The sequence below is a fragment of the Micropterus dolomieu genome, linkage group LG06 (assembly GCF_021292245.1).
Source record: "Micropterus dolomieu isolate WLL.071019.BEF.003 ecotype Adirondacks linkage group LG06, ASM2129224v1, whole genome shotgun sequence".
NCBI classification, from domain to species: Eukaryota; Metazoa; Chordata; class Actinopteri; order Centrarchiformes; family Centrarchidae; genus Micropterus; species Micropterus dolomieu.
In genome coordinates this window covers 8,820,871-8,965,049 of record NC_060155.1, presented here as the reverse complement: position 1 = coordinate 8,965,049, position 144,179 = coordinate 8,820,871, and the positions used below count along the sequence as shown (strand labels likewise).

The 144,179-nt window shown below is 39.2% G+C and overlaps 2 protein-coding genes across 7 annotated transcripts in view; one reads left to right on the top strand and one right to left on the bottom strand.

Annotated features, from left to right (window-relative positions):
* LOC123973032 (guanine nucleotide exchange factor VAV3-like) overlaps window positions 1-40,549 on the top strand; it is a 49,442-nt gene extending 8,893 nt beyond the window's left edge. The window contains exons 3-28 of one of the 3 annotated variants that reach the window (XM_046052874.1): window positions 2,555-2,613; window positions 3,175-3,240; window positions 3,832-3,949; window positions 6,702-6,794; window positions 7,238-7,306; window positions 7,395-7,498; window positions 8,419-8,518; window positions 8,824-8,919; window positions 13,026-13,094; window positions 14,030-14,116; window positions 15,334-15,419; window positions 15,851-15,983; window positions 17,765-17,874; window positions 19,580-19,681; window positions 20,231-20,322; window positions 21,052-21,074; window positions 21,658-21,682; window positions 23,369-23,499; window positions 26,501-26,566; window positions 26,778-26,812; window positions 26,963-27,079; window positions 29,943-30,030; window positions 30,497-30,626; window positions 36,429-36,482; window positions 38,173-38,321; window positions 39,058-40,549. In XM_046052874.1, coding sequence (XP_045908830.1) covers window positions 2,555-2,613; window positions 3,175-3,240; window positions 3,832-3,949; window positions 6,702-6,794; window positions 7,238-7,306; window positions 7,395-7,498; window positions 8,419-8,518; window positions 8,824-8,919; window positions 13,026-13,094; window positions 14,030-14,116; window positions 15,334-15,419; window positions 15,851-15,983; window positions 17,765-17,874; window positions 19,580-19,681; window positions 20,231-20,322; window positions 21,052-21,074; window positions 21,658-21,682; window positions 23,369-23,499; window positions 26,501-26,566; window positions 26,778-26,812; window positions 26,963-27,079; window positions 29,943-30,030; window positions 30,497-30,626; window positions 36,429-36,482; window positions 38,173-38,321; window positions 39,058-39,099 — 2,244 coding nt within the window. In that variant the 3' untranslated portion in view covers window positions 39,100-40,549. The remainder of the gene's footprint in view (window positions 1-2,554; window positions 2,614-3,174; window positions 3,241-3,831; window positions 3,950-6,701; window positions 6,795-7,237; window positions 7,307-7,394; window positions 7,499-8,418; window positions 8,519-8,823; window positions 8,920-13,025; window positions 13,095-14,029; window positions 14,117-15,333; window positions 15,420-15,850; window positions 15,984-17,764; window positions 17,875-19,579; window positions 19,682-20,230; window positions 20,323-21,051; window positions 21,075-21,657; window positions 21,683-23,368; window positions 23,500-26,500; window positions 26,567-26,777; window positions 26,813-26,962; window positions 27,080-29,942; window positions 30,031-30,496; window positions 30,627-36,428; window positions 36,483-38,172; window positions 38,322-39,057) is intronic. The other 2 variants (XM_046052873.1, XM_046052872.1) reach the window with 2 other exon arrangements.
* Window positions 40,550-54,218: 13,669 nt separating this feature from the next.
* On the bottom strand, window positions 54,219-125,531 carry LOC123973153 (netrin-G1-like). Of its 4 annotated transcripts, XM_046053055.1 has the most exons (8): window positions 125,018-125,531; window positions 120,090-120,713; window positions 96,695-97,338; window positions 70,375-70,547; window positions 66,540-66,566; window positions 65,334-65,378; window positions 62,482-62,511; window positions 55,326-55,400 (listed from the first exon to the last, which is right to left on the bottom strand). In XM_046053055.1, the coding sequence occupies exons 2-7, from the start codon at window positions 120,333-120,335 to the stop codon at window positions 62,492-62,494; spliced, it is 1,155 nt and encodes a 384-aa protein (XP_045909011.1). In that variant the 5' UTR covers window positions 120,336-120,713; window positions 125,018-125,531; the 3' UTR covers window positions 55,326-55,400; window positions 62,482-62,491. The 4 variants fall into 4 exon arrangements, with proteins under 4 accessions (XP_045909009.1, XP_045909010.1, XP_045909012.1 ...); XM_046053053.1 differs by lacking the exon at window positions 62,482-62,511 and having other exon boundaries at window positions 54,219-55,400; XM_046053054.1 differs by lacking the exons at window positions 62,482-62,511; window positions 65,334-65,378 and having other exon boundaries at window positions 54,219-55,400.
* Window positions 125,532-144,179: the final 18,648 nt, after the last annotated feature.

The window sequence follows — 144,179 nt, the reverse complement described above, 5'->3', positions numbered from 1 at the left end:
TAGTTTGGTAAAATAATCTGTTGTTGCTACCATTTTATGCCTTTTATTAGATTGTGATGAGATGACAGGAAATGAAGAAGAGAGACAAGCAGCAAAGTTTCCCAGCTGGATTTGTACAGGCAACATTCTGGTTCATGGCTGGTATCTTAACTCCTAAGCCACAGGGACACCCCAACTTTGCAATTTCATAGTGGTTTCATGTGTTGAATAAATAAATGTTGAGACATTTGTTAGTGTTAAGTGTCCAGCCGATCAATAGTTCAATAGTTGTTGCTAAGGTTACACATGTTTCATATGGGGATGTTAAGTCATCGTTAGTGTGTTTATTGGTGGCTGCTACATGGTTTCTGTGGCCTTTGGGATTATTACGAGGACTTCATATGTGGTTGGTAAACGGTTGCCTAGTGTTATGTTGTTACTTTGTGGTAAATATGGTTTTCAAGTTGTTTGTCAGGGTGATTGCAGTGGTTGCTGCTGCATTGTTCACGTTACTGGACAACTCAAATACAAATACTGTGCATTAACTATACCCATTAAATATGAATTTAATCAGATTCATTCATTGACTAGGTGGTATCCATATTTGTTTGGTTTTCAGGCACTGTGGTATTACAGTATTAAGCAGCTTTTTATGTAATGCTACTGATATTTTTGTATGACTGAAACACGGTTAAAAGCAGAGGAATACAGTGCGACAGTGAGACAATTTCTTCTATAGTATTCATCCTGTGGGGAGTTTTCCACTTCGAAACCTTAATATTATGTATTGACAAGCATCAGCTTACTTTCTCATAGTTTATCGTCCTACTAAATCTATCTAATGTCTGAATTCTCATGCCTGCTCTCTCTGCTTCTATCTAATTATGACCGGGTCCGTATTATTGGTGATTTTGATATTCACATATGTTGTCCTAGTGATGCACTTTCTGGGGAATTTCTTAAGCTCCTAGAGTCTTTTAATTTTGTCTTACACCCAACAGGGCCAATACAGGACAAACGGCCATATTCTCAATCTTGTTCTATCATACGGCCTGAAGATCAATAGCATGGAACTTATTAATATGTCTATCTGATCATCGTAGTATAGTGTTTAATTTGTCTTTGTCCCTGCAGCATAAAGTTATATTGGCCCCCATTCGCGCTCGCATCATTAACTCAACAACAGCTTGTAAATTTTCGAATGTATATTTGGCCCTGTCATCAGAACTGTCTCATCTCTGCCACTGACTTCCTGGTGAACTCCTTTAACAACCTCTGTCTGACAATAATGAACTCGGTTCAGTTAATTTCAAAATTCTCACCATGGTTCAACGACCACACTCACTCCCTAAAGACTGAGGTACGGAAAGCTCAGAGCGCAAACTTTATGTTTACTATGAGTACATGAAGACCTTAAAATAAAAAAATACACTTCAGTCAATGATGCACCAGCAACTAACTATTCCACCTTGATTGATAAAAATGCCCCAAACCCAGAAGTATTGTTTAAAGCAATCAACGAGATTTTTGGTTCCCCTCCTAACACTAACTTGCTTGCATCATTTGACCTCTGCGAGCATATTAAAATATTTTTACTGAAAAAATTCTAAAAATCAGATCCTATACTGCTAGCAGCTGGCCCCACAATTGATCTGTTTCAGAGGCTTTAACCCACAGACCATGTGTTGTTGTATCCTTCAGTTCCTTTTGAATCAATGTCTCTTTCCGCCCTCAGTGACATGGTTAAACATATAAAGTCATCAACCGGCCCCTTTGATGCGGTCCCTTCCAGTCTACTGAAGGCATCTGTGCCTACTGTTGGCCTGTTCATCTTGGCTATTGTAAATAGCTCCCTGTCATCCGGCTCTGTCCCCACTTGTTTTAAAACTGATCCGATCGAACCTCTCCTGAAAAAAAATAAATTGAGATCCCTCCATCTTGAATAATTACAGACCTGTTTCAAAATTGGCAAATGTCCTTGAGAAAGCTATATTCAAACAATCAGTGGCACATCATATAAAATTCTTCGAATTACTTCTAAGGCCAGGCATGGGCTGGTACCTTCCTATAGCTCTGAGATTTTATCCCCCTGTGAGCCAGGATGCAGGCTACACTCATAAAGTATGTCTCTGGTTTTATCTTACTTATTAAGACACATTTCTATGAAGTAACTTTCACTGTTTGATTTGTAATGTATTTTTCCTGTATTTGCTGACTTGTTTATTAGTCAGTAGTTACTACTGTACTGCTACTATATGTAAAACAATTTATATTTGACTTGTTTGTATTTTACACTGATTGTTGTAAAGCAGTTTGTTAACTGTATTAAAAAGTGCTATGCAAATAAAGCTGCTATTATTATTATTATTATTGTAAGGTTCTGGATGTTGACGTGAATGCTATTTACAAGTCAGAAACTGGTAATTACAAAAGCTCTGATATGATATGAATGCGGCATTATCAAAGCAGGTCTCTTTCTTCAGTCTCTCACATGTCTGTCCCTTTCCTCTCCCGCTCTCTTAACTTTATGCCTGAGCCATTCTAAAACATGAATTAACGCACCTTTTTTCACCAGGTTATGGACACGCTATCGAAGCTGTCTAACACAGCAATTGCACAGCAAGGAGGATTTAAGTAAGTCTCCCAATATTAAAAACAAACAAACAGACTTATAAGGTATATTAGTTTTTATGATATAATATGTAAATAAACCAGAGAAAAAAATAACTTCATTGAGAGACAGAAAGGAAATACATCAGGATGTTCAGCCTGTGACTTTCTTATGAGTGAACCATTTTATGTTAGCATGATGCTAAATAAAGAAATATTTTTTACCATGATGCGGAATTTTCTTTCTTTTTATTTTAATATGTTCCATATTTCTTTTTTTATTTTTGCGTCCCTAATCATTTTCTGGCATCCACTGATTGTGATAATGGTAGGGTCTCCATCTCAATAAAATGAGGCTTGTGACCCCAATTTCTGATATTCAAGGTGCCCAATTTCTGTCCTTTTTTGCTACATGAAAGCATATCAAGCTATTGGATGGGCTTTTGGATATGCATGCTGGATATTTGAATACATTTTAATGCATCAGAAATTCCTTTCCTGCCCTAAGTCACTCAAGTATAGTTTCTTCAGAGTGATTTTTCTGTTAAACACTGAGCCTCACGCTTATTTTTCTGTCATATCCAGGCCATTCCCAACCGAGGAAAGCCTAAAAGACGAGGACATTTACAATAATCTGGAAGACTTGATTGAGTATGTATGAGACTCCTCTCTCTGTGGGCCCATTACTGGTGTTGATAGAACATGATTATTTTACTCAGTAGCAGAACCAGCTCTACTCATCATCTATGCTCTCCAGGGGTCTGGACACCCACATGTTTTGGTAAAAGGCTTGGCTCTGTTTCTCTGTTACTGTCAGAGGGAACAAATGAGTAATTCATGTTGGTGTTAAGTGCTTGCATACCACCCACATAAAGGCGTGATGGGTGGTTGCTGTAGACAGATTGATAGATAAAGACGAACAAATATAACAGATACAATATTTATATTATTTGTTTGTCAACACGTGTTGTTTGAATGATGCATTATACCCTTCTGAAGTATTTCATTCACTAATCCATGCAGTAATGAGTAATTCATAAAGAGTTTATAAATATGAGAAAAAGAGCAACAAAGAGCATATATTGATTATTCATACATTATTGCATTAACCCATTGTTTTAAATTATTCTAGAAGACAATTTTTTAATCACTGTACTGAAAGGAAGTAATTGGTTACTGATAATCCACATGTTTTAGAGATGTTAATATGCGTCTGTGCTCATGGTTGTGTGTATGTGATAGTGAGAATGCCCCAGAGGACGAGGACGACTTGTATGCGGCGGTCTATGGGCTGGAAGAAGACTATGCAGGTGGAGAAATCTATGAAGATCTCATGAGGACTGAACAGCAACCCCCATTGGTACTGCGATGAGTCACAATCTCACACACACACACACACACACATACACAGTCAGTGTTATGCAGAATACCTTGAAATAGCATATTGAATATTTCAATGTCAGTTTCAACTTCTCACCTGGTACAATTAAGTGGATGAGATCGACTTCTGTTACTCAACACCATATCTTTAAGCTGAGACTATTTACTTCAATAATAGTACCAATACATTACATAATGTAAAAATACTAAATACAAGTAAAAATAGAGCATTCAAAATTATACTTGTAAATGTATAGATGATCCTCAAATGTACTTTGAACATATCAAAATTACCCCTCTCAGGGTGGTATATTATTATTTATCATATTGCTCCCTCTTAGTAACATCAGGAGACATGCCACTTTAAGAATCTTCAGTAACGCCAAAGATAGCGGTTGTCCCGCCCCTCCTGCTAGAAAGCCAATCGTCTTCTTTTAACAGCCGAGGCGGGAAACATATTTCAGCCAATTGTGTACTGCGCATGCATCACTACTACTACGCATGCGCAGTAGAAGTATAACTGGTCGGGAAAAATCCTTTTTAAACCTTAAACATTTTGAAGCAAAGTCGTCAACCTTTTTCAGCAATTTTTATCAGATTTTATTGCTGATTCCAGTCATGTAGTTTTTATGTCCCGTTGACCAGTAAAAGAGCAGGTCTGGCTCTCTCCCCATTCATTCAGATAGGAGCCTGGTCTTGTTAGTCTGAAATAGCTGCCCGGAGGCATTGCGAAGATGTCTGCAGAGATGCATGACTTGCCCATAAGGACTGGTAATATCACCTGCAAATGCAATGTACAGTTACACACAGCTCTATATCCCAATCAGACTCTGCAGTCAGTCTAACACTGCAACCCTTCACAATTGCCTTGCTGAAATAAAATCCTGGATGTCACACAACTTTCTACAACTAAACCTTACAAAATCTGATGTCACTGTACATGGTCCCCCTGCTATCAGAATTCAAATCATGTCAAACCCAAGCAAACTAGCAACTTATAATAATTCCTCTGAACTCTTAGGGGAGTTTTTGACTAGGACGTGAGTGTTTTGAATCCCATCTAAAGAAAGTTGTCAAGTTATGTTTTTAAAAAATACAGTCACGGTTAAGTTTTTTATTTCAACCACAGATCTGGAGAAACTTATGCATTTTGTTATGCATCATCTTTTTATCTTCCCCTGCCTCAACGATTGTGACTCAATATATGCCTGTACTCAGTCAGAAATCAGTTGATTGCAGCTATTCTTTTAGGATTGATTTTGAAATAATACCTTATATATGTATATATGTACCTTATTATATGTTATATCTACCAGAGTAGATTAGGCTTCCAGAATCTGTTCTCATTTTAATCTCACTTCTTAAGACACATTTTTCAAGAAAAGCTTTGACTGTGATGCATATTTAGTTTTTCCTTTTATTTATATATTGACTTGTTTAGGTATTATATACTGATTGTTGAAAAGCACCTTGTTACCTGTAGTGAAAAGTGCTATCCAAATAATGCTGTGACCAGCATTTAAGTATTGTAGCTAGTTCAGGTGGAGCTAACTGTTTTATATTCTGTTGGGTAGCTTAATCTATAACATGTAACATATAGCTCATCATATGTTTGTAGGTAGAAATTGAAATCTGGAAAAGTAACTAGTAACTATAGATGTTAGATAAAGAGTGTGGATATAAAACAATATTTATACAATATCATTCAAATATTGAGGTGTACTAATATTAAGAAGATAAAATAGAACTCAAGTAAAGTACAAGTAGAGCTGCAACAAGTTATCCATGAGGTGTCAACTTTTAAATTAATCGCCAACCAAAATTGATTAATCGGTTTGAGTCATTCTTTTAAATAAAAAATATCTGATTTCAACTTCTTAAATGCAAATATTTTCTGGTTTTATTCCTCCTGTATGACAGTAAAGTAAATATCTTTGGGTTATGGACACAACAAGAGATTTTAAGACTTTTCTGACACTTTATTGACCAAACAACTAATCGATTAATGGAGAAAATAATCAAGAGAAAACAATAATTAGTTGCTTAAGAGCGGCAGTTGAGCATAGGTACTGTTATCATAATTACTTGTTACTAATTAAAATATTAGAGTAATTTTCCTGTTGATCCTCATGAGCCAGAACTCACAGCTAAGGACTGGACAAGTATGAAAGACCAAATCACTGAAAATTGACAAACATCTCATTTTGTTCCTCAGTTACCAATGATTGATTAACCAAAATCAAATGAAATAATTCTAGATGCAAAACTTGGATGATAATACTTCAAAATACTAATTACTCAACCAATACACTGCTACACCTACTAATGTTTACAAAAGTAAATTTAAGATAATTTGAGACAAAAAATATAGACGCTATAGGAAATTCTTCCCATTCCGTGATTAATGTTTGAAATATTTTTGTTGATCTTTCCTGGAGCTGCAGAGGTGTGTGGACCCCCACGCACTTATTGTTGTGTGTGATGCACACAGGAGGCAGGGTGCACATGCTGCTTGGAAAATACTGTAGCTCGTAAATAGTTTGTTTTAAAAAATGAACAACAAAGAAAACTTATCTGAGATTCAAAATTTTCTGATGTGATCTGAATACAGACATTTCATTTCTGAATTATAAGGACATATTCTGAATAGACTGACTCAAAAAGAAAATCACATTTTTCTCCACCGAATAGTTATATTTAAGCATCACATTCCAAGGCATGTGTCTTTTTAGAAGCAGGTGGAGGTAGATGTCCGGAGCTGCTGCCTTACAGAGATTAAACAGACGGAGGAGAAATACACAGAGACCCTGGAGTCCATCGAGAAGGTACTGAACATCCTCTGATAGTCTGCTCTGCACTGAGATCACATATTGCTACATGAAAAACTTTAAATGGTAGATTTTTTTGATGTCAAATTATTAAATCATAGTCTCACCTAAGTGATTAATTATGTACTTTTTTCAAACATTGATGTTGATTATTGATTTGGGTTCAGTGGGCTACGTTGAACGATGTCGCCATTTTATGGTTATTTCAGGGAAAGTCCAAGTTATCAATTCCCTAATTTGACACGCTATGGTCATCTTATCTGATAGTGTGATGTCTGTTAATAGTTTCAGTATGCGTGCATTCCAGCTGTTGCAGTCATGTCACTGGTTGTTATGAATAACCATTCAGATTGTTTCTAGTTAAATAATCAGGTTGTGAGGGAATCTAAAGAGAAGAGCTGAAATGTTTCATTCAGGTTTTCAATTGTCTCTTTCTCCAGTATTTTCTAAATCCTCTGAAGAAATTCTTCTCTACGGCTGAAATTGAAAAAGTTTTTGTCAACATACCAGTAAGTCCCACAAGTTTCCCTTCGTGTCGCAAGACATGAAAATAAAAAGTTTATGGCCACATGCTGGTGTCTTCTTTCTCTAATGCAGGACCTGGTTAAACTTCACAAGAGCCTGATGGTTGAAGTGCAGGACTCCATCCTAAACAAAAATGCCTTAAATCTCTACCAGATTTTTATCAGCTACAAAGAGAGGTATTCATGCAACAACATGTTTTTACATTTATTGTTAGGTGGCAGGGAAAGCATGTTATTTGACTTTTGATGTTTCTTTCCTTCACTTTCTCTTAAGTGAGTTTCTTGAGGTGCGTTTATATTTTAAAAGAATGTAAGTTGAAAAAACTGCACTGGAGTGTTCCACAATGTCCTTGCCTTTTGTGCAGTTATGTGTCAGTAATCAACTTCACGTGTACAGAAGGTTTCATTTTAGGTTATCTAGACCTCTGCATATCCCCTTGCAATTTGATATCAATACATTGGCAGAAACATTTCAGTACGTTGTCTTTCAATACTGAGGCAGACATGTATACTTAATTAATGTCAGACATTTTGAACTGTGGATCTGTTCTGCACACAGGCAGTTTTACATTTGAATTATATGACAATCATCTGTGTGTGTGTGTGTGTGTGTGTGTGTGTGTGTGTGTGTGTGTGTGTGTGTGTGTGTGTGTGTGTTTGTGTGTGTGTGTGTGTGTGTGTGTGTATTTGTGGCTTAGATTTTGTGCGGTTTGTTCTATTTCAGTTCTCTATAAAAAGCAGGGTCAAACTGAAAGTACTACAAAATCTAGTAGAATAGATGTAGAATTTGATTGACACCTGCTTTTTGAGAACTAAGCCTATTGCCTAGAGGATGTCATGAGGATTGTCATTCATATCATGATGTAGTGTGGATGGCTGTCTTGCAATAGATTCACGATCAGAGAATCACATTATACCATAGTTATCACGAGCAACATGATTGCCACATATTATGAGTTATACTGTGAACTTTCTAAATTTCTGTAAGCACTGTATCACTGTTCTGTTCAATCTTAAAGAATTTCCCCTCAGGGATCAATAAAGTATTTCTGATTTCTACACACACTTCACTCTTTCCTCTTTCCTCTGAATTGTAGACTGCTCATTTATGGGATATACTGCAGTCAGGTGGAGATCGCCATCGCTGTTTTAGACCTCATTTGCAAAGAGAAAGAGGATGTTCGTCTAAAACTGGAGGTAAAACATACCACCATACCTGTGGGCTCGGTGCATGCTAGAATATGAATATAATAGGAAACAAAAATATTTCATGCTCAATTTCACGTGGCAATTTGGTTTGTGATAAACTTGGACCCAAAGACAAATGAGGACAGATACATATAAGCTATAGCTAACAAATTTTTTCTGTCTTGGTTGACCCATCCTTGTGAAAAAGTCTCAGTGACATCAAAGAATGACTGTCATAAGTCACAAGTCATCTGCGTAATGCTCCTGCTCTGTAGCTCATGTTGCTATGAATATGTGTATTGTATTTGTTCCAGGAGTGCTCAAAGAGAGCCAACAATGGGAAGTTTACACTGAGGGACCTGCTGGTTGTCCCAATGCAGAGAGTCCTCAAGTACCATCTACTTCTTCAGGTAGGGTAGGCTTGACACCATTTATTTAAAGCGTGTTAAACCACATGTCATGGAAAAGAGAGAGTCTGCTGGGTTTTTAAAAGAAAGCAGTTTATTTTAGATCAGCCCCCTAAGTATATTAGTGTGAAATCACCTGAATCTCGGCCTTGACACTTGTTTTGACAGCCCTGATTTAAATATGAGTGGGGAAAGTGAAAAGCAGCCCCTCCTTCATCACCACCAGTGAGGTGCCCTTGAGCAAGGCCCCTACTCCAACTGCATAGCTGCTCGATGGCCAGCAGATCATACTGTGGTTGTACTTCACAGCTTCCAGGTGTGAGTGTGTAAATGTGATCACAGTGTTCCTGAAAAAGAGACTCCCCTCTGAATAAATAAAGGTTAAAAAAAGAAATATTTAGTCATTTTTCAATGCATTTGCTGAATGTCAGTGCTACTTTTCAGCAAGCCACTTAAAAAACCCCCAACTTTATTCATCTAATGGTTTTAATTAGTAGCTCCACTAGAACATTTGGGACTTATTGCCTTACTCCAGGCCAACAGTAGTTGTTGTAGCAGGAATAAGTATTAACATCCATGCCTTTTTTATTTTATTACTTTATAACAATTATATAATAATTTTTATTCATGTGAGACTGAGCACCAGGCGGATTTGTCAAAGTTATTTTTACTGGTACAACTTAATCATGTTGTTCTTTGAGTATAAAAATTGCCACTTGAGGGCGACATTCTCCACATTTTTGCTTAATGTTTACTTTCCTTCCCAGCATCATAGCAGAGTGGAGCTGCAAAAACACCATCTGTTTTGACAGATCTTACTTTTAGTCTTCATATCTCACTCCTCTCAAAGAAAGTACAGTGAATAAATGAAGTAACGTAATTTCAATTTGTATCAATACCTTTCAGTGTACAGAATTTCCAGAACTCAAACAAGACATTTTAAGGGGAAGATGTTTGTTCCTGGATTGAACTTAGTCCCGGAGTGTCTGTGACTTGACTGCAAAATAGATTTACAAGTGAAGTTATGATTACATTACTTATTGATTTTATACATGACAACAGTTCTTAAACTTAGACATGTCTTGCAATGTAGCTTCCTTAAAAAAACAGACATGCCCCCCAATTTCACTGGCTACTGACAGCCTAAATGTGTGACACCGTCTCCCCTTGGTTAGTATGAATCAGAGGTCAGACTATAGCTGGCGGGGCAGATGAGGACAATGACTAGAGAGCTATTTTAAATTGTTAAGGAGGATAAAGACCTCCATGGTAAATGGTTGTGATCCTGGGTGTTCTTGGCCACCTCCCTGAAGAGATACGTTGGAAAGAGGGTAAAAAGGAAAGAAGAAGAAGAAGAAGAAGAAGAAAGGAAATGGTCAAGCAGAAATGAAGTGAGAGTGGATACAGCTTGGCAAGGAAGCAGCACTGTACAGTAGCTCTGTGGAGAAATAGTTAATCTCTTCTCTCTCTTTTGTAATGCAATTAGAGAGCTTAATGAAGGGTAAACAGGCCTAAAATGATTCTACCCACCTTTTATATGAGATATTAGATGTAATGTACATATCGCTGTAATTATGATAAAGTCTTGATGGTTTCATTATCTACTATACACAGCACATGTTACACAGCAAATACAGTATCGGCAGCATCTCATTAACAAGCAGCATCTGTTGAGAATTAAACAAAAATCAAATGTAAGCTACAACAAAACATAAGCATGATGCTACGATATGCACTTTTCCATGAAATGGGGAAAATGATCTTTTAACTAGCACAGAATGATGTTATATCCATCCATCATCAACCACTTATTCTACGTACAGGGTCGCGGGGGGCTAGAGCCAATCGCAGCTGACATCGGGCGAAATGATGTTACAATATGTAATTATATTTGCTATGGAAATTACTCAGGCTGGTCCCCAAAATAACTTCCATGTGTTGATTAATCAAACAACAACAATTCCACACTCAAGTAAAAGCACTGAAAACAAAAAAACAATCTAAGTATTATTACAAATTACATTATTATTACATCAAAGTGTTTTACTATTGCATATTATTTGATCATTATTACTGATCAATTAATGAGTAAGCAGTATTTTCACGTTGTAGCTAGTTGAGGTGGAGCCAATTTTAACTACCTTCTATATTATCGGGTTTATTCAATTTGATTTTATTTGTATAGTGCCAATTCATAACAGAGGTTACATCATTGCACTTTTCAGAGAGAACAGGTCTAGACCATACTTGTAATAATACGAATATAAATAAAATAATAGTAATAATAATGATAGCAATAATAATACTCATAATATGACTAATAAATTTAATTGCGGCAGCCGGTGTCGAGCAGGAACATGGGGGCAGTAGGTGGCTTGCAATCATAAATTCCGACTCTACAGAAGCACCTGCAGAAAGCGACAGAAAGAGAGAAGGGCCAGACGAGAAAGCACAAAACTACAGGAGAGGGAAGATGTTGAGTTTAATACTAACATGCATTAATTGGGTAAAAATGTGTACTGATGGAGAGGGAGAGGAGCTCAGTGCACCAAGGAAAGTCTCTCATAAGTCTACCCCTATGCAGCAGAACTAAGAGGTGGTTCAGGGCTAACCTGAGCCAGCCCTAACTATAAGCTTTATCAAAAAGGAACTTCTTATTAAGCTTAATCTTAAATGTGGAGATGGTGTCTGCCTCCTGACCCCAAACTAGGTTCCACAGGAGAGGAGCTTGATAGCTGAACGCTCCGGCTCCCATTCTACTTTTGGAGACAATAGGAACCGCAAGTAACCCTGCTTTCTTGAAGCGGAGTGCTCTGGTAGGGTAGTAAAGTACTATGAGCTTTTTAAGATATGATGGTGCCTCACCATTAAGGGCTTTGTAGGTGGGCAGAAGGATTTTGAATTCTTCTCTGGACTTTACAGGGAGCCAGTGCAGAGAAGCTAATACAGGAGAAATATGGTATTTTTTCCTTGTTCTTGTCAAAACACATGCCACAGCATTCTGGATCACTTAAGGGACTTATTTGGGCAGCTCGATAATAACGAATCGTGAAAATCCAGCATAAAAGCACAAATGAGTCGACTAATTTTTCTGCATCATTTTGAGACAGGATGATTTTTTCAATGCTAATTAGGTGAAAAAAGCAGTCCTTGAAAGTTTGTTATATGTGGGAGTTAAAGGACATATCATGATCAAAGATAATTTCATGATTCCTTACAGTGGTGCTGTAGGCCAGGGCGATGCCATGTAGAGTATCTATATCGTTACATAATGTCTTTCAGAGGTGTTTGGGGCCATGTACAATAACTTCAGTTTTGTTTAGTTTAACATCATATAAATCGCAGGTCATCCAGGTTTTTATGGGGCATGCTTGAAGTCTGACAAACTGTTTTTATCTGGCTTGATAAATAGATATAATTGGATACTATCCGCATAACAATGAAAGTTTATGGAGTGTTTCCTGATAATACTGTATAAAGGAAGTATATATAAGGTGAATAAAATTGGTCCAGGCACAGAACGTTGTGAACTTTGGCGTGCATACATCATATTTTACTAACCAATAATAAGTGTTGCAAGTTATGTCTTAAACTGCAAAGTAACTAGGAGGTATAGCTGTCAAATAATCTAGTAAGGTAAAAAAGTATAATGTAGCATAAAATGGACATAGTAAAATTACTTCAAAACTTTAAATATAGTAATTGAGTACATTTACTTTGTTGCAGTCCATCACTGCTTTTAGTTCTACAACTTCATGAAATATATTATTACTATATTCCTTACGAATTAAAACAAATCAGAAGAAAACTTTCTCTGTGTCTCTTTCTATTTAGCTTTATTTCAAGTGTAAATATGTGATTTGTATGGTATCAACTCAAGCACATTTGCCAAACATGATCTCAAAATTCCCTATTTTACCGTCACATAAGATTGATTAAGGTAAATAGCCTGTCTTCTGATTACAATTTTTTTTTTGTTATGAAAACTACATGGTGGCAAAGTAATCTTTATTATGAAATCGATAATCCAGCTACTCATGTTAAATGTGTTTGCTTGAGTTTTGTGTGTGAATGTAGTCCATCCTGTCTTTTCTGTACTCCTATTACAGGAGCTAGTCAAACACACTCACGATGCTGCTGACAAGAGCAACTTGAAGATCGCTCTTGATGCCATGAAAGTAAGTGCAGTGCTTATGGTAAATGGTCTGTAATCATTGTGATTTCAGCTTGTTACCAATAGCAGGCTGATTTTAGCGGAAAATTCCAAACAGACTCTGCCACTTAACTATCATCCGTTATTAGATGAAAAAAAAGAAGTCATAACTTGTTCATGTTTCTTTTCTCCAAATTGGTGTGAATTGATAAAACTTTACATTTACATCACATTAGTGAGTGCTGAGTGCCCCCTTTGCTTTTCCAGTCCTGAAGGGAGCCAGCACTTGATAGGCAGCTGATTTGAGGACTTAGCAACAAAAATGCAGGAAATGCATAACTTCAGACAACTTCAAAGCTTCATACTCATTACAGTATTTACATGGCATGCAAGCTTGGCTCACAGAAGCAGAAAAGACATCCTACAACATAAAATACGTGTATAAAATTCAAATAGAAAAGAAATATGTACTATTTGCTTTCTTACCAAGCGGTAGATGGGTTTGATCGATAATATCTCGATCGATAAGACTCTGATTTCTGTATGTTAAATATGAAGCTACAGCCAGCAGCCAATTAGCTTAGCTTAGCATAAAGCTAAAGACTAGAAACAGGGTGAATTGGCTAGTATGGCTCTTCCCAAAGGTAAGAAAATCTGTAGCCTCTAAAGCTCACTAATTAATTGACACTTTATAGCTTGCTTATTTAATCTGTACCAAAAACTTTGGTTTCATTTGGAGTTCTGTGCTCACATATCCCCTGTGCAACCTCAACTTGTCATTTTTACACTTTGGTTTTAAGAGGTTAGCTGTTTCACCCTGCTTTCAGACTTTATGCTGAGCTGAGATAAGCTAGCCTGTCTCTTTAAAAAGAAATCCGTCCTGAATTTTCTGACATATTTCACTACCTCCAGACTAAACTAACCCAACAAAATGTGTGTTTGTGTGTCTGTGTTGCCCAGGACCTGGCTCAGTATGTCAACGAGGTGAAGAGAGATAATGAGACTCTAAGGGAGATCGACCAGTACCAGAGGTCTATTGAAAACCTGGTAAACCAAAAATATTTTTCTACAACTATCAGCAGCTGTTCGAAGACACTTTATAAGAGTACAAAATATCAGGAAGAAATGTTGTTTCCTTTTTGTAGACAGTCGGCTTTGAAAGTCAAGTTTCAGCCATCCTCCAAATTTGGTATAGTCTGAGGGAATCAGTACGTAACAACAACTTAGACACCTGCTCTTCACTGTCTTTACTGACTTAAAGTGTTAATGCAGGTAAAAGGCACAACATACTTTACTGATTTCACCTGGATAGTTATCAACTACTCACTTCGGGGATGAATCGTTACATATTTTCTTTTTTTTTCTCTCCTTTGTCAGAAATCATTTGTTAAGAATAATAACGATAAAGTCCATTCAACCCTTCTAACATATTATACAAATTTAGAGTTTAAATGATTAGTTGATCAATCACATTGAGCGTTTCCCAAACCTCTCCTGGAGTACCCCTTGTCCTGATTGTTTTAGATCGCTCCCTGCTCCAACACAGCTGATTCAAATGATCCTTTATATGCCCATGCGCATACAAAGCAGATACCGCCAGAAGCATATCATATGGAAGGCAAAATATATGCAATACACATCATACATATGGAAATAGATGCCCTCACCAAGTGGTAATAAGAAAGCAGAACAGGATGAGACAAGGTGGAGAAGGAAGAAATCAGTTGAACCAGCTGATGGTGCCAGAACTTATTATATTTTACTGTGACTATGTCAATATGCACTGGTTTAGAGGAAAGAAGTAAACCAGTAATGTGAGGGTAGAGGGGTCTGTTGGATCCCTCTGCTGAAATAAGGGTTTTTGATCTGGGTCACATTTTAAGCAGCTCAGAGATCTTCTGCGACAAATCTAATGGAATGGCGTGTCACAGGAACTGTGAATTAAAAAGTGTTGATTATTTTCAAAAGCTCTGTTTAATGTTCATGAAATACCCAGATCTTCTTTTAAACAAGATTAATAGAGTAGAGGATCTGGTGGATCCCAGTTCTGCATCAAAGTGTTGAAAAATATGATGTGTATCTGTTTTCAAAGCTTAAGAAAAACGAGAAATTGATTGTGCAAAAGACGGTTCATGCTAAAAACTTAACATTAACTAATTTGAACTGTGCCTTGACTACAGTGGGTTACTAATTGATGCATTTATTTCATATATAATTCATACACAGTTCATGTTCATTTTAACCCTCTCTTATTTTACTTTCAGAATCAGCCTCTAATCAGCTATGGTCGACCAAAAGGTGACGGAGAAGTGCGCATAGTCTCCAGTGTTGACAAGAGGAAACAAGACAGGTTGTTCTACTTCATTGTTGTGAAAAATACATCAGGATTGCAGACAGGAAAAGCACACATGAAATGTCTGATGAAGGTCGCTTTACTGAAAAATAGCTATTCAATACATTTACCACAAGTGTTGACAGCAAGACCTGCTTTTTCGTTACTTGGATTTTCCCACACACCTGTCTGAATACAGGTGTGCAAAGATCAGTTTTTCTGTTGAACACAGTAAATACGGTAAATACAGCTTAAAAGCCAAAAAAGTACATAACACCTGTGATCAAATAGCAGTGGTGTGTATTCTCATATAGAGCAAATAAGGAGAATACTTGCTCAGACACACCGACGCCACATTTACTGTGTAATTTACTACAACTCTAAACAACAATGAATATACAATATTATAATAGTAGAACAGCATAACATTCTGCCTTCTTAATTTACAGACACATCTTTTTATTTGATGTGGCTGCCATTGTTTGCAAGCGAAGAGGAGACAACTATGAGATGAAGGACATACTCGACCTCAACTTCTTCAAGATCACAAACAACCCAACCTCGGACAGAGAGAGTAAAAAGGTCAGTTGGCTGGTAGAACACAATATTCTATTAGACACATACAAAAGCAGATGCTGCACTTGTATATAAGTATTTGCTCACTTTGCATTGCATTGAAGATTGGCTTTCACTATCTCTATCGACCTCACATTTTGATTAGTTTTACAGCACCAGTAAACTACTGTACTGTATGAAATGTTGCTATTCAACATCTTTTTGGCTGCAGATTTACTTGCCAAACTAAATGTGCGATGCCTGATATGAGTAATCTAGATATATGATATATTCTCCTTTTCTGACATATGGTCAGTTGTGTTTTCTCCGTTCTGAAAAATCTTGATTTAGAAACCTGCAAGGCTCCCTTTCGTCACCCCATACAGTTTATACAGTATGCTCTTTCTCGCCTTGTGGGAATGTTCGCAAGCCATATTGTAGTGGAGCGGACTTGTTGATGTCTTGCTGATGTATGCCCACAGATGGTGTCTTCTCACTCCGCTGCTGATTGCTAATGTGAAACTGACAAAGTGCCAGAATGGGATGGTTGTGTGGTTTTTATGAAAGGGACTCCATTATCATCCTCATTTACTCTATTGTGCAATCATGATGTTTGATTGATCATGATGATGTGTGTATGTGTGTTTATTCCAGTGTTGTGTGGGACATGTGTATGACAGTGATTGGTATATGGTCTTGATGTGTTTTTTGGGGATTATGGGTGTGTTTTGGCATTATTCAGGGTTGTCTCTAACACTATCTCTAAACGAACAAGCTTGTACTAAACATGTAATAACGATACATCATTACTGTTGTGGAAATAAAGTGAGCCTGTGATGAAGTTCTCTGAGACTCATGACGACTTACATCGCCTAAATCTGACCAGCCAATCTACTGGTATTTAGACTCCAATGCATTAGTTACGTCACATTGAAAACTAATGGTCCCACGTATTTGCAATCCAATCTGCAGCTACAGTGAGTTCTACATAAATCTCCATGAGAACTATAGCGTCTTCATCCCAAGTGCAGACAGCATTACACTTTTGGGGTCTGCTAGTGACCCTGAGTGTGATAGCGGTACATGAGCCGTATCTTAACTTTTACTTGAATGACGCCTACTAAGAAAATTCCCTCACAATAACCCTTGATTGTTATCCCGTCCACCTTCCGACATTTTGCTGCACAAAAATACAGAGGCACTAGTACAAGAATTAGTTTGTAGCGAGACGCAGACAAAGACAAATATTCACAGACATACACAGACACTGTCTACCTATATCCACCCCAGTACACACCCACAAAACACCACACCGCAGGACAGACATGCTAATATTAGGTGATGAATGTGCACAGTCCTCCAAGGCTGCTTATAGCCATATATCATTTTCTGCTAAATGAAACTTCAGAGTGTGAATGTGGTGCCATGGAGCACTCACAGAGTCATCAATGATTTAACACTCAGCAGAGCTCTAAAACACTCAGGACATTGCAGGGCTGGCCAATCACTGGCGGGTAAACCCTACAACTTTTCCTGTTATTAGATATGACACAGCAAACTGGCAAAGATTAGGCTGGCGGAAGCGGAGAGGTTGGGGAACTGATTGAAAATCGTTCCAAATATGCCCACGGGCAAGGCATTTAACCCGTAAGTGCTGCAATGGTTGTAGATATTTGGCGGCCAGCTGTGTCATACATCCTGCATGTACAGTATAATTAATTTTCCATTCTATACATAAATATGCAAATGTCCATATGCATTCATGAGAAAACACATTCAGTTTGATGTCTTCTTCCTGACCTCCACAGTGGTGCTACGGGTTCTACGTGACTCATCAGCAGGGGCACACAGGCTTTGAACTCTTTTTTAAGACCAGAGAGCTGAAGAAGAAGTGGCTGGATCAGTTTGAAATGGCCATGTAAGTACCAAGAGACATGGACACCACAGTCATGACAATTTGTTATCAATGCAGAAGACCAGTGTGTATCATAGGAAAAACAAATTGTGTACGTGTGCGTGTGTGTGTGTATTCTGTTTATTTGTCTTTGTTTTTGTGCATGTTATTCCAAGGCCGAGAGAGGTGTTGACTCTTTCATGTGCACTGTTTGATCAGGTCTTTGCTGTAATCAAATTCACACTGCTGAAAACAGTACAATAATGCGCGCGCGTGCACACACACACACACACACACACACACACACACACTAAACATAAACTGTTACAAAGAGCTGCAAAACTACAAAGAAGTCACTCAGTCAAATCAGTGCTTTATGGAGGTATATCTTTTGTATTATTTTGTAACAGTGGGAGGTTTTCTCTGGCAGATATCCTTTCCGCATCCTTTGTTATGTTGATTCAGGAGAATAGAGTCTTGTTTTGACATTACACTCGGATTGACTGAACAAATGCTTTTGTGTTTGGGGTGGATATGTCTGAAAACTTCCCTGATATGCATGCTGGCTACCTGCTATGGTCTTCCTGAATACAATTTCACTTCTCATAGTGGGCTGGATTATATTTGATACAGGCACTGTAGCAAAACAATGTAGTGTGTGGGGATGTACATTTAACAGTGTGCAAGTTAAGTGCTTTTCTTTCTCTAACTTGAACTGTAAGTAGTCACGTATATAGTTCATAAACAAACATGACCACCGGGCCCCCTGCTCAAAACCTCGTGTAGAATTTAAAGAAGAAATAACCATTTTCACATCCTTCTTGAAAGAGTTATTTTTTCCCACAGATACAGGGTTTGTGTCTGAAAACAGCTTTGTGTGCCTCTGTGCATTGGGTAATGACACCAAAAGGGGCCCATTCAGAAAGTGAAAATTGTACCTGTAGAGAGGATGTGGGCTCCCGATGAAGGGCTCACTTATGGGAGCACTCAGTTTAAGTGGCTTCTGGATGGTGTGTTCAATGCAAAAAGATGTTTTTTGTGTCAGTTGTGTTTGTTCCTGTTCTAGAAAGGCTGCTTGTTTCTGCTATGCATGTTTTCCCTCTCACATTTGAACACATGCAGCTCAAAATTGTATTTGGCCGATTCAAGTCCTCTTCATTTACACATATACGTGCACTGGGGGTGAAATAACTTTCATTTCAGTCAGTTGAAGGAATGAATTGCAGCTTGTTTTTGCCACAACAGAGTTGTTTTATTCATTTATTCAGATAAAGAAATCATTGAGAATGGTTTGTATATTGAGTAAATTGAAAGAAGATTGCACCCCTGTTCTACACACACAAACATAATTACCACATATCTTTTAGCCATGCTAGAAGCATGGCTCTAACAGCATGAATAGGTATCCCTCAGGATAAATTGTATTAGCTTTCGTAATCTTTTCATCTAGTGACATCATCAGGGCAATTTTTTAAAGCTAATTTCCATTAGCCTCAGCTGTACTTTGTGTTCCGTGCTAATTAGCACATGGTATCATTCTGCAGGAACCCAAAACCAAGATTGTGAACATGGTAAACATTAAACCATCAGCATGTTAGTATGTCATCATTAGCATTTAGCTCAAAACACATCTGTGCCAAAGTACTACTTCACAGAGCCACTAGTGTGGCTGTAGAATCTTGTTTTCATTTAACCATTTTTGTGTCAGTAATCTTATTTCCTGTCTCAGGTCAAATATCCGACCAGAGAAAGCCAACCACAACTCCCATCAGTTCAAGATGCACACCTTTGAAAGGATCACTTCCTGTAGTTTTTGTCATCTCTTGCTCAGGTAATATTCAGGCATTATGAACAGACTGTTCTGTTTTGGATAATTATGTGTCCCGATGAAGTAGAGTAAACAAGTTTCTACGTGAGACTTAATCCCACGTCTGAGACAGGGTGAAAATGAACTACACACATTGTTCTAGGAAGGCAAATCATCTTGTGTTATTGCACTGTTTTTCTGTTCTTAGGAAAGTACACTTTCAAATCTTTTACATATTGAAAATATGAAAGGAACACCATGACATTTTACATTGCAGTCTTCAGTCAGTTTACCTCAGGCACTTTAGGGAAAAGGACATTTTTTAAATTTAGCCTCTCACTTAACTGGAAATGGCTTATTAGCACTGAAATGAATAGGGACTACAGACTGTAAGCTGTCTCACTTTTCAGCAGACAGTATCAGTTTTATAGTTTCGGAAAGCTGAAGGACATTTCTTGTGTAATTTTTCTTATCATGAGACTGTGACAGAAGCCTGAAAATTCAAAATGTCAAGGTATTTCTCTTAAGGAGGCTGTTATACATGAAATATATCCTATGGTTTATCGTGTCCAGGGGCATCTTTAACCAGGGTTATCTCTGTCAAAAATGCGGGCTGGGGGCTCATAAGGAGTGTCTGGGTCGACTGGGAGTCTGTGGGAGAACAGGTGAGATGCAGCCCTCCTAAACTGATTGTGTTTCACCTTTTTGAGGACTTTGGACTGTAACAAGAGATCCCTCAGAGAATATATCCACATTTTTTGGTGACCTTTCCTCTAGCGCCACCATCAAGCCCCAATTTCCACTTATACACACAAAATATCAAAATCTAAAAGGCAGATTGCCATGAAATTTACTGAGCACATTCATGCTCCCTAGATGGGGACCCCTTTACATTTTTGCACACCCAATGAGCTTTCCTCTAGCACCACACAGTCATGCCAGAGTGCCAACCTTATACATAAGATATCTTACTGCTGGTATAAATGTGTTGTAAATTTTATAGTATCCAAGAAAAGAATCTCTCTGAATGTGGTAACCCTTAGACCTTCCCTTACTTTGTCGCCCTCAGGCTCAAATTTCCACTTGATGTTTTGACTTTGACTGTAACCTTTTAGTAGTTGTTTAATTGAAAGCTAAACTACACCTTATATGTATTTAGCAGTTGTTGTGTTGCAGCCTATGTCAAGCTTTATCTCTTTGTCACCAGTCTGAGGCTGTAGCTAAAGGAAGCTCAGGCCTTTGACAAGCCTTCTTAGCAGAAGTGCTGTGGTCTTTATGCATTCTGAAGCGTGATGAGGGCCAGCAGAGGTTGACAGTTGAGGTTGTATGTCAGGAAGCCACCACACACTGATATCGTATTCATCCCACTGTGTTTGTCTCTCATCTGACTGCAGATTCTACCAAGCCGAAGCCCAAGGTAAAACCTGGACTGTTTCTCTTCTTTGACCTAGACACCAAAGCTAACATGATTAGTAAAGCATAACATAGCAGATATCACAGAGTTCACATATACTCATTCGACTATTGACAAGGGGACAAAGACATCAACAATTAGTTCAACAATCGGTAATGCTGGTGAATAGTTTGTACTTGTAAAGTTGCAAAGTTGAAGGAGCTGCTGGTATTGTTGACACTGTATATTCATGTTTAAAAGTTTATTTTAATAGTATCCTCAATGTTCCTAATCATATGAACACAGCAATAACATGTGTGCCGCCAGACTAATACTAGACTAAGACTGTGTTAAGTTATAATCTGTATAATAATAATAATACATGGATATTCAATGATATAAGCTCTCTGCCTATAATTTTTAATATGGTAAGACCACAGATCTAGTACACAGATGATTGTAATCATTCTTCAGGTCATGCTGATCCTGCACTAGGTGTAAGAATGACCTCTTCATATTTATCAGTCTTTTCCTCTTTAACTAATTCTTTCTTTCTTTCTTTCTTGCCTTTTCTCTGTCTTACTTACTTTCTCTCTACTTTCTACAGGAAAGCACAACACCACCAGACCCAGGTCAGTATGGCTTGACCACTTTCCCACTTTTGTGAACCTGCTAAGGGCTTTATGTGGTACATCTTAAGCTGCTTTCATCTCTGTTCTGTAACAAAACAGATACACAGACAGGATGAAAAGGAGATGGTTAGTCAGAGGCCAGAGTGAGACCTGGAGGAGCTAGATGGTGGTTTAAAACTAACCCTCAGATGTTATCATACCCCCCTCTCATTTTTGATTAAATATTACTCAACTCTGTCTTTTTTTATGCCCAAAAAAACCCTCAAGATGTTTTCTTAGAAATGCACTGACATGAATCTCTCCTGTTCACACAAAGAGTTCAAAGGAGGAAATGAGCAACAACAGTTTCCTCTTGACAAATATATTTTAGTGAAAATATCCAATGAATAATAGGATGCAGAAGGAATCCTTAACCAATACACACAAAAAAAAACCTTTTCTCATGCTGTGATGCCTAAACCCAAGACGACATTGAGATGAATTGGAGTGGGTGGAATCATTATGAGGACCACGGCAGGAGAAATGCTGGCAGAAAAGCACTTCCAGCAGTCTATATGCCTCAGCCTCAAACGCTGAGCTATGCCTTTGTGATAAATCAATTTCCATAAGGGGCTTTATGAGAGAGACATCCATGCTTATTGTTCTTATTAAAAACATGAATATGAGATATCCATTCATCTTAGGTCACCGTCAGCTAATAGTTTCCTCAGGCTCTGGTTTGCAGGGGAGCCATGGCTAGAAGGGAGATGTGTCTGAGAGGGAGGGGAAGTCTGGGGAGAGTAAGTGGCTGTGTCTTTTAAGTTGGCAGGGGTGTTAAGTCTTAGCCTTAGCCGGATGCTTGTGGCTGTATTTGTCTGCCACGCTGAGGAAGGATTGGAGCTGCATCGTATAGGAATCAAAGAGATGAATTTCCTGCGAGAGTAAAGGGCGCCTTTTTAGGATGGAGCCATTGTTGCGGTTTAGACCTCAATCAAAAAGACCGTCAGGGCGTAAACATTTATGTACATGTTAGCAATCAACTGTGCGGAAATCTTTAGGCCAATGACAGTAAGAGAATTTTGCTTTGAATACATTATTAGTGCAAGTAATATGAATAATTATTGAAATAAAATAAAAACTTCCCACCCACCTCTAGTGATATAGTACAGTGCATTTGTGATGGGGAATTAGTTTTTTCGTGCTCAGAACATTGAAAAAAAGCAGCAGACAATAATCTTGTTTTTGGAACCACCAGTAGTTTATCTTTTCACCTTGCTGCAGTGATACAGAGGGTCCAGGGTCTTTCAGTACACCATGACATTGCTGTTGGCTGTGGTTATAGGTGAAACAGGGCAAACTTCTGACCACACCCATCAAATGATGCTGGGTGTGCAACACATTTTAATTCAGAGATTTCATTGATTAAATGTATCAACATCCAGTGTAACTCTACACTTCTAGCAGAGTACTTCAAGTATCTTTCCATTTTAGTCATGAGCAACACAGCACTCTGTGCAATGCCTTCTTTTTTTTCCTACAGTAGATCTCATCATTAGTGCCCCCTTCGCCATGTAATTTTCAAAAAATTCTCTGTCATGCCGGTGTAACGTAAACTAATGATGAATCTATCAGGCTGTACAAGGTCTCACTGCTGTATGTTCCTCTAAATATGTGAGAATAAATGTATTTGTATTCCCTGTCTGCTAGGTTTACCCAGGATGATTGTCATCAAAGACTACAGTGGCATTCCCTGTCCCCAGTGTGGGCCCCCGCTAAGCATTCATGCGGGGGATGTCATTGAACTGATATTTGCCGACCTGCACAGCTCCTGGTGGCAGGTGTGTGTCACTCAGCTCATCCTCGTTTCATCTCAACATCTGTGACTCTCTGAAAAACGTACATGTTACGGCTCACTGGGTTGGCTCTATGCACGCAATGTCTTTGCAGTGTCATGGGTTTGAATCAGCGCTGCGCCTCATCTCTTCTCTCTCTCCTGCTGGATGTCCCAAAATCTGACAAAGAACAAAGGGGTGACAATTAGTCTCCCTTTGGCAATTAATCACATATGATATTGCAGTTGTTTATCACATTCTGCATCCTTTTAGGTGAGCCATAAATATGGCATCATGATGAGGTCAGCGTGAATTAGAAATATCAGTCGAAGATCTCTATGAACTCCACAGATCCCTAGTTACATTACAAACGGGTTATCTGTCTGTTCTTTCACTCCTCAGATTGAATCACAGCCTACATCAGATGATCTAACCAATTAGTGCCTTCAGTTGATTAATTGAGTGCCACAGTAAGACTATAACACAGCAGACACTTCAGCCTCTGGAGGATGTTTTAATGGTGGTGCACAACCTCATGTATAGGCACATTTAGCAACCATCTCACGAGGTCAACAAACTGTTGACAGCGCTTGACCTTATCTATTTTTGAAAGGATGGCGATTTATCTGGGGTCTTCCGGCAGCCTCCCTAGATGTTTCTCCCTCTGATTCACGGCGGCATTAAAGCCTCATCCTCCTTCTGGTGCTGCTCCAATCAGACTGCAGTCTTTGCCAACGGCACAGCTGGGAGTTGGCTGTTAGCTTGATTTCCTGTGCTCCATGTTTCTCTCTGTTGTGACAGAGCACAAGGTGGAGGCTGAGGGCATGAATGCCAGGAGACTTCTTGTAAGCCGAAAGAACGGCTAGCAGAATGTCATGCCGCAGACCTGATGGCACTGCATTGTTTGCTACCGTGGAAACTATGTATGCTGGGAGGGGACAATAAAATTAATTTAATGATAATACACATTTGTGTGTATTCCTGTTCTGTATATATGATGCTACTATAATAAGGCCACAATGTTTTGATGAGCAAATTCCCATTATTCATATAACGCTGCTTTATCAGTGCACATTAAGAAGACGTGTATGCATGGCACGAGCATGGGTTGACAAAAAGCAGATTTCTGAATTGTCTAATAAAGGGAGAGAGCAATAACAACAGATCCAAATGAAGTTGAGTAAAAGGGAATGTGAAGAGAAAATTCAGTCTACAAACAAAATGTGTTCTTTCAGCTTTCATTTTCATTTTAACTAATTTATTGAAGTGAATTAAATTTATTTTGATTATTTCAGTCTATAGTTCAAATGAAATATGTCTTTCTATTTACTATTCAATATACAAACTCAATATAATGAATCTGTATACAATTTAATACATTTAAATATGTTATATATATTTTAGCTGACCATCTATTTGTGGCAAATCACTTAATGCAGTTTGGTTTGATATTTAGCTCTGGTTTTTTTTTTACTGCAGATTTTACATGCTGTTTTCACAGAAATTTAAAATTTCTGTAATAATTTTTATCTGGTAAATCAGACACAAAAATTCAAATCCAGTTGTCTATGTGTGCGCCTATGTTTTAGCTACTGGACAACAGAATTGAAGAAAAAGTAACAACTTTGACTCCAAACCATACATCATGATCAAAATATTGTCCTTTTAAATATATTTATGGTTTGGCGTCTGTGTTTATGTGTTTTCAAAGATTCACATATATCTGCAAAGATTCTGCAGATGGTGGTAATCGATATCAACAGTTGGTAGCAGTAATGAGGTACAAAATGTAGGACGGATGCAGTATGACAAAAGAAAAGAAGATAAAGAAGACCACAATCTGATATAAACAATACAGATTATACAAAATAAGGCTGTGCAAGTGTTTTTGGTCACAAGCAATGTGTTTTGGTGAGAAACACTGAATCTAAACAAAAACGCGTTTATTTACAATGAAAGCTCCACAGGGTATCTTTAATCTTCAGGGTCCCTAGTGGCGCCAGAGGATAGAATTACAGAACATTGAGAATTCATATCCCCTGTTACCCAGGAGGCAATTATCCCCCGTCCCACTGGCAGAACAATACAATCAATCACTGTAATTTCATTTGATCCTTTGGCGGCTGCCTGTTTATGCCAACAGAGTAATAAGTTTAATCTTTATCATACGCTTATCGAAGGCATAACAAATAGAGAGGGGCTCTCAAAATACCTTTGATGAAATGTTATTACACAGAATGAATCATAGAGATGGGTAAAGATTCGCTTTCCAATCTAGTTACTGCCGGGGCTTGCACGGTCCCAAAAAGCATTTCATACTCTAATAAAGAGGAGTGAGGAGGAAAGGATAAACAGGGCAGGAAGCTGAATGAAGAGCTCCACATGCCCTCAACACTCACTGTCTTCTCAGATTGACTCAATGGACTTCAAATTGACCTCAAACTCAGAACTGGAAACTCAAATTATCTTGCGCTTAATGTTGATATATGTGCTTATTACTGTCTACAAGATAATGTACATGACATAACATTTAAGTTATGAAACTGAACATCTAAACAAGAGCAAATCTGTGTAAGTGTGTTGTTTAACCAATTAGTTTTTTTTAGATGGAGAAGAATGTTTGTCTACACTGTGTTTGTTGAAGGAATTAATGATTTTCATATCAAGCTTGTATTTGCTTGAGGCGGGTTAGCTAAAATGCATTTGTTAGTCTTTAGTGCAAGCCAGAGAGCTCATGCTGTTTGGATATTCAAAGACCAGAATAAGATCCATTATTTAGTGTTAAACGAGGCTCTTGTTTTGATGCAGTACAAATCTAACTGCCGGCAGAGTTTGAACCATAATTAACTTGGGCTGCAAATTAGAGGCACTGCTTGTTGTGTGCTAATTGCTGAGGATTTATTGAAGCAAGTGTGGGAGGGGAAGAGAGAGAGAGAGAGAGAGAGAGTTAGCGGTGTAGTTGCTCCCAGACATATATAATATGATTAACAGCCAGTTACCATTGCAGGGCAAAATTCTGGCGACAAGCAAGATTGGCTTCTTTCCAAGTGACGCTGTGAGGCCTTGCCCATGTGTAAGTGTGCATATTTTTCACTATCAATAAGACACGTTTAGTTAGGCTATGTGTAAAGGTATGTAATGCTTTTCAATTGCACTTTTTCGCTGTGGAAGACAGATTTTTGCCATTAGATGTGGCTTGAATATCACATTACCACAAATGACCTCCACCCCTCTGTATTGACTCCATTAAGAAACAAAATAACCACAGTTCTTTTCTATTCCAGGTTCCAAAACCTGTCGATTACTCTGCCCAGCTCTGGTAAGCGATGAAAATAGATTATTGTAGATTGCTAACAATAACCACAAGTCATTCTTACTCTATTTTATTTATTGTATTGACTGTTCTCATCCTCATGTTCAGAATGATTGATTGCAGTGTAAGTGCAGTAGTTGTTCACGGGTGGTTCAGGTTTGCAGGGCCAATGGAGAGATATCAGGCTGAGGTGGAGCTCTTGGACCGAGGAAACAGCACCTATCTGGTTCGACACAGGAGTAAAGAGTGCACTGAATACGCCATCAGTATAAAGTAAGTGACTGATGGCTTGTTTTCCATTTATTTCCAAACTAAATCTCCTACAATTTTCACTCACTACAATGAATGGTGGAACAATCAAAGTGCATGCAGTCAGCAGCAGGCAAAAACACCTTTATTGTGAGAGGCGAGACGCAAGAGTCATTCAAGCAAACAAAATATCCACGTGCAAGTAACAGCTCTGTACAACAATTGTGCAGTATCTGAAAACCAACACCTCATCAAATGTTCAAGTGGATTGCCCGCAGAAGAAGAGATCATGCTGTGTTCCACTCATGTCAAAACAACACAAGAAGTTATAGTGACTATGTAATCAGCAACAGCCACAACTGAAGAATGAAAAAAGTTTGCTTGGTGTGTGATCACAGTTGATACTGAAATTCAGATAGTGGGGGACAGAATTAAGTTCAAAGGGTCGTTTCACCCAAATTGCATTTTCTCACTCACTCCCTAGAAGTGCCAAGCAAATTGTTTTGCCCAGATTTTGAGATATCAGAGCTACTCATGAAGTTACCATATCAGTTCATACGTGAGCTGAATAGAGTCAGTAAAGTACTAGAAGTATACTACTAATAAAGTATGATTGTGCTAAAGTACATTTGACCAATGTCTGCAGCAGGATGTTGTAAAATAGATGAGATTTGTTGTGTGGGATAAATATCGATACAATATAGCCAAGAGGTGCTTTTTTGTTTGTTGCGGATTATACACCTGTTCGCTGACATTATACCGCAGCTGTCGCTAAAGCTGAGGTTGCATGTGAATACAATGCTGCTATTTTTAGATATGCAAACACCTGAAAAGGGACAGTATAAACGTTTCAATTATTGTACCACTGTATGTGAGCCAAGTTGTCAAAAGGTAAAAAACCACCCTAATTTTATAATGAATCAGCCATTGATGTTTAGGGACACACTTGGCTTTCACCTTTCAGTTTGGCCCTTAAAAAACGATTTCCAGTTACTATTTTGAAATAGTCCTGCTGAAAACTGTTGGCAGTGAGCTGTTGATTTTCTCAATTGTCATCAAACAAGATTTTGTCTCAATTACATTGAGGTAGAGGTGGAAAGAATAACCTGGGCAAAAGAAACCCAAAACTTTCTGAATAGCTATTTGAATATCTGCCCTTCCTGGGTCAATGGCACAGGCTTCATTTGTACCTTACATCATACCTGAACATTGTTGTTGTTCATTTGAGATTTTTTCTCATGGCTGGAGACTAAAAACATCTCAACTGAATACAGTATGGGGAAGAGGTGGAATTAGATGATCTATTAAACCATCTATTGTCTGTCTCGTCAGACATGTGTTCAAGGAGAGCCAGATAGCTTTGCATCATATTATTTGCTGCTCTTTGGCTATCAGTCTTAGAAATGTATTTCAAAGGCTAGCAATGCACTTGAATTGTAGATAAAACATCCATTCCTTTAGGAAATAAATAAATAAATGGTTGCTTTATCTGCAAGTTGAGTTCCTCGGTATCTCTCTTTTGAAATACAACACTGTCCATTTCACTAGTGAATATCTTTCAGGCTACATCAAAGCTTGTCTTTAAAAAAAAGAAAGGACTATCGAGTCCTCCCGACCTGGCATGACGGCTCCAGAGATTATAACGATTGAGGGTGCACTCTGAAATAGTGTTTGGATGTTAAGACTATTTAGCCAGTGACACACCATTCCAGCCCATTTGGTTTGGTGGACTCATACCGTCCCTCATTCAAAGCTTTGATGTACAGGGTCAGTTTCTGAACACTCCAATCCTAATTGCCTGTCTCACTGCTTAAGATCATTATCAGGATGGCCGTTTGAGATAATGGAGCTTTATACAGAGAGCTGCTACTAATCAACTGGAACTGTCTAATGTCAAACACTATGAGTCGTCAGTTTGTGTGTGTGTATGTGTGTGTGTGTGTGTGTGTGTGTATGTTGAATGATGTTTGTGTGTATGTGTAGCCTACAGAGAAGGAGGAAAGAAAGACTCAGCCTTCACCAAACAGGATTCATCTGTCTCCATGTATTATGCACCATATAACTCAACACACATCAATAATGTAGTACTCACCATATATTCATTATGTATCAGTGAATGACCATATTCTTCTCATCCGTTATGCACTCCATTGGGAGATTTACAATGCAGATCTACCTCCAGTGTAACTTGCACATCACCATATGGGAGACATTCAATATATAGCACTGTGCTTGCAATCGGCTTGACAGCACATCCCCACTCGTGCAAACAGTATGTGTGTACTGAACAGTGTGTATGTATTTTCAAGGTTTTCCCATATTATTTTTCAACAATAGATACTGAGCTAGGATTCTCACAGGACTACACTCTCTAGTACTGTACAATATGTTTCACAGTCAGCTGTGATAAATGTTTCTATCTCAGGTTATGTGACCGCACTAAATGGCATCTACCCTTATAAGGATTAAAAAACGGGTTCTCCAGCCTTTCTCTAATTTCTGGTTAAGTACTGTAAACTTTTAGCTCTTAATGCCTCTAAAGATATTTCAAATAATACAGTCTAAGACAGAAAACCATTGTTTGGTACAATATGCTCACAACTCATTCACTTGAAGGCATTACCTGCGTAATAATGATGAAGCGTGGTGAAGTAGACACTGCTGAATAATCCCATGATGCGTCTATTATTATCTGATATGAGTGAATTGGATCTCATTTCCACAGGAGGGAAACCTAGTGGTGTTCTTGTCAAACAAAGTTGCTTGGCTCAGCTCAGCATGGTAACTCAGCTCAGGCAGGCCTTCGTAATGATTCATTATAGAGCCTGGGTTGGTGTGGAAGCATGTATAGTTGATTAGCAGCCAATGTCTTATTCATCATCCACAGGTTCAACGACAAAGTCAAGCACATTAAGATTCTGACCAAGGATTGCTGTTTTTACATCGCCGAGAGCCGCCTGTTCAAGACTGTGCTGGTAAATGTTTTGACTTTGTATAGATTTGTGTGCTGCTTAAACTGCTGTAACATTAATGAGTATAATCATTTTTGACATTACACTACTTTTGCCGCACTTCCTTGAGATAAATCCCAGCATGCAAGTGAAAATGTTACCTTTGTTTCGTACAATGATTAAAATATGTCTACTAATTATTGCTACATTGTAACAACTGCCTGTGGTATTGTATGACAGTAACTAATATTAGTAGGCTATGTTTCTGGTACTTACACTTGAAACGGGCAGATATTAAGATCTATTGTGGTTAGTTACCCTGCTCAGAAACAATTTGTCAGTACGGGCTGCTGTTGTAGTGTCAAGATCAAACAAGTCGCTTCTCCCTAACCAACCATTTCTATACATTTCTACGCAATACCATGTCCTGTACACCCCGGTTTATTATTGTTAAGAGTGTGTTTTGTTGTATTGTGCCTGTTTTACACAGGACTTGGTGGAATACTACAAGCAGCACTCTCTGAAGGAGGGTTTCAGCAGTCTTGACACCACTCTGCAGGTTCCCTATAGGGAACTGTCCAATGGAAACATGCCCAGGGCCATTACCAAGGCTGGCAATGGTGAGTCTGCTTCCCAAACATCCCTCCCTGAGACTATCTGTCTGACAGGTGGAAATCCTACCAGTTCAGATCAGATCTTGATCCAGTTATAGTTGAAAGTAAGTCTGAGTATTTGTTTTGACCTGTTTGGAGTACCGGAGGGGGTGGATTTTGCTACAATAGTTCAGTTCAGATAAAGTAAGGTGAGTTGTTTTTCCCTGGGTAAGGTTAGACCTGCTTGTAAAGCCTCTCTAGGTGACCAAAACAGTCAATAGAAACTTATATTTCTCAAATAGAAACAACAGATCAAGCTGAAGGCAGAAACAGTTTGCTGGAATTAGTATCTCAGTTGCTATAATGGTTGTTACCCTCACCTGAAGAACTGTATAAAATGTCTTAGATTGCAAATCATGCTGAGCATTTGTTCGTTTTTTACACACTCAAGTTAAAACTGTGTCTTAATATCTTTGACATGTGAGACATGCTAGAAATATTTAGCACAGCATAATGAGCTAACATGATGCCCTGTGGAACAGAGCTTCAGTTTTGCTTGTCATTATCATAATGAAGTCAAACACAACATTTCAAGCACATGTATAATGTCATTTATATTTGACCATATACACAAGACCCTATCTCCTTGTGATGAATGGGATCTAGGCCTTGGTTAGACTGCAGTATAGATCAAAGATCTAAGATGTCAAAGATTAAAAACAAAAGTCAAAATATTTTGATTGGCTGTAAAACAGTTCCACGATAGTAGCTTTTATAATTTTCTGTCCTATATTCCAATTTTAATTTTTTTTAAATGTTATTGATGGTAATCTATCATAGTTCTCTTTATTCAAGAAATATTATATGATCACACCGTCAAATTATGCATTACTGTCAGTGTGCATTCTACCTAAAAATAAACCTAAGTTGCAATGTTTTTCTGGAGTTGTTCTGGAGCTATCGATAAAATCGCATGGTCTTCATCAGCAGATGGATTTTGTCAATTCCAGTTGTCATGGAATTGTAGATGTTACATTTTCCACTTTTGTTATTTTTGAATGAGAAAACAAAATGAAAATGATGAGAAAATAGAACTGAATGTACATTGTTAAAAAAGAATGGTACCTGTTCAGTAGAGATGGGCTTTTGCTAAAGGTGTGCTTGTATAGAATACTGATAAAGAAAATTACAGGCAAGACTGTAATTTTTACACTTAAACAGGAGTGATTAACTAGTGAGTGATTAAAGTCAAATGTACATTGTATGTTATATGGAAATACTGTTGTGGGAGAAGCTTTCACATAGTTAGAATGAAACACACAGTTACCGTCACCCTGTGATAAAGAGGTAATTCTTGTCTGTGAGCGGTAAAGCAGCATGTTTGAGTTCAACCTGCCGACATGAATAAATCCATTCTTGTGCTTAAATTCAACAAGTCCAGTCATTGCATTATTACTGGCCCTCAGAGACAGAAGCAGATGCTCGTTCACCATGAGGAAGAGAGATAGAAAGTATGGAGAGCAGGAAGTCGAAGAGAGGCAGAGAGAGGTGGCAGCGGCAAAAAAGGTGTAGGGAGAGAAGAGGAGAGAAGGAAAGGGAGAGAGAAATTTGGGACACACTGAGAAAGACAGTGATGGGAGGTCGGGAGAGGGTAAGGAAAGAGGTAGAGATGGAGCTAAAAGCTAGCCCGGTTCAGTATTTTCAAATCTTAATGTGGGATACCACAGACATAATGATAGATTTTTTATGTTTTAATTAAAAAGAAATAAAGTTTTCGTATGTTATTTTTAATTTTACTCCACATAACTCCTTGTCTTCCAGTTGTTATGCTATGAAATACGTATATTTTCCAAATGTTTAATTATTCCTTTTAAAAATGAGGCCAAACTGTACTGATTAAATTACACCCAGATGAGATCCATTTCAAGCCAGACCACCTTCATATGAAACTGTTCCAGTCCTATTCCGATTGCAATGAATTGACAGTGCATGTTTTTCCTTACCCAGAAAAGATCCAAATCCAGATGGCATGTTATTACCAGGTGTAAAAGGCATAAAAGAGACACACAGGATACAAAGGCAAGGTATGGGGTAAGAGAGAGAGCAAAAGACAAAAGAGGGAGTGAGAGAGACAGTGAGTGAAAGAAATAAAAAGGAGCCCTGGCAGCTCACCAGGCTTGGCAGAGAGGTCCCAGTTAGGGCCCAATGCCCCAGGCAAGCACCAGGAGCCTGCTATTCCAAACGTCACACTCTGCACGCTGCTCAGCTCTGAGATGGCTTCACAATTTTCCTGACAGGACATGACATTTCACTTGGGCTGGCAGCGGGGAAAACTGTGTGACAGCCGCCTGCTGACACACACCTGGGGGACACCCCTGGTCCAACCGAGGGACTGTGCACGTTTCCACAAAACTGGGAAAAGTTTGCAAATGTGATCTGATGTAAAAGAGCAGAAAGCAGCTGGAGGTAAACTGTCTTAACTTAAAGAGAGAGAGGTGTACGTGTAAACAACAACAGCCGCTGCATCAGCAGCCGAGGCAAGCAGACGAATGCTGGAACAAAGTCAAAGTTAGCCCTTTGTGTCTGTTTGGATATAAAATTCTGCTACATCCTTGTCCCTCTGCCTCCTTTGGCAGCGCCGGTCTCCCAGCGCATCAGGCTTCAAAGCAGCTCTGCAAGAGGTGTGTTTGTGCATCACTGCCATTCACCGCGCTTCCTTCTGTGAGAAAGCCTTGACAGACCCGTCGTTGCTTCAGTGCATTCTGGGATAGATTATTATTGCCTTAAGTCGTCCACCCCCATAGACAGACTTAGTGTGGGCACTACATTCTCTGTCTGGTAAACAGCCTCCGTGGAAAGACAGATGTCATGCCAAAACAAACACACACACAAAATGGTTTGAATCTCAAAACAGACACCTCATAGCAGAGAAATCAGAATGCAAGGCTGAGAAAACAATCAGAAGATGCCGAACTGCTGAAAAACCATCAAAACTCTGGAGTAATTTGTTTGGAAAAACTGCCAGCATCTTTAATTAAGTCTAACTGAGTGCTTTTTGTCTGTGTATGTGTGTGAATGTTAGTGCTGGGAAATAATTTAAAATGTCCTCTATTTTCTGTAGGTCAGATCATTTTGTAGCTACATATCCATGTTGGGATATACATTTCTGTTGTCTTAAATTAATGATTATTGGTCAATACTATTTAAAATCTCTGTTAAAATTAGATCTTAAAATATTAAAGAAAAACTGAAACTATTACAGGATATTTAGTTTGATTATACTAAATTGTACAGTAAATTCTAGTGCCAACTTTTTAAGTACAGTACATACACTTATATATGTACACACATACAGTATGTGTTTTGTTTATGCTATATATTCTTCCTTCTGCAGGTACGTGTAGTTGTTTGTGTGCACTCTGGTCAGACAAACAGTTGACACATATTGTCCTGCATTTACTCATCCCTGTGGGGGAGAGGAAGAAGGCATGGGACCATATTGTTGTGATGACAGGAGGTGGTTGTCTCAGTGTGAGGGTCTGCTGGCTCAGATAGAATTTCATATGGAAGCAGAAGTCGTTGCCTCTGCGGCATGGATTCCCAGTCGTTGCCTTGTCATGGCGCCATGCTGTGCCCAGATGTATACTTACCCCCATGCTGCTGCTTTGGCTTACCTGGTCTGAAGCTCAAAAGGTTGTTATTGCTGATTATTATGCAGTATGAGCTGGGAAAGGTTATAGAAGCAACACTACATGGCCAAAAGTATGTAGTTGAACACCTGGGGTCTCATTTATAAAACTGTGCTTAGAAACCTCACTAAAAGTATACATGCGCCCAAAAGCCAAAAATGGTGTACAGCAAAAAAATATTCAGACTTATAAAACCGTCCATATGCACACTTGTAAGCAAGTTCCCTATATAAATCACAATCAACTTGAAATATGGCGCATGTGTGAGCTCCATGTCCGACCCTTCAAACGCCCATAGTTGCCTATAAATGGTCAGTGAAACGCCCCTAATTAATATTAATACGTTCTGACTGCAGGAAGAAAAAGGAGGCAAATTCTGACAGACAAGCTACAAAACGAGATTTACCTCAGTGTGACGCTGACGTTCCTTTTGGTGAAGCTGAAGCATGTTGTTTGGTGGGTAAAAAACGCACTTTCGCGCAACGCTTGTGCACCGGAGGAAAGGGGGCACCGGAGCTCCACCCCTTTATAACCGTTCTGCAGGAACGGTTATCCCTCTTGAGTAGTGACGTCGCGGGCTGGAGGGGGACACACACACGCAAGACGGGATGACCCAGGTACTAATTTGGATTCCCCTGTTTGAAAAAAGAGTAAACAAAATGCATTCCACTGGTGTTTGAACATTTATTTAGGCTACACAAACACTCCACTCACTTAATGAGGCTGCCAATAAGTTAAAAGAAATAGCCTGTGACTTCTTGTAAATGGCAATAAAATAGAATTATTTTTCCATAACATGTCTTTACAAGCAGCGAATCACATCCACACGCTGGCGCAGAGCGTTTGGCTCGATAAGACAATGCTATGGAATAACAATGTGATACATGAAACTATGCACTCATATTTGCTCAACTGACGCACTAAAAACTGCATCAATTTCATTGTAATTTGTCCTCCTGTTCACCTTATTTATGAGAATAAATTTCAATGCATGCAAATATTAATTAATATGATTCCGGATTAAACTGTCTAACATATTTGAGGTGTTCGTTTGCAGAAACAGATATCTCTGTTTGTGTTTATTATCCTCAAGCATGGTTCTTTTTGTGCGCTGCAAATTATCTTACATTATGTTTTTTGATTGCGCACTTCAGGGAAAAATCAATCAAAGGAGTGTCTGATTATTCAGAAAGGCTTTAAGCCTATACTACTCAGAGGTAATGTTTCGATTTATTTTACACAATAGTAGGCCTATCCATTTCAAACCGTTTCATCCTTCTGCAATGTGAGTCACCGTTTCTCATTTCTCCTCTTCATGTGCGTAGGCATGGTTCAGAGTTTACTTAGGGGATGCACATTTTCCCGTCAAGTTTGTTTTTTATAGATCACAACCTTTGCTTGGGAAGTGGCGTACACACGTTTCCAGCCCTGTTTTGTACGTACGCACACTTTATAAATGAGACCCCTGATCTTTACACCCATGTGTGATTGTTGAGCATCTCTTTCAAAAACTATAGGCATCAATAAGCTCCAATAGTCTCCACTCTTCTGGGAAGGCTCTGAACAGGATTCTGAACTGCAACTCAATGTGGTCAGCTACTGTTGTTGGGCAATAAGCGGGCGTTCAGACTGAAAACAGCCATACGTTAACGCAACACAAAGGGGCTGCGTTGGTCGGGGCATACTAGTACCGGTGGGATTATGGGGATTGGCTTCCTGCAAAAGTCGTTCCTTTTTGGACCTGGCTTTGTGCAGGGGAGGCATTGTCACGTTGAAACATGAAAGGGCCCTCTCCAAATGGTTCGCAAAAAGTTTTAAGCATGCTATTAATGAAGTTTTTCTTATTATTTATAAATTATTTTTCATGAAATATCATTGTACGTTGTAGCATTAGGAAGCATCTTCTATTGATCAGTATTATATAAAATGGTCTGATGCCTTCACTGTTTTTCCCTCCTCTCTCACTCTTCTCTACTTGCTTTTTGCTTGTTCTTTGACTTTGCCAACTTTTCCTCTCTCTCTCTCTCCGTTACCCTCTCTCACACTCTTTTTCTATCAAACTTGTATTTTCTTTGCTTATGTTCTCTCTTTGCTCCCTCTACGGCCTGAACACCCCATCACTCGCTTCGTTTCTCTGTAGTTCCTCCTGGCGGCTGCAGCTTTGTTCCTCCCTCCTCCTCGCCTTTCTGGTCAGGTACAGGTACAGCTTTTCTACTCTATTTGTCTCTCCCTTGCTGTATACCCACATTTCCAGGTTTCCAAAGACAAATGTCTTGTGTTCCTGTCTCTATTAAATAATATAATCTAGCGGTGCTGCTTTTATGTCATATTGCAAGGACCGTACAAGTTGCCATGTGGGGAAAAACAGCCTCCTGTAATTCCAAATCGGAAATATTGTGAACCTCTGACAGCTATGATATCTACCACTTGGTGAAAATAACTGTAGAATTGTCAACAAACCACTGGCAAAGAGCTACAAAGCCGCCACTGCAGGCATTTACATGTTACTAAAATTATCAATCCAGGTAATTAAATAGGGGACATACTCTTTTGTTTGTATGGTTTCACTTATTAATGAACTGCAACAAAAAATATAAAATTTTGACTTAATTTAATTTATTTTTTTTTTATGGCATGTGTGACGCAAGCCAGTGAGGCTGTGCAGTGAGTAAACCTCACTTCCCGACACCTTAAGAGACGCACTGGCGACCGACGCTAGTGCCCAGGGGTTTTAGCTTCCTCGTCAGTGTGTCCGCCTCCCGTACCCGAGGTCGCCAATATGTGTCAGTACCGTGCAATATGTTCTTGGGAGCACCCGGTTACACATGAGCCTACACCTGCATGCATGTCTGGGCTCAAGCGTCTGTGTTGGCATGATGTGCCTGTGTGTGCATCAGGGAGTAGATGTATTCCTTTCATCCAGCATCATCTTCCAAATAGTGTCACCTGTATTTCCACAGATAAGGAAAACAAAACTATGCACACCTGTGTTCACATGTGATATGAGCCCTGACATGTCTGTGTAGGAATAGCCTGAAGTGCTGATGCAATCTGAAGTCTAGGCTTATAGCAGCACAACTAAGGGACCCAAGAGTCAAGGATCTTTGCTGCCTGATCATGCTTACAATGTAGCCATAGTCATTTTAATGTTGATAATACTTTTGGGAAATGTTTCATACCATTGTAAACCTTGTAGAAACTACAAAAGCTCAATGAAATGTAATTAAGATATACCACTGTATATTAAAGGTAAATAAAGTGGCTGTAGTCAAGCAGAGTTTGCCCTCTCATTGTCCTTGTAGTCCCAAAAAGCTTGCTAGTACTTACAGTTAGTACTGTATCCTACTGTTCCTAATGGAAGGTCCAAACTTGTGTTTGATTAAAGTGGGCCTTGAGTTAACATTTTTCTTGTCAAAAGTTTAGTAGAATTTTAAAATGAGATCAGTTCGGGGTACAGTTAAAAATTGGTCACCAATCATCTTTGTCCTTTCAAGTGCTCTCGACATGACAAACCTAAGAGTTAAGAGGATAGATAACTTTTAGAAAGCCTAGGATTTCTGATTGCAGAGGAAAATGTGGCTTCAAGAGGCTGACACGGGTGAGTAGTTCTTCAAACACTGAATGGCAGGGTCCAACAGATTAGAATGAGAATGGGATTTTTCACTTCAAAGTTAGTGTTAGTTAGTATTCAAGTTTTAAAAATAGGTTGCAGGTGAGTGTGATATAGCTCTTTGTGGACCAATGACAGCAGTTCCTGAGATAATAGTTCTTGTCCAATTTTGTAGCTCAAAGAACTGTACTAAATCACTCTCAATCTCAGAGAGGAATATTGGTGAAATTTAGTGGAGATGGCTCCCAATAATAAGACAAGATCTTTGTCTCAGTGTTTTCTCCCAGGGTGGTGGGTATTGCAGTAGCACGCTATGACTTCTGCTCCAGAGACACACGAGAGCTCTCCCTGCTTCAGGGAGACATTATCACGATCTACTCGAAGATGTCCAATGGGTGGTGGAAGGGAGAGATCGACGGCAGGGTAGGTCTACTGTAGGTCTCCTGTCATTATAGCAAATTTCTGGATACTTTCATTTCATCTTATGTCATATGTGCTCTTATAATATGCCGTGGTAACTAAATATTGTATTTTTTGGACGTTTTTTTCTTTATATGTCATCCAATAAAAACTGCTCAGCTTGCACAGAAACCTTGCGCACTGAGCCCGATTTATTATTATATTTGTTGCTAACATTTACAATATGAGATAAAATGGAGTTGTCAAGCAGTGAGGATGATTTTGTGGACACGTCATCTGTCTGCAGCTCCTGCAGGTCCTGACTCTGCTGTCCTCCTGCTAAATTTCATCCTCCTCCCCGTCATCATCATCATCATCCACCTGAATATCACTATATGACCTGCTTAAAGTAGCTGTCTGAGTTATGAAATTATACTGTGCTTGGGAAGGATTTGAAAAATGTAGAACAATTTCTTTTCTGAAAACTTTAACGACGGACGAAAGTTTCGGAGTCTGTGTGTTAACGTGACACAACGTGTGGTTGTGTTCATCTTTAAATGTGCAACAATTTCAGACAATAAATACGGACTTTGTGTGCAAAGGCCTTTAGCGCCAATGTAGACAAGGACAGCAGTGTGAGGACAATTCACCATTCAGAATTTGGAGAAAGAGTGGAAAATACAAAACATATATATCATGTGTAATATTTGTGCATTTGAGTGCTTCTGCCTGAATTGTATCCTGTTTTACCGCTTTTCAGGTGGGCTGGTTTCCCTCTACTTACGTGGAAGAGGAGGAGTGACTTTTCCGGATGAATGACATCTATTCGGCATCCATTCAAAGTTGACCACCTCCAGTGAGAGCCATGCTGCTTAGCTGCTCTCTGTGCCCTGCAAGCCAGATCTCTTTGATAAAACCCAGAGACTCTGACTTAAGAGGAAGCGGCAGTGCCCCCAAAAACCTTCTTCTGCCCTCTGACAGACTCTCACACAGAGCAGATGTCAAATCACAGATTCCAGGAGCGCCACTCCATATCTCGCCTTTCTGCGGCCTGTCTGCCCCTGCGGCCCTATGGGAAGTGCATGTGCTGTGCCCAGATAACCCTCCCTCCTCCCTTCCTGCTCACCTCGTCTTATTATTGATGACTCCATTGGCTGGTGTGAGACTTGCCTTAACTGTCATCATGTTTCAATACCAGGAAGGCTCAGTCACCCAACTGGAACATAGATCCCGCTGACAGCGCACACCCAGGTACTCGTACCAAATTTAAATGCAGATGCTGAGGAGCTTTGACTGTTGGAACACTATTGCCCTCTTGGCTGTTCTGACGTTTGTGATCAACTTTCTTTCTAAGACCCATTTTATTTTTGAAATTTTAAATTACTGGACTGATTTAAATGCAATTGCTGAAACGGGATTTGATGCCGTTTTAAAAAAGGATGGAGCGATTTCAGCACCACAGCGTGGAGGATTGATCTGTCATTTACATGTGATGTGTTTGCACTTTTATGACTATTAGTCTTGCAAAGTCAGAAGTTATTTCATCATATCATGACAGGTAAACACATCTGGAGACAAAGCAGTTGATAATGTGGTTGTGGAAGGCGCTGTTTTCCAGTCTGTATGCTAAGCTAAACTAACAGTTTGCTGGCTGTAGCTTCATATGTTGTGGACAGACATGAAAGTGGTACGAAGTCCTCTCATCTAACTCTTGTCATGAAAGCGAATAAACCTATTTCGCAATAGATTGAAGTATTCATTTAAGCCAAAACTGACCACAATTACGGCTGGCCCCATGAGTGAATATGGTGAATCATCAATAGGAAGAAGCAACTCATACTTTCATGATGTTTCACAATGTTCCCATTTAATGGCACTGAAGGGGGAAAAAATATGCCCAGTTCTCATGTTTGGATTCAGACATGTGAAGTCATCAAAGAGACAAAATATGTACAAAAGGATTTACAAAGCCAATATAAGTTTTAAAAGTGCATGTGTTGTCTATACTTCACAGAGAGCTCCTTCATCTTTTGATCAGTCGCTGTGAGCCCCTTTACAATCCACACATTTTGTGTTTACCTCAACTCTTTCTGGTTTCAGAATGAATGATTCAAGGATGATGTAACAGCTGTTCACTGTAGAGCAAGGTGGCACAAGGGCGTTAAATGATGCTGTTTTCCTTCAAACGTTAACATCCCGCTAACCATGTGTGTGACATCAATATTTAATAAAAGCATACTCTTTGAATGGTACTTTTGAAATTTGATTTCTCCCTCTTCAGACAAATGCAACATTGCAGGAACAAAGTCTTTGCAGTTGCATCATAAATCACAGCCATGTCTGACACGGTTGTGGAGGTGCAGTGGAGAAGTGGCAGTGCTCCAATAATGGCTTAACAAACAGAACAGAAAAGAGAGACACCTGAAAGCAGTTGTCTTATAGGAACATGTAAGCTCGTTGAAGGTACACGTTTTCTTTCAAAATTTGCGCCACTAAAATAAAATCTATCTTGGGCCCCTTTCACCTAAGCTGCAACATGCAAGATACTATTTGAAGATGAAAAAAATCCTATTTTGTTAATTTTGACACCAACACCATACCTGCTACACATGCATGAGCATGCGGTAGCCAAAGTCCCAAATTTATCTCCCATGTGCAGGCGACAATCATTTGTGAAATGTGATTCACCATTTGCAGTTTACATGTAAGCACTGCTCGCAAATCACTTTTTGTGAAACAAGACCCTTGTCTTTAGCAATTACTGGCTGATCCTCTTCTCGAAACCATCAAATGTATCTTGAGAAGAGCTGCTCATATAAAGTTAAAGAATATTTTTGGACATTTTCTGAATAAGAGAGGTTTTTTTTAAATGTCTTTGCTGCATGCATTGTTCTCTCCAAAAACTCTCGTATCTCATGCAGAAATGAAGAATAATGGCTAGAGGTGTGGGGTGAGGGGACATTTGAACTTCTTCAATAGTGATGTGTCCTGTACTTTATGGAAGGGATCTTCATAGCTGTTAAGGAGTAAAACGATTTTTGTGTCTTTGGTCATGGACAAAAGGAAATATTACAGAAAGCAAGCTGGAATTTGTTGATTTACATACACAATCCATGGGTCTTTTGTGTCATGCCAATAATAAACAAGTGATGGTGACAGCTTCATACAAAATGTTTAGAATGAAAAAAATGTATTGTCATTATCCATGATGATATTTTAAGCAACAGATGCAGCAGATGCAATTCATTCAATGTCATTAAGCCCTTTGAACTGTTACAATGCAGCTAGTTATTGTCAATTTATGTCTATGACAACCATATTCACACTGGTTTCTGGCATTTTCTCCTGCAATGTTCTGATGCTCTTACTGATCAACTTATTTTCTTTCTGCCTTTTGACAAATGACAACCGATGATGTACTCTTTCTACTGTTTTGTTTTACACTTATATTAATGTATTGCCTTTTGTATTTCATTGTTTTTTTAAATATAAGCTTCAAACGGAAATACACTGTCAAATATAAGAATGCGTTTATACACCAGAGTCTCAAAATATCAGTATTCTTGTAATGTAAACACTCCCTAAGGCTTACTTTCCCCCCACCGCTCCGCAGCCTCCCTCTAATGACCAAACCCAACAGAGGGAGGGCTCCGCTGCACTAACAGTAACCCTCCCGTCACAAAGAGGCAGAAAGAATGGCTCCCCTAATACTCTTCCTCTCCTTAATCTGCCTGTTCCTGTCTTAGCCAAAGAGATGAAAGGCGACGACTGAGAAGTTGGACAGAAGCCAGAGAGAGAGAAACAGGTGTACAAGGTTGCTACAGAGTAGATAAAGTACAGGGGGCAAGAAGATGGTGTGCGTGGGTATGTGTGCGCATCTGAGAGAGAGACAAAAGGCAGAGAGAAGGAAGCCATGCATCATCTTTATCTGTCTGAATGATCTCCTTAACCCCTGGTCTTTGCCCGTCAGCCCCTCTGTATCTCTATATGGGGTTAAACAGGGATTTAGCAAAAGCTGAAACTGCCTTCAAATACGGTGAGCTCTCAGTTCCTTTTAAATGGGCTCGACTCTCCGAAAGACTTTATCTGTAAGATTTATATTCAACTGCTGACTTGTGACCACCAACCCCCCTTACAAAATCATAAAACTACAACTACTGAGTTTTTCTCTATTGAGACAAGGTACGTAAAAAGCTGCCTTGCAAGAGAAAAGAGGAATGTAGAAAAATTATATCCAGTCCTATTACAAAACCCATATAAGCTGTTGGAACTGACATTTACTATTTAATGGCCTGATGCCATAATAAACGAAGATTTGATGAAGGCTGACTCAACCAAATACTGAGCCAATAAATAAAAGTAATCTTGGTGGCTGGACCATCATGAGCAAGACAAAAACGATTTTAAAACCACATGTTTACAGCTGTCTACTCCTGAAAAACCATAATCATTTGTTTATAAACAATGTATTTACATTCAGCAACAAAGGCAGTGGCAGGATGTTGTCACGTCACTGCAAAAAGGGCTAGGAGGATGGGTGGATTGATGTACGAGTCTGACTTTGACAGTGGATGTTTGCATCCTGCTCCTCAACAGTTTTGGTTTCTTGTATCGATGATGGTGATCTTGTTCTGATACTGGTTTGATTCTGTTTAGGAGAACTCCACGGTGTTTGCCTAATCTTAATCAAGCATTTTTTCAATGAGGAGAGATCATGAGTTGTTTCTGGAGAAGTCTTATTGTGTTTAGGTACAGGGGCTTTCATCCAGTGAAATCAGCTTATCTAATGTATTACATATCTATATATGCTCGATAGATAGGCAGAATATTTTTCCTTTACCATCATTATCAGGTCAAAATGTCACTTTGTCCAATACTTGGGTGTACAGCATGACCAAATACCTGCAAAACTATGTTGGGATCACAGGGACCTCACATGTGAAGTTGTTTAATTGTGATCATAATCAAACTTTTATCATGTGAGTCATTGAACTCAGTTTTCCAGGAATCCTGAGGTAGAAACTCAGCCCAGAGACCCAGCTGCAGCTATGATTGGCCTCTGACATATGACTTCACCTCACTGATAAAAACCGCAACGCAACATCACTCTCTTTCCTTGTCTCTTTCTTCACTCTTTTTGCTGGACACTGGCCCGACCCGGCGGCTGCAGCAGTCCTCCAGCATGGCCTGCTTGGAACAGTGACTAACTGACGAGAACAGACCCTGTCATCTTTAACACTACAAATGAAAGACTGGCTGGCTGGCTCCACAACGGACCTGCCAGCTAACAGTGTAACCAGTTCTCAGCCACCGCTAAATTGTTGTTCGAAATGTTATGCTTCACACAGAAAAGATGTCTTTACATCAGGGGCGTAACAAGTTGGCTTGTGGCCCCGATGCAAAACGGTCATAGCGGGCCCTCCCATCACAATCAAAGTAGCATAATGTCATTAGCAAATTAAAGAAGTGAAAGCTTGCGGCTTTAAAACAACCGGCCACAGCGAAATGCACTGCACAGTTGACATCCAAACTAAATGAAACCAGACAGCATTCTATAAGGAAGATGAGTCATAATAGCAAGGCAAATAGACTAGCCTATGTGACCAAAGTGGTGTTGGAGCACCATAAGAGATTCAAACATAGCCTAACCGATGACAGCGCACCATCACACATATGAACACATGACCGGTGACAGCACACCTTAACGCATGTGAAAATATTATCCTGTTTTGCTGTGTAAAGTCGTTTATTAAACCCTTTAAATCCAGCTGGCAGGCAGGGCCTTCTCTGTTGACAGTGTGACAACTCCAGATTAACAGGTCTGTCTCAGTGAGCTCTTCAGGTAAGATTTGATAAGTTTGAGTTTGGAAAAAGATCGTTCTGGAGAGGCCACAGTCACTGGAATTGTTAAGAAAAGCAGTAAAAGGGTGCACACTATCTCAAAGCTTGCAGCGATGCAGTTGCCCACAATCAACATCTTGGTTAGTTCTTGTGCTGTGTTCACTTGTCAGATGCTGTCTCTTAGGGTGCTTTCACACCTGTAGTTCAGTTCATATGGTCCGGACCAAGTGAAAAAAATGATAAAATGATACGCAGTTGCATTTTAGTTCTGGCCCGGTTCAAGGTCACACTGCAGTTTTACAAACGAAACGGTTGCCTATGCAACTGCATTGCCTGCGTATATGGTAATTACACTGCTACTTTACATGCTAACATGGCACTGTTACACAGATCACATAAACTAAACCTCTGATTTGCCCTGAAACACAACCACACATGTGGACAGAAGCTCAAAGTTTCTGACTTCATTGTGCTTCCTTGTTGTGTTCAGAACAAAGAGACAAAGACTCACACACGCCTCTCTTTGTTCTCTAGTTTAGTATCCCTTTTGTTAGATTCATCTTGTGTGTTTTGCATAGTAAATCTTTTTTAAATAAATGCTTGTGTATATACTTGCTGGTTTCCATAATATTGCATAAGAGTGAATATGTTGCCAACCTCTTCTATGCAGAACTCCAAATCCTTCGACCCACTGTCTGTTTATGGTAATTTTGTTGTAGTTATCAAATTTCTCTTTTTTAAGAGTGGTGACCAAAGGAGAATTTATCTTTCATTTATATTCTACTATTAATTATTAAATAATAGTAATAATTATTATTACATTATTTAATATGTCTTGATGCCACGTAAACCCTCATCTTCAACAATTAATAATATTCCCGCACCAAACTAAGACGTTAAACATTAACTGGTAAATATCAGCACTAATTCAAAGCACTGCTGTGCCAAAGCATAGCCTCCACGTGCTTCCAGTGTGGTTGTAAACACTAGTTCTTTGTAATCATTAATAGATACTAGTGCAGTGCCCCTTCACAGGGGCCGATGTGACACTTCCCTGTGCTTTTTGTTCAAAATGCGCTTCTCACATTGGTTTCACTCACAGCAGTGGTCGGAAACGTCTCCTCATAGTTTATTTGTTGAAGAGGTGGGAAAAAAGTGTTGGCATAAGGGGGGACCAAACACACAACTCTCTGACTAAGCTAACCAGGTACACCACAATTTATTTCCATCTTATGGCTTTAAAAGAAACATCCCTATGCCAAACTTATTTGCTGCCCCTGACCTATAGCATTAATAACACTGAAACAACACAATGGCAGAGATACTTCTAGATATTTAGCACTTCCTTATAACTTAACATAAAACATAAAACTCTTACAACTCCGTTTCATCAAAGCTGCGTGATGACAATAAATCTGTTTCAACAATTCACTACCACATCAGAGCATATAAGCCCCATCCCATGACCACACTACCTCCTCGCCTGGATGGTGTTGCTAAGTCTCTGTGAGGACTCTATCAGTGCTACTCAGCAATTAAGATCTCACAGATCAAAGCAGTCTAAATGAGTTAATCCTCAGAGAACTGCTGCTCTCTCCTCCTCTGTCTGCCGGTCTCTCTCTTTCCTTCTTTATCTCTTCTTCACCCTAGTTTCTTCCTCTTGACTCATCGCTCCAATGTGCTGACAGCGTTTTGATGCTTGACAGCGGTGGGTCTCCTAAATGTAAAATGGTGAATAAATGTGCATTAATGGATAACACTTTCATATCCTTAATGCCAATTTGCAGAGGCTGGGGAGCATGTTTTCAAAGGTCTTAAGACATAATTGGTGATCATGAATCTGTAGTTACTCTATCTGATGCCCGCATGCAGTGAGGCTGAGGGCAGAAGCCTCACACAAACTTATGTAGAACATATAAGCACACAGGCATTTGAACAATGTTTAATAACAAATACAAATACATATAGGCCCGTATTAAAACTTATTTGTGCAACAAGCCCCTTATGGGTGTGGCGATTTGGAAATGGAACTGGCGTGAAACCAAGCAACAGTTCTGAGGTCAATTGTTATTCAAAGGAGTGTGACGTCGCTAGCTGCTTAACAGGTCGGCCATTATCATAGAAAAAGCAGAGCATCTGCCTGTGACTCCTGCGGACAGGTTTAACGAGGTAGTGCTGCTCGTCATGGGGGCCGCTTTGGCAGGGCCTGTCTGTCTCTCACCCCTCCTGCTGCTTCTCTACCCCCCCTTCTGTCTCTCTCTTTTTCTTCAATTCCTTCCTCTAGATCTACCAAACAGGGGTGTTTGTGTTTACTGCTGCCTCTTTCCATCAGGGAACTATTGTTTCATGGCGGGCTTTTGTGATGAAAGCGTCTGTCTTTCCTCCTTTATTTCTCCCCACTGTAACTTGAATCTCTATGTTTTTGTGTGCCCGTTGTTTGCCTCTAAACTACCTCTTCGTGTCCCTGTCAATGTGTCTCTCTGACTATCTTTCTGTGTCTGTTTCTACTCTAACTGCTTCTTTATACCAGCTCTTTGTTTTGTGATTTTCTGCCACCACCGCCACCTGTGCCTCTATGTCCTCTAATACATAAGACAACAGTCTTTGGATTAACCAATGTCAATTGTCAACACAGGTTTGTAACAAATGTGGAACAAATACTTTTTGTTAAAATAATATGCTTGTTATATAACAAAACAAAACATGATCTGATGTTAAAGGTTTGGTTTGCCCCAAATTACAAAAGAAAAAAGAAAGACTAACCAACAAAAAGGTACCTTTTATCACTTAACCTGAGTGATATTCAGCTATGCACATAGCTGTGGTTTTATTTTGCGATATGCACTTTTGCTGCCACCTTAAGTCCCCATGGAAAATGACAGAAAGGAAATTATCCAGATGAGCTGGTCATTGTCCTTGGAAAGATATTTTTTGCTTTTGAATTTGTAAGCGTAAGGGCCAACATACACTATGACATGCATCAAAACATCTGTTCCCATTGTTATCTAACTATGTAAGCCTGCATGGTGGCGGTTTATTGACCCCTGTCACTTGCGTTGTATTTCCTCGCTTTGTGCATGTGGACTTTTAAAACCAGCCATTGTATCGCATTTCCTCCACCAATCACCGCATGTTGTACTGTGGCAACTTTTTTCTGTCCTTACTATGTGTGTGCTACAGGCATCAGTTGACACGCCAACTATGCCACGATGACAATATGTGTTGGCTTAATCTTTTTATGTTGTGAGTACCACTACTGAAATCTTTTTCACCTCCACTGTAGGGTGGATGCAGAAATCTCATCGATCTCATAAATGTCTCAAAATCTGGACAAATAAAACCAAAAATATATGCATGTTTATATACGTCTAGATAAGTGAGAAAATGTGGCCCACTTGTTTGTACCTAAACTCAAATACTCAATCAGTATCCTCTCTGGTGTCTGGTGGCTACGTAAAATATTAAATTTAAATTAAGATTTTTCGGATATATCTACATTCTGTAGAGAAATTGTGTGTGCAATGTGCTTTGGAACGGGTGGTCTTTTATACATTCTACAGGTGTGTATTTAGATTTGTTTTGTTTTCCCAGTCCAAGGAAAAAAGAGAATAAACCGTTTTCTTTCGAGCTCCAGGAACTCTGGAACAGACTGTGAATGGTATCTTTTATTTATGGACGGATTTGGTCTGATACATAAATAATTTCTTCAACAGGGTGTAAGGGACTTGAGGTGCCAATCCCAGCCGGGGCTGATTTGCAATTTAGGTGTGGCACTGAAGGCCAGAAGAGCTAGATTTGGCACTGAGAAAAAATAGACAAGAGCTGTGATCGTGTGTGACACTGAATAGGATTACCATCTGTAGCCGAAAAGCCAATTGATTGTATTGAAATGAGGGGACATCAGATTGGTTTGTGGTCGTGACAAGAAAGCAGAAATTATTTTATAGCTCTTGCTTAGTGCCAGAACCTAAACATCCTACTTAAATATGCTTATGCATATCAACTAAAGCATTTTAATTTCATAACTTTTTGCAATAATTATTATTTTTGGAGTCACCAACATTGACTCCATCCCATCCCACGCAAAGTTTATTGTATGTCCTCAGCAATACAAGGATAGTTTCAAATGAAAGAGGCGACCTATATCATATGATTTCAAAAACAGTATTTTTATATATCTTTCTTGAACTAATGGATGGTGGCAGAGTGGAAACATTGCTTCTTGTTTAGTCTGTTCCAAGAACTCTGAAAGAGCAGTATGAAGAAAGGTATTTCCATTATGTTCCAGTGGAGGTAGCTTAACTTCCTCTTTGTCCTGTCTATTGATTCCAGTGTACTCTGGCTCTGTGTGCCAAGCCAGCACCTACCAGCTGTCCTCGCGATGTCATGGTTGTGAATACGGGTTTGATAAAGCCACAGATGGCATGCTGCTCCAACCCCTCCATAAGTGCCAATCCTGATGTGTTGCCACAGTCAATACAACTTCTACCGCTGGAGCTGAAAAATTGATTAGGATACGGAAGGTCCTATTGATGTTGGTGAGTCAGTTTGCTGGCTGCGTAAATTCCCGGTGTAATGTAAAAATCCTATGTATTAGAATGACATTTTCCTGCAACCTTCAGTTTGCAATAGCAGCGCCCCCTGTTGTCCGAATTGCATCACATGTTGCACATGCGTCAGGGGCCCGTGGTGAATAAAGAAACCGTTCTCATTTCAGGGCGTCCAATACCGACGCTTTCAGAAAAAGTGACAAAGCGTATTCATTTGACACTAAAGGTACCGATTAGCGTCTATGGGAGACGCTCTGGGTGCATCTCTATGAGACTGTCCTGGATGCATCTGTTTGAGATGCTCTGGGAAGCTAGCACTTCCGGTTTGCTAGCTAGCTAGCTATGTTTGTGTTAAAGGTGTTGACAGCCCCCCGAAGCCCCCTAGCCTTACCATAACCATCAGAAATGTTAGTGCCTAAACCTAAGTCACTGACTTTATGCATGTCGACTGGCGAACCCTACAGCTGTGTACATCGGCCGTGAGGCTAATAGCAGGTAGGGTTAGCCTCCTTTGTGTTGGTGCGACGTAGCAAACGGTGGCGTTTCATAGGGACACTGAAGGGTACCTTTAACGTAAAATAATTACGCTTTGTCATGCTGTCTGAAAGCAACGCCAATGACGCACTGAGGTGAGAATGCGTTGGAATAAATGACCAGAGACTTGTGGTTTTGGAGATATAAAATGAATATATGTTTATGGGAGTGTCATTTGATATCAATTAACAGCACCACCTTGGAAAGGAGTGCCACAATAAGTTTGGTGTACATCGGACAACCCTAACGTAAGACACAACATCACTTCCGGTTTTTTGTGTTCAGCGTAGAAAATTTCTATTTAAATAGGTTTTTCAGTTGTGGCAGTTTTGAAATAAAACCCCCATCATCGCCCAGAGGCATGCCTATCATATACGATTCGTCTGCACCACCCAAACACGTAGATGAAAGGTTTATGAATGTGCGATGTACCATAGTTATGAAGCAAGATGTCCTGTGGTTGGAAATGCCATTCAAATTAATAGGATTATCCCACACTATTTGAGCTTCGATTATAGCGCCACCTAAAGACCGAACTGTGCCAAGTTTTTCAGGTGTCATCAGGGGCCAATGTGGAAGAAATGGCACAAATTTGTTGGTTAGAGAAGAACAGATATTTCTTGTTAAATAGTGCCACTTAGGGGCTAATTGCACCAAATTTCACTCAGCAAGCCATGCCACCTAAGGTCACCAAGTTTGGTGTTGATAGGCCATTCCAAACCTAAGAAACATTGGTTGGCTTATAATTGATCTGGGGACCACTAACTTTTATCAGCGTTGTCCAGAGATGGTCCGTGCCAAGTTTGGTGCCAGTGGGACTTGCCGGTTGGGAGTAGTTATTTAAAATAGGATTTTCAGATTTTGCAATTTAAAAAAAGTCTGGGTGGAAATGGGTGTGGCCTATATCATGAGATTCAGCTCGATCTCCTGAATGCATGTATATTAGGTTTTTGATAGGTATCTTCATATGCCGAAGTTCCATGCAGCACACCCTAGAGGTTGAAGTATGCAAATTTTTGCACCTGAGGTACTCTTGGGGTCTATACCTACCTACCCTATGAGTGTCGCGTCTATAGCACTTACCGTCTAGGTCGCAGTATGACTTTTATGTACGGAAGAATAATAATAAAAATCCTTATGATTACAATAGGGTTCCCAGCCCTGCTGGGCCTGGGAAATGCGATGCCCTTCTCGGGCTTGGACCTCTAATAATCCATTCTCTAATTCTATATATGGATGATTGCCTACCCAGCCCTGCACACCACACACTTTTTCCTCTTTCTTTCTTTTCGACATATTTACCTGCTCTGTTGTGCTTGTCACACAAGCCTGGGCTGAGTGCAGCCCCGACAAAACGTACTGAGATTGAACTCCCAGCTGGAAAGTAAACTCCTTTGATCGGCACGGTTGAGCCAATTAGATTTCAGCAAAAATGAGAAACTGAACGTGTTCTGTCAGGAACTGTACTAACAAGCTTGCTAAACTGACAGTTAATGCTAGTTCACTGACAGTTAGCAAGTTGCTAACGCAGAGAGCTTTCTCCCCCTCTACAATAATTCTTAATTGCCCGAAATGTGGTGTAGTTGTGAGAACGAAATGCCAGGGGAGAATAAACAGTCCACCATAGAAAAAACAGAAAGATCTATTGTGACTAGCTATAGCATGTTCCTGGCTGGCTAGCGTGCTTGAGTTTAGCTCGATTGCCACAGCTCTGTGTTTTTGTACCTACGCAAGTCCTTTAAAGGTGAAGGACTTTGTGTTGCATAAGCATATAGAGACTATATTAATAATAAAATAAAAAGGCAAAAAAATCAGTCCAACTTCTCTAAATGTATTCAGCTGTGCCATTATTTCCCAACTGTATGTATGTATGTACTGTACAGTAAGTAGTTTTAATTTGCTGCTTGCAATCATTTTACAAGACTAGGTGTAACTTTTCTTCAAATGGTATCTCTTGCAACGAACAACAAACAAACAAACAAACAAAAAACCCAGACAAGCAAATAAATAAATAAATTTACTTACACTGTCAGGGAGCAGGCAGCTTTTGCTCTATGAGAATAGTGCTGTTGCTCAAAGGAAGAGAAGGTCTTTGTGGAAACTGCAACTCTCCATATAGAGCCACACTTTCATTCCTTTTGTTACAGTGACGTTTGAGCCAGCAGCTAAAGCTTGCTCAGCGACCAAGGACAATTTCTTGTAACAAATGAAGAACTAACTTTATGATAAGTACAGGGACCTGCAACCTCAAACTTCTGAGTAAACATGTTCACAACATTAAATAGAATAGAAGCTGTAATTTTGTAATAAACGTTGACTAGAAAACAGTGTGGGGATGAAATATGGATATGAACCAGGCTTAGTATAATCATTAATATTATTTAAATGGTTTGGGGAAACTACTATTATAGCGCCCCACATCATATATGCATGCTGCAATATTACTCACAATGTTGACAGACATAAAAGTTTAACTTTCTGTCCCTGAACAGCACCAATGTTTGGGTTGTACTGCTGGGCATTTCAAAGAGTGTCACTGATGAGCTTAATATGGATTTTAAAGCTGAGTGCTCCAACCACTTTTGCTGAGCCTCTTCTTTCCTAGATACTGAATACCCCTTGTCTTATGTTATGTTACTTTCTGTAGGTGCCACCAGTGCTGACAGTGGCAGAACACAAGGACTGCTCATGTCTAAAAATGTCCTCCTAATACCCCCTCCTGAGTCTTAGAAGTGAAAGGAGGAAGGACAAGGTGTTGCTGTGGCACGGAACAGTGGGGAACATAACTAGTGAACAAAATCCTCAGGTCTTTTCATTGTGCACAAAATTCTGACCCATGAAAAAAAAGCCTCACACTGCTCTCCAAAATTGTACCAAAAAGTCTTATCATAAAACGTTTCACTGCGGCCCTATGAAGATTTAAATGTCAGCTATTTATGATAGTATTAGAAAATATATTCACACGTATGTTCAATAATAATGTGGATGTTGCAGTTGCTGCTACTTTTTTTCTCTAAATCTGCTAAAAAAGAAAGTTGCTTTAAATAGTCCCAGGCCCATACTCCAACAGAATGCAGGCCATGTAGAAGAATTATTTCCTCCGTGGCTGAGAATGTCAATGTTGGCAGCATTTTGCACTTTGTAGAGGCAGAGCAACGGTCTCAATCCAGTTGTTCATCAACCTTTTGTGCCATAATATGCATTTAAGTGCAAGAGACTTGGATATAACCTTAAAGCTTTTTTTTGCTAATAGCTAAATACAGCCCAAAGCCAGGAGCAAGTATCATAAAACACCAAGTTTATTGCACTAACATGTCATAAAGGTAATTGTCTTTCACACACACACACTCTGGCCCTTAAACACTGCTCTAAACCTTCTCCCCGAACTGTCACGATAAAGGGTCTCAAGTGTGCCACTTCACGTTCAGCAGAGCCAGTTCAGAGAGAGTTACCTTGAACAAAACTACTGTAAAAATATGAACTTGATGGCTACATACATGATAAAGGTTAAAGCTGGTGTCCCAGTCAAAAGGTCAGCATCTTCATCGGTTTATGATCCAGGTGGAAGACAAGAAAATTAAGAAACAGCGTTGTTCTTGTATTGCAGTGTAGCTAGTTAATCCTAGTATCACTTATGTGTGATGAACTTTTTGGCTGTTTAGTTTATATACTTTGACAAGCATGCTTTGTTTTTTGTATTTTCAAACAGTATGTTTGACTTTAAATGTTACAAGAGAAAAGGCCTTTTGGATAAGGACTAACCAATGTGTGTGGCGAACGTAACATTATCTAGAATAAAAAGTTTGGCTAAACCTCCCCAAATCCAATAAAGAACAGGACAGAGGAATAGTAGCCTATACTCTGATATGGTAACATTTAGGACCTTCCACACACACCTTCCACATAGTGGGTAAAGACTACACAGTGGATGTGTTGTCTCAAACAAATATTTTTCTTTTAACCTGTAACTAGTTAGGGCTGTTAATCTATGATAGGACAATCGCTGATTTGGGGAGGAGTTTAGAAAATGGTCAATTCTTCAAGGACTTCCTGATGTTGCTAATTTATTTTCTAAGTGAAACGAATTAACATTAACATAGTTGCATGTTTTAGCTCCAGATTTACGCTGACCATGACTTATTGTTTTTTTCTTCGAAAAACGTATTATTTGCTCTGCTATAATATATAACATTCAGTCCTCTCGATTTATTTCACAGTGAATAACTCATTTCAAACACCTCATTTTAGTTTTCCAAAAGTTGCTTTCCAAGACAACAGTCTTGAAAAAAAGGAATTCGCTACTCTTTTCATCGACAGTGTCATTTAATGAGAGGCACTTACAGTAGACTCTAACACAATTAGGTGTCATGACAACCTCGGGAAGAAAATTAATCTCTCAAATGAAATTGGTCTCAGTGCTCAATATGTCACCCAGTGGGATGCAACTTCATTTCTATTCATTGACCCTCCATGAATTAAAGCTCATTTCCTGAACGTGTCGCTTCTCAGAGGCTCCCGCAGCAGGATGCAGGCTTTCAACTGTACCAGCTCAGAAAACCTTCCCTTCTTCCCATTTGATTCAAGGATTAGATCTGATTAAAGATTTGAGCTGGACAACCTCTGCCGACAGCCTTGCAATCTCCTTTTTTCCCCAAGAAGTCTTGTCAAATTTACATAAAGCTGATGGCATTTTGGCTTCTGATTCTCCCACATTTCATGGGCTCGAAAAGGATGGGTTACAGCACATTTGAAAAAAACACTTTAGTCATAGAACTAGGAAGTCATTTGTTGACTGATGTATTGTTACCAGCAACTGTTGCTTCAGTGAATGGCATTGATAGCTTTAAAATAACATTCTCCTATTGTCATTGGCTTGTACCTATCTACAAACACTTCTACACTCTACACATCTTGTCTCAAAGGTCATGTTACTACTTAATAAAATTATTACTGTTCAACAACAAGACAAAGACATGTTTTTCTTTTTCCCTTTGGTGGAAGTGTATTGTGTAAGTGTGTATGTAAACATAGTTTTGACAGCAGGTCCCAAATGAAGAGAACCATGTGCCACACAAGCAAAGAAAGAATACAACCAAACGCCTTATGCTCTCATAGTCCACATCTAGGACAGGTCGGCAGCAATAGAAAACAAGTAATACATCTTTTTGTTTTGCGTAGTCATGAAAATATCTGTTTTATACAAAAATTAAATACAGTTACAGTATGTTACAACTTTTTTTTTCCCATACAGGTGAGCTCAAGCATGACTACAAAGCCTCTGAAAAAGAAAATAAAAAAGTACTAGATTGGTACTAGTCAAGGGGCTTGATAATAATACATGTGCAGCATTTGGCAAAACAACAGACATCCTTCAGCAAAGTAAAATCACCAGAGTCACCAAAGCACAGGGAGGACAAAGTGGGGGCAAAGGGAAGAGTAAGGGAAAGAAGGGAAGAAGAGGGTGAAAAGTAAGGAAGGAGGCAGTGAGGCAAGATATTTTAAGATGTCCCCGTCCACATTATTTTTTAATAACTTCAGATGATACTTAGAAATCGTGTGTCTAGTTTTGTACAGTTTGCTCTCAGAATGTGGGTAGCTCTATCCGTGTCTCCAGTCTGCCTTTAATGAAGTATCAGCCAATGACAATCACACAGTGAGGGCTCCAACTGCTTCCTCTGTGACATTATAAGACAGCAGTGACTTCACCAAGCCTTTCATAAATCCGTCTAGCATTCACTGATAGCAGATCAGTGCACAACCTGTTGCACTTGTAACACTGTCGCCCACAACTGTGGCCTTGGATATACAAAAGAGTTGCTTATATTGTATGCTGAGCACATTGGCTATCCTTTGTCCTTCATGTCCTTAAAGTTGACAGTTAAGTCTCAACATATGTGGTCTTAGGGTTTTGGTTGAGGATGGGAGGCCATTCAGGTCTCTCAGCAAAGGGAAACAATCAATAGTGGGAGCACTACGAGGGTAAGAGTGAGCTGGCGGCTGATGGGGGGATGATGGAAGGAGGCCTGTCCAGATAACTGGTCATCACACTCCCCGGGGCCCTGGCAGTGAGCTCTCTCGCACAGGACGCCCGTGAAGCCGGGGGAACAATGGCATCGCTGATGGTGGTGGCACGTGCCACCGTTCTGACAGCGCAGCATAGCGTTGTCACACACCCGAGCTGTGGAGACAAAGCAAAAAGGGCAGGGGGGACAGGAAGGGGTGATTAATAGATCATGCAGTAATAGGGCGGCAGCGAACATCAACAGGCAAGTTCACAGGCCACAAGCTGCCTCTTCATGTCCTGTCTGCATCGCTCTGTTTCCTTAGAGCACAGTTGACACATTAGGGAGGACAAAGCCAAGGACTTTTGTGTAGGAGTGCGCAGAGGATGAGGAGACAGATAATCAGGGCACATACTGTATGACCATTAGAATGAAGCCTAAAGCCCGTGAAAACCCTTTCCATAAATGATTTTTTGTGACAAAATAACACAGACAGGCATTTTGTGGATTTATGGATATTGTAAGGAGCACCAAAGGTACTTTAGAGCAAATAATCCTGGCAAAACAAAAGAGCAAACAAACCATGGCAGTGATGACATGAAATGAATGATTAGTGAATCAAGGGATGCCAGATTATTGTGAAAAAGCCCCTCTGTGCAGGACAGGAGAATAACATTGTGCTTCCCTCTGGCACAATGACAGAAGAAAGAGGAGAAGACATGGGATGAAAATCTGGCTTCACCTACAACACCACTACCTTTAAGATGCAAATAAACATTTCCAGGTAATTCACGAATTGCTGTTATTTTCTTCTTTGACCTTACAACAAATAATACAACCCTCGTAAAAGAAAAGGACCTAATATCCACAACTGTGTGGCACTGTGTGGTTTTAGTGGCCACCAAATATTCTTTGTTTTGATATAGATAGACTGATTAGGACTACATAAGCTAATATTCACATTTCCAGACAAAAACTCACGACTCAATTATCCCAGGAAGCCCCTCTGCTGGCAGAGGTGAAATCCTGGAAGAGGTAATATTTGCCAAGAGATTTCAGTGTAATTGGATATCTCTCCTTGCATAAATAGTAATCACATTTTTGGTTTTCAGTAATGTCTCTTATGCATCAGAATAAACTCAACAAATAATCATTGCGCCTGCCAAAAGTGATTAAAAAGGCATTGGTCTTGCATTTAACTTAATAATATTCCCATTCCCTTCATACAGACACCACTGTTTTTATGAGGCTTAAATGGAAAATCCACCTGTGAATATATATATGGTTTTATATGTTGTTAATATGACGTGTGTATTTACAGTGTAAATCACTCTTGGTGAGATTTGGTGTGACAGCCTTCTTGTGTTTAACTGTTTATGTATTTATAGAAAGACTGATAATGATAGCAGTATAGGAGCAAATATGGCAGTTCTTCCAGTCAGTCAAACTCCTTAGTTAAAATGCCGCATGTCTTTGGGCTGCGTTGCATGATAGATTTCTCCCTTTATGATTGTTGAACAGTGGTGCAAAATAATGAGTCTGGCAAGAAGCCACTGCTCTTTGATTCAGAGGCACCAAAAACCTGACATTTTGATGTTTTAGATAATTTTTTTCAACTATGAAGTTTCTATGAATTTGATGCTGAATAAAATTGGCCAGATATCTAGCATGCCAAATATCTGGAGGAGTCGGCCGACTCGACATCCACATCCAGCCAATGAGAACAGGCAGCTTGCAGAGCAGGCAGCTACTTTTTATCTGCAAAACACTTTTTACTCACCTCCAGCTCTCTCTGGAGCTCAGACAATCCCTGCTACCTGCATGTGCTAATCCATTCTTTCACCCAAATTCTTTGTCTTTATAATTGCTATCTTTACAGACAACAGCTGTTTTGTGTGTAGTGTGGCGACATTTCCCATTTCACGTGTGTTTTCTTGAAAAAACGCAGTTTGGAGACCAGCATGGGGTGACAGAGCCGCTGTCAGCTCGTGTAGCGTGTGAGCCACTGTCTAATATCAGTCACGTTGTGTAAACACTACAACCACTTCAAGACTCCCGTCACAAGACGGCAAGTTGTGTAGTCTGAACAGCACATTGATCTGCCAACACTGAAAGTCGTGTAATCTGCACGAGCCTTTAGCAGCACACAAGTGTTGTCAAATTAGGCTTTGTCACATTTAGAGGGTAACCTCTGACCCTGAGCTGTAACGGACTGTGATGTTTATTTTAAAAGAGGCCTCCAATATGTAGATGCCTATCACGTTTCTAAAATTGTAATTGGTTAAGGGGTGGGCCTAACAGGCAGAGCAGATAGGAGTTATGGGTCAGCCTGCTTTCAGTGTGTTTTTCTCTGGAGGTAACTTAGCGACAAGCTGCAGAAGACAGAAAGTGTAATTCAATTCATATACAGTGGGTCAGTAGCCTGGCTAGTTTATAATAAGTTTGTCACACTGCTACACAGTTTTGTGTCGTGTACTGTGTGTAAGAGCTACACTAGTAGCAGATAGCAACAGCAAGCTAACGTCAGACAAACACTGCCCCACTAACAGTGCCATGCGTGACCTGATAAGCACCTCTGGCTTTGAGAGAGACCATCCTGTTACTGTTTTCATCTTCATCTTTCTGAGAGGATTGCAAAACATGAGAATAGCGGGAGTGACCTGGACGACTCTGTGAAACTAGGCTTAACGTTACTTTAAAGGGTAACCCTCACAGCCCAACACGGGCGATCCATTGAGCTGCATAACAAACAGGTGGAGGAAAGCAGCTAGGAGCTATGTGACAGTTGGATCGTAACATTTATTAAACTCTGTGGAAAATGTTAAACAACACTGCAGGGCTCCAACCAACTCTGAAAAACTTCAGTCATCCAGATGTTTGCCCAGAGGATAAACCACCATGCCGCCTTTCTCCTCATGTGAGCCCTCAGCTGTGGTAAGTGAAATCATCTTTTATCATCCTGACTTTGTGCGGCTGCTACGTGCATGGGACAAATTGTTGTGCTGAATCGATTGATACTAGGCTATGGATTGGGGTTGTTGTCATGATGTTGTTGTCATATAGCCGCTTTCATGCTGCTTTATTATCCAACATTATTATGCAAATATCCTGGCTTGTTGCGTTGTATGAAAGGTATGGAGCCGGGTAGGGGATATATCTTGGTGGACATTCTTTCCGTTTTAATTGCAGAATCTCTGTGGAAAGTGGTTATAGAAAGGGTGTGAATCTCTAAAACGTAGTCTGTGTGCCTTGTTGTTGACCTCAGTTGTGTTGAGCTCACTGCTGTTTGCTTATAGCCCTGTAGTCTCATTTGTTCTGAGCTTGGTTTTGTCGGCTTAAATATTGCATTCTAATATTGCATTGGATTTTTATGGAACTCAAAATGTTAACTGAACTGGTTTTAGTCTATGGACATTAGACAATTAGTAACATTAACTATAAAATAAGAAACAAAAGTATATCGGTCTGTGATTCCATAACTCATATTTTAACGTAGTTTTCAACTAGTCTATATACTGCATAATAGAATTCCTGAAATTCAGTTATGGCTTTTTGTTTTAGTGTGTCACCCCAGGTTTTTCAGTGGCCCCATCTGGCCACCCCTAGGAAAATTTTCTGGGGGCGCCACTGGTTGGATTACAATTACTATGTTACTTTGTGAGTATTAGAGGCTGGCATCAGTCATTACTGATAAAGTCAACTCCTCTCATTCCCTTTAAAAGCACTGTCCTCCCTGCTTTGGTCACTGACGGTTTATGTACTGAATGTTTTGTTAAAAATACGCACACAGTTTTGTGTACATATTTTGAAACTACTTTAAATGGCTATAATGAATATTCACTATAACTATATAAGTTTTGCTTTTGTGAGTAGCACAAAGGGAACTCCAAACATCGTCTCATTATACAACCCTGTTGCAAAATGACAAATAAATGTACCTTTAATTTTGTACCTTGTCAGATGGAAAGAAACACAATTCCAAATAAATGGTGCTTGTGTTGGTTGGACTGTTTACTAACAAGTTCACCAACTTCAAATCTTATAATACGTCAAGGTTTTGTTCATAGTTTGTTTCTACTGGCCGCCCAAAAATCAGTGTTTGCTGGTTTAATTTTACTTTAATTGAAATGTTTATAATCAAGCCTAACCCTAAACCAAACCTGCCTGCAAAACACTGTGTGTAATCTAGCCCAGCCCAACTATGTCTCAGGCCCAGACAGTGTTGGTCCAAGTCTGACAGGATCAAGACCTCTTGTCAGTCCACTCATGCCCAACAAAATGAAGACATTACTAGAGCAATAGTGTCTGTACTTGAACTCTGCATGCATGAAAATGGACTCCTGAATCACAGAGTGCTGCTGCACTGTCCTCAGTGGTTTCAAACAGTAATGGCCCTCTGGTTACATCCCAATCAGTCATGTCAAAGCAGCTTTCACATTTTATAGCTAATGGAAAACACATGCTCTGTGTGTTTTGGTCTAGTCTCCATTGTCTAGTCTACCCATTAACTTTGTTGCCTATTGCTGAAGGATAATCTGTGCGTCCTACAGCAGACCCTCAGGACCATTGTCTTACTAAAAGCATCTTTAGCCCAATTAGTTTGCTTATCCAGAAGCTTAAGCCTGTGGTGTCTTTGTGGAGCCACAGGGCCCTGCTGCCATGACAAAATAAAGTGTAAAATAATTCAATTATTCTGTGTCACTCAGGAAAAAGCTCACATAGTTACTGGGTATGTGTGAAATAATAGAAACGTTGTAGTTTTGTCTATTAAGCTGTCAGTGACACTTTGTGTTAACACAACACAGGGAGGTCAATTTGTGATTTAGGGGTATTTTACTTAACACAGTATGGTGTCTAATAAGTTGCATTTGTGCATGCATAGTAATCATCATTTAAACTTTTTTAATTTTTTAAATGTGACTATAATCTCACATGAAATAGCCAAAACTGTACCTGGAAACAGAACTAATGTTTAAAAGGCCACTTCAGAGATTTTGTAATTGCACTTAAAATTAGGAGACAAAATCAAAGCAGCAGAGCCTGAAAAATCATTAGGTTTAGTCTCAAGCAGACTTCGAAATACAGAGAAGAAGTTAATGGTGCCACTGCTTTTTTTCTTTAACCATTTATATTTTCCTGTATTTAGGTTTATGAAATAAATACTAGGATTACAGTAAAGCATTTGTCAATGTGCATTTTTATTTGTGCATAACAAGCATCCATGCGTGGGAACAAATGTTCGTAATTCTCATAGGATCCTACGGGGTCCTATACCACTTAATGGCTTCACCGCCCCCTTACCATGACGTCACAATGGGGTATAATCGCCAAAGACTATTCACATTTTTACATATTCAGTGAACACATGTTAGCAAATGATTTGTTCACTCAGATGAATCCCCTCCTGATTAAACTGTTTCACAGACTGAGTAATACTCTCTGTGACGAGTACACTGAACTTGTGTGACGTTTCCCTTTAATAATAGATAATAAAATACAATATCATGCTTTTTGAATGATTTTCTACATACAACTATATTTTACATAGGGGAGTCGACAAATTTGCCCTGTGTGACATCACTCAGTCTTGGACTTGTGCTGGCAGCAAGTGAGAAGACAGCCATTCGAATCCTGGCTAGGCACCAGTGTACTCTCTTTGAAACATATGTGCACCTAACACCTCTGTCAGATGTGTGATATTTTAGCAGTATAACTGTTATGACAGATCCATCCATGGGTCTTGGTGTCGCACGAAGCAACATGGAGAAAATTCATCAACAGTAACAGCAACAGTACAACAGAGATAGATAGGAAAGACAAACAGTATTGCTGCTTGTGGGATTGGAAGCATGATGCAATTGAAAGATTTCTTAAATTGTAATTTTGTCTTGTCATACTGTATAACATTCTACAACACACTACTAATATAAAAATATTCTCAAATATTAGACATATTGTTACTTCTATTGTGACTTTTTTAGAGGATCTGGCAGTCTGTTTATGTCAAACATACTTGGACACTGTTGTCGGACACTGTGCGACTAAAGTCTCTGAGATACAGCAAAACACAGCATGATATCAGGTTAAAAGTCACAAATCGATGCTCTGGACTGTAGCTCCTGTCACTCCTTTTTGTAGAAGATCTAGATCTTATGTGGTATAAATATGTTCTATGGATTACCCAACCTTTTAAAATGCATCAAATATTAACAGACCTGATATTACATAAGTTTGAAGCCTGAAAGGGAGTAATAGTATTTAAGATCCCCTTTTTTACAAGAAAGACCCCGGAGAGACATCAGCACCTCCATTTAATTACCTACAGGGGAAAAAGCTTATTCATAGTGATTAATTTAATAGTTTTGAAATGCCTTTATAACTATAGAATCACCAGTGCAATTAACTATAACTGGAGACAGTTTTCAGATACAGGATCTGCTAATTATATTCTCTGAGACAGAATAGTGTTGCTTCAATTACATTGGATCAATATCTTTTGCCATGATGTCAGGGTAAGGTGAAACCAGCGTTCAGCTATGTCTCCTGTCATCATATTAACATTAGTTGAGACTCGAGGCTCTGAAGTTCAGTATGTACTGCAGGCTGCACAGTACCACTTGACAGTGGCAGGAATAAAAAATACTGCATCTGAAGACAGAAAGTACCAGATTGTCCTTTTACTCAAGTACAAGTCCTGTGTTATTAAATGCTCACAGCTGGAATTGGAATTGGAAAGTTACATTAAAGGAATAAATCAATTGATTTTAACCTTCTTTGGATAACTATAACCTGGATGACTGAGAACATTCACAGACATTAACTGAATAGTTTTCAAATGTTTGGAAATATTTTCTTTCTTGCTGAAAGTTAGACGAGAACATTGGTACCACAATCATATATACTAAGTTACAGCTAGCAGAAGGAAGAATTAAGCTCACTAATTAACATTGGATTGTGTTGGTTTAATCTGTAGACAAGGAAATGTTAAAACTGACAAGTTGTGGTTTTATGGGGAGTTACTTGGTGTAACATATTCTTGGAAAACAGTAGCCAGATGCAGTGACTTTCTATGGGGTTTTACAGCATGTAATAAGATACACTGTGTAAGCTTTAGAGGTTCTGGTATGCATATTTCTGAACAGGGTCAGGCTAACTGTTCCCAGTATTAATTAATGCTAAGCTAAGCTAGGCATGAAAGCAAACAAATTCTTACTTTAAAATATAGCTACTTTTTAAGATAATTTAAAAAATACTTACAGAATATCCATTATTGTCCATGCTGCTTTACTGTAAATATTATGTATTAACACAAGAAGCAATGCATATAGTCATTAGTTTTATTTCATGGTTTCAAATTCAAGATGTCACAAAGGTATTTCTGTTTTGCCCTTCCCACCAATAACATTTTCAATTTAACCATGTTTAGGTTAGATTTAAACAGGAGCAGCCTTTTGTAAAGGCAGTCTCCCCTACACAGGGACGTTGACAGAAGGTCCGGCTACATAATGATATTCATGTTTTTTGGCCAGGATAACTTTTATATGATAGTAGGGCTGGACAATAAAACAATAACAATAATTATTGCGATATAATTTATTTTCAATAACAATATATTAAATGTTCAATAAAAATTCTATAAATGTTGAAAAACTTGAATCATACATGAATAATAATTTTTTATGGAGATATTTATTTTGCTGAGGGAAAAAGGACTGAAAAAAGCATTTACTTAATTTTACTCATGCATTTGTTGACAAAAATTTGATCATAATTGTTTTGAATGTTCTACCTCAAATTTGTGAAGTGATCCACTGTTTGGCATCAAGTGTTGCCCATAAAGAAGAGTTTAAACCACAGTTAACTATCTGGTTTCTTCAAATTTCACTGAGGAGCAAAAATCTGCCTTTAAACTCGAAAGAACTAATAATTTGATATTTATCATGATAATTATCGATATCGAAAGATGAAACTTTTTAGCGCACTTTTTAACATTTTTGGCCATACAGTCCAGCCTTATCTAATAGTTATTAACAAAAATTGTTTTACACTACAGCAGACAGTTAACTTGAACACCAACATACTGTATGTCAAAGCAGCCACAGCAGCTACACAGTCAGCCAGAGGAACTAATGCATGAGAACTGAAGGAGATGAAGAGAGAGAGACAGCGCCTGGACAAGTGTGACCCGCGACCAGTTCATCACAGGTTATAATAATGCAGCGCAGTCAGGATACAGACATTTCATAGAGGAGACGACAAGGATTTGTCTGTCTGTCACTTTTAAGAGACTGCAGTCTACAGTGGCGTTTGGACACTGCACCACAGAACTGTAGAGGCTTCATTGTCAAAGTACATTTTATATCATATCAACACATCTGTCCATATTCGCACGTTTCCTCTCTGAATACAAATAAGTCAGGGCCCTTTGGAGGAGGGGCCTGTTTCAGTTGACACCGGAGAAACATAGCTAAGCCCTCCTCTGGATTTAAGAGTGTTCTAATTCAGCCATGGTACTAAACCTGAAACAGATCCAAACAGTCCATTAATTGTAGTTTATCAACCCTCCTACACAAAGTAATCTCAGTCCCGGCTGTTCTCAACTGTAACACCACAATGGTGGAACAAGTTACAACATGCCATCAGAGCAAGGGTGTTCCTCTCTTCACAAACTTCAAAAAGCTCTTCATCTCTCTCTCTCTTCTGAGAACCCTTCCTCTTCTGACAACTCTAACCTCTAAAATGCACTTCCTGTACTATTCTTCTTCTATTCCAATCAATTGTATTGATTTCACTATTTTGTTAACTCTTACTTCTTTCCTTAGGTATTTACCCCATTGAGGCTGTACGTGCTAATAGCTCTTACTAGTGTTTATTACTGTTCTTACTAGTATATGTTGTCACTTGTAGATCTCTTACTGTATTGATGGTTTATTGATGCTTGTATGTTGTTCCTCAAACGTTGGGCGCTTTGGTTAAAAGCTTCTGCCAAATGAGAAAATGTAAATATAAATGTACCAGAAAATGCAACTACTTTGATAACTGATTTTAAAGTAAAATCTTCAAACAAAAACTCAAAACGTTCTCTGCCTCCAGCTCCACAAAATAAGGATTTGACATTTAACAATGTCACCTTTGATATTTTGACATGTTTGATATGCCAAACTATTGATAGATTAACCAATATGATTTGTAGATGAATTAATAGTGCAAAAAATCATCAATCGCAGCTTGTTTGTTTCAAAGATACAGCTGATGGAGCATACAATGTTTCTTCTCCTTTTAAAGGATTTTGCCTGTGAAAACGCTGACATGTACTACTGATATTAGGTGTTTAGAAGTGCTTACTAAAGTGCAGCCAACACAGTGCAACTACAAGTAAAACTAGACATGATGTTGACACTTTATATGGAAATGATGCAGATTACACAGGAGCAGAACTGGTCGTAATCTACTCCAGTGCAGTAACTGGTTTCTTTTCACCTCTGACTGCAGCAAACACTGGATTATTTTCCTAGGTGCATTTTGTTCCCAGCTTTGTGAGTCCAGAAAAAAGAAGGAGATGCCCTCCTTTAATCGTGGAAATCCTGAATGTCTTCTATTTTTTTTTTTTTTTTTTTAATCTTCTGGCTGTGAGAGCAGTGGTGCAGATGCAAGTACATAGGATATCTGGGCTTGAGGATTAGCTGGAGATAGCTGGAGATCAATCTACATAAACCCCCCTGGAGCCTCCTCTCTCCTTCGCTCTCCTTCTCCTCTTTCCTTTTTTCCCTTGTGAACATGGCAGAAAGGGTGCATCCCCAGAGAGCATTCTGGGTATTTAAAAAGAGGGCATGATCAAAGGGGTTAGGAGGCTGGGGACTCTGATCATGAGGCAAGTGGTCCATTCCCTACAGTGTTCTTACAACAAAAGGCCTGCCTTGTAAAGACCAGCATGTGTTTGTGTGCATGCAGGATGAAAGAATCTGGGCTTTGGGCAAGCAACCTACTGCGTAATGCTATTTGCATATTTTACGTGACACTTTAAAAAAAGAATTGCCACTTAGTAAGCAATCAAATCTTTCTATGTATTGTTAATGTCATGCTGAAGTTACAAAAGCCTATAAGCCTACCTTGGTTACGATTTGCAACACCAAGAGATGAAGCATTTGCTCGATCTGTGTAAAAATGGGAAAGGTTATATGTTACACTGAGTTATCATATAATTCATGCTGTTATGTAGTTAAAGCACAGGGACAGCATGCATAGATTTTGTTTTATTTTCTTCAATAATCTGTTTGTTACCTAGGCTGATTTGCCTCAGAATTATTGGAAAATGTCTGCCATGTGTTTGGAGTAGTAAATGGACTAATGTAGAATAGTGTGCATGCAGCTTAAATGACTGAATCTTCCACAAGACAAAGGCAGAGACATGTACATACAGTATATGTTAGCTGCCCTTGTTATCCAGTATGAGGAGTCACCTTCAGGCATCAACATGCGTAGAGATGCATGGTGGGAACCACGCCTTCATAAAAAATGCAAAAATGCAAATATCTGTCTGTGCACTAAGAGCAAATATTCTAGTGTGGTAGGGAGAAAATGATTCTCAGCAGTGCCTGCTGATACATTGGCCCAAACATGCAGGTCTCCTACAGTATTTTGTGAACTAGAAAGTAATTTAATCTTAAGCTATACTAGTGTTTTTGGTCAAGTTCTAGGTCTACTTTTTAAGAGTTTTAAGGTATTTTGTGCTTTAAAACAATGGATGCCTGGAGGGTAGGTCACCCTTAAGGCAACCATTGTTTTCCATTGGTCAGTTTTCATTAATTTCTGTACAATATAAAAAAACCTCTTGTGTGTAATTCAACACAAAGTTTATAAATGATCCATGGTCATTACATTTCTAAAGTATGACACAGGACAGCATGGTTTGCAAAACTGAATATGAACTGGCTACAACAAGAAAGATCAAGTAAAGTCCTTTAAAATGTTTTTTAAACATTTTGTCAATGGAATGAGAAAATCCCATTTGCTTCAAATGGGATGTTTAATATTAATTTCAAGATTTTTGAGACTGTCACTATTAAAACTGCTTCGGAGAAAAGTCAAGTTTTCTCACATTATGCATTAGTTCGATTCATAAAAGCAGGATATTAAGATTTAAGTCTACATTAATGCCTTCTAAGGATGGATTTTGGAAAATATACTGGTGAATGATAATGGTAATGCACAGCACAATGTCTCACACCAACATCATCAGTCAAACAAGAGTTAGTCATCACTGAGGGAGGAAGCCATTAGTCAGCATGCCAATTTAAAAAGCTTGATCAACTTACGCACTGGTCCATGATTACTGGGAATACCTGCAGAAAGAACAAAGAAACGCATGTCATTTTACTAAAGTCACGAAACTGCAAGGCAAAACATTTTGGTTTGTGTTGTGCCTTGAATAATTCAAAGCCCACCAACACTTCTCCAATTGGTCCACTGTGTCCACTGATTAACAGCATCCACTGCACTGCAGAAAACCTGACCACTGTGCGGTCCAACACCCATCATCTTCTGATGATAATAACAGGTCTGCCAGGGATGAAATGTCAACAGAATCAAAATTTGAATACAAAAAAATGTTTCATTACCGTTTTCATTTACGTTTCAACTGTTTGTTGTCCTCATTTGCTACTGGCTTGTCTTAAAAGGTAGATACCGGTCATTTTTCTGTGTCATCTTTGAATCAACAAATCTCTGAATCAAACCAGTCAAACACCATTGGCAAATAATTCAATCCAATCAAAGAAACTGAAGAATAACAAAAACACTTTCAAGCTTTTACCTATGATTGTCAAAAATTCTGACACACATTGTGTTGTACCACAAGGAAAAACATCATGCTTTTTGAAGCACTGCGAGCTGGAGTTGAGTTTGGCAACCCTGATGCAGCCTTTGTCTAAAACATATGTATTATGTGTGGCTATGGATTCACCATCTTTGTGTTACTTTAATGTAATCAGCAGGTAAATCCTACCCCACAATTAGGGCAAATTTTGTTCCTTTTTTCAAGCTTTATCACTTTGTCCTTCTGTGACTATGTTTTGGTGGGGTTTTCATATAGCTTGCACCCCATTCATCACTTCATTACCAGTTTGGGGCTGTCACAACAACCGTTGCACAACACTGCAGCAGCAGTAAAAGCACAGATTTTAAGCTCCAATTTGCCAAAAAAGCAAGCAAGCTGTGATTCCTTACTAATAGTTGTTCTTTTAGAGAAATGGAGGGCAAACAATATTGCCCTTTAAAGCCAAAACACATTCTACAGTCTGATCAAACTCTCAGCGCTGGCCCCTCTTAACCTGTGAACCTGCTTTGGAACACAAGATGAGTTGACGCTCCCTGTAAAGTGGACTGTCAACATAATTCTCGAAGTGATTCCTCTTCTGCTCTGCCGGCAACTTACAGATTTTTACCTCCTTTTTTTAGGGAAGCCTTGGATTTGAATCACTCTCAGTCATTCTCTGCTGCTGACTGCTATGGCCCATAGCAATGCCAGGCTCCGTTTTTAGCTCTAATTTATTATCTGAAGGCTCACGTATGTTCATATATCTGCATGTGCAGGGATTAGAATATGTAATAGACCTACCTGTGAGATAAATGACTTCTATGATTAAAGAGGAAGACCTGATGACAGATGAAAGCTATTAAACCATAATTACATTTTGCACGTTCAGCATATTTGTCTTGGTATGAGAGCTGTATGTTTAATATCCTCATAGGAAATATGAGCTTCATATAATGAATAAAGGCATGTTGAGGGACCTGGGCCTCACTTATGCGAGAAATAGGAATAATTCAAGACAAAAGTGTGTTCATTCAACACCTGGGGGACCAATATTTTTACGTCACTTCCATGTGCTACATTATTGCATTTTATGCCATTGCCAAACAAGTGTTAATATTGCTTTTGATATGGCTAGACCTTGTTTTCATCAGTTCAGTGCAGATGCGGCCAAGTGTTGGATTTTTTAATAACGGCCTGTCAATCTGACAGTGAGCACCACAGTGCAGGGAGACTCATAACACAGAAGAGTTTCAGGGGTAAATCCAGCAATATCTCCTTAGAGTTCACAAACGTTCCCATAAACAAACTCAACACATGCATGGCATGCATGCACACGCGCACACACACACACACACACACACACATCATTTTGTGCAGATACATGCATACACAATCACAGTTTTATAAGACACGTGGTCATACAAATGACTATGTGATCCTCCAATTCATCATCAACAAGTAGCCCAAAGACGAGCAAGAAAAAGCACCGTTACAGCTCAAACTCAGCGGATCAATAGCAATATAATATCTCTGTACAAATCTAATCAGAGCACCATGTCCGAGAATTCAAGTCAGACAATCAAACTGAGCATCTGAAAAACCTGCTGTCAATCCCAGCAGACTGCTGCCATGAAAATATCTGACTGTAAGGCTGAATCAGTGTGAACGGAGGACCAGAGGGCTAGATCTTCCACCATCTGGCCTCGCCTGGCCGTCCACCACCACATCCCTGAGTGGCTCTATTAGATTTATTGAGGCAATGAGCCCCCTGCCTCAGGCATGGGATTTGATAAATGTGACTCAACTCCTATCCAAGATTATAATGGGGATAATGCAAAAGAGCACCTTCTGCCTCAGAGATACCATGTGAACAGGCAGAAAAATAACCAGCATTAGTTCGCACTTGTCATGGAGCTGAGGTAGGAATAATACATTCAATGTTAATGGACTGGAAGGACTGCTATTTATGTTTACTTAATACTGAATGAATGAAACATAACTTGATATGTCAATTATTAAGTCCCTACTAAAGAAGCAGGCATGAAGTGGATCTCTAAATAACAAAATTGGTAATTTGTCGCCACTGCCTTACGAAATGACCCATATAACTAAATATTTCTCAGGGTTGTCAGGGTTTTCTGAATCTGCTTCATAAACGTACATAGACGAGAGGAAATAACAGAAAGAACTGGAGTTTCTGTGGAGTTCTGTGTTCATTCAGAGGATATTCAGCATCCAACTGACACAATCGGTGCATCTGTTGCTAGCAATAGCTATAACATAACATAGTCTGTACAGTTAGTAAAATGTGTTGTGGTCCGGCAGTATCTCTCTCTCATCCCTTGTATTTTCCTGCCATTTCCCCTCCTTCCTGTGTTTCCTGACAGTTTCCCAGTTTGTTTCTCTGTCTGGGTGTGGCACTCCGTTCCTGCTCCGGCTGCCAGTCACCTTCTGCACACCTGTTACGCATCCACTAATCAAGACATTGCATTCTACCTACCCCGGCTCTTCACCTCATTTACCTTCAAATCGTTCAGCCAATGTGGTACTAACGCTACGGCCTACTCTTCTAGTTATTCCTTGAGTTTTCTCCATGTGATCGCCTGATTAACCTTGTGCCTCCCTGTGTTCAGGTTTAATATCTGCCTTTCTGCCTCGCTCTGCACCATGGCAGCCGGATCCTCAGCCAGTACTGCTCACTCTGCTTGCCTGGCTTCTCCGTGATTTGCCATACTGCTCATCCACCAATGCTTTGATCCGGACCATCTCCTTTGACAAATATATTTTTTGTGACGACCCTGTTTGAGTGACCATCCTGTTTTTTATTCGTGCTTTTGGGTCCAGAATTCTCTGTGTTTCGGTACATAAACACAAGTTGAATTCATGCAAATGTCAAAAGGCACTTAGCTCTTTGTATGAATACACCTTCAGAGATTTTGAGAGTGGACGAATGTCCTTCCATCTTTGATTCTGAGTACAGCCATTATTCACACAATAAAAGAGTAAAATGTATTCACAAATAAAAATTATGACACAAGGGAGTTTATCCTTGCCCTGTCACCAAGTGCTTGCTCATGGTCTCTGTAAACTATATAAGAAAGAGCAGTCTAGACTTGCTCTATAAAAAAGAATGCAATGAAATAACTTCTGTTATGAATAGGCGCTATTTAATTAAAATACATTGAAATTTCATTAAGTTTCATTATTCCAGCCTCCATGAGACACCAGTATCTGCTGTAGCTAGACTGGAAACGGAAACAGTATCACCAGAAAAGTAGCTGCATTGCAAGTGTATTTTTACCGAACATTAGAAATGTTAAAACTGATATACTCACATATATTTGCCGTTCCTTTGGGTATAGGGAGGTAGGAGCCCACACTCCAGGCTCTTCCGTGGTAGTGCCTCTTACAGCGGCTGCAGTCTGGCCCTGTGGTGTTGTGTTCACACTCACAGCCCAGCTTCCCCTTGTCAAACACACAGCTGTTGGCATGCAGGTTGCACTTGCACCTGAGACAGAAAGATAACAACAAAAGACGAACACATGAATAGGCATCATTCTGCACCCATTGAATCAATACCCTCTGGAGGGAATACGCAAAGTCTGGCCTTGCTGCAGCATTTATTTGTGCTTTCAAATTTTTTGACAGGGGTAAATTGAAATCCTAGTGGGTTATCTGACTTGGATCGTGCCTCCACAAAGCTTCATTATGCTCTCCTTTAAAAAAACAAGGCCTCATTTGTCGCTGCCCCTGCGGAGAGAACAGCGATGCGAATAAGGTCACTTTTGCCACTTTGAGAGCTAAATGAAAGGCACTCTGTAAGATTTGCTAATTGAGCACAAAACAGGGATCTGATAGAGAGATGACAGCATGAAGAGAAGCAGCGTTGCCTGAAAATTATCTTCTTTTCTTTCATTTCAAAGTTACTGTGTTATTTGGCAAAGGAGCCTTCAGGCTGGAAACCCTTCCGGTCGGCGGAGCTGGTTTATTAGACAGAACTGTGGCAGAGCTGACAGATGCTCCTGACAGGAGAGGAGAGAAAGGCAGAAAGGCTCAACACTCAACCAAATCCACCCCCGTTCTGACCACATGGAACAAGCAAGCTTGTATTTCCAAGTGTGTGGGAAAAGTTGTTTGCAGTTTGACTCTCACTTGTGTGATTCTAACAAACAGAATGAGCAGTGAGTAAATTGCATTTTCTCAGAAAAGAACCTTTGTTATTTTCGTTAGAGTTGTGTTTACTCCCAGTGAGGTACGCTATTGGAGGCAGAATAGGCTGTGTTTGTTGTTACATGATATATTACAGTTTCATATACCATGGGTATTCCAAATATAATTCTCTGTATTTGATTTTACTCCTAAGAGGATAAAAGGTTCCAACTAGTGACCTCAGCTTCTTGGGAGGTTGTGGAGCGATACAGAAACAGTTGGGAGAGGAGAACATGGAGTGGATCTGCCACACTACCCGTCCACAGGGGTTTTGGGCAGCTCACGGTTTCACATCATGCCTATGTTTGTTTTTACAAAGTGCTTCCGAGGAAAGATTCATCCCATTTGAGACACAGGAGCCAGGTATCTGTTGCCTACAATTGCCAGTGAACATGAGACAGAGAAATGACAGTGGTTGTCAGGAATACATCCATTCTAATTGACTTCCTGGCCGTACTGTGACATCTCACATTAATGATGGATAAGTGCGGGAAACCAGGGAAACTATAGCCTGTTCAACATAGCTGATAAGCAGCAGTAAAAGTTACTGAATAAAGTCTACTTTTAAACCCAATATTTAGCTTTTAATACACTACTGTATTGTAAAAATTATTTAAAAAATGAAAGTTCCTATATTAGGGTTTGAATTGCTCACAAATATTACAGATATTACAAATATCAGCTTATAAACATGTTAAAGTGTGTTATAAATGATAATTATTACACGTTTGTGTATTAACTATTTCTAAATGTATTTAAAACCACTGACATAATAATATATGATTCTAATTGTGTTACAATGTGTCGTCAATCATTCATTAACTGTTAATATGCATTAGTTAAGTGTCGAGTATAAATTGTTAATAAAAACATTCATATACAAAAACGTTCCTCATATCAGTTTACGACTATGCAACAGTGTGTTACAGAGTGTTATAAACATTTATTTACAGCCGATTTATTATTGAGAATTACTACCTCGTTATGGAGTGTTTCTTTTTTACCCCACGCAGCTTTTGTTGCATTTACTGTACTGGTTTAGTGGCTCAGGAAAGTCACAGACCAATCACATGTGCTCCAGTCGTCTCATGTGACACTGCTCAGCCAATCAAATCTGTGCATTCCGATGCTTGCAAGTCGAGTCCGCGAGATTCACCAGAGACGTTTTGGAAACACACATGAATGGAGGAGACGAAAGGGGAAAGAGATTTCACATGTTTTTAATCAAGAATGTACAGATTTTTACATGTACATTCCTCCCACGGGCAGTTCAACACCAGAATATCTCATAGATCTCCAATGCTAGCTGGCAGGAGAAACTAGAGCTCACGTTTCTCTCTGAACAAGAGAAAGTAGGAAAGAGGTTTATAAGAGGGAATGAAAGAGAAGAGGAGGCATTACAGCTGTTCATGTTGAGTGTTTATTATAAAATTGGTTAAGACTACACTTCATCACTTAAAGCTACACTTTTTATTAAATTTTTTCTAAAAATTAGGCACTTTATTTTAGTTTACTTAAATTTAGAATTTATTATTAGAGTAGTTATTATTTATTATCCCTCCAGTCTGATGTGAAAACTGACAGTAAATATTCTTGAAATATTATTTGATTTGACGGTCCGTTGTTGACTAAAAACATATGTTGATACAACTATACGTTATGGTACTGAATGATAACGCAAGTTAGTAGTTTTGATGTTCCAGAACTTTGCTTCGGGAAATTTTCTCTAACTGGACTTCTTTGAATTCTAATTGAACACCCCTGAGCTAAATGAATAAATGTAAATGTAAATGTAATACCAGAATCAGTGTTTGAAAGTCTCACTGCAATTTTAGAAATTTTACATTTGATACATGACTGACAAGTATTTATGACTTTAAGTACCAAAATCTAGTCATGTGTTCATGCAGGAATTCACATACATCTTGGAAGATCATGCAAACCTTTCAGTTCAAACCAGAACAAAGAAACCATAATTTGCATTACATGGACATCCACAGCTACAGCAACATCCTCAACAACTTCTTAAGTCTTTTTGAAAAAGAATATCATCCTCATTCCTTAGAGAGAGCTATCTCACAGCATCAACTAAATGCTTGTGCCTCTTACCATACAGTCCCCAAAGTCCTTAACTTTTTAATCAATTAAAGTCTCGGCTCCCTAAAATTAATGACTCGGTGTAACTCTTCTGCCATGTAGACAGCATCAGCTCCCTGAAGTAAAGAGTGATGAGATTTGACCTTCCACTTAATTAAAAAACAGCAAAATTTGGATCATTTGGTCCTACTTGTGTGGGTAGAGGATGTGGACTCAGGGGAGCTCTGAGATGTGGTGCTTTTGCCGCTGGCATTGTCATATTGTAATCAGATAGTTTTTCTCTCCCTGGTCTGGGTCACAAGAGGTAAGATATTCCCTCTATGTCCAGGCTTTTGAACCAGCACCATTACAGAGATACATTTTATAAAGTTTTAATGACCTTTTATCCCATGTACAGCCTAATAGCCATGGGTATTATCCATTATCCAAACAAGTGACCCTCCCTTAGGAGACCCTGGAGATCATTTAACGTCTATGTCCTTTCCATCAATTTCATTTCTTCAGCTGGGGGTGAAAATGTTCTTAAAGGATGAAATGAACACTGGTATAGATGCTGTGTGTGCTATTGTTCAGGTTTATGTGTGCGTTTTGTGTGCAAGAAAAGGTCAGTTCATCAAAATCACAAAAAATAATATTTTCTCCCCTCTAGTGGTTTCTAATCATGAGCTAGTCTTGTTAATTTGTTAGTTTTGAGATATCTGTGTCTGGGATTCCTGCTTCCACTTCAATGAAGGTGAATGGAATTTAGTTTGCACAGCACTGAGAATATAATTTAAAAGAAAACCAGCAACATCTTTGTCCAGAAAACATTTCCCAATTATTATTATGTTGTAACATTTTTTATTGGGAATGTTAAGTAGTTTCAATGAAAACTGTTTACAGCGAGGTCTGGGAATTGTGGAGTAACTAGGACATCCCCTCTGGTGAATTTTATAAATGAAATTTTTGAATGCTGTGAACACCACAAAAGTGATCCCCCTTACTTGTGTGGAGAAAGAAATTTCAGAGATTTAGATCTCAAAACCTGGGCCAGTGGTGGGTAGAGTATTGAAAATCTTTACTCAAAATACAAAAAATACAATTCAAAGTAAAAATTGCCCTTTGACAAGCCTACTCAAGTAAAAGTATAAAAGTATGTACATGGTCAATATACAACTCAAAGTACAAGTTACTTTGTTAATATTGTCTAATGTGTGCAGAGAGAGATCTTCCCAAGTCATTTTATTCATGTCCAAGCATGTCTCAACTCTCTTTTTGGAATAATAGGTGTAAATAACAGCACAGGCACCCAATACAAAATGATTGTTCCTGAATACATGAACATAATCTTGTATCAATCAATGTAGATCTTTACAACAAGAACTATTGTGGCAATAACATGGGAGCAGCCCACTGTTGAATGAAGTAGGGTAAGTACATATAGAGTTTCATTGGGGACATTCTATTTAATGAATTCTCTGATGGGCATCGGTATAAAACAAACAGTAAACAATGCGAATTAGAGAAAATAAATAATTTCCATCAAAAGAAAGTCATGCTCTGAGGATTAACAAGAGGATTCTATTAACATATCAGAATTAATCCTTTGGTCATCTGACTTAGATGTTATAGTGTGTAGGCTACGTTTGTTCTGCATAGACTAAATGTGCTTTTAATATAACGCTTTCCAACACAGTTACCAATGGCATCGTGTGCACGTTGAGTTACATTAGTAGAACAACCAAACCTTAAATTGAAAAGGTATCTTCCTGATTTTCTAAATGTTTGCATCTGCCCAGCTCAGTCATATCTGGCACAAGGGCACCAGTTCAACACATGCCCTTACTCGTCTCATATGGACGCATACTCAAGACCCATCAGTGTCAGTTTGTAACACACTGGTGATCCCTATAGCGTGATAGTTCAACACAGTGGGGGAAGCCCTGTAGTGTTAGTTTTTGACAGTAAAGGAAAGTTTATGATATTTAACAGAAAAAGCTGCATAAGGAGGTGGTTGGTGTGGATGGAGGGCCAGAAGCCAGATTTTGAACCAGGAGAGAGGTGTTCGTGTCCAGAGTGAAACAAAAAGTCAACATAAAATATTTTTATTTGAGTTAGGCAAGTTACTTACTTACTTAAGTTCCACAAGTAACGTCAGTCACTTATGGGTTAACTGACGTATGTAATTATTTTAACTCAAACCATGATCTTTACCTAACCTTAAACAAGTAGTTTTGTTGCCTAAACCTAACCAAGTGCTTTGTGCCTAAACCTAACCAAATTGCAACGTTTCACAACTTTAATAACGTGTCATTTTAAGATGCCGATGTTTCAAATCGCTAGAGTTTTATTTTGAAAGTCCAATCAGATGTTACGTATTTGTTGTTGCTAGGCGTTGCTAACTTGACCATGGAGCCCTAAACGTCTAAACTTGACGCCAAAGGGGTAGACAGGGCAATAAAAGCGACACCAAAGGGCCTTGATCAATCCTCCATATGTGACAAGTCGGGAGTGAGAATGTGTTGGAACGGGTTGACTAGTTATAGCCCTCTGCGTAATCGTGCGCATTTTGGTTAATGTAGCAAAATGCAACACACCAGTTATAATGAAGGTATAAATGGCAACTGAAGTGAAGTTAAAAATAGATTACTGCCCCAAAAAATACTCTAGTAAAGAGTAAAAATACAGTTTCTACAAATTTACTTTCTTACTTATTTGCATTACTTGTAACGAGTTACTACCCATCCAACTATCTGCATCGTTAGATACCATTCTAGGTAAGTAAGAAAACATATGTACCTTTTTTTGTAATTTGAACAGACCAAGATTTTATATTCTGCAGAGTAGGCTTGAATTTTCATCATTATGAGTGTTGTCATGACCTTTTCAATCCTTGCACGGAAAAAAACAGACACTGATTATAATATTCTGCATATGTGTTATGTCATACAGATCCTGGTCTTTATTCTGACTAAATTGTGTCCTGTGAATGTGCACACTAAATGTAACAAAGAATAAATCTCTGCAGTGAAGTACCTGAGGCCAGGGTCTAGTTTATGTTGAAATTCTGGACTAGACAGCAGCAGTGCCCTGTGTCTTCTCCTCTGGCTTCTGCCTAACCTTGGTTTCTCCTGCTTCTTTGGCACTGTGTTGACAAGCTCATTATGTCTAACACAGCATTTCTTCCTTGTGACAGCTTCTAGCATCTCTGATTCAAGACGAGAGGAGCACAGCACTCATTTAATAAGAACCTCAAAGTAGAAGAGCCTGAACTGAATTAAGTTAACTTTACTTACTTAACTGTTAAGGAAACTTTAATTTTTAGCTAATTTTCAAGTTTAACCTTATAGTGACTTTGAAGAAAAATCTCATTAAAGTCAATGATTTCATAGTTTTAGTGAAATTCTTAGTTTTGTCAAAATGTAATCACCTTTTCCACTGGAAACCATATATCTTTTATTTAACCAGGCAAGTCCTATTTCCCCATCCTTTAAAATGTAATTATCCCATATTAATCTGCTGTGATAAGTTAGGTCACTCAGTACATTATTCCAGGAAGAAGGGGTAGCATATTTATAAGCTTGTACTGTAAAAGTTACGTGACTTACACGTCACTCACATAATAAACTTTTTTTATATTTAGACAACCTGTTTTTTTGCCTAAACCAACCAAACTGGGCCATTTCACAATGTTAACCATGTGTTAAAAAAGCGTCTCATACTACAGTAGGCTACCTTGGGCATCTGCATGAGACACCGAGGGGCTTGAGAGAGCAGCATCGGTATTTGACAACCTGGGATGAGTGGATGGGCTGGAGTAGTTGTTCTGAGTGTCTAATATTGCCGTGATTGGGTGACTTGTGCGTCTATATGAAATGCCAAGGGGCATTGACGAGGTGTCTGTATTTGACGATCTGGGAATGAGAACGGGTTACATAAAGAGCAGATCACCATAATCCAATAAAGGTAAAAAAGTTGTGTTTCCTTGCCTGGAGGGACAAACAAGATTTATTCCTAAAAAATAAACTTAATTTAAGCTTCAGCTTGGAAACAAGGTTTTCAATGTGTGATGTGAATGACAAACTCTGATCAATAATAATACCTAAATACTTACTCAATTCTAACCCCTTGAGCAGTTGAGATCTTATGAAGATTGGATGTTAACTGTTTGCCATTTGAAAAAAACATGAATTTGGATTTGTCTGCATTTAATGCCAACTTAAGTTGAGTTAAGTGGGACTGAACAACATCAAAGGCAGAATGCCGTAATTCAAGGATTTGTACTACTGACGGCGGTGAGCAAAAGATGCTGTATCATCTTCACAAAATGAAATCCACAAGATTTTGTACATAAATTTTACCTGACACATAAATCATGACTGAGATGGCTGGAATACTGTTGAGTGGTTCGTTCCGAGCCTTTGTTTGTTTCCTATTTACAGTGCCAGGGCTGTGTACCAACACTGGATTATTTTTCTGCACACACAGAACTGACAGCTAGTGGACTGTGAGGAGAGATTTGCTGAATCTGACAAAAGACGTGTATTGGATTAGTATCGCTTACCCCACCTTCAAGGCTCTATAGACCCGTATTACATGAAGAATAAAATAGAATGGTTGAACCATAGAATTATTTGGGGATGGTGAAGAGTGAGCCCTCTGCTCATTTGGCTGTTTTGGATCTGAATGTAAAGACTCAGTTAAGGAACATGACGAATTTAATGAAAAGAACTAAAGCAGTTAAGAATGACTAATTTATCAATTTACAGTATATGATTACATTCCCAAATTAGGATTTTATTACTTTTCAAATTTTTTTAGGATCATTTAATTTACTAGTAGTTTAGGAAGGCAGAACTCAGATTTAGCCTTCTTGATGAGAGGTAAAATGATTTGGGAGCTGTCTAAAAACCAGTCAGCTTGGGATTTGGATTTTCTGGCCTTAGCCCAGGCAACATCTCTTTCTTTTAGTAGACTGGACCGGGGAAAACTGATTGTTTGGGTCTTTCACTCTAAATTTGTGGAAGGGAGTGTGCTCATGAATAATTTTAGAAAAAACATCATTAAAGTATTTCCAAGTCAGTTTTACATGATTAACGAGAGAGATCCTGTTCCAGTCAAAGTCCCACAAATCATGATGAAAAGCTTGCTTACAGAAATTCCTAAAATTTCATTTCAGAACAACCTGCACAAGCTTGACTTTGGGAGCTTAGATTGTCTGACTGGAGCTATAACACAATGGTCTAGTATTGGAATATCAATGAGGAGCTATTGTTGAGTGGCACAATGGATGCATAGATCTTGTTATCTTCTGCAATGTTTTAATGGCACTCGACTGGAGGATTAGCGCCAACTGAGGATTGTTAATATTATTACTAACAACTTTGTATTCCTTAGGATGACATGTATAAATGACTGCTGTAAAAATGTCTCTTGGATTGAGTTTGGTGACTTTTTTTTCACAGTTCCTAGCATAACTCTGCCAACTTCGAAGCTGAGGTCCAATCGTACCGTATCGTATCAACAGCATATTTATAAGCTTCTACTTATTAAAAGTTATGTGACTTACATGTCACTCACATAATAAACTTATTTTAACCCAAACCACGATCATTTCCTAACAATTTAGTTAGGAAATTAGTATTTAGTCCAGTCGGCTTCATGGCTTCCTTGCTACTATTACTACTAAATCTCACATTATTTTACATGGACATTTTCTAATGCTGACTAAAAGACAATACTGTGCCTGGTGTTTTATGTTGGTCCCTATGGTTTAACTTAGTGTTCTCTTTCTTTTTGTGGAGGCAATGATGTGGTTAACTTAAATGATTGTTTGTACCCGTGATAGGGTATAAATCCTGAGGCTCACAAGGCCGGGTCATACACTGATGAAGAGCTGGTAGCTAAAATGTCTGTCTGTGCGTTGCACCCCACAATGAAGATAAGGAAAATAAATAGCATATTGTCTACCTTTGGAAAAATAATGGCAGTAACTATAAATGTTATGCAGACATCACTTGTAAAATGGCTATACAGGATTTTAGAAGCCCCCTTTTTTTCTTTTTTCCATAACAGATTTAACTCATGACCACCATTCTGACTGAGAAGACAAACCACTCTCCCTCAGCTCTAAATCTCCCCTGTTCCCTCACACAAGTCGCCCATGGTCAGAACCTGTAATGCGCCTCCATGCTGTATAAATTCATACTGAGGTTTCCTGAAACCTTCCTCGACAAGACACATGTAGAGCCTCACATATCCTGACCAGTGATAGCTCTGACAGATATGGAGAGATCAAGGCTGTTGAGGGAAACCTTGGCCTTGCTTAAAGTTTTTGATGAATATCAATGTGTTACCTGCGCAAACCAGGATAACCTGCCAATACCTTACAGGGAGAGGCTGTTTGATGTCTTTCACATGAAAAGGTGGAAGGCTGTGATAGATGTGAGCTATACAAGGAGCACAATCTGAGAATTTCATTTAGTTTCCATTATGTTAACTAGTTGTGGGATCCTGTCTCTAACTGTTCTGTCCTTCACTGAAACAGAATATCAAACATTATGATTTGCTTTGTTGAGAGAATGATGCATTCAATAATCTTTCATTCTGTTTTTGGAAAAATTCCATTAATTGGTTAATGGGAGTGCTAACATTATACAAAAGTGACACATGCAAAAGTGTCCAAAATGTGACAAAGATGAAACAGAAATGATTGTTTTTGGAGCCAAAGAAGAATGATTAAGATCAGTGGCCATCTTGAATCCCTTATGATAAAGACCACAAACCAAGCTAGAATTCTTTGTATAATTATAGACTTGAATTGTCAAGAATTAAAGGACAGTATGTCTCAGGATTTAGAAAAGCATGTCAATGCCTTTATCTTTCCTACTACTATAAAGGTGTCTTTACAGGTTTTTCTAAAATAAGACAGCTGCTGCAGATTCAGAACCCTTCTCCTGGAGTCCTTATTAACACCAAAAAAGTGGACCATCTTTCTCCAGTTCTGAGATATTTGCACTGACTTCCTGTGTATCAAAGAATTGAATAATTAAAATATATAAATAATAACAATTTAAGTACTGCTATTGCTTTATAAAGCACTGAATTCATGTTTTATCTGCTGCTCTGTGAAGCATCCAGACCTCTCAGATTGTCTGGGAAAGGAGGACAAAAACCTTTCTGTTAATAATGTAATAAAACTATTTTTTTATTAAATTAAATTCACTCATGCTGTATCTTGCTCCACTGTAATTGTTATTTTCCTGTTTGATCTGTTTATTCAATTTCAGTTCAACTTATTGTTTATCTTCTATTTTCTTTTGCTCTTTTTAAATCTTGTCTCAATGCCTTGGTTATGTTTCATGTAAAGCACTTTGAATTGCCTTGCGAATCTATAATTTTAGAAAAAACAAAAACATTTTGTTTATTTAAAGGCTGTTCCCAGTGTTCCCAGTGTTTTTTGTCACAATATATTTAAATTTAACTAGGTTTAGGCACACAAATAAAGTATTATTATAAAGTAAATATTTTCCCACTCGACTTTTCTTGTGTGGTTAAGGTTTAAGTGTGGATAAGGTTTTGAAATAGCATTCATACCTTAATGTTGGGAATAACCATCCAATAACATTTACAGAAAATATAACAGTTAACTGAATTAATGAATTATTAATTATGGGGACTTGGACTCATGACATTAAACTGTATTTTGGAATAAATGAAATTAATGTATATTCAAATACATTTTATAGCTTACATTATATTTGCTTTAATGTGCAATGTAACTTCATATGAAGTTTAAGGCTCATAACAGTGAATTAAAAACAGAACCTATTCAGTTTCATAAACTACCATAAGGCAAAAGCTAAAATGATTGCATCCAGGCTGCCTTTAGAAATCTCCAGGGATAGGGAAAGAAAAGACAAAAGTCTCCATCTTCAATAACAGTAATTTGAGCAGGAACAAGGAAAATCCAGCTAACATAATGAGTTTGACAGTGTTACTTTACACTGACTCCTTTTACATTTCGGATGGTATTGAACTCTTTCATAAGGAGAGGAGGGGAGTCACAGCGTCACCTCATTACACCAGGCTGTGTCACCGTGAAATTGAAGAGTCCGATTAGGCTTGTTTTCGTCGCTCTGCGCTGTGGCCAATTTTGTCATTCTTCGGGGTGTAATGTAATACATATCAAGCAAATTGTTTGCGTCCCCTATCGAAATATAAAGTAGCCCCGCCAGGGCTCCCCAAATTGTTGGAGAAATATTAGGAATGGATCACAAGTTAATTCCCCATGCTTCAATTTTCTGCTGAGGCGAAATGAAATTTGAATTTGTGTGGCTTGGGCCGCTGCCACTGAAAGCCTGTGATTTGTTTCAATGACAGGGCCTATTATTGAAGTTGTGCATTGATGTAGGCATATAGTATGGTAATGTCTACCTCCTCAGCCCACCTCAGCCCTCATGGTGGAGGGCTGTCTCATTCATGTGATGTAAGCCGCTGAGACATGGAGGCAGCTGTGAAGAAATCGGCAATGGGAAGACATTAAAATGGAAATCGGTGGACGGCTGCATGCTCTGTGCACTGTAAGTGTGTGTGTACAGAGAAGCGTGCAAGCATTGCTTGCTGCATGCGCTCACCTACTACGCAATGAAGTACAAATAAAAAGAATCTGATTACAGAGCAGTGTTAATACTGAAATTTAACAAGAAATAAACACGCCATTCCACTGCATTAGTCAAGTGAGGACACACACACATAAACCTATACACACGTATACCATGTCTGTTACAGTTCAAGTAAAGCTATATCATACAATAAGTGTAGCAAAAGGACATGTTGATGATTTTACTATTCATGGATGCTGGCCCTCCAGTGACAGCTTATGTTGATGTACTTTCTCTCCATATATTATTTACAAAGAAAGCCTGGGCCTTAATGAGCACTAATTAAACGCCGGAGACTGGGAGTTGACTGGCAGAAAACATCACAGCATGTGACAGGCATCTGGTGGAACATAAGTGAGCAGTCGTTGCCAGAGCCGGTGAGAACCTTACAGTGGTAGCGAAGTAACGCTGAGGGTCGTGTGAACCTGCACTTGAACCTGACTTTCAAACTCTGTCAATCAAGCTGGCTACAGCTGTCATGGTTCACAGGGCACAGGCTTGGAGGATTTGGAGCGCATGTGTGTGTGTGCATATACTGTATGTGAGAGACTGGATAAGAGCCAGTCAGTTTGTGTGTGCTTGTTCTGTGTGTGCATATGTGGGTATGTGTGCAGCTTTGTGTTGGCTCATGTGGCTGTGTGGAGGGCAAGACTGCAATTTAGCCATTTAAAGGGGCAACGAGGAAGATTCCTGTCCAGTACTACATTACTGTGTCTTGTGTTAAGCTTGACACAGTGTTTACTTTGGCTTTCACCCGTATAATGTATCTCTTCTCAACTAGTCACATTTTCAACTGCAAAATATTGGACAATGCAACATAGCCTGTTCAGTAAACAATTCTGTTGGATCTTTGCTTGCTTAATTGCTTAATTCTTAATTCACTCCCCATTAAGAGATTTTTGACAACCCACAAAATGTTTTAAATTTGTATTATCTTATTTAAAATTATTTCACATTTTCTTCAGTCATTTATCCAATTACATTGCATAGTAATCTTATCTGACTAAATGATGGTATGGAAACAAAGGCCATACTTTTTGTAGAGAAATACTAAATCCTTTTTAAATTAGAGAATTAGATTTAAAATGAAATCAGAGCAGCCTTAGAAATCACCATGTATTTGTATTTGTAGAAAATAAACTCCTCAGGTCATTAAAAGCCCATATTTCCATAAACTATGCCTTGTGTCCTTGATAGTGTAGTGGACAACAGTGTGGATTTGTGCATTTTATATTAAATAAATTTGAAATTCAATAAATTCAACAGACGGCTGAAGAGACCCCAACAAAAGAAAGGGGGTGGAGAGGTCACTTTCTCTAAGTGCTATTCCTGAGCAGTTGATCGTAAAACTGGCACCTTTGATTCTACAGCCTGATAACGCGGTGCCTGACTGTTAAACTGACAAAAGGGACATTAACCAGCGATTAGCATTTCCCTGAACAGCCTATCAGAACTTCCCTTTAGAGGGGGGCAGGAAACCCTAAACTTCCCCCCCACACACATGTAACCGTGGCAACTGACCTTGCTCTGTGTTTCATTACCCCATCAAAGGATACCCGTTCAAGTGACAAAATCCAGGACAGCCCCGAACTTTATGTAAACAAAGACTGCAGTCTCCAAAGACTCAAAGCATTAACTGTTTAGTTAAATAATAATTTAGTTACTTGATTGTGTTTGCCTCTATTTGAGTAGTTATGTTACCATGTTGTTGCTACCTGTTGTTGATATTATTGCTGAAAAGAATCTAAATAAGTTACTTTGCAGTGTTTTATTTTCAGCAAGATTAAGGACACTCCTTCATCTTATGTGTAACCAATGGTGTTCACAATACTTTCTCACACAATTCCTTTAGAAATGATGATAAAGAAATGTCATACTATACTCTATTAATTGCCAGCTTGAATTTAATGCTAAATAACTAAATTCCCCAGTTCCTAAGGAAAGATTGTTCTGGATTAATCTAAGCTTTCCTCATGTAACCTGAGCTCCCCCAAGTGGACGAAATAAGTGTTACACACCATCGTCGGAAATGCCGTTAATGTATAAATGTCACTCATTTATCATGACCAATAATCTGACAGACGGTACAACTGTTTGACCATTGAGGTTTGATTGTGGAAAATATTTGATTATAATACGCGCAAATAGATTTTCTTTTCTTTTATAGACATTAAAAGTTTAGAAAGGCAGTCCCTCATGAAACCGGAAACGCTCCCTGTCGGGAACAAAGGACTGCCCTTTGGGGAACCACGGCCCAGACCACAAAAGAGCGACACATGACGTCGCCCTCTCTCTTCTCTTCGCATCTCTTCCGCTCTGCTCTCTGGACGCTTCGGCACGCGTCCGGCGTGCCTCTCCCGGCAACCCCCTAAGAATTCCAACCAGCGCAACGAAGTCTTTGTTTCGCTTGAAGCTACACACGCGAAGTGCCGCGACATCGATTTTTACCTCAGTTCCAGCAACTTTACTTGTTTTATTTTCTTTCTTTCTTTTGTTTTGTTAAAGTTATCAGTCTGTTAAGTTACACTGGTCTAATTCAGGAACGACCAAGTTCCCCCTTTAAAGCTTTTTCGTCGAGCCCACTTCACCGAGGTCAGACCATGCCACGTGGTCTCACCAGCGGCAACGAAGGAAACCTGAAAACAGCCGAATTGCCAGACGGGGGATGGCCAACCCTTGAGGTTTTTTTTCAATCAGACACAGAGAAGCCCGGAGAATCCCTAGCAAAAAGCCAGGATCAGGCAGCTAGCGTGGGACCCGTGCAACAGGCCAAAGCAGGCCGTCGACAAGCAGTAAGACCCAACAAACATTCTGTGGTCAGGGATGTCCCATAATGTTAATATTGTCTTTGTAACTCCTAAACTCATAGCTTACTTTCATTAGTTCTCCTCTGCTGTATGAGTCAAATGCTTCCCACAATCGAACCTCCATTCTCATTGTTTAGCCATTGCTTATTTTCCCTGATGTATTTATATCACCTTAGTTAGTTAATAAATTCACTGTAACCAAGGGATTGTGTGTGTTGACTATTTCTACGGCCCTGCCAAGAGAATTGACCCTTTAGATATCAGACTGACTGATTGATTTAAGATAATTGAGCGATTATTAACTAACTGATCACTGGTGAATAATTGTATAATTATTAAAAGCTACCTAGAGGTCCGGAGACTCTAGGATAATAACAACTCCGGTGGTGCCTTTTTTAAACGAGAGCTTTTTATATTTATATATTTTATATATTTTATGTATTTTATATTTTTATATTTTATATATTTATATATATTTATTTTAATATATTTTTGAATATTAAAATTCATAATTGGGTATTAATTCTCATAAATGTATTAAATTTCATAGCTAGTTTAGACATGCTACAATAGCTACCACCTTGCTAATTAGCTTTTTTCAGATCTCTCTGAATTCTGGTGTAAGAAGGACAAGATGCGATATCTTTTTGTCACTTATAGAGGTTGTTAAGTTAAAGATACTTTATGTGTCTGGTCAACAACTGACTGGAGAACGTAGCATGTTGTTGGTGATGGGGGAAACCAGAGCACCCGGAGGAAACTCACGCAGACACAGGGAGAACATGCAACATGGGGATGTCAATTCTAGCATCGTTAGCTAGCACGTTACTTAAACTTTAACGTAGCTAGCGCTATGTTGCTAACTTAGCAACAAAGTAGCATTATAACTAACGTAATGTAGTAGCTAACGTTTGCCATGATGTACAGTGCTAACTTATGTTATGTAACATAACGTACAGAAAAACTAAACACTAATGTTGTATAATTATTGTTTCACTCGGGAACCGAACCAACTTACTATCCACCCGACCACCCCTCCACCACCTTAATGTCGGACTTTCATGGCTATTTGTATCCCATTCATGCTGATTTTATTTTCAGTAGGCGTAAAATGGCATGCCGTTTCAGCATAATAGAATTCAATGCAGTGTAAACGGCATGGAATGACACACGAAATGCAAAAAATGCGTTGGAATACCACGCCAAATGACTTAAAAAATCGGCGTGTTATTCATCCACCTTTGGATGATATCAGGCTGAATATGCACTTCCTGCGCTCTTCTTCTTCTATCCCCTAACAATTCTCTTGTATTGATTGCACTTTTTGTTAACTCTTACTTCTTTCCCTAGATATTTACCCTATTGTTGTGTTATGAGCTAGCTCTTACTAGTAATTATTGCTGCTCTTACTAGTATATATTGTCAGTTAGATCTCGTGCTGTAGTTGATACTTTGTTGATGCTTGTATGTTGTTCCTCAAATATAAGTTGCTTTGGATAAAATTGTCTGCCAAATGAGAACATGTAAATGTAAATAGTGGATCAACAATTGAACTCTGGCAATGGCTTCAAATAAACAGCAGGCTTTGACACAGCCTTCACAATACATAAAAAGAAAAAGTATTCATCTGAGGCAACAAATGTCCCAAAAGGGAGAGAAACAGAAATTGCTCAAAGATTAGGGTGAATATGGGTTAAAAAAAACATGTGAAAAGCAGTACTGAAGGAGTAAAAAAAGTATAAACACATGGGCTGCATTAAAAACGTAGCTACAAAGCTGTTTACACTGCGCGACTGGATGCTCTGCAGCCTTTTAGAAGCTCAGACATCATCCAGTTACATCTTACCCTTTAAGAATGTCCTATTTCAGTCCTCAAGATGGTGATATCACCATCTTACCAATAATGTTAGCAGTGACAGCAACCTGGATGTAATGTAGTTTAATGTCAAAATAACGAAACGTGTCGGCATCAGTGTTGTTTACACTGGGGTCGCTGAGGACATGTCCCCTACACTTTTCGGAAGCATTTGTTAAAAATGCTTTGAAAGATAGCTTGCAACAAAAAATGTTAAATAACAAATGCTTTTGGAATGGTTTATTTGCACTTATTTATTTATTTTAATATATATTAAAACAAGCTACTGATTATAAAATGATCCCAAAACATGCAGCATCAGTCAGTAACTTTAACAATGTCTTGTCAAGTTTTCGGTTCTCTTTTGTCATGTTCACAGGGAGAGAACGGAAGACTAAATCATGCCTGCATGTGTGCAGCATGGAAAAGATGATCTACAGGAGAAACATATCTAAAAGCAACACAGAATGAGAGCATTACTGCATTATGTTTTGTTAGATTTTTAGATTTTAAATTTTCACTTGCCACCTGAATTTTGTGTTTTGGTGCAGAATATTTACCACAATGCAGGAAAATACGTGTTTAATGCTCTAAAATTTCTGGGGAGGACCCCCAACCCCCCCTACTCAAATATATTTCAGCATTGATGATTTCTACAAAATAGTATAAAAAAACCAACAACCTAACTGTATCTTCACATCCCTAATCTGAGTCCTTATGTCCCCACTAATTTTCAACACAAATGCCCTTGCGTGTTGGTATCTTTCTCTTGTTGCAGTAGACAAATGCACGTTATCTATACAACATGTAAGCTTAAAACAGACCCCTCTTATACTGTCTCTGTGTGTTTCTCTGCTTGTGTATGCTTCCCACCTTTTTTACCCCTAACCAATTTGCATGCCCGAATTAAGTTTGTGACTACCTTCTGCTATTAAGACAATTTACAGTGATACAAAATTAATCATAAAATTGGAAACAGAAATAAACCATTTTCAATGTGGCAGCAGAAAACTTCTTTCCTGAAAAAAACTCATTCCTGATGGCAGGAGGGTGAACAGGCTGGAGCTGGGGTGGGTACTATCCTTTCATATCATCATCATCTTAATAATAAACAAACATAGCTAAGCGGCACTTGAGTCTAAAATTACAGCTGCAGATATCTTAACATGTTTGTTGAAAAGAACATAGTCTACTTTGAATTATAACTATTCTAATTAGCACTGGGGTTTAATGATGTTTACTGTTTTAAAGTTTCATTCCCATGCCATGTGTGTGCCTGTGATGAGCTTTTGTTTTGTCTGGCTGCGATCACTTCTGCCATGATCACTACAAAGTCTCGGTGTGACATCCCCTATAAAAATTGTGTGTGGGTATTAGTGCTGGAGTTTGTGGATTGGACTTTTTTGCAGTGACACTCATTTGCATAGAAAGGGGCCAGTTTTGCTCTAAATGTATGCATATTACTGATTTAAATATATATTAAATATTATTTAAATACGTGCAACTAGGTTCCAGAGCACCGAGACGCTATTTGCTTGGAAGCGCCGTTAGGGGTGCATTTCACCATTTGTGGTTTCTTTTTGTTTTATTTGTGCAGGTTTAGCAGCCACAAAAGCCAAGCAGTTCTTTGCCCATCTGTTTTTATAGTTGAATATTTTAACTATGACAATATTGATGAGGATGAAAGAGTGTCAGTTTCGGGGTTATTTAATACATTTGGCTAATGCATTAAGAAAGAAAATTCTTTAATGAAAGTTTCAGGTAAGAAAATAATAAGAATTTACGGAATAGTGCATAAAACGTTAATTTTACACGGTTTAAGCACAGATATGTTTGTTTGTGAATGAGACTCCTCAGTTTTTCAAACAGTCTATGTGTGCACATTTTATCTGAGTAATGATCATAAACTTGGTTTTGAACAGTATACTTTGCTACAGTCAAAAATGACTAAATATTTTCCACCCACTGAACTAAAAACTAAAAACAACAAATTCTATCAGGCTACTCAACAAAGTCCTTTACTCAAACACACAGAGGAATATTGATTTATTTCCTCCTGCTGCATTCTGTCCTACCTTATGAACTTACAAGCTAGAAAGAACGAGGGAGAGATACAAAAAGGTTGTGAGAAGGCTTCTTCTTCAGGATAGAAGGATGTGCAAATGTCATTAGTTTAAATGATGAATTGTCTTGTCACACTATACAGTGGATGAAATGGTGTAAAATCAACACGCTGCCTTTTCTTGAAGTTCCATATGCGACCATAGTAAAGCGCATACTGCAGATATCCTCCAGGTTTGGATCTTATATGGTTCAGCGGGGTGTGATGCACGTTATGCACTGTGGAGGAGTTACAAATGTAGACTCTTTTTAAGTGCAAGATACAGTTGAAGTGTGTGATATGGTACTTTTATGAGCTCAGAATTCCCACCGGGAAAGGGAGATACAGAGTTTGTCTATGGCTTGAGGGGAACATTGGGGAGCATATAATAACAGTAAAATGTGTCATACCTTATCTAAAACTATTATTCTTTTGTATCCAAATTGCCTTTGAATAACTCTCATGTATACCTCAGAGGGGAAGTTTAGGATAATTTTTTTTTGTTGTTTTTGAAAATTGCTTTTGTTTTCCATTTGTAAGCATTGAAAGTCAGTGGGGAATAAAACAATTCTCTCTTTTAAATTTCTACAAGCCTGCAGTTAACATGAGATATTCTAACTTCCTTATGTGTTACAAAGCAGAGTTTTCTGTGCTTTTTAGCAAATTCTTTGCGTCGATGCAAGTTGTTTGCAATGATGCATATAATTATATAGCACACTGTTTCGCACATCGCGCTTATGCTGTGTGCATACAACGTGATTATAATGGCACTGTTTGCAAAGTAGAGGAAGAGAGAGAAAGTAGCGAGGGACAAAGAAGAAAGTGTCCAAAGTATGGGATTATTTCAAGCTAAAAGAAAACAACAACTCTGTAATGTTGGAGAACGTGAGTTTGGGTTGTAACGTCACAGTCATGAGTAAACTTAAGCAGTTGATCCCATTATTACCCCAAAAGCTAAACTTGCTAAAAAATTCTACTGGACAGGAATTAGTATTAGATCTGGAAAAAGTAATTTCATTAGTTTTGATGCTCTCCACAATGATTTAACATTAATGGCACAGCACCAAGCCGTTTTGAGCCTCACCACCTAAGTTAAATCTTATAATGGCAGGGGAAATCCTGTTAATATGACCTCAGAATCATTACAGATAGGATTGTTCATTTTTGACTTTTGTGTCTTAATTTACAGATTTTTACATTTGTAGAAATTAACACAAAAAATAGGCAACCTGAGAGCCATCTCCCTTCTGTATCTCATGTATTTCATTTGTACATTAAAATCCAAAAGAATAATCTCCTCATTAGCTTAAAAGGACTAATTTGCATCTCTAATTTGCTTTACAAACCTCAGCTCCTCCACAGTCAGCACTATATTTTCTTTGTAATGTAATTTAACTATCAAGGTGTGTGAAACATGTATGTGGACAGGACAGAGCTGTAACCTGACAATTTAATGATAATCTTTTCCTCCGCTAAGAAGAATGAGGAGAGAAAGTTAGCAATGCATTGAGTGTTACCGTACTGATTAACGATTGTGTGAAATTTTAGCAGCGAATTAAGTGTGACTCGAGTCCGAGTCTCAAACTCAAGTCCCCACCTCTGTCAGAATGTCATGCTGATTGTCATTATTGTAGTTCGGTATAAAATGATTCTTCTGTCTCCATTTAGATATACTCATAAGTGAATTCATACAGCGGGACTGCTAAATAGTTAAGAGTGTCCATAATGTAAAGTCTGAGGTTTGTCAAAGTATCCTTGAGCATGACTCAGGACTGGATGTATCCAACAAATGCTACAGTTAAAAACAAAACACTTGCATTCACAAGGCAGTGGAGTTTTTGGACCTTAAATAAGCATAATCTATGCATCTTTGAAGATAACCAAGTCTGAAATTAGGATTTGATACCTATTTGATAAGACCTGTGGCCATGTTGAAAAGTTTTTATTTTTATGGTTACTTTGACACGATGATTCAATAGATACTAGGTAAAAATGAAAAAGAGAGACAAATATTGAGGTAGGAAAAACAAGAGACATTGTAAGGGGAAAATAGAGAATGACATGGGGGATGAGAGAAATAACACATTAGCACTTATGGATTAGCTGCCTCTCATTCCCAGGCCCCGCTGCAGCCCTGTGGATGTGCAGCTCTGACCGCACAGCCAGCCAGTAGCGGTCATGTCTTAATTAACGAGCAGACATCTGATCAATAAGTGAGGAACGATGGAGAGAGAGACGTGAAAGGTGGGACAGCCTGCATGGTTCAAGGTTTTTGTTTTCTGTTGATGTGGAATAACATTAGAAATCAATATCATGGCTAGCCCCGCCACACACTCTGACTCTACTCAGGAGAGGTGAAAAAAAATCCCCCTTCTACCTTTTCCTCGTAGCATATTTCACAATCAATTTTCTGTCATACAAGATCATAGTACAGTAAAAATATTTTCAGTGCAATGTAATTCTGAGCCTTGTAAAGCCAGTTTTATAAACTTGTGCTCTGAGAAACCTACTCTGGTTTTCTGGTTATGTTGTTATTTGTGGCATCTGAAGCTTCCCAGGATTCATTTCTGAATAAAATGTTGGGCACTTAAGTTAGGGATTTCTTACATTTGTCGCAATGACCCTACAGATAATCAGCCTTAATCATTAAGGATTGATACACAGAACCAAACCCACAAATGAACCATGATAATGCGAACAGGTTTGAACCATGATGTGTCTTAAAATCTTGTATTCATTGTCTGGGGTGAGGGTGTAAGCTGCTTAGCAACTCAATTGTTTTGAGTATTTATTCTGTGTATTTGTTTTCTCTGCATTTTTAATTTTTTAATTTAATTTTTTATTGTTGTATGTATGTATAGATGTGTGTTTTTTTGACCCTCTTGAAAACGAGATGCTGCATCTGAAGGGGCTATCCGCTAATAAATTGAATTGAATTGCATACATATAATATATAATGTTGTTTTATTTACTTCCACATAAATACATAATAATATTAATAATAGCCCTACAATATCTGTACTGTGTGTGTACAGTATGGTTATGATAGGACAAGATTGTGATTTGTGATTATGGCAAATAAAATATGCAAAAGGTATGGTAAGGTTTCATTTTATTTTATTATTGATTAAAGGGGTTAATCGGAGTTCCACTGTCAATATCTACAGTATTAGCTCAGGATCAGATTTCTCCCGTTGATAGCACTATTGCAGCACTAGATGGATATATCACGTGATCAATCACCACATTTACGTTGCTTCATTCACTGTGACAGAGAGCGAGGGGTTGCAGTGACCAGAAGGTACATATGTTACTTAAAAGGAGAATGGGCCTTTTTTTATGGTGTTCATGTTTTCATCACTTGGATCTATCCCCTCTGATCTTCTCTGTTTGAGAGAATATAAGTAGCACAAGCTGACCAATCACAGCTCTTGCGGTGCCCATGTGGTACCTCCTTAACTGCTTTCCCTCTCAACATGTAGTTACATTATTGAGGAGGTGCACATTATTTATGGCATAGCCTACAGATGCACTTTGCTGTAGGTACAGCATTACGGCAAATGAAACATCAGGCAAGATGTCTGTGAAGGTTCTCAGTCATCTAGTTATCCAATGAAGGTTAAAATCAAGGGCAATTGGACTTTCGTCCCTCACCCAAGAGATTTCTTCAGAGACAGTGCCAAAGTCTCTTGGAAAACTTTAGGCAACTAATACACTTGGTTAAAATTAGGGAAAGACTGTGGTTACATTTAGTAAAAAGGTAAATATAACTGCCAGGTCTGTGACAAACTCTGGTGTCCTCCATGAAAATCAGAGTTGCTACATGCCCATCCACTGCCCTGACCTCCAAACCCTGGCTTTCCGCCTGACTGCATAAAGGGCTCAGTATTGGTACTGAACGCTGGCATTGGACATAAATCGGGACATGCAGAATCCTCCAATATGAATGGAATTCCTTTGATACTGGTGGACAAACTGGTATATCTTCTACTGCTGATGTTTTAAAAAGCTTACGTTTTCTGCTGTGCCACTCTATTGTGTCTGCAATTTTCCCCAAGAGAAATGACTTATCCATTTGTGACAAACTTTTATATTATCTTTTAATCTTTGCAAAGCACTTCTCATGAACCCTCGACAAATACAAAAAGTTTATATAACTTTATTTCTGAAATATAATTGTAAAATGCGACAAAACAATTTACAGATGACTGTGGAGGAATAAATTAAGGTTTCTAAAGCATGCCAGTATCCATTAATTCCGAGCACTGACATTCATGAACATATCCGCAGGTTACCTGACACTGCACATATTCAGCTGGGTATGAGAGAAAGTTTATCAGCGTTTGTGGAGATTTCTGGGAATTCTCAGACAGGATGGCCATTCTGTGATAAGGCTTTCACATTTGGTTGTAGCCAGAAGGCTGCTGAGGCTGGTGGCAACTCTAATCAGTCTCTCCCCACCCGCCTCCATCACCCTCTTTCAAGTGAGTTACTGATCCACCTCTGGACAGAAATTGTATGTTTATTTTCTTTTCTTTCTCACTGCAAACTTTTGGTGGAAAATTGAATTTGATACCCAGGGGCAGGATGGAAAATTGGGCAAAATAGCTTATTTCCCCCCCAATCCAACCTTTTGCTACTCTTTGTAATGAATGGCAAAATAAGATATCTGTGGGAGATGCTATTCTGTGCTGGGTAGCAGGCCTTGCAATTTAGAACTCATCAATTCATGTTTACAGTACGAGTCTGAATACCAGAAGAGTGTATCTGACTGCATAACATTTATATCTCTCTAGTCGAGCTGAATTGGGAGTATCACATGCCACCATTATGAAAAACTTGTTGTGGCATGTGATCAAAGACAAGAAACATCATGAAGTGTTGTCATATTTTTGTCTTTTTTTTGCCAGTTATGACAGCCCATGTTCAGTGACTGATTTGTTCTGGTTTTGCTGCCAGAAGTCAAAGATCATTAAAAAATACTGAGATCTCTGAAAGTGTGCTATTTAAAGCAAAAACTGCAGCTTGCTCAGAGAGGAAACCCCATAGATTAAACCATAAATTTACTCATTATTAAACAGGGCATGGCTAAATTTGGAAGCACAGCCTGGCAGTTCTGAATGTCTCCATGTTTCACTGATGTGTCTCTGATGATTACCATTTAATCAGCTGCAAATGCTCTTAATTACAAGATTAGTCTCCTACCAATTAGCCAACGTGCTAATGGTTATAATCTGCCACTGAAGTTGACTGAATTCTAATTAGGGACTAACTGATTCAATTCACAGAGGGCCCATCTGATGGGTCATTACCAACCTAGTTACCCTCATATAAACCAACTGCAGCAAGCAACACAGGTCCCATTTTGGAAAGCAGCTGTAGAGGCTTTACGACCATCATGTGGGCCATTTCCATGCGTCATGAAACAACAATGTTTTCATTCTCTGAAAATCACAGTGGTGGCATTCTGATGACTCACTGATAAAAATATTATACACTGCAACACTGCAAGCTGTGTTAATGACATATGCAGCAAAAGTCCTTTTTATTTTACTGAAAGTGTAGGTTTTAAAATTGAAAATCAGTAATCCATAAACTTTTACCTTAAGTGGAGAACGAATAGTGTCTAAATTCAAACAGCAAAAATAGATGAGTGGCTCTCTTTAAAGCTGTGCTAATCAATATTTTAAATATTAATAATGGATCAAATGAGTTTTCATAATGGGAAGGAGGTTGCTTGTAGTGATGAACCCTCCAAGAATTATCACCCAACTCTGCAGTCCCCCTCAACTCTACGAACCTTTTTTATGTAGTTTTGGATTGTTGTTTTGGTTTTTTGGCCAAAACAACACAAACGCATGCATTCATAATACTCTTTTCCAGCAATAAAATCTGATAAACCCACTGTACACTACCTGCTCAGCACCAAGTGGCACGCAAAGTTAGTGACTAGCTGGTGAAAATAGTGTCTACCTACCTACCTACCTGACAATAATGCTTTAAAGAGGTCATATTATGCTCATTTTTTAAAAAATCTTATTTAGGGGTTGCACCAGAACAGGTTTATATGGTTTCACTTTCAAAAAACACCATATTTTTTGTCATACTGCAAATTGCTGCAGCTCCTCTTTTCACCCTGCCTGTTGAATGCTTTGTTTTAGCTATGGAGTATTACATCTCACCTCTACAGGATCTTTGTTGGGAGTTGCACATACGCAATTCCTACTTAAGGACTACTAGCCATTCAGAAGCAAAGTAGGGCACGTTGTATATGTTCCATTACCAGATTAGCAACATGGACTGGAGCAAGAGTTTCAGAGTGGTGAGTTATTAATTTGTAATAAAATTATCTTTCAACCATAAAGTTTTAACTGAGCTCTGTCTCTACATCACAGGAACAACTTTATGTCCATTAACTGCCTGGAGGGTAGCTAGTGTTTGGAAGGGAGAGGAGAGGCAGCAGGCAGACGTCTTGTTACTGTGTGCTGCAGCTCAGTGTGTTTTTCCACCGGTGATTTCTAGGGCGTGTCGGACTAGCTGCTAGGCGAGTATTATGACGCACATTTTGCTGTGACGTCACAGGGATCAATTGGGAAAAGGCTGGACTACAAACCAGCTGTTTCCAGGCAATTCAGAGCAGTGTTTTCGGTGGGAGATGGGAACTCCCTTTGGCCTGGACTTTGGGCTTTTTCACTTTGTAAACCTCTTACATGCACAAAAAAGAGATATAACTCAATAAAGAAGAGGGGAAAAGCCAAAAAGCATAATATGACCCTTTTAAAGCAAAATATTTAACCAAAGTAAGTTCAAATGTTCAGACTTTATGTGCTGCCTGACCCAATAATGGTATTATCATATTATGGGATTATGAGATATATGTGGAACCTTGATATGTGTCAGCAAAAAAAAAAATGCAGCGAGACAGGCATTAAATTATTATCTTCACAGGAGGCAATCTCAGCCCTTTGTCCTTGTCAAGTTAGGGTTTTAACAAGTAATTTAGGAGACTAGAGTTCAATATCTGCTCAGGCTGCTACTTTTTTCTTGATCTAGACTCATTTTAGAAACAGAAATTTGGGCTGAGTTAAACTTATTCTAGGTCAACTAAACGCTTTGAACTTGTAAACACTGAGCAGCCATATTGTCCAAGACTAAGCCTAAAGGAAGGAGGCACTGAAACTTCTTTCCTTTTTAGTTGTAATGTCAGTAAAATGCACTTAAAGCTAGGGTTATTATAGAAGTTGCAGGACTGTAATAAGCATAGACAATCATTTAATTCAGTAGGTAAATATTAAATTCTGTCAAAATGAAATGATTGTACTCATTACACATGAAAATGGGTTTTGGGGGAGTAGCTTTGGGGGTATATAGGCCTGAAGGGAGGGGGTAGGATTTCCTCCGGTTGGATACTTAATCTAGCTGTCTCTTGTTAGTTTCTCAAACGTTGCCTACCTGAGTTTTTATTAGGAATCCTCATCATCAAAATGATTTCATAGCCATTTATGTTTGGTCAATTCGTGTTTTCTAAAATCTTAATCAGCGACATTTTTGATGTCCTCTTATTGAAATGGGATAACGGATATGTTGAAAGTTTATTGTGTCAAAGCTGGGTGACAGTGACAGTTGATGGTGGTAACATTCAAAGAAGTACAGTGATGCACCAACAAATGCCGTGAATAAGACCGCTGACAAGTAAACGTGGTAAATTTAAAATATTGACAGCTCTGTAAATGTTTCATGAGGAAGAATTTGAACTCGATATGTTTCTTTAGACACAATGGTGAAAAACAATGAATGTAACCACAAATTTTGTTTGTTTACCAGAAAACTCAACCAGGTACATTGTGAACTTCAAACCAGCAGCATGCTAGTTTTCACTTAAACTTAAAAAAGTACCCAAACGTCATGTCTTGATTTTATTTCAGAAATATAAATGAGTTTTACCTGCCCTGCACCTTGATGTCAGAGATGGCGTAGAAGTATCTGGACAGGTTATTTTCATCCACCATGGTGGCTCCAGTGGCTGGTTTCAGCAGCCTAATCCTCAGATCAGTGATGGTGAAGAAGTCTCTCAGGTTCTTGGTGGTATCCAGCTGGCCATACAGTGAAGCCATGTTGTGTAGCCGAGGACCGGCAAAGAGGGCAAAGCGGTCCTTTATCTCAAAACGTACTGTCTTGTCGTTCTTCCACACATAGCCTCGAGAGTAGTCCTCAGTACAGATGATGTCCAGCAGGGTGCGCTGGGTGAGGTCGCTGACTGTCTTGGGTTCCATGGTGAAGGCATCCAGGCAATCGGTGGCATAGAACTGGTATGGGGTCCAGGTCCGGCCGTAATCGAGTGACTTCTCCAGGACCATCTGCTCCGGTCGTCCTGACTCAAAGGTGAGTACAATGTCATCAGTCAGCTCGATGGTTTTGTTCCATGACAGTGTGATGTTAACCTGGAGGGGCTTTGGGTATTTCTTCCATGAGGTGGACTGCCAAAAGGTTGTGGGGTTGCGACCCTCAAAGTCAAACATCAACTCTGGAGGATGAGCCAGCTCCTCCGTGGTGGCATCACATTCATTGTTGCACATGTAAGGATTCTCCTATAACAAAACAAATAGACACAAATGTGTAAGTGCACACTGCAATCAGGGTACGGTGCAACTCATAGATATTGTATTGTTACAATTTGTAATGACTTATTTGAGTGAGCTGTTAAGTCTAAGTGTAATGCCCTATGTCAAATATTAATATTTTAAATGTGGGGATACATACGGGGACACTAGCCTATGTAAAAAGAAGAAGAATCTGCAGTGAGGTATTACATAATCAAAAAAACTATCATAGTTCATAACATTACAATGCAATTTTTACTTGTTGAACTTTGTTATTGGTGCATTTTTATATAATATATATACATACTGTATAAGCAGTACTAAATCATACCACCAATGACAAATGACATTGCTCAATTTTAACATTTGTTAATAACAATATTAATCAAATAGCAATGAGGAAAAACTTTAAAAAGTAAATAGTCAATTGTGGATTTATTTATTTATTTATTAACATTCAAATATGTGGAATGTATGTGTACACTTTACATACACACAATAATACTGACAAATGGTGATAAAACTAAGAATAAGCTATTTTTAGTTTTGAAGATAACATTCAGAGGAAAAATTCCTGTAACACACATGTTAGTTATAAATCAGCTCACTGTAATGGTCCCACCCTCACGATGACAAAATTTTAAGCATCTCCAAGGTCAACTCTTGGTCCGCTTTGCCTCGAAATGTTATTTGCTTATCCAGGGACTTGTTGGCTTGCCATCCTATGTTGTTTCCACCACTGTACTCAATAGCATTGAGGCCAATGTGTATTTTATAATCTGTACAAGTAATGTTGGCCCTAGGGCTGCAGGAGACAGTGACCCTATCATTAAAACGACACTGTGGATCCCATATTCTTGTTCAGCGCCATTCCTGCCTACACTGCCACCCAAATTGCCGATGTAATTGATATTCCTGTGTGGTATTTCAGCTGAGATGGGAATGGAATCCCGATGAGTGTTTCTTATGAAACACGCAAAGGGACATGCATTTTTCATGGGCCTGTGTCTGCTCTGTACCATAGACATCCACACAGTCTGGATGTTTGTGTGTGTGTTAGTGGGGAGAAAGAGGACCTCTTGATGTGTTTGTGTATGTTTGTGAGAGGAATAGAGAACTCTGAATGTGTTTGCTTGTGTGTGTGTACACAGGCAGTTTGCATCCTTCTGTGTGTGTGTGTGTGTGCGTGTGTGTGTGTGCGTGTGAGTGAATGGCAAAGAGAGAGAGCTGAAACAGAGCCAGAGAGCACAAGACACACTCCAATTGACATTCCTCTCACCTCTGCTCCAGGAACAATGAGGTTAAGTGCAGATGAGATTCAGATCAACTGTAAAGCAGTTCGATAATCAGCAATCATCCGACACTCTACACGCAAAATTATCTAAAGGTGAGAACAGTGCTATCTGCAACATTACTCACTTATCTCTCCAGTATTGCAGTGCGTTCAACACAGACTGCCACTTTGTCGAGTGAAGATCACTGGCAGGAATACTGATAAGCAGAGAGCATTATATTTTATTTGAAAAGACCAATAGCTGCTTTTTGTCTTTGAGTAAGGACTCTAAATTCCTCCCGCCGAAAGAAAAAAATGATTTGATGCTTTATCTTCTTCACAGGAAGATCTATGTACGACTTCCCGGTTTCTAGATACAGATCTTCTCAGTCCATTTTATTTCCTGTGGGACTGTGATATGCTATCAGCGCCATGCTCCTCAGCTAGTAGTGATAACTATGCAATGAGGTAGAACAAGACTGAGGGATTGTGGGTCACTAGGCCTGCTCAGCTGACTCAAAGGAGCGTTGCGTGATCCAATTAGGAGGGTAATAAGGGTTATGCTGCTAAGACAGAGAGTGAGAGAATATAAGAGAGAGTGGGAGGGAGAGAGAATGTAAGAGTAGACCTTTCTTGCAATGTGTGTTTTAAAAAAAAAGAAAGATCTCAAGACCTCAGTTGCTAAAAGTATTCTTCTCTCATGCCGATGAACACCCACACACTAATGCAGAGCCAACACAAAGCTTGAAAGGCCACTGTAGTCTCAAAACAGAAACACAGAGGAAGAGAGATCTGAAAGAGAGAGTTAAGGGGAAATAAGGAAGACGTTTGGCCACAGGGACAGTAAATTGTACTAGTGTCAACTGTTTGCCAATGATGTGTGCTTAGGCTTGTTATATTCCCTACTTGTGCTTGGACAGCCTTGGAGGTCTGCTCAGGGCTCAGACCTTGACCGTAAAAGGAGAGAGAGAGAGACACAGACAGTGTTAGAGAGAGTGATTTCCCTGTTGTCATTCAAGAGCCAGAATTTTCGGTTATGCTTGTTTCATTTGCTGTCACGGTAAAGTCTGGGGGAGCAGCGGGGTGGCTGCTTTTGCATCTTCTGAAATGGGAGCCTTATTCACAGAAGAAATAAAGAACTCAGACCGCAGCGTCCGTGGTTAACGAGAAAAACTATTTCCCAACAGTGAGAAGCAGAGTAAACAGAAGCTCTAAACAGAGAGGAATTTGCTTCATCACGCCAGCAGAAGAAGTGTTCAGAGACCAGTGGAAAGTCATAAATTCAATCCATAATCATTCTCTCGCTGCCTGCCTCAACTTCAGGCCTTCAGGGAAGTGATCATTCTAACCAAGGAGCCAGTTCACATATGGGAACTGGCTGGGGAAAAACCTTTCATAAAAGCCTCTTCTGTCATTAATAACACTCAATAATGTGAAGGCATTTTTCCAATCTAATATTAAGTGACATGTACAGTATTTACTGCCCAGTGAATCTGGGATGGTAAAGATTTAGAGAAAGGTCAGGACCTTTCATTGGAATTCCTGTGGTGGTTATTTAACAACAAAAACAGTGCATTATGAAGATCAATACCTTCTGTGGTCACTTAAGACCCAGGGCTTTAGTTCTATGCTGGGGGGGGGTGCAGCTATTGAAAAACAATAAGCCCTCTCAGCTTGATCCTTTACCTGTGATCACGGCTGTGGGAGAGGGAAATAGTCAGCAGAGAATTAAAAAGAAACAGGAGTTCTGTACCAAAATGAGATATCGACCAATTGAAAAATTTGACCTGCCCTTACAAAAGAATTGTTGCCATGAAAGTATAATTTAGCCTGGATTATTATTGAGGTTAAAGGTTATCGTGGTGTCACTTTTAACTAAATGTACCAGGCTGATGTAATTATATTATTGAGAAATGCATTTATTTGTGTTTGAAATACTGTGAATCTGTATTTTGATGTTTTGATGAAAGCAGCTTGCTGATTTGATTACACTTACTGATGTTTTTCATTATTGTTATACTAGTTGGATATCATATCACAGAATTACTAGTCATCCAACTATATGACAATATATATGTCTAATAATTTTACTCTATGATACCTATGCCATTATTCCATGCTACTTTATGCAGTTATATTGTGTTATATCATAATTGCATGACAGGCACTCCTAACATAAAGACCTGTTTACTTGTTATGAGGAGTCCCACTCAGCTTGCAAAAGCAGTTGTTAAATATGTTGTGTGGCTCTGGAGCAGCTTTCTGAAGTCGAAGAAAATAACCCAAATGATGTAATGGTGGTGTCATCAGGGTTATCTCAACTTGGACTGGGAGACTAAAATTTTATGAGAGGAAGTCTATGTTACAAACTATCTTTCCCTGTTTTAGTGTCACCTCTCTAATAACATTTTATTCAAAACCACGATGCTTTTATCCTACATATTCTGCTTATTGTTATAATTATTTTATTCTATGTGTATGTTGAAAGGGTCCCCATTAGCATGTTACAACAGACAGATAGTCTTCCTATTTCCACACCTATTGACATTACATACAGCGCTGCAAGGGCTTCTAATGGCCCACCTTTTATTGGTATTGCTGACATCTCTATTGCCACCATGGTTGCTGTGTAACTGAGCCCAGCTGGTTTCTATCAATGCTATATGATCCATCCGGGGGCAGTGGCTTAATGCTGGTTGCGGCTAATAATGTCCTGATCTCTGCAGCCTATAAGGTCAATCCAATATCAGGGTGTCACACAGTAGGAGAGCAAGAGAACAAGGAAGAGAGAGAGAGAGAGAGACCGATACTTGCAGCTGGGAGTGTGCATTCAAATGTCATTCACTGGAATACAAAGCGGGACATTCATCTCTTCAGACTGTCATGAAGGCTCAGTGGATATTTAAATGTAATTTCATGGTTGTGTTCAATAGTTTATTGAGGTTTCTATTATGGGAATCAACGGACCGTGACAGAACAAACAACATGGCACAGAATAAATGTTGTACACCAATTATATCAATAAAATCTTTGATATAATATTATCAAATATTGACACAATAATCAATCAAAAGTACAGCAATGAATGTTTTCTCTCTTAAATGGGCTGCAATGACAACACCCACAAAGTAACCATAAAAAAATTTGGAAATACCCACATCATACAAGAATCCACGCAAACACTAAACACACTGACATGCGCACAAACATGATGATGTGATGTGAGGCAGATGTTTAAAAAAGGGACATATGGCCAATGATACTGAAAAATCGCAACCTGTTGATGTGCCTTTTGACACAAGATATGGCTCGGCAGATAAATTCCCTGGTCAATGACAGCTCCTGTTGAAGAATGGGTGCAGGCAATCCAACTAATCAGTTTAGCTGACAGATTTCTGGACTTAAAGCGCTGACCACAGATTTAACTTACCATAGTTTTCTAGTCAAGCCATCTCCCTTAAAGGGTAACTTTGGTAGTTTTCAAGCTGCTATTTTCCCTTTTTCTTGCGCCTATGTGACAAATTGAGACAACATTTTTTGAAACTGGTCTAGTATTGAGCGAGCTGCAGATGGCCGCAGCAAAACAGGGCTGCAAACAATCCTTGCAGGCAATTGTGCCCTCTGGTCCACCACTGCCTCGATCGGTTAGTTTGTGTTATTATGTGACTTTGGTGTTTTTAACCCTTTTAAACATCAAAGTCACACAATAACACAAACAAACTATCCGACCGAGGCAGGGGTAGACCAGCAACTCCTGTGTTTAGCGAGGTAAAATTACTGTTTTATCAATGGAGTCTGGTGGCTTTGCAAGCGATACAGTGACTGTTCCTGGTTAATCAAAAAAGGATCTAATGCTTTAAAAAAAGGTGTATTTGTAGGGATGTTCCACAATATTGTCAGACACTTCTAATAACAATCTGAGCCTGTCAGTGGTAAAAACAAGCACTTCAGTGGACATACTTTGATGGGGTGAATTGCCCGCAAGGATTATGTTACAGCCCTGTTTTGCTGCTGCCCACTGCAGCGCACTTGCTCATTACTGAAACAGTTTAAAAATATTTTATCTCATTTAGTCACATAGACACAAAACACGGGAAAATAAGGATAAGGAATAAGTTACCCTTTAAGGAAAGCTTGTCTTTTCACCTCATTTTAACTTAATGTTTGAGATATGCTCACTGCATTGTTTCTATGTAAATCACTCTGGGACAAACTATTTTGCTTAGTACTGAATTTTGGCCTGACTTTATTTGACTGATGTACCGTTATCAGGAAAAAAGAAGAAATATTGTGCTATCAGTTACCAAACAGCCCTGGGGGAAATTTATTTTGAGTATAAACAGAGGCCCAGAGCATATAAAGAGATCATTCTGTATATAAATTGCACAGAAATCCAGTCAGAAACTCTGGAAGGGTGTAATAATTATAAAACACAGTTTGTTAGTTGCAGCAATTAAAGCCTAACTAATCAAAGAGAGTCAATCAAAGAATCATTAAATTTTTTATTAGTTCTTATGCTAGAGTTTCCACCAAATTTCCCACCTCATTTCCAAAAAATAAATACTGTATGGCTGGAGGAGATGTTTGTTTAAGATTATGGCAATGCACAGGTGTTTTTTGGGAATCTGAAGTTGATAACGATAATAATTAAGATGCTGGACTGTACAAGCCACATGCAGCTCTGTAGCCTTGCAGGGATTATTTAAGTTAATGGTAGCTACCTGCTATTTCCTCCTATTTCTAGGAAAAACGCCTAAAATAATACCCAAAATGAATCTGGAATAACTCCTCAACCTTTTGGCCTAGATAAATAATTCTGGAGATGCAATCAAGGACAAAATAATATTTTCATCCTTGCCTGGTATAAAATGTGTATTTTCATAGCAATATCATCATCAAAACCATCATCCAACTCACTATAATGCAACAGAATATCTTCTAATACACCTGAAATACAGCTGTAACTGTAAATTTAATGAAAAGAAACAGTTACAAAATATACCAGGCGAATGTCCATGTTTTGGTCATATTTACTGTTTATATGTTCACTGGAGTTTTCTTCAAAACACTATTTCTGTCCATACAACCACATTCCAAATAACATAATGCTTCCAAAACATTGAAATATTGATAAAAACAGTGAATATTCATCAACATGTCTGTGAGCAAAAGCACTACCATACTTTACAGGCCCGTAACTTGAGAACGGATCATGCTACAGGGCTGGTAGTGGGCTCTATCTCTTTGTCTTGAGCAGATGAATTGTTTGGTATTTTGAATTATTTTTGTCAGCATTTATGTTTGTTGTTATTGTTATCCAGCTAATAACTCTGTGAGTTTGGTGATTTGAGTGATATGAGTTACTCAGCTAATCACAGCTGGAGCTGAGCTTTCAGCTTTCTTTAGAGTGGTTAGACTGAGATGTTGGAGGAGATGAGAGATATCTGGATGGCAATAACTGCAGTCATGTACAGTGATTGCAAAGCGATTTATGTTGTGATATAAGCTCATTAAGATGCTTGGTGTTTGATGTGTCTTCGGTATGGATAAAAATGGTTGGTTTGAGATTCTAGATGAGCCTCCTAGCTTCACGGAGGTGTGTGGCATGCATAGGATAACATAATACTAGGATCAGACACGGATTTCTCTTTTGTTTCGCGTGAAAATTGATCTATCCACAGTGTACAGGGCAGGTCAGGGCTTAACAGGTGCAGTAGACACAGTTCTGTAAACTTTTTAAAATGATAAGTAGGATTTAAATTACTAAAGACCCTAGACATCCCACAACTTATTTTGGGTTTTCATTTCAACACGGTTTCCACACCCAACAGTTTATGTAGATAATAACAATCCCTTAAAGGCCAGGAACTGTGTTTCACAGGTCAAAGATAAAACTGAGGAAGTCTAACTGTGGGTAATTGGTAATGGTAATTAGTTTACCATTCACTTAATTTTCTCTTCCAAATAAGTTAAGCTAACCTTTGTTAAGCTAACCTTTAACCTACTGTATATGATCATCTGACTGCTTGGTCTTTTGGATTTTGTTGTTGACATTGTCACTGCATTCCCCAATCTCCGCAATTAAAATCTTGTTATTACCAACAATGACGATGGCCAAAACAACTATGAAAATAAGACAAACATTGTTTTTTTTACCAGAATTTCCCTTTACATATGGCATTTGAGGTAGCGCTGCAATGTGAACCATGCAGTAATGCAACATTAATGTATCTGTGACCTGTGTGTACTTTCATAGTTTGTGCTGAGCCCTCAGTAACTTCCTCGCTACAGAGCCTCTGTGACTGTGAGAGAAGTCTCTCCCTTTGGACCTGAGGTGTTGCTGGATTAATCAGCCCATTATCCTGCTCGGCCTTACACCTCCTAACCTGCCGCATGACACCTGCAGACCTGTCGCTGGCCCAAACCCCCTCTATCACACCTCCGGATGCCCATCCTCATTCATGGAGCGCACCAGAGGAAGAGAATTTGACAAATGACAGCTTGGTGATATCACTGGCATGTGATTCAGTGTTCAGGGAGTTGATCCGGGATCACAAAAATGATGATGATTCGCGCTGAAGCACCACTTCACAAGATGCCCATCAGAGACCACAATAAATTCTCAACTTTCAATCAGTGCAAAAAGGCAAGCTCTCTTTGCCCTGTACATGGTTCACATGGTTCCTCTATATAACCGAGGATGATACGTTTGTTGTGATACACAGAGTACTGGCCAAAAAGAATGATATCATGGTAGATCTAGGTCGGCTTTTTAGAAGAGGTAATGCTCAAGTGCATAGTGAACACAGAGACTAGGTGTTGATCCTTTCAGGACTTCCTATAAGCCCTGACGGCTGAGATGAGTCATGGTGAGATATTGGGAGAGTCAGAGCTTTGGCAGAAACTCAATAGAGCTTTAATGACCTGCAGTCAGGGCCAGCAGTGGCTCACAACAGAGCCAGGCTTTTCTCTTCTTCTGACCTTCAGAGGAATGAAGGGTAGGAGGATTGCTCATCTGACCTGTGAGTGCTCCATCATATCATATCTGAGGTTTGAGGGTTATGAACGTCTCTCACCTGATAACTGATAATGGCAATTTAATATCAGGCACGTTAAAGAAACACTATCTTTCATGATAGTTTGATAACCTAAACGGTCAGAACATGTAAACCATTGCCTAAAAATCAACCCTGACATTCGGGCGTGTTAACGTTTGCCAGTGGTTTCGTATGTTTTAACTAGGGCTGGACTTGTTTACACGTTACACGTTACTTGTTTAAACGTTGTTTACAACAATTATTTTCTCTCATGTTAACAGTTTTTTATTATTATTATCATTATTTTGAAAGTCCGTTGCTCACTGGCTCTGAATACACATGCAGTCAAACCATGGGTCACAGGAGGGGTGGGATGTTGATCAGCCTGCAAATCACTCACCCAAACAAGCGTATAAAGGCTTCAGCAGACTAGGTTGGATACAGCGTGTGGGAGAAGTAGACAAACATAAGCAAGACAAGCGATCAAATGCCATAGTGAAGTGAATAGCTACACACTGCATGCTGATTATTATTGGGGAAGATGTCGATCTTAGGAACGTCCTTAAAACGTAGTCGCTTGGCCCTGCAGGTTCTCTTTGGTAAACAGAAAGGGAGACAGCACTCCGCGATTGAACGGCAGATGCTCTATTTATAGTAACCATGGCAACGGCTTCTGTGTGCTACACAGCTGTAACCTATTTAACTGAAGTTAAAATTATTGGCTACATAACTTTACCTGATAAGCCTACATCTAGTTTGCCATGCAAATTCCCTGCTGTTGATGTCCTTTTTAGTAAACAGTAATAGATTCTGGAAACTCTCAAACAGCGAGGATCAGTCTCTCTTCTAATGATTTGTGTCACGTAAAAAAAGTTCAAGGCAATTCAATTTTGCCAGCTGGCGAGCACAACTGCCACAGTTTCACAGGAACACACCCGCTTGTCGCTACAACTTATAAAAGAAAAATGTTTCTGCTGATACCTGTTCAGAAAAAAAACAAGAAAACTGGACTCTGATGGTAACTTGTAACAAGCTAGATAAAAGATAATGCCCTGGCAGTGGCAAATAGCTTTGGTTTAATATTTGATTTGATTACATTAATGTTTAAGTTGAGATTTACAAGAAATATTTTATTACTACTGTGTAAAGGGAATACTGCTGGTAAAAAGCACCTTATTTGTTTAAAGTGTTTGCAAACCACATGTTATTGCACTTTTGTGTATATAGCAGTACATTTAAATTAAAAGTGCACTACTTTAGAATTCATTATTAAATTTTTTGCGTAACAACGCAAGAAAATCATGTGATTAATCGCGATTAAAAAATGTAATCGTTGCCCAGCACTAGTTTTAACCCATTTACTAGAAATCACAGCAAAATATTCTGAAAGGCATATCAATGTGTTTCTTTTATTTAATTATTCCAGGCAACCATTCGCTTGCTTTCTTTTCTGTATAGCATGAAAAATAGCACAAACCAGCAGCTGTAGCCACGGATTGCCAACCTTGGGGTTCCCAGGAAAATTTTTGAGGGTCACACTGTGATTGAAGAATAAATAGAATATCTCTCTCACACAGAATAAAGTTTCCTTTTTATCAGGAGATACTGGATATTTCCCTTGTTTGTAGATTCCCTTTATATTTAAAATGTGTGTTTTTAGATGGCAAACACATAACACACAAATTACATGTTGTTCAGGCTGACAGAGCAATACGCCATAGCTGAGAAGAGAGTGAAGTGATGTATTTCATTTGTTGTTGTTGCAGTTGTTTTTCAGCTTTTGAGATGGTCATTAATGTGGACTAAGTTGCACTGAAGAAGCTGTCCCCATGCTTTTACCTTCAGCCCCGTCCTGAAATCCAGCTGTAATGTCCTAGTAATAGTAGTAATAGTCATACTTGTAGTAGTTAACAGTAGAGATTTAAAGAGTCTGCCAATTGATTTTCAAATTGTACAGAAATTAATAGAAACCAATGGCTGCTTGGAACTGTGGAAAAAAAATCACATAGAATAATCTTAAACGGTAAAGACTGTATTAAAAAATTTTACTAATAGGTAAAATTTACAAAGACACATCACCATGTTCCTTTAAGTATCATGTGTGAGGCGGTGTGAAATTGAAAACATATGCATCAGGTGGTTAAGTAAACAGCAGATCAGAGGGTGTAGAAGTGATGGCTGTAACTTGATATCGGTGCTGGCATCTGATCAAAACAAAAACACTAACTTCTCCCGCCGCTTGTGTTTCGATTTGCCACATACCAAGCACTCCGCCCTTTGGAACGTAGCCCTCGCCACAGCAGTCCCTTTGAGGACTGCAGCACAACCAGTCTGGCCTTTTGAAGTGCACTGCTTGGCAAATCAACCGTGCCACGATCGAGGGCCGCAGCCATGATTGGGATTCACGGGGCGTCTGCAGACGACGGGAAATGCACTCCACATTAATTAACACCTGGCCTCATTATCTGTCCCATGTGGCAGAGTCCCACTGGGGTAAATTTAACACCACCTTATTATCATGGGGGATGGTGGTGGTGGGGGGCTTTTGTGTGTGTATTTTCTTGTGTGTATAAAATTTTTTAATTCAATTCTCCATATGTAAACATACAAAGTAATTTGTACATGTGCATTTGTTGTTTTTGTGTGTACTTGTTTACATATGTATACCTAACCTTAATATTTCCCTGTGCATTAGTGTGTGTGTGGCTGTGTCTTTCTGTGTGTGTGAGCTTGGTTGTGTGTGGGATTAGATTCCCTTCTGATGTCAGGATTCAATGAAAAGCTTTAACATTTCTATAATGAGGGGATGTTTAATTCTCTTTGGTAGATCTCTCTCTCTTTTTTGCGGCACTCCGTATTACAAAGCAGCCTGCTCGATAAAACACTGCTTGCTTGTGTGGTAAAAAATTATATCTCTCTTGTCAAGATACTATAGACAGAATACTTAACTCAGGCAGACATTTGTTTGTAAAATAAACACATCTCTTTTGATCCTGTAGAGATAGAGCATGACACTAACAGGGTTGTAGGTTGTTGTCTCTGCTTGAGCTGTGTGAAAAATCTTTATACCGGTCATATGTCATTGTTTCTGATTTGATCATAGTGCACAGCATTTCTCATAATTACATATTTTAAACAGCATTACACATACAACACAGGCACATTTTCGAGTGGCCTTTTATTGTGACCAGCCTAAGGCACACCTGTGCAATACCCATGCTGTCTAATCAGCATCTTGATATACCACACCTGTGAGGTGGATGGATTATCTCGGCAAAGGACAAGTGCCCACTAACACAGTTTTTTACAGATTTGTGAACAATATTTGAGAGAAATAGGCCTTTTGTGTACATGGAGAAAGTCCTAGATCTTAATTGCCTAAATGCCCTAATACAAAAGGCCATGCCCTCAGTAAGGGTAGGTGACCTTTGCTAATCCACCAGACTTCTGTGCGTTCTAAATCTTGATTGACATCTGTCACATCAAGTGTGCAACAATTTACTTTGAAACCCAGAATTATTTGCACAATGCCAGATCTGTTTCACTCCTAATAGGCCATATAGTTTGAAACAAGTTAAAACAAAATGAAAATGAAAATGTAATCCATTTGTTACCCCCAGAAAGCCTCCACCCTGACAATGATAAACTATTCTAAAATCATTGCATTATTGATTTTGACTCCTGCTAGTTTCATATAAGCAGCTTTAAAACACATGGAAATCTGCCACTGAGGGATTCTACGTGCTCTCTCAATGAAGAAAATCAAAGGACACAGACTCTTTACAATGAGATGCAGGGGTCATCGCAGAGAAATTGATAGAAACTGGGATGAAATTGAGAGAGCGAAAGAAAGAACGAGAGACAGCGAGAGTGAAATTGCTGCATTGTTCAGTGTGTTAGCTCATTGTGTGTCAACTTATCCTCCATCTTTTCAATCTGCATAGTTATTAGAGGCTTTTATTAATTTGAAATGCCAAAGTGAGGAATAAAGCATTACTGAAATGTCACCCTTTCACTGAGCATGATAAAATCACATCAGCCCCTTCTGGAAACAAACATTCTTCCCTTCTCTACTCTCCTCCCTACCTCTCTCCCCTCACTCTCTACAGCACAGTCTCTTTCACTCTTTCTCAGAGATCGATATGGCCTGACAACATGATGGCTGGGTATCCTAAGGGGAGGTAGGTCACAAGAGTTGCCTCTCATTTCGCCATTATTTCTCTCTTTCAAGTATTTACGCTTTGACTCAGTTCATAATTAAAAAAAATAAAAAAATAAAAATGGACACTAAAACATAAAATTCTGCCATGTGATGCGTGACCTTTTCAAAATCACAGACTGTGTTTAGACTTCTAGAGATTTTACAGGTAAATCAGTGTGCTGTATACATTAACATGTTCAAGGCATAGTTCAACATTTTAAGAAATACACTTATTTGCTTTCTTTCCAAGAGTCAGATGAGAAGATCAATATCAATGCCATGTCTATACGTTAAGTAAAGAGCAGCAGCTAGGATGTCTTTAGCCTAGCTTAGCATCAAGACTGGAAACAGGGTGAAACAGCTAGCTTGGTTCTGTCCAAATGTAACCGACTGCTCCCAAGAACGTACTGCACGGTCCTGACTCGAACCCGCAACCTCGGGTACGGGAGGCGGACACGCCGACGAGGAGGGTAAAACCCATGGGCACTAGCGTCAGTTGCCAGTGCATTTCTTAAGGTGTTGGGGAGTGAGGTTTTCTAACTGCACAGCCTCGCTGGCTTCCGTCACACAGAGACAGTAAATAAATAAATATACCTGCAACACTTTTGGGGGATTTTCAGGAGTGTAAATGTGCCTTTGCTACACCTGACCTCTGGGCTAGCCTCTGTTGCTATTCTTCTGTAACTAAATGCAAGCTCTCATTCAGCGTTTCTTTCATCTGCCTTTTTGAAAAGCTGTTGCTTATATTCTAAGATCGATTTGCATCTTCTACACCACTTGCTTTCAGAAAATGAAACCTTCGTGATTTTAAGAAAGTTATACAATTATACATTTTTGACATTCAAAAAACAGCAGCTCCCAGGAAAATTTACTGTCTCAGCACGGGAACTTTGTTTAATGCATGCCCATAATATTCATCAACACTCTCGCCTAAGGACATTTTTCCGACATGCCTTTACTCATAAAGTAACCACACAACGCACTACTGAGTAGAATCTTTCTTTCAGGTTGGATTTCTAATTTTTAGGAATTATTAGAAATGACAATATGATTTTGAATGAGATTTTCTTACTTCTGTAACAGAACCAGGAATTTCTGCTCCCACTTTGGCTCTTTTATAGCTGGAGACACTGCACAGACACACGGAGCAAAGGGAATACAGTACATAACTCCCTCAAAATCCCTGTCAATTTTACATTTACATTCACTTATTTTAGAAATAAGACTGCTTTAACGGTGTTGGCACTAGGCAACTGAAAAGAGACTATATACTTGTGTCTCCCTACAGTATTCTAGTCTGTATTTGCCAGTTTTCTGAATTATGTTAAATTGGTGAATGTGGCATTTTTAAAAAGGCTGTTGTTGTAAATCAGCTGTCTTCCCACCAACACAGAATTTTGAGGTTAAAGCTTTCAGTGTTCCTCTCCCATGAGAGATCACTGCTTGATTGCTTGACACTTCTCAGTCTGACCAAAATTATAGCAGACAGTGTCTTGAGGGAGGGGAAGTCCTTCACATGCACATGCACATCCCTGCAAAGAAAAAAAAATATCTAAAAAACCTTTGGCAGATGGGTGAGCCAAGTTGAGTTTTTTTGGGCAGCAACAAAGACCCAGCCTGCCAAATAGCTTTTGCATAATTCAATTACTATATCTTTTACAAGAATCCCATTCAGCTTTTCAAGCAGAAAATGATACTGAATAGGAAATAATTCAATTTATTGGTGAATGAATGTCTTAAATTTATACAATTAGAGATTGGACTGTCATCGCTTTACCCTCTTATTACATTTAAATACACTCATTTGACACTTTTATCCAAAGCAACTTACATTTGAGCAACAACATACAAGCTTCAATAAAGTAAGAGATCTCCGAGTGACAATAGATCCTAGTAAGAGCTATTAGCTCCTAGGGGGAAAAGTAAGAGTTCACAAATAGTGCAGTCAATACAAGAGAATTGTAAGGAGATAGAAGAAGAGCACATAAAGTGCATGTTATAGGTTAGGGGTTAGGGGTGTTATAAGAAGAAGTGTTCAATCTCAAACTAACTGAGGCCCATCAGTTACCACAACAACATCATCACTTGGAAATTACTTTATTAAAAGCTCTGAACTACTGTTGCACTCTAAGAAGTACTGTCTTGTTGGTACTCATTGGTACAGGCACCACGCACACTGAAATAACTAATTGTTTCCTGTGTACTGAGGTGTAAGACAAACATGATGATTCACAGATGAAACATTCATACTGTTATTACAGTTATGCCTTTGCCAGGCAAGCGGCAAAAATGCCTTGGCATGTGAGTCTACAGAAAATTAGTTAAATTTGGCTGGACTATGGGAAGAAAGGAAGCTGAGTCATATCGTGAGCTAAGAGGATTCCTTTGAATCTTTCCAAAATATCATCTTATCTCCTGCAATTTGGGTCCTCGAGCAGAAAATGCTAAAGAGATTTGACTCTGTCACCCTGCTTTAAAATTCAAACCTAAAGGGAAGAAAAATTATTAAATATCTTATGTAAAATTTGTTGATGTATAATTTGAAAAGAGATGAAAAGTACATATGTAGTCAGTTTGCTTCCAGTTTGTTCATTTTCATATATAAACTTCAAACTACATTAGGCCAACTTTGTGTAAAAATACAACTGTCTTAATCAAATGAAGAGGGTCCCAATTTTATGTTAATTGGAAATTATGTTAGGATGAAGCCATGTTTTTTTCATAGCTGCACCAGTCATCTGATGGAAGTATCAGTCTGATCGCAGTCCTTGATGATACAAGTCCAGCTGTTAAATAGGTACATTGAACTCCAGCAGGTGATAATCAGACTTCAGCCTGGCGTCTGACATGCTGCTGTGATTTTCTTTTGTCACACATCACCACTTAATTATGACAAAGCTATTTGTCTTTACTTTTCCCAACTTGTTATTTCCTTGACACTGCAACATGCTCTTCTAATAAATCACAGCCAAGTGAATGTACAATATGATCAATCAATCAGTCACCTTCTGAGCTGAATCAGGCAGATCCTGATGCATCATCTTCTTATCAGTGTACGGTAGTTTCAATAACAATAACCTCACTCACTAAATATAGACATGTGACATTTTCTATGGGATATAGTGGTACTGCTTGTTGTCCATGATGCTTGAAAAAACAATGCAATAACATAACATAAACTTAACATAAAAATTTTAGGCAAAGTTCTCTTTATTTCAGGTGGGGTTGGTGCTGATGCTCTAAAACACTGGATGAAAATTCTAGATTATTCTAGATATCCTGTGTACTGTGTATTAGGCCTACACGTTTCCTCGTAGCTCAGCCTGACAAACTTGGTATGACTGGTAACTGGACTTTAATTAAATACATGTAAGTTTATGTCTGTGAAGATTTTTTATGGATTTGGTTGAAGATACAGGAAGATGTTTTGCCACTCATCCAAGACGCTTCTTCACTTCAAACTGACTGGAAGGATGTCCCAGCTATTTAACCTCTGGTTGTTATCAAGGTGATGGATACCAATTGGTTTGTTATTAAGATGATGGATATCACTTGGTTCGTTAGTGCTCCTGGCTGTTGTAATGACAGTCGTTATGATCATTAGAGTCAACTGAGGCCAACTCAGAATGACTGTTGTTGGCATTGATTGTTTGGTCTATCTTCTGGCAAGGGATGAAAGGATAGCATTGTAGGTGGGGGAGAAATGGTGTCACAGACATCCTCCCCCGTTGAGAGATGGGTTCTCTACTCTGGTGTAAATGGCTTTTACTCCTCTTTCAAACCATCCTCCTATCCAGAATATGGAGATTGTTGTCCTCAATAGAGTGTCCCTTGGCCTTCAAATAGAAGTACACTGCTCAGTCTTGACCTGAGGAGCTGGCTCTTGAGCCATGTGTTTGTGTAGCGTTGTTTAGTTTTCCCAGTATATCCCTCACTGCATTGGACAGCATACACTAGATTGCTTTTATTGTCGTCTTTCAGTATCTTCAACAATTTCACCTTCCTTGGATATGTGGGTTTTAGCATTGCTTGCCAGTGTCAAGTGTTTACTTTCTGCATTCTAATTTGGGTAGAATTAAATCCCAGCTGTGTTAAGTGGAAACATATGTAATTTTCACTTTATCCTATCAAACACAGTGGGCCAACATAATATCAAAGTACACAGGGGTTTGACAACCTGCCATGCCAGGCAGCTTGGTTTCATCATATGTGACTGAAAGTTGTGTGTGAGTGTAAAATATAAGAACTGTACAATATGTTTAACAGAATGATAATTGCTTATAAAATGCCTTTTTTTCAGTATGGATATTAGAGAACTTGAAGAGGTAAGAGAATGTATATGGATTTAAAACATTTGTATTAGTGAAAGACGATGTTCTGTATGTTGAGTTTATAGCAACAAAAGGAAAATAGTATTATTATTTGTGCTGTGAAAGTAATAATTCTGCATACACCTACGAAAGAATATTTCAAACAGACTGTCTACTTTGGAAAATAATTAAAAAAGAATTAAATACTCATGCTTACGCATTTCAGACAGCAAACATGCAATTCAAATGGTAAGCTGCTCAGAAAGACTCTGTCTAGGGGAACCACAAAACCCATCACTTTTTTATATCGCCATGCATAATTCATCTGTCTTTGTATTTACAACCCTCTAAGAATTAACCTGCCACAGATCGCTGGGAATAATGCCGACATATCTCTATCCGTCAATTGCTCACCTCTTATGGAGCATGCAACCTCCACATGTTCAAACAAGGCATGGATATTATGCATCATCAGCTGACAGAAAACAAGGGACAGGCAAATTAAAAAGCCAGGAGACAACAGAGGTGGCAGGCGAGTGAAAGAATAAATGATGACTCCCCCCTCTCCTGGAGTCAGGGGACATGTTGCATGTCATCTCGGTGTCTTGGTACGCAGTGGTGCAGTGATGATGTGCTGGGCAGGGCCAGTTGAGAACAGAGTCAAGGGCACAGGGTTGACAGGAAGCTAAACGCTCCAACTGTTCCCTGTCCCCAAACAAATATATGGATGAGTGAATTACCCCCCCAAAAAAATGAAAGTTACAAGGATCAAAGAGGGGCAATGGCAGTTTCTGGTTTGACCTCTGAACTGCTTGTTTATTTTAGCAACTTGAGATTGACACTCTCTTCATGATACTGATGCTCAATCTGACTTGCCACAGACACCGGCCGTGTCTAAAATCACTTCCTATTTAATATATTGTGCACTATATATTCTAACCACTATTGTATTTGTTAGAGTAGGAAGTAGTGAATGAGTTAATGAGGCTGATGACTGGTTTTGGGCTATAAGCTCAAAAAGAATTGGCCAGTGGGATAAAGAGGTTATCAGTCCTACCTTTCAGTCTGCAATAGGCTGGTCATTTATTCATTTAACTGACGCTTTTATCCAAAGTGACTTACAATTGCTAAATATGTCAGAGGTCGTACTCCTCTGGAGCAACGAGGGGTTAAGTGTCTTGCTCAGGGACACATTGGTGTTTCACAGTGGAACTTGGGTCTTTCACACCAAAGGCATGTGTCTTATCCACTGCCCCATCACCACCCTCTATCAGAGCTTTTTCAGTGAAAGCAGCTGCCTTCTGCAACTAAAAATGGGGATGATGAAGAGTGCTGAGAGTAAACTAAAACAGTAAAATTCTGTGCCACTAAACCAAATCAATGGGCTGAAAGATGCTAAAGAGCCCTATAGAGAGAGAAAACCTCAAAGTCTGGTGATAATTCTTTGTGGGTTCATCACCACAAGTAACCACTTTCACATTACAAGTAGTCTTTTTAGTATATCACTGTACTCTAAAGGTTAGTAGTATATAAACATATTTTGGAGGAGATAGAGTTACGACACTAGCCATTCTGCAGATTCATTATTTCAATCAATGACCTCACAGCCTATGTGGCGAAGGTTACTGCCCTTTCTCTAGTCTATAATCTATTTCTCTTTGTAAAGTCTATTACGTCAGTTCTTGTGGGCATGTAAGACACAGATTGAAAGTTCACAATGACTCCCGTCATTGCCTGCAAACGATAAGTCTGCTGCATTGACTGTCAATAACATGGCCGTCTCCAAGAAGCTTAGTGGGAGCTCTCGTCTCGTCTTTCCTTCTTAAGCCTCCGAGGGGGCTGTGTGGTGAACTGGCAGCCACAAACGCCTTTCATCCATTCTGAGAGAACAGTATAAAGTTCAGAGGAATTACAAGAATCTACCCAGTTAGACTCAGTGTAGCTGGAATAAGCACCGTTACTGATTCAGTCTCACAAATGTTTATACATTGCCAACATGACGTGGATGAATCAGCATGGCTGCAGATCCTGTGGAGCATGTGGGCAGATGACAACTAACCCATAGCTCACATTGGTTCATTTAGATCAACTGTCAGATCACTGTATGTTGCGTTAGAGCAGAGTGTCTCTTAACTTCTTCCTCCAAGATTTTCCCTGCCACGTTTCAAACCACTAAACCACTGGGTGAAAAGCTCTCTATTCTGTAGAGTAGTAATCCAAACACTACTCCACCATAGATGTTGTAGTTAGAGATGCTTGACAGGGTGGAATATATTCTCCCAGCAGATTCAGATTGTGAAAATTACAAAACACTGGTGCATCCATCCGCCAATGCTTTTTTACATTTTGTGGCATAAACATGTCCATGCATTACTTGGCAACTACAAGTGAATTGGTCTAACTCTGAATTGCATGAAATTTAAACCTTCTCTGTCAATTAAGTTTAAGTAATGGTCCGCCACTTTTGTGAATTGCCTTTAAATCCACCAAAGCCAATCTGATTTACACCCAAGAGAGGGAGATAAGTGCTGTAATTAAAAACACTCTTATGTTTGTTAACCATATCAAAATGATTAGAGACAGGTTTTAGATGCAGGTGTCTTTCAGCAGGTGTTATTTTGCAGTAAAAGCTATTGTTCATTAGGGCCCATGTGGTGTAATAGTGTAATAATTGTCTTGCTTATGACCATGCAAATGGGACTAATTGGTTAATTTGTATTAATGTATGAAAATGCTGAATATCAAAAAATGTTTTCCCCATTAGTTACAGCAGAATGCCTGACTAACAAAAATCACACACATTTGGAAAACTAATGGCCAAATACAGTATATCAATTAATCCAACCTTGCTGTCTTACCATGTATATCAGTGGTTTAGCGTGCACACTGTCTGTTACTGTATGTAGTTTAAAAAGGCTCCAAACTGATGTTGGATGATTGTGAGTGACAGTGCCACAGTGCACCACAGGAGAAAAGCCGCAATACCAACACATTTTGAAGAACCCCTGAAGGTCTGCAGCTAAAAATAAAAACAGAACAGGGCTAACTCCCTGATGCAGAACACCTGTCCTAGACACTGTTTATCCTAGACTACCTTTATCACTTGTCCAGAACATCCAAGAGAAAGCAGGCCTGGAAGAGGAACCAAAACCAAAAGGGTATCTTTACCATTTTATCCACAAAGTAAACATCCTCAAACCTTAAGTTGTAAAAGATCCACTCTTGAATGATTAATGCCCTTTTCATTGAGCACAAACTCTGTCATAACTATATTTGGCAGAGCTTAGTTTGGACAAAAAACATCCTTGAGCGACAAAGATGTGAATCATAAAGCCAAGACAGAGGGAGGGGGGATGAGACACCCAGGATTCTTTGGCCATCCGCTTTGAGGCAAACCAACTACTGGGAAAAGTGATTAGACTGGGCTCACAACGGCAGGGAACTTGGTGATTGGCTGAAAGAGTTCATTTGCATGCTCCTCTTATCTCCAACAAACGCTCAGGAAGGATAAGGTCACCGGTGTCAGTCTGCCTGTGTGCCAGCCGAGAATGTAAACAGATCAAATGCACAACAGTCATTTAGGTGAGTGCAGAAGGAGCCTGTGTTCTTGATCATCAGGACAATGATGACCTCCAAGTCATGTCAGAGGTGATAGATATCCTGGCAGTAGGATGTGGGGACATCTGTCAAGGTACACATGTTGGGGGTTACGGTGATTGTCAATGCTACATTCTATTCATGAACTGAACAGGATCACTTATGTCCTGTTATGGCAGGTTGATAGTCTTTGTAGTTCTTGAACTGCAGTGACTACTCCAATGTCTAAAAGACAAAATGTGCATTTATTTATCTGGTGTTAAAACTCTTGACCTCTTTTTGTTGACCATTAAACTATCTGATGAACTGATGATGGCGCTACAGGAAATTCAGGGATCACCAAAGTTATTGAAAGTTATTCCGGTTCATCTTGAGGGGAACATGAACATCTCCATCTGATCAAGGCATTCTAATTACAAATGTCAAGCTCATGGAGATGCTAGAAGAAAAAGGATCACCATAGTCATTTGGATTTATCATCTGGGAACCATAAATGTTTGTACAAAATTCCATGGCAATATTTCCAATTTGCACATTAAGATGCAATTATACTGCAAGATACAGTATGGACAATGGTGGTGGACTGACCGACTGACCAAGCGACAGACTGAGATAATCCCTAGAATCACGCTGTAAAGATGGCTAAAAATGTCAACATTTGCTCTCCTTGTTTGGACGGAAACAACCGCTCCAGCAGATGCTCAATAGTGCCACAGCACCTAAATGTATGTGTAGCACCAGCTGTACATGCAGGTGACGTTATTCCAGTGTTGAAATAATCAGGATAACCACATTATCCACTAATGTCAAGAACAGATGCATCATTTGGTAGTGCTCTGGTCCTCTATGTACATCAAAGTAGACGCAGCTCATGTTATCATTCTCTAATAATGTCAAATTCAACAAATGTCCAGCAAAACATCTTGTTATTTAATTGTTACTAGCCAATGTAGTTAGCATTGTTCAATAAAAAGTGACCAGTTAGTGATCAGTCTCCATAAACACTCTCACTCACGAATAACCATAAAACATATTCTGACAAAGAAAAATACACCATAAAAGAAACATAATCAGAATAAAATATGTGACTAATTATAAAAATAATGAAGGCAGCATGTACTGTATATAGTATACAATATATTAAATTATTCAAGGGAAACATTGTGACAAGGTTTCTTTAACACTACTGTCTCTAGTTTGCTCATTTATGCTCCCTGTTCTATGTTAATGCTGTGTATTTAGGATAATCTACTGGGCGGAAAAAGGTTTCACAGTTCGTTTTGATATAAAGCTTCACAGAATGTCATACACGACTGGAGACGGGCTCCTTTTTCATCCTACAGTGGCCTTAAATGTCTCACTGCCATCTGGAGCTGTGAGAATAAAAGCTCTACTTTTAAAGATGCCCATTTTAATTGGTAAATATTTACTTGCAGGAGCTCTCGGCGGGGACACACACGACTTCTAATGAAGCACTTTATGGCCTATGGGCTCTTGCTGCTTACTTTGAGTGTGATTCTAAACAAATTCAAACTGGAGATGAACTGTTGATAATGGTTGATAAGGGCCAATGAAACGCAACGGTGAACACTAGCAGTGAGCATATAGTGCATAACAACTGCACCAGTACAACTACCCTGTCAACGCTGAACCTTCCTCTGTGTGTGTGTGTAGTAGAGTGTGGTTTGACTGTGTGCAGTTGTATGTATGTAAGTGTATATTTGTCTGTGTGTATGAATGAAAAGCTGGTTGACAAAATCCAATATCACAATATTTTTGAACAATACCTTGACAATAATACTGTATATACTGTATTGTTATAAAAATGTACAATATAATTTTCGCTGCTTTCTATGGAGCCCCAGAAAATAATAAAAATAATAAAAAATAAGCTTAGAATTGTTTGTAATTTTACTGTAACTTATCTTCTATTATCTGTTTGTACTGTACATGTAGGTTTTCATGTATACCTGTGCATGTCCATGTGAATGTGTACTTGTGTGAGTGTGCTGATGCCTGTATGCCCTTGTGCTTTACTTGTTTTGGTGTGTATATGTGTGCTAATGTACACCTGTGTATCTTTACACCTGCTTCTCGAAGATTTGTGCATACATTGATGTGTCTCTGTGTGTGTATGTGTAACTTGTAAGTATGCTGCTGGATATTAGCACTTTTATCCTAATGCAGGTTCTGTGTGTACATCAATCTCTGCTGCATGTTGCCTTGTATGCACCGCTCTCTATCCCTGACCCAGTATGCTGTGTGATTCTGCCTACAGCCTCATTTGTCTCCATCAGGGGACAGGCGAGGTTACGACTCACCAAAGCGCAGTATGTTTCTGGCGGATCTCCACACGTGATATTTGGGGGGTCGAGGGCCACTCGCAGGTACTTTGTCATGTCGGTGGCTTCAGGCTGACAGGCCATGTAGTCCCAAGCCAGGCCCTCCTCCGTATAGATCTGGGACTTGCACACGTCATAGTGTCCCCAGGCCGCCGGGTAATGTTGCATGGCATGTACCATGGTGGTGCACACAACTTGCAGAGTGAACAATACAGGCCAAAGCATCGCTAATCTCGTTCTGTATGGTTGCTGTGGAACTCTTAAAGCTGTTGATTCATCACAGAAATGTCAATATTGCCGAGAATTTTCTAAATTAAATGCAGTTTGAACGGTGCAATGGAGCAATTGGCAGCATGTTGGTACTTTTGTGTGAGCAGCGTCAGGCAACGATTAGCCCCCATTCAGTTATTACGTCTTCGATTGCTGCCACGTCTGCCTGGCTGATGAGGTGTGTCAACAATTGAGCTTCTTCACAACCGTTGAGCGTTGATGAAAGAGACAGATGTGATGTACAGAGAGGATTGGCACTCCTCATAAGTCAGTGGCTGTCAGATGTCTTAGTTTGATCTCTTGTCTATTGTGGTTTTTGCCACAGGCAGCATCCTAAAAAGACAGAAAAAAGTTTGGGGTATTAAACAAATCACAAAAACATTTGAAACAGTGTATTGAAATATTAACAAAGCTTTAACATGGTATAAGGGCACTGAGGTGAATAAGTAGTGCTTGACACTACGTACTACTACACAGACACATACACAAACAAAATGCAAGCGTCCACTGTTTAAATGTACCACTCTATAATAACCTTTCCAAAATCACTGTATGCAATTCAAATCGAGCTTATTCTGCAAAGCCTAATCTACATTTGATTTTCATCCAAAAAGGCTTATTTCCATGTGTCAAGTCACTGCATTTAAGTTATTGCTTTTCCCGACTCTTGCTCCTTTATAACAGAATGTGGAGTTGAGTTTGTTACAATGCCTTCAAAAGCATTTGGGAAATATTAAAGTAAAATTGGGAGACAGAAATGGTCTATTTGAGGGATTGTATGTTTCCCAGAGCTATCACAAGGCATCAGTCAGATGGCCTAACTCGTCAGGTAATGGTGCTTGGCAGCAGTCAGTGGAGACCCACGCGATCACAATGTCTCAGGTAAAAAGTGTGTGCGGTAGTGGGGAAAATGAAATGGAGCAGCTATATACAGCTGCCTCCAACAGAGTGATGACACTGTAAATAGGAGTTAAGTTACTGTTGACTGTCAATGTGCTTGAAAAGAAGTGTGAAAAGAAGTATATGTTCACAGCATTTCAATTTAACCTTTGCCTGTTTACGGCAATTTTAAAAAGGATGTACAGTTTTCCGCTTTTAAAGCACCATATAAGTTTGTAATGTTGCATCACATTTATTCTAATGCAGATTCAGACCAGCCGGTAAATACAGTTGAACCAGTAACTTTCCGGTCAGCAGCTTTATTCTCTACCTTCAGGCTACATCCCCCACCCCCTGTGACAGAAAGTCACTGCTGAATTTTTTTTATTTTTTAGTTAAGCTGGGGTTTGAGGCATGTGGAGAGTCTTTTATGTTCGGAGGAAAGAGCCACTTTTCGATTTGTGTCAAAAGATTACAACTCTTATCAAGACATTATCAAGTCAAATCAAATTAATTGGGGAAGGAATTTAATAAAAGGTTTATCAAATGAAAGGACAAAGATTCAGATCAGATTTGGGAAACTCATCTTAATAAGATGCTGTGGCTCACACATGCAGGGTGGTTTCTGTGCTCCCCTGACATATGGAGGCATTAGAATTCAGTATTTTAACTTGGCCATCTTGACCAAAATTGTGCCAATTTCAATGGGTTTTGACCACATCTATGGCAATTACTGCTTTCCCTCTCCAACCTAATGCCCCTTTTACAAAATGACTACAGGCTTGAATACATTCCAACTGTAATGAAAGATGTTCATATGAGCCAGAGAAATCATCTGCACTGCTATTCGTGCTCAGCAGACCCTTCAAAGTGAGCCATGTCAGGATGGCAGCCTTCATTTGACAGACCTCTAGTGACAGAAAGGAAACTAGTGGGAAAAGAAACGCACGGCAAAATAATTTTGGCTCTTTAAATGTGTGCATGTCAGTCAGCAAGGCTCTTAAGAAGAGGCCAATTACAAATTTGCTAAAAGCTGGAGCTGTAAGTGATGAATAAGCCATTTCTTTCATGGGGATGCGTGGATCAAATTTCATAAATATAAATGTCAGTCCACACTCAGAGATACATTACGGGATGGACCACTCTCTCTCTCTCTCTCACACATACACACACACACACACCTAGACAACCCCCCCCCCCCTTTCATAATACTGAGGTTGACTTATAAGACAATCAAATTAGGTACCAGGGGCAGGGAGGTCGCTTATCTTATTTTTATTTAATAGGGAACTTTCAAAGCTAATAAGCGGCAGCAAACGGGGTTCACCACAGGAATATTGGATTTAATTCATAGACACATGGATTAATGAAACCTATACAGATGAAAAGAAGGCGTGAGGAAGCTCAGTGAACCTTCCGTGGACAGATACCATTCAACATCAGAGGGCTACTAAGGTGACAGTAAAAGGGGAAAAAGCATAAAATGTCACATGTTTCAAATCCATATTCTGCTCACGAAATTATTATTAAGCGTTCTGACACCATTTAGAAAGCCAGATAATCTCCTACAGAGACTATAGAGGTATCTATACAAGGAGTGTATGAAAATAACTTTGATTCATAATATTTTTTTGTGCTTCCCTGGTTCTCAGTTCACATACAGCCCATAACATCAAAACCTTAACACAGAAAAACTATAAATGCAATCTCCTACCCTTGTGTCCCTTGTCCCTGCAGCTATACCTCATATTCAGTGGCACTCAAAATGCATGGAGGAACTCACGAATGTCATAATTTCACCGAGAAAAATATGAGGTCAGAATCTATATTAAAAGTCATCAATATTTGAGCAGCTCTCCGTATGCAGGGGAGAGCGAGCTTAGAATGTGGGGTGACCACCTCACCGCTCTCTCTCTCTTCCTCTCTCTCTCTTTTCCTTCACTTGTTTTTGAAGCCTCTGAAACACCCCCTTGTGTCCGCTTGCATTCCATCCCCTGGGCAGCTCAAGCATGGCAGAGTGTTTTTAAAGTCAGCAGGCAGCCGTGCCCTGTGGCTTATATTGGTTACAAACTCCCAGCCAGACTCTTAAAAACCATAACGGATGTATTCCATTCATTTTATAGTAATCCCGCTAAAGTGTGGCTCTGCTCTCAGTCTCCGAGTGTGGCTTTCTGATCCCCTCTTGGCTCCCATACAAGACAACGTGGAGGGGAGCTGTCCCCAGTCCTATGTGCTGACAAACAGGACCTCAGATCCGCCCCAATGCTTCACACTGGACCGCCAGTATCTTAAACACTGACATCAGTGTCTAGATGACACTTTCATTGATTTTAGAATAACCCCCCCCAAAAAAGACATCCTTGACATTTGAGCAGATATGTTCTATCTGTGGTTTATCCTGCAACAATTGCTATTTTGTTGTCTTTCTGTATCAAGTACCTGGTCAGGATTTTGGATGTGCACACATACAATACTGTCTCATTGTGTTTATTGATTTTTCTGACTTCCAACCAATAACTTCTGATGCATAGCCAGTTTGAGCAGACTGATGCATTGTGGCTGGCTGATGAGTGCAACAATAAACGGGTTAATGCTTCCAACGTTCTCCAAGCCAAGAATCAACCCTTCCATATGAGTCACAGTGGGATCAACTGGCAGGCAGAAGCAAGTCTGTACTGGCACACATTTCTCTTCTTATTGTCTTTCTCTCCTTCATTTCCTTCTCTATGGGTCCCTCATTCAATCTCTCATTTCTGCTCTTTTTCTCTTCAACCCTTCAAGCCTCTGTGTTTGTCTCTCAATAGCATGGTTGATGCAGTAGATCCGTAGGCACATAAAACATACAGTTAAGGGCTGCACTTTTAACTCCTGCAATTGGAGCCACTTTTTATTTACAACAAGGACTGGCAGTGGTTTCCTGCAAAGAGCTTTATCCTTGAGAGGATGTGGTTGGTGCGCTGATGACAACGTGAGGGTCCCTCAGTGAGGAGCCCAGCCAGACAGCCAGCCTGCACCACTGCCACACATGAAATCTGCTTCCATGCATTATTTAAAGTTCTTCTCCTGAACCACTAACATTCAAAAATGCAGAGCATTTTGCAAACATTTTATAATTCAGGTCAAGACATGTAACATTCATGCAATCAGAAACACCGGATAGAGATCCAGACAAAAGTCCAATCATTTTATATTTTTTCAATTTAAATTAAAATGCAAAGAAAGAAAAAATTTGAAACCTAGATTACTTGTGGTAATCTGGGTATTTACGGTAACAGAAGATGTGTTCATTATGTTCTGGGTCAGATTTTCCGCAGAGGCGAGGCACACTTTAATGACCTGCTGCGCAACAGGTTAAAGTCACATAATGTCGTTTATTAAATGACTGAGGGTAATGGGGAAACATTGAAAATAACAACAGCTTTAGATAAAGTGTATACGTTGCCAATCCAGATTTATAAGGTCTCACATCTAGCAAAAGTAAGAGTGTCAAGACAGTTAAAACTTCTTAAAGAGGGAAAATAGAAAAATGCTGCGGACATAAACAGCACTGTTTTTATTCAATTCCATGTGAGCCGCTCATTGTTGGGCCTATTCATTTAACCCACTTCAAACCGGATTACTGTTAACGTTTCCGCCCATGAAACAGCCCACTGTAATTACCTTATTATTGCCCATTTAGTCACGATTGTCATCATCATACAAGTGACGGTATGCAAAAAGGAGAATGCACAATCTGCTCAAAACACAACAGTACTCACATTTAAATGCGCTCCTGGGACAAGCTGCTCATTCAACAAGTTATTTTCAGCCAAGGGTAGTTGCAGAAAGATTCCCATACGCCTTTGACTGATTCTTCTTTTTCTAATTTATTCTAATTTCTCACCAGATGGAATAATAAAGGCGATGTATGCGCAGAAAGCGCGCATTCACATGGAGCGCACACAGTTTTCTCTTTCTCCCAACTTTTCTTTACACTTTTATGTCTCACAAAAGCAACATTTCCTTCCAAATAACGTTCCGGGAACTCGTTCACTATTACACCTGTTCTTTCGCGCTTACAAACGCCGCCGATTGTCGACTGGTGTCCACACAAGCTGTTTGCCTTTACGCAGCGCTGCTCTTGGCTCAGCATTCATTGGAATGGCGCACGACAAATACATCAAGGAGCCGTCAAGGGGATTCACGGTGGTCCCAAATTCAGTGGTCCATTAACGTGTATTAAAACACATCCCGGTGGAGAGCAACTCATGGGGTCGTTTGGACTGGATAGATAGATTTCTCAGCCCAGCCGAGTTGTGGATGGGAGAGCAAAAGAGAGACAAGCAATCTTCCTCAAATGGAGCTGCTATGTCCAGTTACATACGAGCGCTCCCTGGGTCCTAAAGATAATACTGACTGGCTGGCAAATCTCAACTTCAACCGTTTTTTTTTACGCGGCTGTTACTCGAACAACTGCGCAACATATCCAGCCTTCATTGAGTTGCATTTTGCCACGGGGGCTGATATTGTGTTTAAAATGTAACTCATGGCTAGTATTTAACAAAGCAAATTACTAAATGTTGCAGTGATGCTTTTGAAAAAAATCTTGAAAATCAATTGTCTCCCTTTAATGAAGGAAATTATTTTAAACTCTTGGAATAATACTAACTGACTCGTAAACGGAGACATATTTGCATTGACACTAAAGTGGAATATTCTATTTAAAAGTTTCTCGATAATTACTTAGCAGTTGGCTGCGTCGTTTTTCTACAGCAGCGTCCAACTCTCTTACTGCTCAAACAGCTGCAAGCCTAAACGCACCGGTGCCGTCTGGAAAACACAGCAGTTAAAACATGGTCGACTACAGCATTCAGTCATTGTAATTACTAATTGTAATTACTATGTCCACCTGTAATAATGCACATCGCACATACTAAGTGTTATAACGCCGTGTAATTTTTTTTTACGAGTACTCATATCATTATCAAATTTCAGGAGGCACTAAAATGACGAAGGACGCATGTGGAGAGTAAAGCCTCCGAAACTTATTAACAGAGGCGAGTCCTCAGGGCAGAAATTCACAGTACAACACAATCAGGAGGTAAGTTGTTGCAGGACCACTTAAGAAGGGGGAAAAAAACATCAGTATGTTTTTAGTTATTTGCCTACACAATGATATTCGCCCGGAGGTCATACACAGACTATTACAACACAGCTTTAGGACTCGACGCTTTCAGAAAACACAACAAAAGATCTTACCTTCCATTTAAGAATGTGTGGGGTTGGTACTGCGCTTGCAAAAAGGGAAAAAGTCCCCTGGTCGGAGTTGTTGGTGTAATTATTCGGTGAATTTTCAAGGCAGAGCTGAAAGAATAACTACAGTTAGGTACGTGTACCGGGCTCCCTTGGCGGAGGAGTCATAGATGTCACCCTCTCCTCTACACAGGGTGCCAAGCCGCACGGCAAACAGCCGCGGTGACAGGTCGCTTTGAACACGCATTTTAATTGTGGTGTAATGCCAACTGGTGGAGATTGCACGATAAGAACAACCGCGCCCATCCGAAGGTCACCACAGTAATTGAGCAGACCGTGTCCCGTGTCGGGGCAATAAAGGTTCAAATCTACCGGGTTGTAAAATCAGTAACTCTAACCTTTACATTCTCCATTCATATTTTTAGGGATGTGCAAATTGATTGTGTTTACTTCAAAGACAAACACCGGGGCAATTGTTTGCGCAGAATAAATGCAAAGGTGCACACTGCTCTGGAGACCTTTTTAATTTTCTTACATTGTAATGTTTTTACGGTCTGGTGGAAATACTTGCATGCATGTTCAGCACCCCGGACAGCTCCTGCGCTCTGTAGGCAACTTCACCATGCTGGAGTGGATTTTCAATGAAGTAAACTTTTATTAATCAAATTGATGTGACAGTTGTTTAGTAAAATAGTTTGTGATTCAAATAGTTTATTATACTAAAAACTAATTTGGGGATTCCAGGGGTGCCTTCCTCCCTTTTCTTTTTTCTTTTCTTACATTTCATCATGCACTTACCCCACACACACAAGCACACAAATTCATTCAGTAAGGAAGATTAAACCCATTGGAGTGAACCATCTCGTTTTCAGGGTGTCCATGTCCATTTTGACCTCCTTTGTTTCTTTCAGAAATCTGAATACAGTCTAATTTCCAAGCCCCTTTTCCTTGCTCTTCATCACTCCATTTGCAGAATATATACGCTAAGCAGCTAAATGATTAAAATGGCCCCAAACAGAACCAAAGCCCTTATTGATTTCTTGCAAATTAATATGCAATGAAAGACCTGTAATTCCATTAAAAAGTGACAATGCCATTTCTGTTCAGATAAAGGCAGATTCTGGTCAGGACCGGAGCTGAATGACAACAAGTCTCTCATCCCCACTGTGGTAAAGTGGCTCACATTGTATCAGAGGGTTCAGCCTTTGCTTGGAGCAACTGCTGCTCTTGACATTTCCATTAAATCATTCCTCCTGGAAATACTACCGTACCTCCCTGACAGTCACATACATGACTGTGCTTCCTTATTTTGATTCTAATCAGAATAGACAGACAGACAGACAGGCAGAAAGATAGACAGATGCATCTGTGTATGTCAACTTCTCCAACTATTTAGTGGACTATGAAGATAATACTACAAAATAAAGACTCTACTGCCATGCTAGCAGCTCTGTGAAGCTGCACTTACGTACTGTGGAGCTTTCAGCTGAATGCAATCAGTGACAATGCTAAGATGCTGATGTTAAATAGGTATAGTTTTTTATCATTTTAGTATAGCTCGTTAGCATGCTAATATTTGCTAATTAGGATTAAACACAAAGTACAGCTGAGGATGATGGGAATGTCATTGTGTTTGCAGGTATTTGATCCATTGTTGATGGGATCGTGTTGGTAAACCAAATTATAGGACAAAATTAAAGTTTTGACCTGATGATAGAGCGAGATTGAAAGTCAGAGTATCACCAAAGTGATTACAATTCATTTTGTAGCTAATTTCATGGCAATCGATCCAACGGTTTTTGATCAATTGTCAAGTTCACGGTGGCACAAGAGGAAAAGTACAGGATCATCTTCTAGGGACTATAAATGTCTGTACATTTCATTACATGTCATGCACATTTTATGGCAATCCATCAAGTTTTTGTTGAGTTATTTCAGACTGGACCAAAATGGTGGACCGATTGACCGACTGACTGAGCCAATTTGTCTGTGAAAAGTGACTTTGTGGATTTCTGTCCTTTGTTGCTCTATTTTGATTCCATCAAAATAGTACAGCACCAACTGTTAGACCATTGAATATCAGTATTTGCAAACTACAAAAGTTCAGGGTGATGGGAATAAAATATGCTGCAGAAGATGGCTCTCCCCACTCTCTCCCAGCCCTCTCAGGTCAAAGGCTGCGGGGTCAGCTGAATGAATTCACAAAGCCTGCCTGAAATCACATCAGAGAGTCAGGAATTCCTCCGTAGCTTCTCTACGGTTTTTCAGCACCATGCTACGGTGTACAATGAGGATGCAGAGGTGGAGTCTGCCCTCTCACCCTATGCATGTCCTCTCCCTCAGTGCCACCGAGAGCTCTGGCTGACAGAGATGGAGGGTTTGCTGTTTGATTCAGCTCCCGGGGGTCTATTGATAGTTTCAAAGTGGAGTCCACCTGCCACTGCTTTAATCATCCGTGACCCCAGCTGCATGTTGGAAGACCGCAGAGGGGGGTGGGATCAGCAGTCCTGTTCGTGTGTGTGTGTTTGTGTCTGAGCAGTCAAGAGAAAGAGAAAGCGAAGTAGGAGAGACAGATATAGACAGGATAAAGAAACACTCAGACCTAAAAAGATAAGATGGGGAGAAAGAAGGAGTCTATCGAGTCACTTTTCAACCCTGTTGTCATCAAAACATATGTGGGTTGGGATTTTCTCCACACTTGTGTCGAGATATGGAATAACATAGTTTTTATTCCATCCAGCTCCAGGATTTTTGTCTCATGGTGCATTTCTATCTGGTTTAAATGTATTATTAGAGTATTTAATCAGATTTTTCTCCAGAGGTAGAGTAGAGTGAATCAGCATGCAGGCACAACTTATGACTGCCAAATTAATTCAATCTATTCCAGAGCCTTTCTTAAGGCCAAGGTTGTAATTATGGCATGCAATTAGAGGGGATATAAATATTAGATAACTTCCCAATTCCCTATGAAAGTTAACCCAAAAGTTGTTTTTTCAGGTATTGGTGATTTACATAAAGATCTCAGAGTGCTTCTGGCTATAATTAAAGCAACGTTCACATACCGCTAACAAACATCATCCATCTATGGTAGAGTTTGGGTTAGGAAGTTGTTATAACTGTTTACCATTGCTGATTCCCTGCATATGGCAGTGTAGCTGTACACCAAGTGCGACATAGTTGTGAATTTGAGTGGGTTGTTACCACAGATAAAAGTCTCTGTGTACAAGGAATATGTGACACTTTTCTGGAGAGTATGCCAAAGCCACTGCAGTGCAGCTTAGAACAGGAAGTGATCAGGGTAAGGAAGGAGATGGGAGTCAGGAAACAAACTTTGGAATTAGTTCAAGCACTGCGGCGTGTCCCTGTGTGTGTGTGTGCTGAGGAAAGTAATGCTTTTTTTGAGCAAGAAATGTATCCATTAAGTTTGAAAACATTCTTATTTACCTTTATGGTGGGATGTCAACGATTAAAATTCACTGTAATTATTTTTCTGTTTCTGTTTCTGAGGAGAAACAATTGACCAGTAGAGCTTCGTACGCAGCATTAAAATTGTTGATGTCATCTCCCTACAAAGCTAGCTGGCTAAGTAGCTAAATCTGTGAAAAATAGCAACAGAAAAATGGCCCCAAACTGGCAACAAGTATAGATGGGATTGACATAGCTGTATGTTTGTTTAACGACATTAAGGGAACTGCTAGCAACCACTACTGTAACTTCCTGTAAGTGACCTCAGCGAGACGGATACTTCAGTTACTACCAAAAGCAACAATCTTTCCACAGTTGTTCGCAAGAGTAAAACTGCTGTTGCCATATCTTGTGTTTCTAAAGTCAAATCTATTTAATTTGGATGCAAAAACTTAGACGAAAATCTGGGTATTGTCATTCCACTATGGTTCATGCAACTGGCCAAGAGACTGCAGCACCATTGAAAATAATGTTAGTCCTCTGTAAAATGTCACACTTATGCTTTTGGTGTGAAAGCCCAGAAACATGAACAAAATGTCAGGCTGAACAAATGAATTGAAAGGAAATTCAGTTTGACTAACACTAGCGGTATTGCTGGAGTAACTGTTTCTCAAAACTTAAACCACATTACAGATGAACCCTGTTGTTTCCTGTTGCAAAGACCAATCGAGGGCCTTCCAGTTCCCATACTGCCACACTATTTAGTATGCCAGAAAAATATTTAGTATATCCCAGACAGACATAGTATGCCAAATGCAGTATTCCAAAAATGCCAGGATGTCCTACTGCATCTGGTCACATTTTGCCAGCAGTCTTTTCTGGCTATTCTCACCCACAATCATCTGCACCCATCAGTATGATCAAGAGGGTCAAAGTTCAAGGAGCTATGTGATAACAAAGTAATATGGCCCAATTTTATGCATGCTTCATGTAATAGTATGGGCTTTGTAAGGGCAGCTGCAATATGTGCTAAAAGAAAAAAAGAAAATGTAGCACTTGTATAGGCTTTTCGTTCCCCTGTCATTACCTGCATCTCTCTGGAGATTTTCATAGGTGACTGTTCCATAATGTACCATGGAAACTTTGAAAGCCTTAGTGCATCTCCTTGTGCACCGGATATGTTCTCAATTGGTCATTTTCCTGTTTTGTACTGTACAGGAATCTGAATGAACTTTAGCCAGTGATACACAATGCAACATGCAGTGCTGGAGAAGGCTGGCATTTTCAGTTATGTTTTACTTGGTTTAGCATAATTAACATACTATTTATGTAATAACATAATGATTGGTTAACTGTACTTTTAAGTCTGACAGGCCATACATTCAATGCTTGCATCCACCAACCCAGTGCTTGAACACTGACAGCGTTTCCAGTGTGTACACACCCATTAAGATGCACTAATGGTAGCTGCACTTGGCTTTGTTAATGAGAACAGCAAAGGAAAACCACTGACAGAATGAAGACAAAGTCTGAGTAAATTGAAACAATTTAAATTACACATAGGATTGCTTTTGGGGATACATCATCACAATTTCCCGTTACTTTTAAGATAGATAGACGGAACACTGCACACTGGAGTCTGAAATCAAAAGTCTTGTTGAGTGGGTGGTACACTTCCATATCCTGCCAGGTACGCAAGCCGAGCGGGTGGCACCTCAGCTGCACCTAAAACCAGGGCATATAAGCAGCTGGAGCCCGGCATCTCTTGCCTTGAGAGAAGCGGGCAACATGCCAGCCTCTCTGGGAGCTGTGCTACATTTCACAACATGATGGATGGCACAAGTCAATTTTAACCATAACAGCAAATCAGTTCATCAACAGCCCTCCTTAGTATTTGAGAGGAGATAAAAGCGTTCTTTTACGATCAGGGGTACAATTTAAACTTCAATGAGGTGATAACTGTAAACTATTCCCATATGAGCGACAAGCCAATTGACACATTCAGATTATTTCCTGCCCCCTTTCTTTAATGGACAGTGTGACTATATGTACTGTAGATGGCTCATACTAGCCACAGGCATACTCCAATTTTCAAGACAAGATGACCTTGAATAAAAATTGTATTGCTAATTATACAATCAAGTGTTTTGGTCACAAAACAGTGAAGGCCACTGCTAGTTTCGGGGGTGAAAAAATGCCCCTCGAGGTAATAGACTGGAGGAGCCTCTGCATGTATTTATTTTCTTTTGCCGCAAAGCGTTGGTTCCAATAGTTCCAAAGTTTTGATTCACACGTCTACAAACCCATGTGAGCCTCTTGACATTTATTAGGTACAGCATGCCAAAATCATATTCCCTGAGGTTCTTTTGCTGTGTCTTGACAAGGTTTAGAGTTTTTTTTTATGTGGTGCAGAGGAGAGCTAAGGTTTCCTTCCTTTCCTTTCCTTTCTGGTGGATTGACATGCTGATAAACACAGTCTATAGTATGTATGGTGGGTTTCTAAGTGTGTAATATCTGGTCATCACATGTTAATAGCTCTGTGGCTTGCTCTTTGCCAGGATGACATTTGGTTTGGTTTAAAGCCCGGTTCCTGGGAAACTGTGGCGTTGTTGGAGTGTATTGTAAAGTATATTCAATCACATCTCTTTGTCAGGGGGAATGAAAAAGAAAATCATTAGAAGGAATCAGGCCAAGATGGTATTTCTTGGCTCAACATTCATGTCTTGAAGCTTTTCTGTAGTTGTGTGACCACTAGCCTATACTTCCCAGAAGGCAGACTTAGATGGAATATATCCCAGAATCAATTATCTATAAATTGGATTGTATTACAGAGGACAGTAGCACTGAATATGTCTAGAAGAGGCACTCAGGAGACAGCCAGCAGAGTGTAACCAACCAACGCTGGGCGCATGTTAACACGGTTTAGCACAGACAAGCATTGCCACTGTCATTAATTAAAATTCTAAGCAGCCATTCATTATCCTTTGTTCGCTGCTACATGTATCTCTCTATTTTACAGGCAATTCAGTGTAGGTGTTTTCCCCAAACATGAAACTATGAATTGATTGAAGTTTTGTTGTGTTCTGCCTTATTAATCATATGACTATCAATTAAGCCTGCACAGACTGTGCTGAGTGTATCTCATACATCATGCTATTTGTGTCTGTCATGTTCTGAGCGGTTCATTATTTCCCACATGGAGCATTGGCAGCCGACAAGGTAGTCATTGACCTCTACATAATCTACTTTTGATTGAGGGTAACACGATTTGAGGTGGAGTCTACTTGCTAATGTTCATGTGCACTTAGAGAATATTGATTCCATAGGTTTAGCACACACTGTAAAATAAAGTCCACTATCTTGATTTGTGTGTGTAAATGCTTCACTAAGCATTCACTCACCCATGTCTAATCTCCTTTTCATTGAGGTTAACTTATTGGAGAAGTTATAAACCACAGGGGCTAGTGCTGCTCATAAACAGAAGAAAGTTGCTAAAGCTGCTGAAGTATCAGGACGGAAGAAATCACATCTTCAAAAACTCCAGCCAGCTGAATGAATAACAAACCTCTCACTCCCACTACCTATGCTAAAGTGCATTTTCACTTCAGAAATTAGAATAGTTTGAAATTGGCTGACTGCTGTTTCTGAGATTATTATCCTGCTTGTCTTTAGTCACTAAACATGGCAAGCCATTATTATTTCTAAATAAATGTGAACCGAGAAACATTACCTACTGCAAGTTATATAATAGTCACAAATTACCCAGCATGGCTTCTGTAGCCTCAGGGATGGAGTCCAGACAACCTTAGTTGTCAAGTCAATTCTCAGAGCAAATCCAGTTGAGGTTGAGGCAAGACCAAGTCCAGATGCCACTACAATTTACATTACTTTAAGACATAAGATAAATACCTTGCCCATAACGATACATTCAAGTCCTTTCTAATGTAACACATCACTTAAAGCATAGGTTCACATTTCTTTTGAGACGTCAAGGCTTGAAACAGTGCTCACATACCCAAATGTACATTAAAAGAGTTATTGGTTGCTGCAATTGTTCCTTCTCTCTGTAATGGCCATTAAGTGGATCCCCTTGAAGAAAAGAGGTCACAAAATCCACAGTCCTCTAGCCTGCATGAGGCTTCAGCAGTCTGAGTTAGTTAAATCAAGTTGAAGACACCCCTTTTGAAGTTACAGTCTTTCTATTCTTTAGGGTTGTGTCTTATAATTTTTTGACTTCCAGCTATGTTTGTATTTAGAAAAGAAGATAGAGAAGAATAATCGCTGTTTTGTTTACGTGTTTCAGTCAAGTCAACTTTCATCTGTGGCTGTGATATGAGGAAAACATTTTTGCTTTTTGTCACAAAATGCAAAAGAAATTTGAGAGCAGCAGTTGTCAAGTTAAATAAGTCAAGAACAGACATTAAGTAGCATAATACTGCCTTCATGTAAGTTTTATTCTGTTGTAGGGTAGGGTAAATATTGGACAATATTTAGTATATTGCAAGACAATATATTGAGAGATTTTGTGCTACTGTTTATATCCTCTTAGGTTATGTGGCCATTGTGGGGCAATACAAATGAATGTCTTGATTTGCCAGGTATTTCATTCACTGGATTGGTTAAAAACAAGATACTTTGGTCTGCTTCTTTTATCTGTGAACAGGGGTTGCCAGGATGTGAATAATCCATTTGGCTGGTGTTTCAGCCTCCTCCAGCATGACACCAGCTTCATCATGAAGATCATTCAACTAGTTATTGTACCTTCTTATAAAAAGGCTGCAGAACATCAGGACCACATTTATTGACATTTTAATAACATTAAATCAGACTCACCTGGCTATTGTAAGAACATTTTATTAATGACTTATTAACATTCAAGGCAGATTACTGCCTCACTTTTGCTAATTAGCAAGTAAGAAACCTGTGACCCATCATTAATGACTCATTAATATTTACAGTGATGGTTTATTAGATGGTTATACCTATTACCCCTAACTAATGACTAACTAACATTTATAACCAGAACCCACAAATATTTCTAAATGGATTACCAATATTTATAACGGCATGTGTTTACATTTAGCCATTCAATGGTATGCTGCAGTCAGAGAACAGTTGGTTTATCTTTACTCCCAGTATTAACAGGCATTGACATGCTTCCAGCTAAGGTATTTCATCAGAAACAGGTGATTAAAAGTAGAGGGGAAGCAGATTTTCGATTGTTGGAATGTCTCAGCCACAAGTTTTTCTGGAGCATTGCTTGAGCAGACTTTTATGTGGAAGATAACTGTCATCACATATTTTTTTCTGCCAATCTTATCTACCCCCAAAAACACGATATTTTTGGAGATAGAGCTACTGTATTTTACAGGCTTACGTATTCATCCATGCAATTCTCTGTTCTCCCTCTATACTACCCCTGATATGTATGGTACCTTTATTTATTCCACCCACAAAAGCAGATACATGTGCACACAAGCACGCTGATACCAACACACACACACACACACACACACACACACACACATGCATCATTCTAACAAGAATACACATATTTGTAAACACCGCCCTCAAACGGAGGCATCCTTGTCAAACGTTTCCTGTTGTTTTCTCATTCAGGTTCGCCGTGCTCCTTGAAGTAACCTTTCTCATTCTGTGAATCTGCAATGCAGGCTGTCTTCATTTAGGTGTTTGTTGGGTGGGCAGGATGGAGACTGCATTATTTATGATGAGGCAAACCAGCAGCGAGTGATAGGCACCAAACAGACACGAGAGCAGCCCCTCGTACCAGAACGAAGCAATCAAACACAGTCCCCCTGCATTTAGTGACGCCTCATGACACCTCTTTTCATTTTAACATAAAACATTGCATCTTCCCCTGCTGAGAGCCTCGGAGAGGACAAAAATGAGAATGCTTCAGAACTGGGAGTCCTGAGGGAGCATGCCAGCAGATCTCCCGCAAATGTTGGTGTACAAGTGTTGCAGCTGATTTGTCAGTAAAGAAAGGAGTGCGTAGGAATCATGATAAACATTTCTCCAGATGAACAAGGACACCTCTATCTCCACCCCTCATCTGGAGGAAGCATTGTTTCCCGCAGAAACAAAACGTCACATCAGTGCTGAAATAGGCAGCTGTCTCCTAGATATAGAGAGATGTAATGAATTCATATTACAATGCAAATAGCACCCACCCATTATCATCCACTACTGAATCTTTGTTTGTCGGGATATACATTAATCCCAGAATCCGACGAGTGGCTGACAGATAGAGACTTACTTGTGTGATGTTCATGTTATGGAAAATGAATAAAGCATGAAGGTGAAGTGTTTGGGTGCCGACCAGGCTTTGTGGAGAAGACAGGGTTGGGTTGAGAGATGTGGTGGGTGGGAAGGGGGTGTTTTGGGATGGAGGGTGATGTGGAGGCCACAGGGTCCGCAGGCCAGGTCTGCCGAGAAATCCTCAGTTTTTCTTCAGTATGCAAGACAGGTGCTGGGATCCAGCGAAAGCTCTTAAATATTAAACGCCAACCACCTGCAGTTTTTCTCTCTCTTTCTATTCAATAATAGAGGAGAGCTGTCAAAGATGTGATATTTCTGTATGTGAGATTGTGATGGTTGCATAACAGGTATTAGTATAAAGCATGTATACAACAAAACCAAAACATTGCCAGCCAATTGTGTTCATGTCACCAGGACACAGATTCTGATGGATGAATAATTAACATAATTTGCACCTCTACTGAATCACCAGGTTTCCCTAATGTCATGAACGGCTCTCGAGGAACTGGCTGGCAGGTTGTTCTTTTTATCTTCTGATGGCTAAAATGTGACCACAATTTTTATTTCAAAACATTCCTCCTTAAGACATGGCTGTTCTGCAGCAATAGTCTCATTTGTGTCTATTTTACTTAATTAGATAACCACAGGCTTTGCATTTGACAAATAGTTTGTTGATCTTTTCATTCCCAGAATTGACTTCAATCCCCAAAATGGATTTGGGTATTCCTCTGGAGGCCCTGTGTTGGCCTCATTTCCTGATCAAAAGAGTTCTCTCTTCCTGTCTGGGACCGATCAGGGATTAAATGGCTATCTTTGATGACTCACTTAGCAAAATTACAACCCTGTCTCAAAACATTACCCTCCCCGCTGCTTTCTTTTCCCCCCTGTTTCTGAGGTTCGTCCAGTTAAAAGACTTATTTTTTGGATGTCAACTTAAAATAAGAGCTTTTTTGGTGTAGTCATGAGATTCCTTTAAATCTTAATCTTTATGCATTCAATTAGATAATGACATCTAGGGAAAAATGTAAAAATGTACTTAGCTCAGTAAAAGAATATAATCCATTCAGAAACATATTCACAGACATTTCTTGGTTATATCTAGCTCTAAACAGTTTAAAATAAATTAAACATCCACAACAAAATGTCCCCATGATGGCAATCTTAAATGAAAGCAAGAATTAACAGTTTAAATATTTAAGACTTACCCAGAGGTCCAAGGGAAGAGTAAGTTCTAATGATTGCATATTCAAGCTTCCTCTGGAGAGAGAGCACATTTACTGCTTCTGTTTAAAAACAGTTTGGGATTTTTCTTTGAGTTTTGAGTTGTCACTTCCTGGGAATAAAGGTGACCAAACCCGAAAACCAAACATAAAAAGTTAGTTTGACATTTTGTGAAATGTATTTATTCCCTGTCTTGCTAACAGTGAGACAAAAACATTTATACCACTCCTAAATCTGTGTATGTGTGTAGTATGCAGCTGGAGCCAGGACGCTATTAGCTTGCCTGGCTCTGTCCAAAGTACGAAAATATGCCCACCAGAGCTCACTGATGAATGAATAAAAGCTTGAAAGTGACCATTAGTGATTTTACAAGGATTTTAGCGCTGAAGCTATTTCTTCAAACAACAGTGTTGCCCAATGACTTCCCAGAGTTTATTCTTTGTTGTTTGACAAGAAATGGTTACAGCAGAACCTCTCCTCAAATCCCAAATTGTTATTTTTCTATTTCTATTTTTGTACAAATTAAACAAACAAGATAGAACCTAGAAAAGGCTATCAATAGTTGCACACACTGTTCTGACAATTATGTAATGTAGTATTGAGGTATTGATGTAAAACACTACATGTGATGCCTTTAACAAATGGCAAGGCGATGGTATGAATGTTCAGGGGCTGGCCAAGTGTCTATATTTGGCACAAACAGCTTAGTGCTTGAACACTCAAGACACAAGAGTGGTATCAATGTTCTCTCTTGATCTCACTCTTGGTGAGTAAATTGAGAGCAAACAAGCGTATTTCCCAAAATGTTAAACTGACAAATATGATTTTCTGTTTTCTCTTTAAGCTAGAGTAGATTTAGCATGTAATTTACAGTATGTGCTATGAACTGAGTCATTTATTTTTTCTTCAGATTAGTTACTTGAACAGTTCCTCATGGATACTTCTCTTTGCCTTACTTTGGAGCTAATGGGAGAGCAGAAAATAAAGGACCTTGGATGTTGAATGCAACTGAATAAAAGAATGTCATTTATATGAATGTCAAAGATGTAAGGAAGTATTTCCATATCCCATGGTGAAGCTGTAGACGATAAATATATAGAGTGCAATCTCTATTGCAGGGGGGTGGGTTGGGGAGTAACATATGGAAATGAGCTTCCTTCAGGCTTTATTTCTTTCTAATATGGTGGTTAGTCTAGAATTAGTGCCTGGCAAGTGGGAATATCATGTTGTACAAAAAGCGAGTGCTTACAAGAACAGCAAATGCAGACTCCCATTAAAGATTTTTTTCAATCAAGCATTGAATTGTTTCTTCTAACCACCTGGGTCAAGCCTAGGTGTTCATGTTGATAAGCGTATCTTCTATTTCTCCATGCTTATATGTCACAGCAAGTTAAATAATAGATTTTCGACCCTTAGATAAGTTCAAATACAAAAAGAAAGGCAGGACAAAATAACAGCACAGTGGCATTGTGGGGGACAGCAGAAGCATACAGGTCAGAGAAGCAGTTGTGTTACCTTTATGTCACCACATCTCTCTCTAGTTCCTCAATGTCTGTTGCCCAAATTCTTTTTATCAAGGCGCTTTGTTTCTACTTGCAGGAGAGGAATGTCAGCATGCCGACTCAATCTGGCTAAATACTTACGATATTTAAATCTTGTGCTGTGTTTGTTTCAGGATGTCATTGGCTGCATTTGTTTAAAAACTATAGTGACACTGAATTGATATCTAATATGGTAACATATTAGTCATGCTAGTAGCAGCGGCTCTACAGGGATGGTAATGTTGGTGTGTCAGTCGGTTGGTCCACCACACTGATCAAGACTGAAATATCTAAAAAAAACTGAGCATGGATGCATTTTTTCACAGATAGTTTTTAGTACAGATGGGCAATTGGTACAGAATTTTCAAAGCTTGTGACTCCTGTTAAGTGTACTGTTTCAATACTTCAAATGAAGAATACCATGTGACTGATGACTTCAGAATGGGCTTCGTTCAGTTTGAAATGTTTGCTGTATGTAATAAAATATGGTGATACCTTAAGCCTAGTTCACACTACACAATTTTTTGCACGATTTGCCGCTCGGCGAGCTCGGCGACCTTCAGGCTGTGATCGGGGGCAAATCAACGGTTGATCGGCGCTCGCCAGTCGTTGTGTGTGAACTGCTCAACGATGCATCAAAACGACTCCCTGACACATTTCTGACACATCGCCGACATCTGCCAGATATCTAGCATGCCAAATATCTGGAAGAGTCGGCCAACTCGACATCCACACCCAGCCACTGAGAGCAGGTAGGTGGCAGAGCAGGCAGCTACTTTTTTACCACAAAACACTTTTTACTCACCTCCAGCTCTCTCTGTAGCTCAGATGATCCCTGCTACATGCATCTGCTAATCCATCCTTTCACACAGATTTTTTGTCTTTATAATTGCTGTCTTTATAATAACAAACAACAGTTGTTTTATGTGTAGGTTCCCGTCATTTCCCGTTTAACATTTCATGTGTGTTTTGTTGACAAAACGTGGTTTGGAGACCAGCGTCGGGTGACAGAGTCGCTGTTAGCTCGTGTAGTGTGTGACTCCCTGTCAACGATCAGCCACGCAGTGTGAATGCCACAGCAACTTCAAAACTCCCATCACAAGAGGCGGCTGTGGCTCAGTTAAATAATAGATTTTTGACCCTTAGATGGATAAGTTCAAATACAAAAAGAAAGGCAGGCTCAGGAGGTAGAGCGGCTTGGCCGTTAATCGGAAGGTCTGCGGTTCAATCCCCGGCTCCCCCAGGCTGCATGTCGAAGTGTCCTTGTGCAAGATACTGAACCCCAAATTGCCCCTGGTGGCTGTTACGCCAGTGTATGAATGTGTGTGAATGTTAGTTTCTGTTTGAGCACTTAGGCTCAGTGTGTGAATTGTGAATGCAGATGTAGTGTAAAAGCACTTTAAGTGGTCAAAAAGACTAGAAAGGCGCTATACAAATGCGGAGCATTTACAAGACGCCAGGTTGTGTAGTCTGAACAGCACGGCCGTCGGACAATGCAGAAAGTCGTGTGGTCTGCACAAGGCATTAGAAAGACATAATCGCAAGTATGAGAACATGTCCACCTATTTCCACTTTCCCCATCAGCCTTGTAGTTTATACACCTGCCCATTTTCATTCATTCCCTGCCGGATCATGTATTGTGCTACTGCCTTAGTGTTCCAGCAATCTGTTACTGCCTGATTGTGTTCTGCCTGCATAACCCCCTGCCTGACTTCTGGACTTCTGCTCCTCAGCCTAACCCCTTTCTCGATATGTTTACCTGTTTTTCTCCTCCTGCATGGTTTTGACTTTTGCTTATCAACAAGTAAACCTTCTCCAATCACTCATATGAAATGTTGCATAAATATCAAGTATGATGTTAACGTGCATGAGCTCGCAATGGACATTGGGCCTAAACTATGCTTTTTGGACAATGCATTTATTAATTTTACTGTAACATATTGCACAATAACATCTACATTTAATGTAGCATTCCTGAATAAAAGTATTATAGATTAAAAAACCTACAGGTTTCTTGAACTTTTATTACAAACATGAGACTAAAGCAATTAAAATCAGTGAGTTGCTGTAGTGCTTTTGACATCAGTCTTGGCACAAATAGAAAGAAAGCCCCATAGTGTCGTAAGGCTTCATCTCCCATTACTAGTTTTAGTGAAATATCTTGACATACTATTATTCATATTTTAATTCGCTTGTTGCCACACTAAATTAAGATGGTGAGTAGTGTAAACATTTTACCTGCTAAAGATCAGCATGTTAGTATAGTCATTGTGAGAATGCTGATGGTAGCATTTAACTCAAGGTATCACTGTGCTTAAGTAGCTAAAAGATATTAGATATTTAAGCTGAACCACATAGTTGTGAGTAAAGTCACAAATGTCAGTTTTAACCATTGACAGATTTTTTTACAAAATATTACCATGTGGGATTTTATAAAATTCCCTTTGTAAATACCAGGAAATTACCTTTAAAAGACTTTAGATGTTACCCATACATTATTATAAAATATTATACACAATGTGTCTTTATAGGGCTTTGGGGCTTTGAATATGTACCATGCGTCCACAATTTTGTAGCATATGTCCAAGAGTTATGTAAAGTAAGCATAGAGAACTCATTTTATTAATTCTTATCCACAGGGCATGTGGTTGTAAGCATACCATAAAAATATTACCAAATTTTTTGTATATTCCCTTCTTTCGTGTCAGGCAACAAGATCAGGTGCCATTAAATACTCCATGCTACTGAACATGTTTTCTGTGTTAGTTGCATTTAATAACTATGACAGTCTTTTGGGATAGTATTTTGTAGCCTACATGGTGAATATACAGTAAAGCTTGGGTGTTCTGTACGAAGGACAGTCAGGAACAAGAAAAGTTTTCAGTGAGGAGGGACACTGGTATATTGATTAACTGTCCACAGCAATTCCATGTGGAAAAACAGAAAGCAAATACTTCCTGATTTGATTTACTGTAAGGTCAAGACAATGGAAGAAATTATGTTGTTTTTATTATGTACCATGCTTCAATATTATTGCTTTATTTTTCTAAAAACAGTTTTTGTTTGCTTTCGGATTCAATATCAGGTTTGCTTTATTATGAACCCAAACCAAATGTTAACAATATCCAAGCAAAACACACTTTTCCGGGATTTTTTTTAGATATAGGACAATGAACAAACGCCTCTGACATGCTGACAACAGCCCGCACACGCATTGTGCTTAAACCCCCTTTCCCATAAGACTATTATATCTCAATAAAAGAAAATTCCACAACATCCCCTTTAATAGAGCAGTCCGTCAATTTCCCCTCTAACTCCATCATCCCAGATGTGTACTTAAAAGTTAATCCCATTTCGAGGGGCAATTGTGAATGTGGCACACTATTGATAGGCTATAAAGCCTTTTCTTGGTTTAGGGGTGATAATGGTAACAAGGCCCAACAGGGCACTATTAGGGTGCATTTCAAAATGTTGCTATCCTGTCATTGTGTTGCGTGACAGCTGTGAATGGCAGAGACAGAGAGGTCATAACAGGGAATTTCATCCGCTGTCTGGAGAGGGGCGAGCCGAGACATGTGCACCTCTGTCAAGGCAATCCAGAGCTCGGCTGACAGATAACTGATACCTGGGCTTTAAAAGAAATGAGAATGAGAGCAAGTCTAGGGCATCATAATCCCTTTGGAAAGGTTTTCCATCTGTCACAAACGGTGGTGACCGGGCTTTGGTAATTTCCCCACAGGATTTACAGAGAACATTAAAAAAAGAGCCATGTGATATTCCCCTTACCTCAGAGAGCCTGGCAGGTAGGCGGTAGCAACAGTGCCAGGTATAGAGGGATATGATGATCCACCCTTTTCATTTCACATGAAAATCCAGGGTGTGTGTTTGACTGGATTGATAGGCTTGCATCTGTGGATAGCTATTGTTTGCAAGGATCAGAAATGACATTACTTACATCCATGTATGTTGTTCTGAGGCAAAGCTTCTTCAATATTGTGTTGATTTCAACAAGATAATCACTCTCTTGTAAAAGCCACTGTATGGTGTGGTTTGATCAGATTTAATTGACAGTTATTTGACTAAATATTGTTAAATGCAAGCACTGTTAGCTTGTGATCGAAACAGAGATGAACATACAGAGTTTGCAAAGTTTGTCTAAAGTTAGATACAGCTACAGTTTTGGATGGTCATAGTTCTGGCACGTTGTCTTATGCACATCTATTGAACAGGTGTAATAATGCCACAGAGAAAGCTGATTAGATGGGCAATGCGACATTGGGGGTTGGTAGTAGCTTAGTGCGTAAGGACTTGGAAACCGGAGGATTACCAGTTCAAGTCCTGTTTGGACCCGGTATAAAGCAGCAGCCCCTTAGCACTGACATTTCTCCATTTGTTGTTGCATGTGTATAGGTCCTGTTTCAGCATGTGTTTGTATTTTGGACCTGTGACAATAATTATTACAGCAGAGTGGAATAAATATTGAATTTGAAGTCGCTTCCGGTGCATGTTCCACTCTCAGGTCAGCTAAATAACCATAAATAAACTGATAATAATAAACTGCTTTTTTACGTCCCCCACAGGACTTAACGTGATGCGTTCTCGGTTGTTTCCCTGCTGCAAACATTGTGACAACAGTAGGTGACTGGTTAGCATTATCCAAAACATTGAGAAAAATTCGAATGCATTGATCTTGGTATGTATTCGCTGTCAAAATGGCTACCGTTGTCAATATTGTACCTCTGAATCACACAAATTACAGAATGTTACACGTGTGTAAGTTATCTTATTTGTCGTTCTACATAGCTAACGTTAGGCTACGCCAACAGTGGCTAGCTTTAGTTCCTGAAGTAGTATGGTAGGATTAGCTTTTTTTTGTTTTTGGATAAGCTACTGTGTGTTTGGCTTAGCATAGGTCTAGATTTGTCTTAATATGTTGACTATGACGCTCAGGTTAGTTATTTGTCCAAAAGAAGATAAAATAAAGATATCGTTTAGACCGTTTGGTGTAGCTTTTTCACACTTAAACAGCGTGCTGGCTGTATGAATTCATCTTACTACGAAATTATCATAAAGAAAGGCGCCAGCCGACCCCTGTATTCAGCTATGGTTCGTTATCTTGAGATCACGAGAAAATTATCCTGTTATCACAAGAAAACAACAGTCGTTATCTCGTGATCTCGAGATAATGACTGTTGTTTCATCATCATTCTCTTCAACAAAGTTGTTAAGAAGAGATTCAGGG

Excerpts from the sequence above, each read along its gene's own strand:
- LOC123973153 (XM_046053053.1), bottom strand. The coding sequence starts at position 120,335 with ATGCTTTGGCCTGTATTGTTCACTCTGCAAGTTGTGTGCACCACCATG. Across the intron at positions 66,567-70,374 it reads CAAAGGAACGGCAAATATAT|GTATTCCCAGTAATCATGGA; the intron begins GTGAGTATATCA and ends TTCTTTCTGCAG. Across the intron at positions 65,379-66,539 it reads CAGTAATCATGGACCAGTGC|ATCGAGCAAATGCTTCATCT; the intron begins GTAAGTTGATCA and ends ATTTTTACACAG.